This window comes from Camelus bactrianus, chromosome 35 (assembly GCF_048773025.1).
Source record: "Camelus bactrianus isolate YW-2024 breed Bactrian camel chromosome 35, ASM4877302v1, whole genome shotgun sequence".
NCBI lineage: Eukaryota > Metazoa > Chordata > Mammalia > Artiodactyla > Camelidae > Camelus > Camelus bactrianus.
The window spans coordinates 2,996,866-3,141,044 of NC_133573.1; the positions used below are offsets into that span (position 1 = coordinate 2,996,866).

The window sequence follows — 144,179 nt, forward strand, 5'->3', positions numbered from 1 at the left end:
TTTGGTGAGCTTTCAGCCCTATCACACCACCTGGGTTGTCCCGTTTCAGTCACATGACTTTGATTTTTGCAGGTAGGTGTGAATCCTGGACAGTGCCTGGGACTTCCAGGTTTCCCCTACAGTAGGGACACTGAAGAAAGTACACCCTGTAAGGTGTTTGGGGGCCTTGAGGACAAGTAGGGACTCACAGACAGATATCTTTATGGTTGGCGATCAGGCCCGAGTCTTGGAAGAACAGAGATTCCATTACTGTTGTAACAGTGAACTTGAGGGAATAATTCGGGAAGCTCTGATGGAACTGAGATTAAAAATATTATATGGTTTTTATTGTTAGCAGTTGTGGTTTTTAACCCTTAGACCCAATCCCCCCTTTTTATAATAAAAATTTTGTAACCATTCTTTTTTGGTGCCCAGAAGTGAACATCATAGAATATGTAACCTAACTATAAATATGATAAAAAAAATAGACAGGTAGATGGAAAGATGTGGTACCTAAATTCTTATATTATGGGGTATTTTATATTCTATGCTAATTAGTGACCTCTCAGGACAAAAGCCACATACAAAGGAAGTCACTTATAATAAACTATTTTTCCAAGCCTTACCTAACTGGAAAACAAGTGGCTTCAGAAAGTTAGAGGACCTCCCAGGTCCCCGGGGAAATCTCCTTGTCAGAGTTACACTTGCTGATGGTGTCCTGTGCCAAGTGCAAGCAGATGCGGTTCAGAAGCTGCCCGGGGGCTGACTCCGGGGATTCCTTCTCCGTCGCAGCTGTGAGGGAGCCTTGCCTTTCCTGACCACAACCACAGAGGCGATTTTGAATCTCTGAAAACTGCCATACCAGTGTATATCACAACCCCCACAAGATATGTTGAATAAAGTAGAAAAATTTAAGCGCCTCCTTTAGGATAGAAATAGGGTATAAAATAAATCATGAATTAAAAAATTCTAGTGCCCGAATAAGTGCTACATTACACTGGCTGCATCATAAGGTTAGACAACTTCATTACCGCTTTTCATACCACATCTTGTAGTTAGATTTTATTTATCTTTGTTTTCCTAAAGAAAAAAAAATCATTTGATGAGTTCTTGTGTCAAAGGTGACGAGCAGAGAGCAAGTGTAAAACCGGGAATCGTGATGCTGGTCAGTCTCAGACCAGCTCCGTCACTGCACAGATCATCTTTACTCATTTCACTGCACTTTTTGGAATCACCTTCTCACTTGGAAAAACCCCTGTGTCAGTTGGATTTGTTAGTAAAATAATTCTTTTTCTTACCTAGAGCATCAGTGATGTTTTCAAGATGATAAAAAAAAATTTGCCCATGGCATTTAAACAGTTGCTTGTTCTCGTAATTCATGGCTCACGGTCTCGTATTTGTCACAATTGGAGAACTGTGTTTTCTTTGTGCAAATTCTCATTGCTTTGGTGACGCAGGGACACGTGTCCTTACTGGATGGAGTATGATAGTAGTTGTTTGCATTCTCTCCCTAAATCTGGAGTCCTGTGTTATGTTTCCTGTTAACTTAAAAAATAGGAATATTGTTATTTACCTAAATAGCTAACCTCACACCAGTGATGCATATCAAATTGGTTCAACTAGGAATTCCAATATTAAATGAGACAGTAATTTCACAACCCACTGTTCCAAAATTTTGGATTGGTGGTTCAATTATACCAGGGACATTAGCTGTTTTAATTGAATCAATCATTGCTTTCTTCAATAAAAGTTTCCATTCCATCTGCTCTGTTGGTTTATTGTTCTTCAGTGTTTCATTTGCTTTCTTTCCCAAAAATATATGATTCTTGCTTTTGTCATTGAAAATCATTGCTTGTTTTGCTACCTCATGCTGGAGAGGAAGCCTTGTGATTGTTTTATAGTCACTGGTTTCATGGTTGTATGAATGCTTAATGCCACCTTGCAGGGGTGTGTAGACCTAAAGAAGTGTGTACATAAAAGGCTTAGTCTACACTGAGTGCAGGGTTAGTGTTAGCAGCTCACGTCATAAGTATCATAATTAATCCATTACAATCATCCTCTATTAATCAGTGTTATCCTTCTAACGTCTCCAGGAGAGGAAATGTAGTATTCTAAATGCAAATCTTTCCCAAACTTTTAGTGAATTCAACACCTTTAAACTTTGCTGTCAATAGGACTGTGTGCCTGGGATCCCTACTTCTGCTCCTCCTGACCCAGGACTCGGTCTCCACGACTGATGATCCACGAGACACTGGATTCTTGATCCCATGGCTCTGTGCGTTCTGGGACATCTGGGGACTTCAGCACTGTTTTAGGTGCTTTGGGTCCCAGCTCTTCATAGCATTGCTGAGATGGGATCTGTGTGTTCACCCTCATTCTTGAGTGTACGGTGCATTTTTTGTAGAACCAACACATGCCACCGTGGCAGCACTGCTTTGACCACGAGCTGGGGCAGCGAGTGCTTGTCAATTCTTGGGTTTAAAATTTTCTGTTCTAATTTCTAAACTGGGGTATATTGACAGATACACTCCATGTAAACAGAAGCTCTGTGGGGTTTTCAGCAACTTCTAAGAGCATAAATATTCCTCAAGCAGCTAATCTTCCTCCCAACAAGTGAGAAGCAATCCGGCAAGCCCTGGGTGCCTGTGGCGGCCAAGCTGTGCAGCCCAGGCTTCTCACTGAGGAGCAAGGAGAAAATCTTAAAAGCCCACTTCCATGTTGTCTTTAACAGAATCTCAGAACTGAACGTTTTAATATCTAAAGAGGGGTGACTTTTTTAAATAAATTTTTTCTTTTTCTTTTTCAGTTTTATTAGGTATAATTATTACAGTTCAACTCCACATATACATATTGCATATAAATACATGTATAGTGTATACTGCATTTTTTTAGTTTACATATATGTACTACTTATCGTTTCTAAGAACAGATTAGAGCTTTAGATTTTTAAACTTACAGTTACCAGAGGAATAAAGACAACTACAAAAGAATAATAAACAGAATATGGTAATCCAATCACAAAGGACTGTCAGATGTGCTTACACATATTCAAGAAATCAAAATAATAATTGGTTCATTTGTGGTCTTATTATTATTGCTATTAATTTTAGAGTCCTCATAAATGAAGTCATATGGCATTTTTCTTTCTCTTTCCACCCCACTTCACTTAGAATGACAGTCTTCAGGTCCATCCATGTTGCTGCAAATGGCATCTTTTATGGCTGATTAGTATTCCATTGTATATATGTATCACATCGTCTTTATCCAGTCATCTGCTGATGGACATTTGTGTTGTTTCCATGTTCCTTGTTCTATGTCCCTTCTGGCAACAATTACTGATTTTAAATATTTTCCACCTTAAAATACTTCCTGAAGGAGATGTGGTAACAGGAATCAAAAACAGTTACAGCACAGGGTTGTGTATGATGGGCCCTGGGGGCTTGGTAGAAAGGTTGGCAGAAAGGATTTCAGATTCTGATCAAGTGATTCCTCCTCTTGTAGCCCTGCTGACCACCTCTCTCATGGCCTGCCCTACAAGTCTGACTAGTCCCTTCTGTGAATCCTACTGTATTGTGCACAAATTTTGTCCAATTGGTGTCATCCAGCAGGTATCTTAGGAGAGGCACCTAAGCTCCTGTGTTGGTTTCTTCCATTAGCCCTTAACTTCCTTGGGAGCCAGGACTGTCTCATTGCCCCAAGTATCCCTAACGCCTAGTGAGATGCCTGATACAGGTGGTACTTAACGAGCACATGGGTCAAATGGAAAAACCTGATCAAAGGAAAGACCCTCATTTTTCAGATATGCCTACTTGCGTACATAGGGTAAAATGACATGTCTTCTGGGATTTGCTGTCAAATACTTCAACAAAGGACAAATAAGAGAAAAAAGGTCTGAACAAAGGAAATATGGAAAAGTTTGTGAATTCCTTAATCTGGGTGATGGGCTTATTGTACTACACTTATTGATGTATACTTAAGTTATTTTATAATTTTACTATCATTAGCTGAATAGCAAGTATTAATACGTATTAATTGAAATCCTTAGAACTGACCAAACTTAACCCACACAGAAAACTTAATGTCCTAGTAGTCTGTCTTACAGAAATCTTTTCCCACAAAGACAGGAAAAAATGGAAAGACAGATCCTTGCAGTATTTCCACATTGTCAAAAGACCAAAGGCCAACACAAAAGAAGAGATTGTAAAAAGAGATAAAGAGGCTGAAATCAATGTCCCGAAACCCTAGCTAAGAATTCTAAATGGCCCAACTTAACTAACCTCAGCACTGCCGCATCAGGAATGGGGCAAATAGCACCTAGTGGATTTTTTTTTAAATAAATAAATAATGATCCAGTTCCTACCACAGGCAATTATGATAAGTCTGAGTATAAGTTCTAACACCAAATAGTGTACAAATCATAATCTCTACTTGATTCAAAATGCTTCTTCTATAAAATTTGAATCTATTTTTCTTAAGACAGATTTGTGGCATATGACCCAGAGATAAAATTTTCTCCTCCCTTGTATTAAAAAAGTTCACCAATGTGAGAGTTTATTACATGAACTATTGCTTTTTGGGAAACCCATGTGCCTTGTCACTCTCTTTCATAAGATTTCCTGTGGAAAATTCAACCCCTCATTTAGGAAAAGGCTGAGCAAAATATCTGATGGAAAACCTTCATACACTTCAACACAAGAAAATGAAAATGACTGTGAGCAGCCCATGAAGCCGGCAGACACACACAGAGCACAGCTGTGTTCCAGCATCGACTTTCTGTAACCAGCAGGGAAAATATTCATTTCAAGAAATAGACATAAACACTTTTCAGGACCTGAGCACACAACTTCCCTTTCAGGGATTAGTGGGCTTTCACTTAATTCTATGAGAAATGTTTAAAACAACAGAACAACAGCTGAGATATGGTTTAAAGTAACTTTTATGTCTTAGTGAAAATAAAGCCAGCTGATAACTGTTATCATTTTTACTTTATTTGATCTCACCCTCTTACTTTACCTCCCCAACCTCCTCCACAAAATGATAGTGAACGTCCTCTCCTGGATCAGAAAGCTAAGTAGAAATTACCAATCACATGGAGGTGTGCTTTGTTGTTTTATTTTTCAAAAGAAACATGTTTCATTCATGTGGTATAATAATTAAGATCAAGAAACAAACTCTATTCAATAAATGGTAGCCAACACATGTCATCATAGCTGCTCATCAGGTTTGGCCCCACGCTACACAATTTTACATGGAAATGTGCCATGTGTTGTCATGGGACACGGTGAGTGGGGACAGGGCCTCTGCTCTCACAGGGCACACAGACTGGTGGGGGAGGCGGTGTTCAATCATTGTCCTTTTTTTATTTCATGTACTTACAATTTATGGGAAATTCTATTTAAAAAGAACAAAATGAGTCAATGAAAGTGAAAAATACAAGGACAGTATTTAGGCTGAGGGAAGACAGGGAACCTCTTTGAAGAGCTGACACTCCACTGAGACCAAAAGGACAACTCCGGTGCTGCAGGTGAAGGGCAGGGGCACACTGATAAAGGGCTGATATCCAGAATATACCAAAATCTCTTTAAACTCAACAAGAAGGATGAACAAGCTGATTAAAAAATGAGCAAAATGCCTGAACACACACCTCATCAAAGAAGAAATCTAGATGCCGAAGAAGTCTATGGAAAGATGCTCCACAGCATCTGTCATCAAGGGGATGCAGACTGAAACAGCGAGGTACCACTGCACACCTGTCAGAACTGCCAAAACGCAGAACACTGACAGCACCGAATGCTGGTGAGGATGTGGAGCGACAGGAATTCTCATGCATTGCTGGTGGGAATGTAAAAGGGCCCAGATGCTTTGGAAGGTGGTCTGGCAATTTTTTACAAAACTAAACGTACTCCTACCATACGATCCGGCAACTGTGCTCCTTGGGGTTTACTCGATGAAATGGAAACTTATGTCCACACACAAATCTGCATGCAGATGTTACTAGCAGCTTTATTCATAATCACCAGAACTCAGAAGCAACTAAGCTGTCCTTCAGTAGGTGAATGGATAAACTGTGGTCCAGCCAGAAAATGGACTATTATTTTGTGCTAAAATGAAATGAGTTATCAAGGCGTGGAAAGACATGGAGGAACCTTAAATGCATATTACTAAGTGAAAGAAGCCAATCTGGGAAGGTTCCGCAACTGTCTGATTCCAACTGTATGGTGTTCTGGGAAAGGCAAAACCACAGAGACTAAAAGATCAGTGGCTGTCAGAGGCTAGAGGGGAAGGAGCAATGAATGAGGTGCAGCACGGAGCATTTTTAGGGTCACTAAGACAGACTACTCTGTATGATGCTGTGACGGTGGATACATGTCACTGTACTTCTGTCCCAACCCACAGAGTGCACACCACCAAGTGTAAATCCTAGTGTCGTCTGGGCTCTGGGTGATGATGACGTGTCAGTGTAGGTTCACCCATTGTCACAAATGCACGCTCTGGTGCAGGCGTCAATAGTGAGAAGGCTGTGGGGACAAACTGCAGTTCACACACACAATCCGGCCCCAGCCACTGCTGTGAATAAAGCTCTGTGGCTGTGTGGATTGTCCGGCTGCTCTGGGGTCTGAACAGAAGAGCTGAACAGCTGCACCAGAGATCAGGAAGTTTGCAGTCCCTGAAAGAGTTACTCCCAAGCCCTTGACAGAAAAAGTCTGCAGAGCCCTGTTCTGCACGAATCAGAATTCACCCTGATGAGACAGGACAGCAGGGCCCAAACCAGGCATGGTTAATGGGACTGAAGCAATGTTTTAGTTCCAACAACTTTGCTGAAGTCCTGCAGGTCCAGCGACAGACTGTAGCCAGGAAGCATCTGCAGAAGGAGTCGGTAGCAGGCCTTCCCACCAGGCTCCGGGATGCCGGGGGCCGCGCGCTGCACGGGGGCCACCCGCTTGAAGAAGGCGGACTTGCGGTAGAAGCCGATCAACTCATAGAGCTCGGAGAGGATGCTGCACTGCTGAATTCTCTCCTCGGAACGCTGAAGCACAGGGAGAAAAGGAACAAGCATCTGAACGAAACATGTAAGTGAAAATAGATACGTAAAAATGGTTTTCCCATAAAACAGAGACTCGATGACACAGGAAGGAAGAGGAAGGCTGTCTTTGTGCACTGACGGGACCGGATGCAGAAACGCAGGGAAGCAGCGCTGTGCAGACTCTCCAGACCCCCTCTGGGCCCCACCTCTCCATGTTCAGCCTGTCCTTTTTCTAGAAAGGCCCATATTCCCTGAAACAGAGGAATCTGCTCCCTAAACATGAGACACAGGGAAGAGAAAGAGGAAAAGGAAGGGAAAGTAAAGGAACAACAGTTCATCTAGACCCTAGGGTTTGGGCGGGACTTTCACCAAACACACAACCTCTCAAAGCACAGAGCACACAGTGAGAGGCTGACAGAGTGACTGCGACTTCTGCTCCTTAAGCACCAGCTACCTGCCAGCACACGCTGTGCCCCTTACTGAATCATTACAGTCATCTCAGAAACTATTACTACCCCGGCTCACAGGCAAGGAAATCTGAACCTCGGGGAGGAATTATTATCATCCTGGACAAAGTCCCACGACCCAGAAGTGTCAGAGCCTCCGCAGACCCTGGACTAAAATGCCCCTCATCACCACGGGCCCTGAGCCTCAGGCTGAGGCCACGTCAGGTCTGCACGGGCCCAGAGCACGAGTCTGTGGGACAGGGAATGGTCCCACTCAAAGTGCCAGGCCAAGGCCCTCAGGAACCTATGAAATGAAACCAAATCCCCAAACTCATTTCCAATGCACTGCCCTGTCCGGGAGGACTGCTCGGCACATCTGGCTTATCACCTGTGCACAGGCTGTGCAAGGGGCCCAGACAGTGACGTGACGTCCCCATGGAAGTGGCTCGGAGACCGCTTCATCACAGGACAGACTCTCCCGGCTTCCAACGTTAACTCTCCATTCCATTTCCAACTGGAAAGTAAGTTTAGACTTCTTTTCCTCTCCTAGAAACAGAGTGGTAACATCAGCGGGAAACTCAAGACAGAGGAAGAGTCTCCTGGCCAGCTGGAAGGATAGGCCGCGGAGGGAATAGAGACAGGGATCAGAAAGACCCGAGTTCCAGTCTGAAGTCTGCATGTCACTCGCTTTGACAGTTTCCTTATTAATACAGGTGATAAAATCTAATTATGATTGTTGGGAAAACTAAATGAAATAACGTATGCCACTAGCATAGGTCTAAAATCCTCCATGAGTGTCCCAGAAATGGACGTGATCTTGGTTAGTTACTGTCTGCCAAGTCTTGGGTGCGAAGCCCACATCAGCCAGCCAGAGATGTGCCAGAGAATGCCTCACCAGCTAGCAGCCTTCTCCAACTTGGAAACTCACAGTGTCTGAAGAACAGGCAGTGGTGGATGCTTTGGGACGCTCTGAAGTTAGCACTCCAGTGATGACTTTAAAAAGCTGGGGAGAAATTAGGGGACCTTACAGTTCAAATACAGAAAACACATTCCATGTCTACAAACATTCACCTCTAGCTGTGATGATTCAGAGAGGAAATACATATTCAATCTTACACCAATTTCCCACATAAGTGCATCAAAACAATTTGGAAAGAATGTAACTTTCTTCTCTAGATCACACAGTGGGGATTACAAGGTTTGTACTGAGAGCCCTACTTGTGAAACATCTGCTAACATTACTGGGTCCACTATCAGTCATCATCATTCGAAGAGAAGGATGGAAAAGAACAAAGCCAAGCTAATACGCTCCGGTCTTTTGATGGGTTATGATGTCACAGAGGAGACGGACAGGTCAACAAGGAACCACTCTGCCGTGATCACGGAGCCGGGGAGCGGGATGGGCGGCAAGATGTGTGACGCAGCTGTAGCTGGGCCCGCGCTTCTAGGCAGGTACCCAAAGTCACCTCGACAAGGTGTCAAATGCTTGTGCCCACGTCCTCATCACCTGACAAGTATTAAAGAGAAATGAAAACCTATAAACGGCCAATATCCTCGGTGGGTACACCGTCCAAAGAGCAAAGTCACAGTTTGACAACTGGCCATCCCGGTTCCTTGGGATTCATTCTTGGAGAACCTTAAAAACCACTCCTCTGTCCTCAAGAAGTGTTGCCTACTTGTCCTATCTTTGGCTCAGGGATACAGCACGTTCACGTGGACTTCAATGTCTGCACAGATTTGACTGTCTTTCTCCAGGTTCACTTGTCCTTTCTGAAGAGGCCTGAGCTAAGTCCATCGTCCTTAAGATCTATTCCCTCCAGTGACAACTCATCGAGCCTGCAATTAAAAGCCAACAGAACAAGACTGTCCTCAGCTAAAAAGTTCACCCACCCTTCACTGCTTTCTTAATCTCCTCTCCTGGTTAATTGCAACAGACTAACACCTCCCTCCACACAGCTCCCCGACTATGTCAGTGCGTCTCCCCAAACAGAAAGTAAGGTCCATAAAAGAGGAGACAACTCCATAGTCACCTCTGAATTCCTAGCATACTGTAATGTCAATAAATAGAGCTATGATTATAGCTTCTTTCCTCTAAAACCTTGCTGGTTATTTAAATGAGACCTTGGAAGAGTAGTGTTTGGGTCCAGCATCTTGATCCAGAAGACTCTGGAGGCCTTTTTCAGAATGGCTGTTCACTGATTCATTCAAAACATCTTCTCATTCCAGGAAGAGCTGTGCTTTTATGCCAGGAGTTTGTGGTCACTGTCATGCCAGAACAGCTTTAAACTAAATCCTTACTTTGGATTTGTTACTTTTCCCCTCTTCCAAAAAAATTAACTTTCCTTACTTTCTTGCCTTGAGGAATGTTTTTCTCTAGTTCACCCTTTAGTAAAGCAGGCTCCTCAGGATGGGCTTGGCCTTACATATGATCAGCCATCCAACTCCCAGTGTGAGAGGCCTGGGGCTCACCTCCTGCCCTCCTGTCAGGACAACTGAAACTCAGTTCAGGAGCCAACTGGCCTCCCAGGGCTTCTAAGTCTCGCTTACCTCCCAGAACCCCCTCTTTCTGGTTCGTCTTGGATTCTGAGGATTTCCCCTCACTTTCTTGACAATTAGCTGTGCAGCTTGAAAGATAAGGAAGGAAGGTTTTATTTCTTAATCAGCATTTTAAGGAACTTGTGTAATGAAGGTTTTCACGAGTTTCTAGAACCCTCCATTGCCGAGACAGAAAACACACCAGATATTTTCTAAATTTAGGTATCATGTGCATTTTTTCTTTGCTTTTGTTTTCTTAACTAACAGAAATTTTTTAATTAAAAAAAAATAAGGCCCCAAATAAGACAGAGCCTTGAAGGGGCATACAAAATTAAAGGGCAAAGACAGAAAAATGATAAGTACTCTACAAAGTTAATAAAATACATACACTATGGATCAGATCAGCAATTCTCAGTAATATCTAATTGAAACATGAGCATGAGGTAAAACGTCTCTCCTGTCAGGAGATGGCCAACAGAAAATAGAATTAAAATAACAAAGTAAAAGTCTAAGTCTGGAGAGGTACATAAGTCTACCAGCTAAATGTGTCTTCTTCCGGGAAAGAGGGAGGCTCACTAGCTCTTTACTATGGAGCCTGAGCCCAGGGGAGGGCGGTGAAGTGAGCCCTGTAAGTACCCAATTAGCAAAGTGAGTGATGAATAAAGAGACGTGAGCTTTGATGACAGAGATGATACTACCATTCAGTTGTCTTTAAAGTATGTCTTCACGTTCAGTGATCAATATCTCGGCATCCTTAGGGATTGAGATTATAGGAAAATGCACAGCCCGGGCCCAGACTTCCACTGTGAGCTCATGACACTGCACTTAGATGTCTCAAGGGCACCTCCAACTCTACCTACAAAGAGCTGACTTCACGGTGCTCCTCCCATAGCCGTCCTGCCCAGGGCCCCTGGTCGTGGGGGAAGGTCTCCCTGCCTCTCCCAGCTCAGGCCCATCACTCACAGATGTGCCTGGACCCCTACTTCAGGGCTAAGATTTCCTCAGTCACTGAGTCCCACCACCCACACCTGTCCTACCAGCTACTCACTGGCACTCCCTCAGCACTGACTTTGTGCTGGGGACCACGCTGCACACTGTGCACATGTTATCTCGCTGGATGTCCACAATAGTCCTGGGAATTGGGTACATCACTGCTTCAATTGATTAGGTAAATTGTTTCACTTCCTTGAGTGCATCATCCAAAGTGACACGGCTACTGAGCCACAAACCTGGGACTGAAAACCACTTGAAAACTGAACACTGTTACACCTCGCAGCCACCCTACTCTGACTCATCACATCACCTCCTGCCGAGCCTTCTAAATGTTTCCAAGCATTCTACAAGCACAAAAGTGATCTACAAGAGCACCCCACTCCTCTACTTAAAATCTGTCAATGACGGTCCACTGCCCTTAAGAGAAAGCCTCACCAGGCCTGAGCACAGCCCAACGGCCCGGCATCCTCGTTTCCTGCGCGGCCTTGCCGCCTCACCCACCACGCAGCTCTACACGGGCCGTGTCCAGGACAGGGATGCTGACTCCGTACAACCCGGGGCTCGTCTCACTCGAACAATGATCACCCTCTTCAGTGGTCACCCTCTTCATTGCTGACTCTCAGAAAAATATTTTCTCAGGATGAATCAATATCTTTTTCCTTACAACTTGCAGTCATTGATAATGAGCTCCCCCCAAAAGAGAGAAAACCTAATGCTCAGTCTCCTTATCTGTAAAGTGGGAATAACAAGGAAATATGTGAGGTTTTAAGAGAAATAATATTCATGTGAGGCTGAGGGACAATTCCCAACATACAGTAAGCACTTAATATGTGCTTACTTAATATTAATAAGAATAGATTCCATTCCAGGAACCTTAAATCAATGTTTTTCGGATTTGTCCAACAGACTACAGACAAAGTGTTGGACCAACCCCTTTGACCAGATCAGCACAAGCGTACTGAGAAAGGTAAGCGCTGACTCCAGTTACAGCTGCAGCCACCCAGCACTACAGGGCGGGGGCAGTTTGCTCAAACTCTTACATGTTGTTTGAGCATTTAGTTGTCGTTATTGAATAAAGACAGGTGTTCTTTAGTCAAAGCTCCTGAAACATAAATCTTCAAAGATTGATGCAAATTAGGTTTCAAGTACAACACTCTCACTAGAAATTAATTGAAAATGATAGTCTTAGATCCTCTGTACATCAAAAGGGCATGTTCTTAATGTATCTGACTATATACACTGAAAGGATTATTTAAAAGAAATTAAGATGAAGCCATCCTGAATAAGCTCTCAGTATCATCTGCACTGTGCCCCACCCAAGGGTCTCATTTCTCACTTCCACATAGGTGTTCAGGTAGCTTAACCTGGGTCTTGGTTTCTTATAACACGGGGGTGGGAAGAGTTGTGGATAGATTTATGTAGCAAATATAAACCTAGTGTATTTGCTGTGTAGGAATCCTAGAAATAAACAAATGGATATATACTCCCACCCTTAAGAAGCTCAGACTTTCCATTTACAACAGCATTAAAAATAAAATGAGAGATACATTTAACAAAAATTTACAAGATTTGTACATTGAGCATTTTGAAGTATCACTGAAAAAGAATTTAAAAGATTTACATATATGGAAGACATCCCATATTCATGGAATTGTAGACAATATTGTTAAAAATGTTAAGACTCCCCAATGTGATCTACAAATGCAATGGAATCACTATCAAAATTCCAGCTGACTTCTTTGCAAAAATTGAAAAACTGATCCCAAAATTCATATGGAAGTACAAGGGACCCAGGAAAGCCAAAACAATCTTGAAAAAGACGAGCAAAGTTGGAGGACTCACTTTAAATCTATGAGACACAATAAAAAATCCAGGGGGGGGGGAAATTTACGTTTACAGTCAGTTTTCCACAAGGGTGCCAACAACACTCCATTGAAAGGATAGTCTATTCAACGAATGGTGCAGGGACACCTGGGTATCTGCAGGCAAAGGAACGAATCTGGAATCTGGATCCCCCTATTGTATATAACCAATAAAATTTAATTCAAAATCGATCACAGACAGAAACGTAAAAATTAAGCCTATAAACTTTCTAAAAGAAGACATAGTATAAATCTTTGTGGTCCTAGGATAGGCTATGGTTTCCTAGATACAATACCAAGAGCACAAGTGATAAGAAAAAAACAGATAAACTGGACTTCATCAAAATTAAAACCTTTTTGTTACAAAGGACATCATCAAGAAAGTGAAATGAAAGTGGAAGGGGGTAGCTCAAGTGATAGAGTGTGTGCTTGGCAAAAAATAAATAAATAAATAAATAAATCTAATTACCTCTCCTATAAAGAAATTGTTTTAATGTTTAAAAAAAGCAAAGTGAAACAACAATCTGCAGAATAGGAGAAAAATTTTTCAAAGCTTGTATCTAATAAGAGACTAGTATCCAGGATATATAACAAATGCTTACAACTGAACAATACAAAGAAAATCGACCCAATTTTTTAAATTTTCCAAGGATTTAAATAGATACACAAATGGCCAATAAGCATATGAAAAGATGCTCAGCATCATTAGCTAAATCAAAATCAAAATGAGATCTCATTTTACACCCACTAGGATGGTTATAATCAAAACATGGACAATAACAAGTGTTGGTCAGGAGGCAGAGATACCTCATTTGTGGCCAGTGGAAAGGGACAATGGTGCAGCTTCTTTGGAGAAGTCTGGTGTTTCCTCAAAAGGTTAGAGTTATATGGCTCAGCAATTTCACTCCTACATGTAGAGTCATCCCTCAGTATCCTCGGGGGGTTGGTTTCAGGAACCCCCCATCCTGGATTCCATAATCCAAGGAAGTTCGAGTCCCTTTACTACCAGCCATCTGGATCCATGAAGTGGAAACTACACATAAGGTGGGCCAGCTCTACAGCCAACAGAATGAAAACATATTCTCACAAAAACTTGCACATCAATATTCATGGCAGTATCATTCAGAGTAGCCAAAGTTACAAACAATATCCATCCATCAATGAATGGATACACAAAATTATCAAGAATAGTCCCACAAACTTTTGGTCATTGAATCTTTGACAAAGGAGGTGAGAACATACAATGGAGTAAAGACAGCCTCTTCAGCAAATAGTGCAGGAAAAACTGGACAGCTGCATGTAAATCAATGAAGTTAGGCTACTCCCTCACAGCATACACAAAAATAAATTCAAAATGGCTTAAAGACTTAAACATGTAGACAAGACACTATAAACCTCTTAGAAGAAAACGTAGGCAAAACATCTGACATACATCTCAGCAACGTTCTCCTAGAGCAGTCTACTCAAGCAATAGAAATACAAGCAAAAATATACAAGTGGGATCTAATTAAACTTACAAGCTTTTGCACAGCAAAGGAAACAATAAGCAAAACAAAAAGACAACCTATGGAATGGGAGAAAATATTTGCAATAAATGAGACTGACAAGGGCTTAATTCCCAGAATATATAAACAGCTTTTACACTTGATAAGAAAGAAAAACAAATAATTCAATCCAAAAATGGGCAGAAGACCTAAAGAAACATTTCTTGAATGAAAACATACAAATGGCCAATAGGCACATGAAACAATGCTCAATATCATTATCAGAGAAATGCAAATCAAAACTACAATCAAGCATCACCTCACACCAGTCAGAATAGCCATCATTCAGAAGTTCACAAACAATAAATGCTGGAGAGGCTGTGGAGAAACGGGAACCCTCCTACACTGTGGTCGAAATGCAGTTTGGTGGAGTCATTGTGGAAAACAGTATGAAGACTCCTCAAAAGACAAAAAACTGACTTCACATATGACCCAGCAATCCCACTCCTGGGCATATACCCAGAAGGAACCCTAATTCAAAAAGACACCTGCGCCCCAATGTTCACAGCAGCACTATTTACAATAGCAAGACATGGAAACAACCTAAATGTCCACTGACAGATGACTGGATAAAGAGGTTGTATTATATTTATACAATAGACTACTACTCATCCATAAAAAAATAATAAAATAATGCCATTTCCAGCAACATGAATGGACCTGGAGAATGTAATTCTAAGAGAAGTAAGCCAGAAGGAGAAAGAAAAATACCATATGAGATCGCTCATATGTGGAATCTAAAACAAACAAACAAACAAACAAACAAAAGACAAACTTATCTACAGAACAGAAACAGACACAGAGACATAGAAAGCAAACTATGGTTACCAGAGAGGAGAGGGTGTGGGAAGGGATAAATTGGGAGTTCAAGATTTGCAGATACTGACTATGCACAGAATAGACAGCAACTTTATGCTGTATAGCACAGGGAAATATATTTAATATCTCATAGTAACTTATGTTGGAAAAGAATATGAAAATGAATACATGTATGCTCCTATATAACTGAAATGTTGTGCTGTACACAAGAAACTGATGCAACATTATAAACTGACTAGACTTCAATGAAAATATTTTTAAATAGACCAAAAACAAAAAAAAGAAAAAGGATATTATTGAGCGAAAAGAATAAATTACTGATGTGAAGGAAAAGCCCAGCTGGGCTAACGAGCTAAGTCACAAATCTAAGTGTGATAAGTGTCGATTTACTGATCTAAGTTCTGCTGGGCTAACTCATAAATCTGAAGTTTAGTGTCAGTTTACTGGGCTAACAAGCTAACTCATAAATCCAAGCTCAACAAGTGTCAGTAACGTGATCTGTTCCGAATTGATAAGCTCCAGTGTACTGATTCCTTGCTTTTTGTCGTTTGAGCCTTATTGGTTAATAGCCCATACTTGTAATTAACCCTATAAAACCTCATGTGCACGTCTTGGAGGTGCTCAGAGCTTCAGAGCAGAAGTCCCTCTGAGCCCACCAGTGTAATAAATCTGAGTACTCCAACGCTCCGAGTGGTGCTTGTTTCTTGGCTGGCCTGTCATTTCCGTAACATTTCTGGAGGCCCCCAGCGAGATACAACCACGCCGGCCCCTTGAGCTGCTGGACTGGTGGCTCCGGCCGACCGGGGGACGGGACTCCGGCAGCGAACGAGGTGGCGCCGCCCGACGGTATTCCGGGTTCTCTTTCGTGACGGCAACTCGTCCCCCCCAGGTGGCTGGGCTACAACCAGAGCCAGACTCCATGGAGGGACGGACAGACTCACCAGGTGGCCGTCCGGACAAGGTAGGAACCCCCGGGAGGAATCAGGTCCTGTCCCATTGGACAGAAGAGGAGGCTGATCTCCTCCTACAGGCTCTCCATCTGATGGCATTTCAGACGGGGAAATCAGGTCAGGTATCAGGTCCTGTCCCAGTGGACAGAAGAGGAGGTGGATCCCCTCCTACGGGAAACAGGATATTGGTATTGGTGGGAGGACTGTTGTTAACCTCTGTGTGTGTGTGTGTGTGAGAGAGTGAATGAGCGGCCTGTGAAGCATGTGATCAGGCTTGAGTTTGTAGCTCCATGGCATTCTGCTACGGAGTTTGAGTGAGTCCCAACCTGCGGTTCCGTGGTGACCTCATATGGCTCAGGGCGGTATCGGTCCCTCAGGGTCCCGATCGGAGTCAGCAGCTTATACCGACCCGCCAAAGCTAAGAGGCACCTTCGTCCCCGCGAGGGGAGCGGCCAGGCGGACGCAACGAAAACCCTCCCTTGTCTTGTGTGCGACACTGGCACAGGGTGGCTACACTGGGAGGGAAAAGGACATAGACAGCCAATGAGTCAATGCCCCTGTGCCCTCGGAGGCTAGGATGCTATTTCTTTGAGAAAGTCTCCTACCTGATTCTGTCACAGAACACCCAAGACTTATTGTTCCCCTACTGAACTGACCCAAGTAGTGTCCCTTTTGCCTAGCCTCAGACCCCCAGGACTCTCCCTTTTCTAGTCCATTTGTTTTACCATCTGCCGTCAGTCCCACGCCCCTGATACATTAGTTCAGTATATAGAGAGGATTTAATGAAAAAAGTCCCTGGAACTGCTTGAGGCCTTGAGCTCCAGAGACATCAGCTGTGACTGGAACCCAGACTCCCTAACCAAATTAACCTTCAGACAATTCATAGACCCAGCAAGAGAGCAGTCTCTCTAGGAACTCTGGTGTTTTGAGGAGTGAAGAAAAAAAAGAGATATAAAGGCTACCTTCCCAAACATCTGAAACAACAGATCTGTTATCCTTAAACATCTAAAAAGAGTGGGAGGCTCTAAGTCAAAACCCACCACTCTAGACTCATGATAAAGAATTTCAAAAAGGGGTTCTCAGGAGACTATGGAATTCAATGACCCCTGGTAGGCTCCACACTTTATGTGAGTGTAAATGGCCGGCCTTTGGAGTCGGGTGGCCCTCAGGAGAAACTCTGGACCTAGCAACAGTGCGAGCAGTCTATCAAATAATCACTGGAACCCCAGGCCACCCAGATCAATTCCCTTACTTTGACTCCTGGCTGAATATCGCCCAGACTCTACCCCCATGGATTCGGTTCTGCTCAAATGGACCTGGACAATGCAAGATATTAGCAGCACAGCCAGTCCAGGACAAAAAGACAGACAGAAAAAAAGCCTATTTTCCAGGGAGACGCAGAAGACAAGATATGACTACCCCCTCCATATGTCTCCAGGGTACAGACACCTCCAGTCCCATTGGGGAAACCACCACCCTCTGTGTCACCACCTCCCCAACCTGAGGACCCAGAGGCAGAACCCAGCCCCCAGCCTGAGCCATAGGAAGGAGAATCCGCTCAGCACAAGCTGGGAAGCCAGCACCACCGGCCCTCCAAATGCTGCTGCGGGAGATACAAGGGCCGCAGCAAGTTGGGGAAGATGGGACTGTTAAGCCCGGGCACCCTGTACTCTACTACCAACCTTTTAACACCACAGACCTTCTCAATTGGTGCCATCACGCTCCTTCCTACTCCAAAAAGCCACAGGCTATGATTGACCTCGTAGAGTCTATCTTCCATTCTCACCGGCCCACCTGAAAAGATGTCCGCCAGCTGCTTCTGACTCTTTTCAATACAGAGGAGAGGGGACACATTCTCACTAAAACACGAAAATGGCTGCAGGGCCGGGCCCCTGGGGACACAATGGATGTTGAGGGATGGACCACAACACATGCCCCTGACACCAGACCAGATTGGGACTTTAACACCAAAGAAGGAAGAGAAGCACTACGTGAGTACTGGGAGGCCATCCTACAAGGGCTAAGAGCAGGAGCCAAGAAGCCAACTAAAATGTCTAAAATGACCACGGTGACCCAGAGGCCAGAAGAAACCCCCACTGACTTCTATGATAGTCTATGTGAAACATTCCGAGTCTACACTCCTTTTGATCCTGAGCCCCAAGAAAACCAGCGGATGGTCAACGCTGCCTTCGTAGCCCAATCATACCGATATATGCCGGAAACTCCAAAAACTGGATGGATTCGCAGGGATGAATGCTACACAGCTGCTGGAAGTAGCAAACAAAGTTTTTGTAAACCGAGAACGGGAAGCCCAATGAGAAGCAGACCAGCGAATGAAGCAGAAAGCCACACTCCTTGCAGCAGCCCTGAGAAAAAGAAGCTTGAAGATTGACGAGCCCTGCTCTAGCCACACCCGGAGGCTGGCTAGTCAGCGCACGGCTGAAGCTTGAGGAAAGCTCAACGCAGCTGTTAAATGTATTAATTTTGTGCTCCCTTGCCTCTTTCCTTGTTTGCTATACTAGTCTGCTTACTAGCAGTGGGGCTAACTAGCGCCGCCTCACCTGACTGGAACATAGGCCATAGAATCCTGGTAGCTATTTTACACCTTGTTATAATTAGTGCCATCACTGGAGCATCATGTCTAAGATATTCATAAGGCTTATGTTACTGACGCTAATGCCCTCACTCCCCTTGGCTTTACAATGCACCTGCATGGAACCGGGTGACAAGTGGTCCATGTACCAACCTGTAATTTCAGCTTACAGGTGAATTCAGCCACGGTCTCCAACAAATAGCAGAAACCCTGGGAACTCTGCAAAATCAGATTGACTCTCTGGCTGAGGTGGACTTACAAAACAGGAGGGGTCTGGACTTACGGCCAAAGAGGGGAGACTATGCCTCTTCCTAAACGAAGAGTGTTGTTTTTATGCCAATCAATCAGAAATTGTCAGAGAAATGGTTCAAGAGTTACAAGACCGAGTTAAAAAAGAAACAAACATTTTAGATAAGAGCCGATGGACAGGCCCCTGGGGCTGGACCTCCTGGCTGGCACCGTTCATAGGTCCCTTACTCCTGATTTTTGCAGTTCTGCTATTTAGGCCCTGTGTCCTAAGCTTCCTGACCCACTTTGTCAGTGAGCAAATAGAGGCTATAAAACTTCAGATGTTAGCCTCCAATTATGAGCCCCTGCAACAGGTAAATGATGATGCTTACTCCAACAAGGGTTGTGAAAGCATCAAGAGGGGGGAATGTGAAGGAAAAGCCCAGCTGGGCTAACGAGCTAAGTCACAAATCTAAGTGTGATAAGTGTCGATTTACTGATCTAAGTTCTGCCGGGCTAACTCGTAAATCTGAAGTTTAGTGTCAGTTTACTGGGCTAACAAGCTAACTCGTAAATCCAAGCTCAACAAGTGTCAGTAACGTGATCTGTTCCGAATTGATAAGCTCTAGTGTACTGATTCCTTGCTTTTTGTCGTTTGAGCCTTATTGGCTAATAGCCCATACTTGTAATTAACCCTATAAAACCTCATGTGCACGTCTTGGAGGTGCTCAGAGCTTCAGAGCAGAAGTCCCTCTGAGCCCACCAGTGTAATAAATCTGAGTACTCCAACGCTCCGAGTGGTGCTTGTTTCTTGGCTGGCCTGTCATTTCCGTAACACTGATTCAGGCTACAACCTGGATGAACCTTGAAACAGTATACTAAAATAAGCCAGACCCAAAAGGGCAAATACTGCCCTTTTAGGTGAAGTGTATCTAAGTGTTCATTGTACTACCCCTGTAAATTTTCCGGACTCTATCAAAATAAAAATAAAGTGTATTATTCATTAAAAATACATAAAACGATTCCTCACAGGAGGGCTTTAAATATGAAATGCAGAAATGCATATAAAGCTCCTGGAACAACACTTTGCATGTCCACAGTCACTGCTGTCACTGCCACTCAGAGGGTGGTGCCAGCGCTGATGAGAGCTGCTTCCACTCGCTCCCATGCAGACAGGAGTGAGGGCCTGGGCTCTGACAGGCAGGGTGAGCGTAAACCTGGGTCACACACATCCACGCCCCAGACTCTGCATTACCCAACTTTCTTATACAAACTGCTACATGTAACATAAACACGCTAGAGGGATGTATCTTACAACAGAGGGAATACAGCCAATGTTTTACAATAACTATAAATGGAGCATCTATTGTACACCTGAAACATATCATATTGTAAATCAGCTATAACTTTATAAAAAATAATTTAAAAATGTTATCACTTTAATATTCAATTCGGTTTTTAAATAACTACTAAACAGCTTAGAATGTATAAAAGCATATAAGTGTGATGTTTGTTTACATGTTTATTTACTTTCAGCCTCCTGCTAAAAGAGAAATTAAACAATTTTTTAAACACAGCTTAACAACCATAACAACAAAAAGACAAATGTGAGAGTGAAGAGAAAATGGAGATTCAATACTTAAATGAAACCAGGCGGAGGTAAAGTCATAAAAATGGATGCCATGAAGTCAGGACAAGTGTTAAAGGCCGACTAGAAATTCAGCTGTAAGATTCTTGGCAGCTAAAGCAGAAAGAAAAAGATGATGGGGCGGGTGGTAGAGCGTGCGCTCAGCGTGCACGGGGTCCTGGTTTCAAGCCCCAGGGCCTCCACTAACAGATAAATACACCTAATTACCTACCCCCCCAAAAAGAGCCCCAAAGAAAAGTAAAAGAAATTTCTTTCCTAAAAAAATCTGATATTAAATTTAGATTAAATACTTAAAAAAAAACGGAAAATAGAAAAAGATGAGTGACAGAAGCCATAATGCCCGTGAGATAAATCTGCGGTGGCTGCTGGCAGGTCCCCATGTCCCACGTGGGAAAATCTGAAACATCCTTCTCACCGCTGAATCATCCTCAGCCCACCCCACTCCACCCCCTGTTAAGTGCAGGAGCACAGGCAGGGCCCGGCCTTTGCTCTCTCTGTGTCATCACAGTGAGACAGGATGGAAGGGGGCAGAGCACAGCCATTCAAGGAAGGCCACAGCAATTAACATCAAAATGGCGAAGGATTCAAACCCCAATAGGCCTTGAGGCTCAGGATGAAGAGATTTAACTTCTAGCAGAGCTTGAGCTTCATTATACACCCACTGTAATAGTAACATGGTGAATAACACGCCCCCAGGCACCATGGCAGTCCCAAGGCTAGCCACAAAAGGTCAAAGGGTGGGAAATGGCCAACTCCCTGGGAATCCCTGCCCCTTGCCCTAAGGCTGGTCCTTCTACTTATTAGCATATGAAGCCACCAAGCCCATGAAAACCAGCAACACAGCACCGCCTCTCGGTCACCCCTCTCTCTCCCTCTTCGGAGAAGTTTCACACTCTGTCTGTGGAGTGTGTACCTACTTTTAATCTGAGCATCCAACCCCCACATCTCGTGGCCTTTCTCTTGCCTTTCAATTTCTCTCTCTGAATAAATCTACCTTTACTCAACAGTGGCTTTCTCTTGAATACTTTCCTGCATGAAGCCAAAGACCCACATCTGGTGGGGCACATCCCAGGGGCTCAACCAATGCCTGGGACACAGCCCTTCTCATGCCCCACATTTCTTTTTCTTGTATCAACAGGACTGGGTTGTGAAGGGAGCTCTGAGGACCCAGCTAAGGGACAGATGCAGCCCCCAGGGCTCGAATTGGCGGGCAGCCCCTCCCCCAGCAGGGGCCCTGGGGTCTGCCCGGGTCTCTGTGGTTCCCTGTTGTGCTGACTCCCCAGCCACAGAGCGTTCTCCCTAGGCCTGTCCTCACAAAACCCTTCTCTCCAAAATACAAGCACATCATGTCACAGTCCTCTTGTTCAACCAGGAAATGTTCAGCCCACTTTTTCCTTCCCCAGTAAAGAACCTAACTGTCCTCCCTCCCATCCCACCACTTCTTTCTTTGTGAGAACTCTGCACTCTCCACACACCATCCTGAACGCAGGTGCCTTGCTGGCTGGGACCGAGATCTTTTAGTCTCACACAGCCTGCGTCCTTTCACTTTCCCCTTGCTACCTTAAAAAAGCCTTTCCTGAGTCTCCCACCCCTCTGATTCTGAACTTCACGAAGTGCTGAGGTTACAGTCACTATGTGCATACATCCCTGGTTTTGACTAGGTTTCCTTCACAAGATCCTCATTAAGGAGCTGCATCAAGAAGTTTAAAGAGTCTAGTCTTACATCTGAGTGGAGGAGCCTGCATAAAATTTAAATGGCTCTGAAGAGAGAGTTAACCAGGGACAGAGAGGTCGCAGGTCTTAGTCAACAGTGTCATGAGGCAAAATGTTCTTCAAAGGCTCAGAGTGGCTTCTGAACACGGAGTCGGCAGGGAGGAGGTGCCAGGCAGTGAGTGGGGTGTGTGACACTGGGTACGCCCCCCAGCTGGGGAAGTATTGTGTTTTTTTTTTCCAAATAATTTCTTACTATTTCACTTATTGTCACATACCATTTCCTACGAATTAAGAAAGTCAATGTCAGTCATTTGGGCCACTTGGGAGAAGCTACACAATGCCATCCACAGGGCTGGGGCATGACAGCCATGCCAGTCTATGTTTAAAGTCCAGTGGGGGTATTTCCAAGGTGACCACGGGCATGCAACAAACTCCCCAGCTTCAATGACCTCATCTCAAAGGTGGGGCCAATAAAACTACTGAGTAAAGTGCATGATGATTATGGCCGACATCTGTTTACTAGATAAGTGCCCGTGACAGCTGCCGCTGAATGGGGAATGAGAATGATCAACGAGGCCCAGTCTACCTGGTCACACGCGCCCTTCCTTCCTGCCTTGATGCAGCAGCAGAGCTTGTTTAGCTGAGATGAAGGCCCCAAGAGCAGCCCTGACGGGAAAGCTCCCAGCTCTGCACGGCGAGACGTGTTCCTTTCCTTCTCAGAGCTGATCACAGTTTGCAGTCGTCTGTTTTTATGTTTATCCCTTTAGTACCTGCCTCCCCTCCGGAGTTTTTGCTCAAGCAGCACAGGGCCAGGTGTGTCTTGCTGTCTGCTGGATATTCTGGGCTGGGAGACAGGCGAACCCATGTCTGGCTCTGGTGCTGAACGGAGAGGGCAGAAAGCCCAGGGGCCCATGCTGAACCGAGGCCCCTGCACCCAAAATTATGGTCTGACTTTGGGCAAATTACACAGTCTTCTTTACCCTGAGATTCCTCATCTGTCCATGAAAATAACTGCCCATGGCACACAGAGTTACAAGGATTAAAGGAAGTCACCAAATTCACAACCTGTTCAAGGGGCCACCAGTGCGCCCTCAACAGACACGTGCTGCCTTTACGGCTCTGACACACGCCAAGCTAGGCGACCACACACAGTGAACACTGCTAAGTGCCAGTGGGTTAAGTGCTTCATGTGTGTTATAATGCTGTTTAGAACTTACAACAAACCCAGGAAGAACCAATATTATCATGCCCATTTCACAGATTCACCAACAGTTTAAGGAAGGTTACATTCTAGTCCAAGGCCCTATGGTGAGGAAATGGTGATTTAAACCTGAATCTGGGCCCAGTCCTGGGCTCCATCTCTCTCCCATCCACCTGACCACTTGCCTATGAAATCCACCTGTCCAATACACAAGTTTGCAGCCGGCCAGCTCTTGAATGCAATGTGTGCCACCGTTTGTCAATGTTGGTGAATTACCATAAACTTTTCTCAGAAACCACTACAGAAAAGAAAGGTGGACTCACGTCCCTGCCCACAAAGAGGAATTCTGCCTTGCCTTCTCCTGTAATGTGCAGAAACCCTTCCCTACACCACCAAATCCTTTTGTATGCTTCCTCCGTGCTTATGTTTGCACACGGCTTATTAAAGTAGAAGTTACCTGCAGTAATTCCATCTCGGTCCCTTTCCAAGGCTCCAGATTATCCATATTCAGTCTGTGAATGAAAATACTACAATGTGAATGAAAATACTGCAACCACGTCAGTAAACGAAGAATGCTGAAACCAAGTCATCAGAGGCTGCCGCCACCCCCCAGCGAGGACAGGCCTGCAGCCTAGCTTCTGCAGCCACTCACAGTGGTGCCCTCTGAGCGGACTCAGAATAAGAAAGGACAGGATACTGGCCCTAGATAGCTAGGTGCTTGTCAAAGGAATGAATTCAATGACCCAAATGTTTGCTTCCTCCCATACATAGAAAAGCACTAAATCCTTGAACTTGAGATACCTGGCATTCTTTAGATAACAAGCAATCTTCTATTGTTCCAACTACCTGGTCTTTGTTGTAAAGCTCCTATATAATCCTAGCTCCTCCCCTACCTCTTGGGAGCAGTCCCTCAAAGTGATCTGAGAGGCTGTCATCCCAGCTCGAGTCCTCCCGCCAAATAAAACATAACTCTTAACTGTTAGGCTGCACGTTTATTTCAATCAAGTCCCAGAATAAACACAGCTCGTCAATTCTGTAATGGAACACAATGGATCAGGAATCAAAAGCGTGTTCTAGTCCAGAAAAAACTGCTGTTCCCTATTTCTTCCTGTCATTATAAAATCCCACCAGAACTCATTACTTTGCTGTCTGCTCATCTGGCAAGCAAACTCAGAGAAGAGTCCTCAGCAGAGTGCCGTCCTGGGGAGAACACCCCTCAGCAGCATGGCGGGCTGCCTGCCCTCCCGCACGCTCTGCTGACCCCTAGTGTCCTCCGTGGAGACAAGGCCAACAGAGCTGTTCCCAACAGCTGCAAAGTCCCACACATTAAATAAAAGCATTTTATTTTATACGATATGTTACGTATATACCCATCTCTGGAAACAGCTTTGCCAGAAGCCCAAATCTTCAACATTAATCTGCAAAAGCAATTCCAATCCCCAAGGGAAAGCAAGTCTTAAGACGATGCTAAGGCCTCCAAAGTCCTCTCCACGACCATCAACCAAACTGCCTGCAGGTCTGCAGCTGCAGGCGGCTACATGTCTGTTTTTAAAGCAACCCCTTCCTGCCCTCGGGCGCTACAATGTCCCTCTGCGCCCTCCCATCTCAGGGTAAGAGCAGCCGCTGCAGAACCTTGCAGGGCAGCACTGACAGGACTGGACCAAGAGGATCAGAGCTAAACTAAGCCTTCTGATGACACGAGCTTGTCACTCTGTCACTTTAAATTTGAAGATATATATATAGAGAGGTGGGGTGATCTTGCTCAAAGTCACACAGCTAATAAGTGGCAAAGTCTATAACTCTGCTCCTCCCTCCGGCGTGACGCCCCAGCTGGGACGCCCACAGGGTTCTCTCGTGCCTGCCTGACCAGTCCTTTCCTGTCACTCATGACGCACCACAGGGTCTGACCTTAGCCTGCCTTTTCAGCATCTTCTCCCTCTAGTTTCTCAGGAACAAGGCTGCTCGGCCCACTGTATGACTTCCGGCTCCCCGAACCTTCGGTGCTCAGGCTGGTCTTACCTGTGCATCCGGCCCCCTGCTCAGAGGCTCTTCCTCCCCTGCAGGAGGACGTTTCCACTCTCCGCAGGGACACCCCCTCAGGGGAGCCCTCTTCTCGCCCTCAGCACTGCAGGTGTCCCAGGCCACATCATGAGCTGCCCCATTAGGACTGCATTTGCCCAGGTCTGCTAGTCAGACCAGCAGCCTCAGAGGCAGGGATTATGCCCGGGTCACCCTGCAAACCTACTGCACGCCTCACAGCCCCCAGCCAGCAGGTCACCTGGAAGTCACAGCAAGTGCCCCACCCAATCCAGAAGTCCCTTCATTTGCCAGCACCGCTGATGACTGGTCTCCAACCTTTGGTCAGTTTCACACAAAACAGCACCTTCCACTGTGATGCGGGGGGTTTTCGCTTCTGCTCCCCATCCTTACCGGAAACGTCAAGGGAAACCAAAAGGCCTTTTCTCAACCCTTTTCTGATGACACCTTCCCACCCACAATATTCACATGTTCAAGAGCTTTAGGTCCACGTGATTTTGTTTCCCTTACACTAAGTGGCTCAAAACACTGAGGGATTCTTTCTTTTTTGAGGGTATTTGTACTCAGTGTATAGGCTTTAATTTGTTTTTGTCTCTCTCTTCAGTATCCATAGCAGTTGCCACTTCTTACTCCCTTCAGCAGCCTCCCTCCCAACATCTAGTCTAGGAAATCAGCTGTGATGAGGGGCCAGGTTGCAGTCACAGAAGATGGAACTAAGGCACAGAGAGGCTACATAATTTGCCCAAGGAGATCAGCGTCAACCCCCAACAGAGTGTGTCACGTCCCTCTGTTTAAATCTTCTGCTAAGCAAGTTAACTTTTTGTAGATTATGGTTATAAACAGATGAGGTATCAAAATACATACAAGGACACACATCAACACTAAGATGTTCATTAACTCCACTATTTTGTTTCTATTTATTTTATTTCTATTAAAAAATATTAAGAACCTCTGCAGTCAATATAGCGAAATTTTACTGGTTTTAAACCCAGAATATAGAGGTGTTAAGTGTGTCATTGCTCACACTTATTTGTATGTTCACAAGACAAACTGATTTGAAAGCCCCTCTCCCCTCCCCCTACTCACTACTGGCTCTCACCTGAGCTCCCAGACCACACATCGAACAGCCTTTCACTTTACCCACAGCTGAACTCATCAGATTTCCCCCAGAACTCCCTCTGCAGCTTTCCCTCCTCAGAGCACAGCAGGACCATCATTTACCTCATTAATCCACCCAGAAACCTGGGCCTTACTCCATCCTACCTTCACAGAGAGCTTTCGTCCTTTCTTTTTACCATCTAAACATGCCTTCAATCTGTTCGCTTTTACCCACTGACCGTCCCACCACTCAAGTGGAAGCCACCAACACTGCCCACCTGGACTCACGAGTCTCCCAAGTGGACCCACAGCCGCTCTCCCCTACTTGAGACAAACGGGATTGTGTCAATCGCGCGCTTTTAGGACTCTTTTCAAACCCACTGTTCTTAGAAGGAACTCCAAGTTCTTCACCTGGTGAAGGTCTTTGCCATGAAACTGTCAGCTCAGGGAGGGCAGGACCCGCAATCTCCCCTCGGCCTCGCCCTCTCCCCTCGGCCCTGACCTCTGGCACAGCGCTGGCTCGGGAGGACCTGCTGAGCTACACCAGCCTGTAGTCTAACCCTGGTCTTGAGTTCTTAGCAAACTGCTTCAATTATCCATACAAATCCAAGGTAGGTTAGAAAGATTTTAGATGTTGAGCTAGACTATTGATTTGGGGATTTTGCCCTAGCAACCTGCAAGTACGTGTTCTAATGATTCTGTCTTCTTAAAACCACATCCAGATTTAAGTAGTATTTGTGGACTGTCTTCGGAGTAAAAGGGACTGTACTTTTACAGACTTTATGTTTTATAACATGAACAACCCGGACAGGTTCACAAATGGAACCGCCTCACAAGTGGCAGAAGACAGGTGAGAGGCATATAGCAACAGGTCACAAAGATGGTAAGAGCAAAGTTGTTTCTCCAACCCCCGAGAAAAATCCTGAAAGAACCGAAAACTCTGAATTTTGAAAGTAAAATACTATCATATAAAGAAATAAAATAAATAATCCTCTTCATCAGGGTTTCAAGATCTGACTCCAGAGCTTTTAGCAGGCCATACTGAATCCCAGCACAGGAAAATCAGACAGACTAGTGGTGAGTAAGTTCCAGGAAAACGGCAGTAATTCCTCCACTTGTAAAAGCACATACACTCACCTGTCGAAGGTGAAAGTAAACCACATTCTGGAGAAATTTGGAAGCTTCCAGGCTCCGTTTCTGGATGGCAAGGACACGGACAGCTTCGAAGCATGCTTCTAACTGAGTCACCGGCATTCTTACACTGCAGGGGGAAAAGGAGGCCTTCAGTCAAGATCAGAGATGTTCCTGTCGTGTCTCACATGGCCATGCCTCGGGGACTCAGTGCCCTGCAGCAGCCCGGCCCCAGGCGAGGAGACCCAGTGTGGCCCACCCAAGCAGGAGGGGCACTGTGCTCAAGAAAGCCCATCCCCGATGGGGGCAAGAGGGGCTGGTGTGGTTCAGTGAACCTATAAATTCTCACAGAAATACACCTGCATACTTTCAAGTGATACAATCAACAGTAGCAGGCTATTTAACAAAATTTCAATTGTCAGTGGAAATTTTACCATTCCTTTCCGCTTGTCCCCTGCACTCTGAGACAGGCTTAGGCTCTCTCACACCTGCAGCTCTGATGCAACAGTTGTGAAGTCATTTTACTTTGCTGCAAGTGTCCTCGCTCCCCGTGTTGCTGTGACTATCCTTTCTTAACACAGTCAGATGTCTTCCTGGATCTCTCCCTGAGTTCCTTGCTCCTGCTTCTCAGATTCTAAGATAAAGGACAAGTGAAGACACATGACCAGAAAAGGCACTGTGGAATTGACCAAAGTCCTCAGTGACCCCCTAGGTGAGTGCTGCCCACCCCTTACCTTCGATTCTCAAGGTTCTGCCCAGGGTGACATCCAGACAGGAGAGCGTCCTGGGCCAATTAAAGGCTGTGTGGCTTGGGCACGGGGACAGGTGCCGGAGCTGGTTCCAGAGCCGGGCCCCTCCCCACCTCTGCTCCCCTGTCTCCCGAGGCCCCGCTGCCAAGCCCCCAGGCTCCCTGATCTTCTGTCCTCTTCTACTCTACTCCAAGCCCTTTTCCTCTTCCTTTATTCCCTAATTATCCCAGCTAGATTGATTTTTCAATCACAGTATCTGAAAAAATTTCCTGCAGCTTAAAAAGTGGTCTCCAGAGGTCAATGCCCGTATGCTGGTTCCTGAAGGGAGCCCCTGGTTAGGGAGACCCTCACCAACACTCATGGGGCATCACACATGTTGCAGGGTCGGCCACCCCCAACAAGAGTGTGCTGTGACCCCAAGGCCCGCACAGCATCCCTGCTCACAAAAAAGTAGTTGGCCCACTTATCCATTATTAAGAAGCAAAAATAAAAAAAAAATGCTCATGTTTCTTACTAAAAGTATTAATGAGGTGGAAAAGAAATTGTAATAGAAAAGGACAAATTTGACTCCATGTTAGATCTATTCTTTGGCTTTAAACCTTTTGCCTCTTTTCTAGGCTCAGACTTGCTAGCTCTGCAACTTTTGTAAAAGAAAGTTGCCTTTAGCCTGAAATATCCAGGAGAGCCTATTCTCCATGCTCTGATCTTTAAGAATGTTAGCTCTTCTGCACTTATGTAGAGATGGCAAGTTGCAAAATAGAGAATAATCTTTGGTTTTTTTTAGAGGTTTTACAGGGGCACCATGATTTGACCCACATGGACAGATGCAAGAACAAAGGATTCCAAGGACAAACAATTCGTACAGCAAGAAGTTTGCAACAACCAACCACACCCCCGCCCCCTTTTAGTATAAAAGGAGACTGAATTCTGACTTGGGAAAGAGGGTTCTCCAGGATATCAGTCTGCTATCTTCTGGGTTTGCCAGCTTTTCAAATAAAGTCACTACTCCTTGCTCCAACACCTCATCTCCCAATTTATTGGCCTGTCATGCGGCGAGCAGAACGAGTTTGGACTCGGTAACAAAATGACTGCATTGAAGGTAGTATGTCTCCACTGTTTCCTCGTTTCCATTATGTAACATGCACATCATTTATGAGCTAGTGCAAATAATTCATCAAAGACAGCCACAAAAAGAAACTATACTCACCTAGCTATCAACACTGAAGTCACAACCTATCAATTTTATATGCTGTTTAACAGCATAACCGAAAAACCTAACATAGGGAGTTGATTCCACAGAAATAAAATTATTTCTACTCCTTCAAAACTTTTTTTTTCTTTTCTATTTTATTTTGTTTTGCTTATTGAAAAGAAAATAAAAGTCATATCATTTTATTTCACGTATTTTTGTTACAGCTACATATTTTAAATACTACAAAGAGATTTAAATTGCAATAAAAAATTGTTCATATATTAGTATAAAGATATATACACAATCAATGCGGATTAGGAAAGAAATGGATATTTACTAAAAATCCACTGCACATCCAGTCTTTTACAAGCATATCCTGGAATATAAGCTCTATGATCCAGGGGTCCCCCACCCGCATTCTCACTGCCGAGTCCCTTAGTAATCAACAACCAAGACACCAGCATAGAACCACGCGATCAGTATTTTAGGTATAAATGAGGGAATTAGCTCATTCAATTCTAAAACAAAAGCCTTAAAATAAATACTGAACTTATTTACAGATAAAGAAAATTGGACACAAAAGTACAGTTTCTTCCCCAAGGTCACAAAGCTAATAACTGGTAAAGGCAAGATTTGAACTCATCAGCCTGATTCTAAAAACTAAGGTGGAATTCCCATTCGACTGTGGAGGGTTCTGCAGCACAGCCTATCACCCTATCTTTGTGCAGATCTAGCCTTAGACAGCCTGAGACAGCACCCCATTCCTATGGAACTCGAGGGCAAACGATAACAATAAGGATTTTATATCCAGTAGTTTCTTAGGTCTCATTTATATAAAGTGTCATCAGGTCAGCAGAAAAACTCTGGGAAATATGAGTGGATCCAGAGCTTTTTGCTGATTAGAAACTCAGTCTATCAGGACAGAGTGACCTTCCCATGAGAGGCCACATGGACATAAACTAAAGGCAGGTGAGCAATGAAAACTAGCAAGAGCCTGGAACTCAAGCAAGAAGGATCCCTGCCATCCCCCACCCAGTTGCCTCTTCCTCCGCATGGACACGATGGCAGGAGGCCCAGGTTCTTGTCCAAGTAACACTATCATGGATTCTCGCCCATAAAAACTTATGACTCTATGCTGTCTTAAGTCCTTTCCAACTCAAATATGATGACACAAATATCTCAGCAGAATGTCTATGTCTCCACTTCCTCTCTTCTATTAGGAGAATATTTCTATGGCCACAAAGCAGAAATTCAATTAAAAACACCATGCACGAAGCCAGGTGAAAGTCTGCGTAAGAGAGTTTGCTCTCACGCTCAATGAATGAAAACACAGAAAAAGTGGTCCTTCTCCCTCCACAACTGGGAGGTAGACTGATTTCGTGTGTGTGTGTGCTTGTGTGTGTGTAAATCAAGTACAATCAAGTCTGGGATGTGTACAGATTTTTTTTATGTTACTGTCATTTCATGAGGATGAGCCAACCTTTAAAGTAAATTGAATCTAGTGTTCTGAGAGAGTCTCAGGCTCTTTTGGTGGCGGAGGGGAAAGGGGAAATGAAAGGAGGAAAGAAGTAAATGAAGCAAAGGAGTAAGAATACTGCTAGGGAAAGGCAAGAAATTACTTTTGTTCCTACTTGCATCACACACAAATTAGGGACTGGCTTTCCCCCATGTCTTGTCAAGCACTGAGTTGCAGAAGAAGGGGCGACAGCCCATTTCTCAGTGAGCTTGTGACTGTACGTGGCATCATATAGACACAAATCATTTACCCTGATCAAACACTCTAGCAGCAGGCCGTAATTCTCCTCTTTTGAGAGACAAGAAAACAGGAGTTCAAAGAGAGTATATAACTTGACAAAAGTCAGAGGACCAGTAAACAAGGGAGGATGAATTCAAACTCAGATCTGAATGCAGAGTCTGATCTTCCCACTCCCAGGGCTGGAAAATCCTTAACACACAGGCTCCCCAGCTCCCCTGCAGTGTTCCTGGCACCAAGCATTTCCCATGGCGATGGTCTCCAGTTCTCACAGACACAGCGCTCTGTACAGCCAATGACCTCCATCGGACCTTGATCATCTACCTGCCACGCCCAACAGGCTTCACCACAAAGGCAGGGAAGCTGGCTTTCAAGTGCATACAAAGCCACGCCTGGTCTAACCTGGGCTGTTCTGTGGCTTCTCCAGCCTAAAGGCAGCCATGAAAGTGCTCAGTTTGTACATGAGCCACACCACCTCTCTCCATGTGTCTCCCCACCTATACTACTTAGCTATGACCATTTTGATAATCTTGGAAACAAATTTTTAAAAACAGAAAAGAAAGGATTCTGGAACAAGTACTTAATACTTACAATTTTAAATGACAAGTTACAAAGTGACTATTTACAAACCGAATCTGCCTTCCTAGGTGTCAGTTTAAACAGTTAAAAAATATAATAGCAAAAAATTCTCACTTACAAAATTAACAAAAACATCAACAATAATCTGGAATAAACTCAAAAATAATGCCCATGTTCTACATGGGGAAAACTACAGGACTGTGCTGAGGGGTAAAGTAAGAGGTGTGAATGTAGAGACATCAACGTATTGCATGGAGGATAGCAGTTTTGTAAAGATGTAAGTTCTCCTAAAAATAATTCAAAACTTACTAAAAAATCCCATGAAATCTCTTATCTGATTTTTTTTTAACTTGAACAAAATATTTTAGAATTCTTCAGGAATAATAAAGTGATAATACTAGCCAAGAAAATTTGGGATGGAAGAAAAGAATCAAAAAAAATCACACTGTCAGATATTAAATAAATTCTTACAGTATGTAAGATATAGCACTGGTGTAAGAAAGTAAGATTGACAGAAGTAAACCATGAGCTCAAAAAGAGACTCTAGTGTACATAATTATTTTGTACAGGTGGGATTTCAAATCAAAGAGCAAAGTATGAATTCAACAATTGTCCTGGGACAATCAGAGAATCACCTGGAAAGAACAAATTCTATTCCTGTCAAAATGACCACAAGAAAAATTACAGATAGTGATATAAATATTAAAAAGTACTAATAACAGCAAATACAACTCTTTGCTCATATTAATTCAACTTCCCCTCACTATAACAAGTACTATTATCCACTCCATCTTAGAGATTTAAAAAACGTATAGAAGAGATTTATACCATTATAAGAAAGTATTTCTAAGAATAATACCAAAGATAAAACCCAAAAGGAAGACATTTACTATCTGAAGAATATTTTGGGCCACAACAAAAATAAACCTACTGAACAAAATGAAAGGCAAGAAATGACAAGAAAGAGCTCTGTGATACATGTTGATGAAGACAAGGGGTTAATGTTCATAACATAAAAAGAGCTGTCACAAAGCAACAAGAAGCTCCATCACTTAAATGTGTGCAAAGGACAAAAGGGATCATTTACTTTTAAAAAGTCAGATGGCTAATGAGTGAAAAATGCTCAATACCTCACTGGTCATCAAATGTAAACTAAAACAATGAAAAAGCACTTTTGCTCATCACATTGGCAAATATTTTTAAGAGATATTCTAGCTAGTGTCCATCTGTGGGAGAACAAACTGTGAGTGACCTTTTTGGAGGATGACATGTCAATGGATATGTAATCTCTGAAAAACGTGTGTACACACTGACTCAACTTCACTTCTAGGAATCGTTTCGTTTAGAAAAAAAATCAGTTCAAAAAGACACTCATCAGGGCATTTACACAGCACTGTTTAAAATGGTGGGAAGAAAAGCTGAAGTGAAATATCCAGCGATAAAGAATTGATTACATAAGTAATTCTACATCTTTTCATTCCCCACTGGAGAAGGAATTTCTAGAGTCACTTGAAAGGAGCCTGTGATGAATGTAAATGTCACATCCAGGGACTAAATTTCCAAAGGCTTAAGTAAAGTAATACTCATACAAGATCACAGGAATGTCTGTACAAGAAGGATGCCAGTCAAACATCCTTCCTGACAGTGGAAAATGGAGAAAAGTTAAGTGTCCACCATCAAGACAATGATGCGGTAGATCACAGCGAGCTGTGGGCTCTGAGGGGACCGGCGTTTCACCGTGGCCCAGGGCCTTGTCCACAGCACTCTCCCACCAAAGGTGTCCTTGCACAAGAGACCACACCTGCACATCAGGAGACCCCTCCACTCTATCTGAAAGGACCTGGTGAGTCTGGAGTCGGAGGACGTCTATGATACACCCCTGAGTGAATAAAGCAAGCTGCAGAAAACATATACTATGGCCTTAGTTTGCAATAAAGCATATATACACACACATATACATAGATTTCTCATATAAGTGTATGTATGTATGTATGTATGTATATATTTACATATATGTCATAGGCATATAGGTTATGAAATATATACACCACATTGGCAACAGCTTTTACTCTCAGGAAATAAGGGGAAGGGAGTTAGGGGCCTTTCGGTACCACCACAGGTCTCTTTTCAGTATTTCAGTAAAGTATACTTGGAACTTAAAAGTTTATTTAAGTCCGAAGTAAAATGGACGATGCCTCCACAGGACAGAATGCTATACTGCTCATTAAAATTCATGCCAGGGGAGATAGAATATTGTAGAAAAACATGTAATAAGCCGAATGGAAAACGGAGGTCTCCACACAGTAAACAGGCACAGAGTGCTCGCTGGTTTTTATGTCAGAGGTGATACACACTGACGAAAGGAACAGAAAATAGATGTTAAAGTGTTAATTATTATCTCTGAGTCGTGGGACCAGGATAGCCTCTTTTGCCCCTTTTTTCAGACTTATTATATTAAATACACATTATTTTTCATCTGAAAAAAGCATTTTTAGATGTATAGTACCACACATTGGAGAAAATACATGAGTACTTACAGAAACAACTAACTAGGAGACACGGCAGCAGCGTCACACTATGTAGAACGGGCGATCCTGATTAACACCGCGCAGTTACATAAGGACCCACAAACTGAGAACACCAGCTGTAACAGGGCGTGGCCCCCTTCTATTTTCACTTGTGTCTTCAGGGCTGAGGCAGTTCTGAGCACGGCCAGTGTCAGTGTTGGTGTCTGGATGGATGCCACTGGATGTGAGGGCGCCTGCAAGCCGAGAGGAAGAACAGAAATCATCCTCTGCCTTTTCTGTCTTGTTTCTTTGTTACTTTAAAAGACAGGCATAAATAAGATAAACTGTGTATCTTCCCTACTGAAATTTCCGTAATGAAACCTTTTTTAAAGCCTTCAGAACTTATATTCTGCCTATAACTGTCTTTTCAACAAAGCATCATATTTATTAAATGTTAACTCAGTTAATTAACTCCCTGTTGAAACCTTCTATTAAAGAACATGAAATGCACTACGTGAAAGCACCACGCCTGCAGTGACCAGCTCAGCTGTCTTGACGGCAGTGCAGTCAGCCCGCACCATCCCGTGGCCCTGAGCTCCTGATGCTGGTAAGAGAGCACGCTGCCGCCTCAGATGGAGAGAAGCAGTGAAAGCATTTTCTGAAATCTACAGCACTGACAAAACATAACTGACAAGTCCCAGGCACCTTTGAGGCTGTCATTTTTTGTTTCTCTCCAACCCCCGTCAATGAGCAGAACCACCCCATTCCCGAGCCATGGGACTCACGTGAGAAGGAGTTTGGGAGAAATTTCCAGGTATAGAATGTAACCAACTTTATGTAGAACTCTGACAAAAGAAAAGATGAAATACTTTGATTTTGGAAGACACTCAAAATATTCTCCTAAGACTTAGTAGCTGGAAAGGCTGGGCTTCTCCTAAGCCACTTATTTATTACACAGCCAGTGAGCACCTCCCACAAACCCTGTTTCCCAGTGTCTGCTGGGAACCTCGGGTACACTCTTGCTGTCGATCTTATAAGTCACAGGGCAGACATGTGTGTCTCACGCCGGCAACCCTCACACAGGGTCGCCTCCTAGCCTCACTGTCTGAACTTGGCCCCATTTTCTCACCTGTTTATTTGGTATCTGTTCTTCTGTAAGCTGCCTGAAGTGCTTCTTGGAACAATTCAGAAGAATGAGTGGGTAGAGAAATGGACAGATGGACAGGTGAGAGATGGGCAGACAGACAGACTCTAAGAAAAGGGGAACAAAGTAAATTTCCTATGCAAAACCCTCTTCCAGTCAGGGAGGAAAACCACCACGGAGAAGTGTGAAGAGGCAGGTAGCTTAGGACTGTTTCCTGGATTCCATGAAAAGTCACACCAAGAGATGAGAGGGTGGAACTCTAAATAATAAAAGAAAAAAAGCACGCGTGCTTGAAAAACATATCTACAATATGTACTTTCTAAAGAATAGATTCAAATCAGAAGGGCCCAATAACACAATCCTTGGGTATTTACAGAAGTGAGAACCCCATCTCCAAACCACAAGGCATCCCTTCGGAGCACTGAGAGTCTACACGGGGCGGTCATAAAGCCGTCACCGCAAAAGCTATGCTATCCTGCACTTACGAGGAACGAGCAGCTGTGCTCGGGCTGCCCACGCGCTTCACTTACACCCCACAGCACCTCTACGGGGGAGGGACGCCTAGCGAGCCCCGTCTCTGCAGGATAGAAAACAAGTCCGGGAGAAGCTAAGCCGACCTACCAGTTCTCCATCTCACAGGACTGGTCACTCCAGAGCAGGACTCGATCTCGGACCCACGTTTGTAACCACGGTACTACCGTGCTCTGTGTGCTTTCTGTGTGTATAATACATTTGTTTCTCGCATGAAAGGATATTTAATAAATGATCGGTTGTCTTGTCTATCTCATTAGCTCACAATCAATCTTTATACTGTTGAATTGTACTCTTTTCCCCTGGAGAAAGGAACGGAAAGAGCGAGGGTCAGAATGAGGTGGGGCTCCATTCTTTATCTGGTACCTCATCTCATCCAAGTCCCCACCCAGGGAGAAGGAGCAAATGTTCTCTTCATCTTTTAAAGAGTGGGCTCCACTGATGGTGACTTACTCAACTCCAAAACCAAGGCTGGGGGCAGGGCACATGCAGCAGCGAGAGCAGTATCACCTGTAGGAAGGCGAAAAGAGCTCACGGGAGGGCTCAGGGGGTCAGCCTGATTTAATTTCAATCGATAAAAAATACCACAGTCTAAAAATACTAGCATGCAATGGATTTGCTCTTTCTTGACATCTAGCAAGTTTCCACAGCCCACATGTAACATTATCGTGAGCCAGTGAAAGGAAGAGTCTACAGACAGGAGAAATCAATGCCACAGGCAGGCTGAAACCCAGGCTGGAGTTTAGGAAGAGAAAGGGCATAGTTAAGAAGTGGGGAAAGGCTGGGGGAAAAAAATCATCACAAGGACTCTAAAGCATCATCCAACAATCATATAATCATTCATTCAAGAGAGAATTACTGAGGTCCTATTTTGTGCAAACTGTACAGTGGGTGAAGCAAGAGCGCAGCGACCATGGTGGCAGCAAGTGGCGGGGCTCAAATGCACTTCTGATCCCGGTACCTGGCACACTTGTACTCAGTATAAAGGCAAACGAAAAAAGAAAAATAATACTCTGTAAACTCAAAGCATTGTTGAAAAAACATTAAAGACCTAAATACCTGGACAGACACAACACGCACATTCCTGGATCAGAAGACAGTGCTCTTGGAATGACAGGGCTCCCCAGAGCGATCCGTATATTCAACGTGGTCTCGATCAAAATCCCAGCGAGCTCCGCTACAGAAACTGACTAGCTGCTGCTACAATTCATATGGGAATTCGAGGGTCTCAGTAACCAAAACGTACTTGAAAAAGAAGAACAACGTGAGAGGACTTGTAATTCTCAATTTCAAACCTTACAACTGTATGTCCAGGTGAGATTAGAGGCCATTGTTAAGTTATTACTGTGTTTATCCTTATTTTCTAAATTCTCTACAATGAATATAACTGTTACAATAAGAAAAATAAAAAGTAAGGTATCTTTTAAAACATGCACACCGATTCATTCATTGGGAAAAAAATATTTTAACTGTAAAGAGGTAAAAAAAATCTAGTGAAAAAGGACTACTTAAAAACAAGAGTGCATTTACATTTTTCATAAGTTGAAAACTGAAAAGCACAAACACATCAAGTTTCTAGGGAGACCGATGCAAATTATAAATAGTTGTTTTCAAAATTTCTAATTTAACAATGAAAACCCAAGAAAGGGAAAATCGTGATTGACAGCCGACTGCAAACACATGGAGAGTAAAGGCCTAGAAATCACAGTTCCTTTAACTCTGCTACTAACTCAATAGGAGAGGACATTCCTCATTGAGGGGACAGTGGAATCCCATGCATAAGACAGGATACACAGTAAAAGCTGCACTATAATTGGGGGGTGATTTTCTTAGAAGAATTCTAAAGTTACAACATTGCTGAAAAGCTATAAAAACACTGACAGACAGATTAAAACACACAGTCATATATATTACATAGAAACATATGAGGTCTGCTCCCATGTTGCATAGAAATACAAACATATTTGTTCATTTGGGGGCACTGATTACTTTATCCCAGGTAGAATATTTCAACTAAAACAAATAATCAATATTACACTCCTCTTGTCAAATCTAGTTGATAAGTTACTCTGCTATGTAACCATAATGTGTCTAAGATAGATCTAAAATTAGTGAAAAAGATCTTTGTATGCTTTCTTGAACTCTTCTCAAAATTCCAAGCTTAATTTTAAAATAGATCTGAGCAGTATTTCTATATTATCTCTTCCCTCGTGAAATGAACAACACAGTCTGTTGTCAAAATTCTGTTCTTACAATGATTCACAAGCACCGAATCCTAACAAAACTGCTGGACAGCAAGGCTCTATCCAGACGCTGTGACCAAACAAATGAAACACAAGGAAGACTGACCCTATTCTGGAGGGCTTATAATCTGTGTCAACACTGGGGTTTTTATTTGATTGGTTTGACTGGGTAGCAAAATAAAATCAATCAAGTACTTTCTTTGAGCATTCTGTAAGTCATGACTCTGTTTTTAGTGTCATGAGCAGCAGTCTTAAGCATGACTTGATTAGGTCAACTAGCAACAATCATCACTGGAGAGTGAGTAATAAAGAAGTTAACTGACAGCAATGCTTCTGCCCACATGAGACCTAAAATAAACCTACACTGATCTCTGCAAGGAAAATGAGGAAATGAGGTCCCCAATGAGAAAACAAACCAACAAGAAATCAAAAAAGGAAAGACTTTTTCATTAACAATTCCAGGAAGGAGTGGAGCATGGTGGTGAAGAGCACAGATGCTGGGGAAAACATGAGGGTCTGAACTCCCACAATACTGGGTAGCTGTGACACTGATATGTCAGTGAATTGTTCTGCGTCTCAGTCTCCTATCCATAGACAGGGGACAACAACAGCACCCGTCTCCTAGAATGGTCCTAAGAATTAAGTTGTTTTATATATAAAAGTTTAAATAAAATACCTCAGATTTTAAATATTACCCCAAAAGCACAAGGAACAAAGAAAACAGACATAAATTGGAGTTCATCAAAATTTAAAACTTTGCTTCAAAAGACACCATCCAGAAAGTGAAAAAACAATAGACAGGAGAAAATTTTTTCAAATCATTTTTCTGATTAGAAATTTGTATCTCCAAATAAAAAAACAACTCCTACAACTCAACAATAAATAGGCAACTCAATTAAAAAATGAATAAAGGATCTGAAAAGATATTTTTCAAGGAAAATATACAAATGGCCAATAAGCAAAATGGAGAGATGTTCAATATCATTCAATATCATTTCAATAAGGGAAATCAACTAAAAACCACTAGGAGAAACCGCTTCACACTCCCTACAATTGGTTATAATCAAAAAAAGTGTAACAAGCACTAATGAGGACACAGAGGAAGCGGAGCTCACAGCCCTTGCTGGTGAGGACGTAACACATCTTGGCCACTTTGGAAAACAGCCTGGCAGGTTCTCAGAGAGTTGAACATTTGGTTTCTGAATGACCCAGCAATTCTGCTTCCTGGGCACACACGTAAGAGAATTGAAAACAAATGTCCACATAAAAACTCCTACAGGAATGTTCACGGCGCCACTACTCATCACAGCCAAAAAGCAGAAACAACCCAAATGCCTATCACCTGATTAATGGGTAAACAGAGGGGCCCAGCCATACAGTGGAATATTATTCAGCAGTAGCAAAGCATAGAGTACTGACCCAGGACACAACGTGGACAAACATTGAAAACGTTACTCAGTGTGAAAGAAGTCAGTCACAATAGACGGTTCCATTTACATGAAATGACTTGATTTACATGAAATGTCCAGCACAGACAAATCCAAAGAGAGAGAAGAGTGGCTCCCTGGGGATGGGGGAGGATGGGGATGATGGGAATGACTGCTTATGCATACAGGGCTTCCTGTTGTGGGGATGAAAATGTTCTAAGATTGACTGTGATGCACAATTCTGGGCATAGAGTAAAAACCGCTGTACATTTTAACGGGTTAATTGTATTAAAACTGTTAAGAACAAAAGCACCTCGTGCCAGTACCTTCCCATAGTAAATGCAAATTGCTAATTTTTATTACAGGAAGAAGAAACTGCCCTCAGCATGAAAGCAGGAGATCAGCAAATGTGTTAGCCGAAGTTGGACAAGAGCATTTCACTTGAAACAGTTGCTGAGTGTACACGAAATATTCAGAAATGACAAAGAAAATCAGCTTGACATCACGAAGAAGCATTCTGCTTCAAATGCAGATCAAGGATTCGGCAAGCCCAGATGCTGGAAATGACCAGAGAAGAAACCTGTTTCTTCAAACAAGCACCAGAGCCAACAAGGAAATGGTGGTGAGGAAAGCAGGCGGCCGAAAATCTGGAACAGTATGCTACAAATAATTTCTCCACTGAAAATTCAAAAATAAAATGAAAGTGATGCAATGCTGTGTTGACCTCACGTAAATGGGCTTCCTCCACTGCTCGACAGTTCTGTAACCCCGAATGAGAGAATCAGGAGAATCAGCATGGCTCCTGGGAGTCCCCAGGTGATTGCCCACCAGCACGCTGACCACCATCACATCTGCCAGGGCTGAATTGCAGAGAAGAGTCCAACTTCTGAAAGGCACAGGAAATGTTGACAAGGGAAGAAAAGGCTGCAGTCAGTCCTGGGACAGAGGCCCTGAGAGCAGAGGCCGGAAGGTTGCAGGTGAACTGGAGTGGCTCTGGGGAAGGAAGGGACCACGGGGGGAGCAGACCTCAATACTCCTCTCTCTCTCCCTCGGGTAGGAGAGATAAAGCCTGCATCCTTCTCACCTGGAACTGTGGGTTCTGGCTGGCAGAAGTCTTACCGACACTGAATGAATTACTCAAGACTCTGTGGAAAAAGTCAAGAAAGCGAGAGGGAGTAGGGAGCCAACTCCACGAGCCTCTCAAATGCTCCCATATTTATTGTGTATAATCAAAGGAAAAAAGTCGTTAACAGTTGTGTGATAGTAAGCAGGAACCTGAGGAAAGACGGGATGAGACAGAGATTGTAGAATCCACAATGAGTAAAAAGGCTTAGTTTATCTTAAGGGAAGTCATGGAGTGAGGGGAACAAAATACATTCTTTAGATATGTTAATTACAAAGCAGACCACCAGACCAGCCAGGTCCTTGTTTTGGGGATAATAGACTATCTAACAGCACACAAGCCCAGCGTTTCTAGCCGAGGGTCTGGGTCCTTGCTTTGCAACGAGCAGAGTGCTATCTAAAACCTCAACTATGCAAGCAAAGCATTGTCTCTGATTTATAAGGCAAGGAGACAGGAGTCGAGGATGCACAGGCGCCTGCTTGCAAAGCAGTTACTAAGCACATTTTTTTCTTCTTAAAATTGACAGGCGGCTGGGGTCTGTTACGAATTGTTAACCGAATCATGGGCTTCCACATGGAACGATTTTGGAGAAAATCCTAGGATGACAAATCCTGGCTCTGGGCCTTTTCCTGCTAGCTTCAGCCACTCTAGCAGTGTCTAGACACTTCCCTGAATAACGATCCCACAGAACCACCCACATTCTTAGCTCCTGGTTCTTGAAACTTAATTTTAGCTCTACACAACTTAATGTAGAAAAGTTTCAGAAATAAAAGATGTTATATTCTTTTTATAGCTCATCATAGGACTGATTTTTCTGATTGCTCTAAGCTGCTTCTACTTGGTAAAGCACCTAATTCTGCAGCTGAATTCAGTACTTTCCATTGGGCATAACTAGCCAGTTTGGGCTCACTAACTTCTGTCGGTCAAATACCGATACACTTAATTGATTTCATTGTTCACCAATTTCAGCCGGGAAGAGAGGGAGTGTCACTCTGTTCCTCAGCCCACCCTCAACTCTTTTCTCATCAGCAACTCAGGCCTCCTGAAAACAAAACAAATCATTTGTTTCCCATCTACACTTTCCACAAACCCAACAGGAAACATCAGCCTGTAGAAGGAATTTAACAAAAATGTTAAAACAAAAATCTACAAACCTGAAGCAACTCTATCTCTGAATCATGATACACGATGACATGAGAGTAAGTGTGTCAAGCACAAAGCATGCATGAGCCTGACCACCTAATTTTTATTCTTCAAAAGAAGGAAGGTTTTCGTATTTTTTATTATCACGCTTTGTCATTGTTTCTGATTAAGCCAAAAAATAGTTTATGAAGTAATTAAGCACTGCAATAACAGATTTTTGTTGTATCAATTACAGAAGGCATTCAGAAGGGATAGGAAAACCCACCTCTGTAAAAAATGCAAAATTTCTTCCCCTGTGAAGGACACGTATACAAAAGGCAAAAGAGAATTCAAATTCTTGTGGAGAGGAGCAAAAGCCACAGAATCAAAGCATAGTCATTACTATGAGTCAGTTCATAATTCACTGGACAAACACGCTCAATGCATTTAAAGAATTTTAAAGGCACACTGCAGACGATTCACTTAATGATCTGAAGGCTAGAGGAAGAATTTCCCTCTTTAATAGACAACAGAAATCAATAGGGTGCCCCACCAAACAAGGACCAAAGAACAATCAGGTTTTTAACAATTCTGATAAATCAGCATGTTCTAAAGATCAAAATCCAGAAATTTTAAACATTCATTCACACCACAATGAAACAAGCACTTAAAAAAAAAAAAAACCCAAAGAAACCCAGCACATAAATCATATACATTGATCAATGAGAACTTCTTCTACCGCTGGAAGGAAGAACAGGCGATAGCCTTTTACTTGTAAAATAAAACTACTTTTAAAGATAACTGCTAAAACACATTTCATCATTCATGTTGCCTTGAAAAATCTGAGGCACTTGTATCTGATTAGAAAAGCAATTCTGAGTAATAGTATGTTACAATTCAGACCCAGTTTGCTTTAGAAGAAAAGAGAAAAGAAAAGCTACTGTTTCTGATACCCTGCACAAAGAGTGAAGTGCCTCCCGGCCTCTTTCTCCTCCCGTTTTCTAAGCTCATGCCCCCCAACCCTTCTGAAACAAGTACGAGAACCTCTAATTCCCACCAATATGCCATATGACAAAAGAATATCAATTTATTTGTGTAAATATATGCCTACACCTTGAACTGGAGGAGAAAGGTATCAGAAGTCTATATGGAACTTATGTCTGCCTTCCTGAAATCACGCACACAAAAGTTCACACAGACACAGACACATACCCCCTGAATTACTGGGCACTTCACAAGCTTAGGACTTCCAACTTCTAGAAGATAACTTCGTAGTTAATTTAATATACAAAACTGTCAGCTTTTGAAAGCCTTGATCATCTGGTAAACCATCCAAATATCAAAGAGACCCAATTAGCCTTCTCTGTAGAATGTAATTTCCAATGATGGCAAAACAGACCCTAAGAAGTACTGGATCCAAGACTCGTGTTTATCACTAGCTATGATCATTTTTAAGCACATTAACAGATTCAGAAAGGTATGTCCCAACAACATTTATTGTTATTGAAATAGCATACGTGTTCAATTGTCTATACAGAGATTAGGTCCCATGATGGTGTTTAAGAGCTATTTTGTGTATTGCAATATTGATTTTTAAGTGCAGACAAGGAGGGTGGGTATTACTCAGTTGTAGACCACCTGCTTAGCATGCACAATGTGCTGGCTTCAGTCCTCAGTACCTCGAATAAAATAAATAAAAATAAGTGCATATTTAAAAATAAGAATAAAGTTATAAAAAATGCAGACTAAAAACCACTGCAACCTAGGATCCACAATTAGAATAAAAAAACAAGTGTTTCTATCAAATATTGACTACATGCCAATCACATAGACAACCACAAATCACACCCGATAACCATCACGTGTGATTCTCAGCAACCCTACTAAGTAGACACAGGTGAGAAACCCGGCACTGCGGATGAGGAGACGGAGCTCGGAGGAGCCGGGGACGCTGACCGTCCTGCTCCCCGTGACACCATGTCAGCCCAGGGCAAGCGCTGACAGAGCTGCACTGAGGGGACACCCAGCTGCATGGAACCTTGGGGGACTGGGGAGTCCCAGAAAACACTAAAAATTCTTCAGTGAAAAACGAGCTCAAATATGTTACACTGTGCCCACATCCTTTAAACAGGGAACATGACTGAGATCTTTTTGATGCCTCCGTGTCCTTTCTGCCATCATCAGTTATTTACCCTCTCAGCACGACCAGTGATGATCTGGACCCCTTATGAAGTGCACTCAGATGGCAGAGCTTTTAAAGTTGTTTTATGAAGTTTGTAATACTCTGTCTATGCCTCACACAGGCGGTAATCCATCACTTCTCACCGGTGTGGATGTACCACCTGAAATCACTCTTTCTGCTTTTTAAAATCCCTTCATCTAATCCAGACTTTTCAACAGCAAAGAAGCAGCTCAACCACAGACAGTGGACAGCTTATCACCAAATGGACTCGAACAGCCCATCGGACTAACTGGAAGCCCTTTTCTTCTACTAAACCCACTTCCAGGTACTTCATCATTTTCTGATTGGTGCACTTGGCCTCTGACTGGCCTACTCATAGAGCTCCCAGCCTCACATCCGGGGGTGGGAGAGGACCCTGCTTTTGGGAGAAATCAGTGAGGAAGGCGGACATCCTCCAGGTAGGTCTGCATGGGTACAAGTGCCACAACGTGGTCAGAAATTATACCGTCAGCACCTCTGGGCTCCCATGGACTGGTTTCACATTAACCAAACTCATGAGACACTGATGCAAGAAAACCAGAAATTTAACTTATTAATGTAACAGAAGACGTGAATCTATGAACCAGACTGAAATATCAGAGTTCAACCATGAGTACCTTTTCTTCTCAACGGCCCAACCACGGGCAGGCAGTCACATGGCAAGCGTGGACAGAAGCAGAGCAAGAAGGGTTTCTAGATTAACTCAATGGAATAATTTCTGTTATACTAACAGATTTACTGTCTGGAAAACAACGCTAATCACACAGCACTCTTCGTGGACAGCGGCCGAGACACGACTGTGAGCACCTGTGTTACTCTCCTTTCCCTGTCCTTTCTGGGGTAACTGATACACAGAGGTACAGAGATCCAGGGATGCAGATACCTCTAAACACCCAAAGTCCATTCTGGGAGCCTAAAAACCAGACAGCCAGGGTTGAAATACCAGCTCTGCCCCTTACTAGTTCTGTGACCTTGGCCAACTTACTTACCCTCTGTGTGCCTCAATTTCCACATTGTAAAACTGGGATAACAATCAAACATTCCTTACTCGCTTGTTGAGAAGATTGAAGGAAGAATTTAGCACATTTTTGGTTCTCAACAAATGTCAACTTAATATTACAGTGGTTTACAAGTCTCCTTTCTAATCATCTTCTATGTTTCCTGGCTAGACTAAGTCCCAAAGGAAATCCTTATTTCTCCTTTTATAAACTCTTGGGGAGCACCCTTCTGTTCCATCCCACCACCTGTTTAAACTAAGGGAGGGGATGCCTCCTCCCCACCCCTCTGGGCCATGGAGAGGGTTTCTCTCTTCACACCCCTGACCCCTGGCCCAGAGCTAGCCCTCGTCACACTAACAGAGTGGGTTTTGATTCTGGGGAGACAAGCAGGGCATGTGAAACCCTTCCTTTGCTTCCAGTGTTGGGCACCCTTGGGAAGCACCTGGGAAACTCAGCTCCATGGCAGGACAGCCCTGTGCATGAAGGGGCAGATCCTCTCAAGGGAAGGCTCGCTGTGGCCCAGAGCTACCTGGGACTGGGTGAGTCTCTACTTCTGGGACACAGTATCATGACACTCATTTTCCAACAGCCCTGAAGTTCATGGAGAACGTGGCTTCATCAGTAACAAAGAAGACATTTATCGCCTGCCTAGTCTTTTGTGTCATCTCTCAGTTGGCTGCTGGAGGCAACATGTGTATAAGTATTGGATCCCCTTAGGTCCCAACATATATGATGTAACAAAATATTCTGTGGCTTAACGTTGTTTCAGGACGACTGTGTAACAGTTCTGACTCTGCTGCTGCTAAATTATGGGTATAGGAACTATGGAACCTCCACAAATATCTTTCATCATAAAACCAGCTCTTCTTATTTTCCTGTTTCTTAGTAATTGCCAAAGACTATAAAATGATGGCTTCACACAAAACAGCAGCTAAAGTTTATGAGCCCTCTTGACATACCCACTGTGGTAAACACTTTACATAATTTCTAATTCTCACAATTCTACAAAGCAGATATGAGCGTCCCCATCTCACAGACGAGGGAAATCTCAGAACGAACTGACTCAGGCTCACGTGGCTCAGTGGCAGCGCGTGCACGCAAACCCAGGTCAAAAAACTACACCCCTTCCTATATGTACCAAATCTCCTCCCACCAATTAACACACAGCGGCGGGGTCAATACTCAGGGAACTCAGTACACTTTTCAGCTTTAAGGTGTTCCAGAGGCCGCCTCTAGCTATTTTATAAAATCCCGGCTCACTGGTTTCTAACACTGGAAGAAAAGTGCGGTTTTGCCATTGTTGCACAGCAAGTCTGAAATGTTCACAGCGAGATAGCAGAATAAAACTAAGATATAGGCAGGATAATTTTTCCAGTTAGACAGACATAATGGACATTGTGCTATCCAGAAGCATTAAGCAAGGAAATCAAAATAAAATCACATTGTTTAAGCCTTCTTTTACAAACAGGAAAATTAAGACTGTAAGAAGGTGCAACAGCGCCACCTATGGCTAAAAAGACCTTCCAGGTTGCCGGGAAACATGCAACACAAAAATTGCCTGTAGGATCAGAAACGAGAATCAGATAAATAAAAGCTTATGTAGCACATACTGCACTTCGCTTCGGGGAAGGGATGGGTATTCAGTATTTAATCTGATATTGCTAATACTCCTGAATATAAACAAAAGACATAGGCTCATGGAAACTCATCTTAGAAGAGGAAAGAATCCATTCCAGCCACTTCATTTTACAGGAGGGGAGACTGAGCCCTGGGATCTGTCCTCCTGGCAATCAGCAACAAAGCTCTCCTAGGCCTCATGTCTTGCACTGTAGCAAAAACCAACAGATCTGAACTAGGCCTATAGTCATAAAAGTCACGTCTGTATTTTTCCAACAGTAGGTAATCTAAGTATCTTGCAAAATACTTCTCAAAGAGCCAGGAAATCATACATGTTTCTTGAAATACAAAAACATTTATTTACATATTAAAATAGCATGAGCTTTATTCTCTCTATTAAAAAAAAGTGACATGTCAAATCAATGTTTTGATATTTTAAAACCTGCTAAGAGTGCAGAAAAAAAATCAAAATTTTCTTTAATCACAAAAGAGGGAAGCTTATTCCCTGAAAATGATCAATGTGGATTTTTCTAAACTTAATGGTTCTGGCCAGAATCCCACGAATTTAAAAGTCTGAGTGGATGGTTACACGGCAACATGAATTCTGAGTTGTAACAATACACTTTCTGTGTAAATTATCTTCAAGGTGGTCTGCTGAAGGCAGTTTAACTAGTCCCTGTCTCACTAGAATGATACAGATTTCATTTAAACTTCATACTACACTAAAAACAAAACAAAACAAAAAAAAACAAAACTGAATTCTTGTTACTTTAAGCCATATTCATATATATCATATATATACATATTGAATATGAGTCAGAAATAAGCCACACATTTTAGTATTCAGAGTTGATACTTCTAAACTATCAGTCATTGTGACAGCACATTTTTATTAAGCATCTCTTCAGTGCTTTGTATACAAGACGTCTAACTCTCACAGTCAGACATGGTAAACGATATTACTCAAGTTTCACAAATGACGAAATGTACTTAAGCCATGAAAACAACTAAAATATTCATTATCAAGAAAGAAAAGAGTAAAGATTTTACTTACAATACTCACTGACAATCTTTCCTTCCATACTAAGACTACATAAAAGCAATTCAGTCTTTGTAAATTTTTCTGTCAATAAGCACCACTAGAGAAAAACAAGTAACATCATTAGCAATGGTTGGACTTTCTGTTTTGCACTATAGTTTTTTTAATGTTTTGTTTTTAGTGCTTACAGAGCACTAAAATAAAAAAAATTACCTTTTTAACTCATTACCTGAGAATAAAACATTTGTGAAAATGTACAATTTTAATTTATGCCACTCTGTCACACATTCTCACTGGTTTCTCTCTTTTGAAGGCGTCATCAGGATGAGATCACTAAAATCGGTCATTTATGGAGTCACAGGAGTTCGGGAAACCACTCAACAGGAGGCTGATTAGAGGAGCAATTGAGATTGCATCCTGTGCAGCCAGGGTTCCAGCACCGAGCTAGCCACTGCCAGCTGTGTGTAATTTGGGACAAGCTGCTCCATCTCTCAATCCCTCAGCTGCAAAAAAGGAGACAATAATACCTACCGTCAAACACCTGCTATGAAGTAAAACATGAGGAAAGCATTTTAGCCTTAGGTAGGTGTCCACTCAGAGCGAGTTTTGTCATTATGATGATGAGGATGGCTTTTAATAAATTAAGCTAGACCAAAAAGTAGAAATCACCATAAAGGAGAAATATTTTAAGTCAATGAGCATTTCCTTTTGGATGGATTGCAGAATATTCCATAGATTTTTTTAATAAAGCAAGTTTTATCCATTAATTATAGATTTACAGGTTCATGGACAAGTCTCCAGAAAAAGAATTAGAGGCCTCTAACCTCTGAATACTAAGAAAGTAAAGTTTAAAAAATATCAGGGGGGAGATTATACCTCATTTGGGAGAGTATGTGCTTAGCATGCATGAGGCCCTCAGTTCAGTCCCCAGTAACTCCATTTAAAATCTTTTTTTTTAAGAAATGGAGAATTAAAGCAGAAAGACGGAGGAATACAGAATTTTTTTAGAGACTCAACTCAGATTTAAGATGGGGAAAAAATCATCCATTTCTCAGAGGAAATATTGAGAACTATGTAAACTGGATCTGAGAAGTCTAGTCTTTTAACATTATTCATGAATTCATATTACCAAATCTTAAAACTACCTGATAACTCACAGTGGTGATACTGATCTTAACAGCTGCCAACACGGATCGAGCTCCGGCTAGGACTGCTCTGTTCTGACATCTTTTCCCCTGAGGCCTCACCAGGCTGAGAGCAGTAAATTCGGTCATTCATGAGCATCTTGTGTAAGTCCTCCATTTGTGCTTCTCACTCCCCCCTCACCATCTGAGGGTAGCACTGTTATCATCTTCCCCACCCGCAGATAAGGCCACTGAGGTACAGAGACTAAACCCGTTCCAGGTCACAGTGGTATTAAAGGATGTCTGTATTTCTGCTGTTTTGCTTTTGACAAAGGAATCTGATATATCAATACAAGAGAGACTGTTAAATAATCAAGTCTGTCTGGTCTTCACCTCAAAGAGCAGATACTATAAATTCCTGACGTAGGATGAGGCTGCCGCCACAAACTGACTCAGCTTGAAATTAATATCCAAGATGAAACAGCGGATACACGTAAATATTCACGACTGTCAACTCCGTTCACGGGTCTGGGCCCTTCACTGCCTGAATGGGGTTGAAATCCTCACCCGTGTCAGGGAGGGAAGCGCGGCTCTTCCGGGTCTCACCCAGGCTTCACGGGCTTTTTCCCCGCAACAGACTGTCCTCAACGTTTAAAAAGCTCTCAAGATTTTTACACCATGCAAAACTAAAAGACATTTCTGCAGATGGAGCACTTTCTCAGGCTTAAAACTTTTTTTGCCTACACTTAGCAAGGGGGAAAAAGAAACATGACTCCACAAAGTCTCTGAGCCTCACCACTCACAGGAGCAGAATGGCCACAGCACAAGATGACCCTTCACATTGCAGGGTGAGAACAAAATAAAGCCGCCCCAACAACAGGCACTCCCAGAGACAGCGCTCAGCAGTCTTCTGCACACTCACGGCTGTGCAGCCCTCACCACCATCTATCTCCAGAACACTTCATCACCCCAGAAGAAACCCCCTGTCACTAACAGTCACTCCCTAACCCCCCTCCACACAGCCCCTTGCAACCATCACCTGCTCTCTGCCTCTGCATGTGCCTATTCTGGGCATTTCAGATCACTGAAATCAACAATATGTGGCCGTTTGTGTCTGGTTCCTTTCACTTAACATGCTGTTATCAAGGCTCGTCCATGTTGAAGTGGTATCAGCATCTCTCTCTTTTTTTTTTTTTGAAAACGTTAAAGTTTATTAGAAGGTGGTAAGTACTATCAAAAACAGTAGAGTGGAGTATAAGGGATTCGGTTTCAAAGGGAAAAGGGCGGGTTCAGCAGTCAGTGTGGACTTCCCAGAGCAGGAGGCCTTTTTCATCTTCCCTTTTATTTTTTTTTCTTTTTTATTCACTCTTACGTCTGAATAATGTTCCACTACATGGAGATACTACATTCTGTTCATCCATTCAGCAGCTATGTATGGACGAGTTCCAGAAGAATGAGTGTAAGAGGTGACTAGCAGGGATGGCATTTAAGCAAAGGGCAAGATGTGTTTAAAAAAAAGCCAACCAACAGAGGCACAAGGAAATTCAGTGCATTTCTGAGCAAAGTGCATGCTTGCTTCGGCAGGACTACCGTGCAGGGTGGGGGCGGATATTGGCAGGAATCACGGTGAGGGAGTCACCTGAGAAGACTGCCTACTGCAAGCAGCTCAGCCAATTCTCCTCCCTCATCCTGTATTTTTAGAGCCATGTTTCTAGGTTTCTCTTATTTCAAGTAATAGCACTTTAACTACACATCTGATCATCTGCATCAGACCACCTTACCTCCAAGCCACAGAAAATCATTCACTGATCGGAGCAGCTCCAGGACATAATGGTGATGGATCAGGGAGTCCTGCAGCATCCCAGCCTGCAGGCACAAACCCCACATGTGCCCTGCTGATGTCCGGAAAGTAAAATGCATGGAAATATCTCACTGCTGGTGCACGACATCTGCCCCCATATTGCCCCCAAATCATGCAGGCAAAGCACTACTCAACACTCTCACTACAAAAAAAAAAGAAAAAGAGCTAAGAAGGCAAATTTAGGCTTTTCCATTGAAACCAGCAACCATCACTGCCAGTATCTGAGCTGGAATGCTCCTGACTTCAAAAACCACTGCACAGTTAATTTTCAAACGTGAAAGGCATATATGTATTCCACGTAGTTGATATTACCGAAGGATTTTTGTTTTCAAAATTTCCATTTGCAACATTAGCACAAGAAAGTTTATGTTTCAGCTTTAAAAAAAATCAGTTATCTTCCACTTTCTTAATTTTGATCTTATTATTATTTTATAAAGGGAGCTATGCTGCATATTATAAACCAAATGGTTGGCTTCTGCAAACAAGACCTTTATGACTTCACTATTTCAGAGCAAACGTTAACGATGCTTTGAGAGGTGGGGCTTGGGAAGCTCACTAACAGCTCTTTAAATACTGACAAGGATGTGCTATTAAGTAATGCAAACTAACTCCACATTTACTCAGAAACCAAAGAAACTACACCAAAGCCTTGCTTTATCATTTTTAAATATTCCTATTCTTTTGAATATTAAATTTCTTAAAAGATATGATTTCATGTTGAGAAAGACAACAACTGTATTAAATTTCCTCTCACCAAGAAAGCAATCTTTATCAAGAATAAAAACCCCTATGGAAATCCAAAAGACTGGACGTTTCTAGCTAAGTGAACAAGCAGATCTGAACACAAACCTAAATCCTATCAGATCTCATTCGAACGAGCTCTACAAAGTCCTGGGCTACCCTGGAACTTAGCTCTTCTGTTCCAAATGTTGGCTAAGCTAAGATCATCAGGCAAGGCAGGGAAGGAGAGAAGAGGAAAGTCCACCTGGCGGCCTCCATCTGTTTTCTTCCAGCCACAAGGCGCCGGTAGGGCGGCCCCGCTAACAAGCCCTCCCCATAAGGAAATCCCTCATCCACACTGCACCTGCCGTCCCCAAGCAGCCCCGACACCCCCCTCCCACTGGTCGCCTCCCAGCCTGTGAATGACCTTCTAATGACCCCCCCAGTTGGTGGCACCCTCCCCCTCTTCCCCGCTACACACACATACACACACACGCACACACACAAACAGCCAGGGCAGCCTTCCCAAAGCACAAATTTGATTACATCACCCCCACTTCAAACCCTTCAGAGGCTCCCTGGTAGAGTTCTAGCCCCACCTGACCCTGACCCTGACCCTGCTCACCCAGCCTCACCTCAGTACCCAGGTCCCCAGTGACCTCAGGGGCCCCCTGACCTGCTCCTACTTCCCACTTTTCTCCAGGCTCATTTTGACTGTTTCTTAAGGAAGCCTTCCCTCCCTCCAACCTCCTTACTTTGTTCTTGTGTTCCTAGAACATTCTAGGCTAAGTCAACTTCTGACACTGCTAAGCTCTCAAGAAACAAATACATTTTTCTTAGTACTGAGGGTCCACCTCCTCTCCCCTAGACACTCAGAAGTGCATGTGTTATGAATAAATGAATGACGGGGTGGGTCTCAAAAGGACAGACAGACCTGCTCTCATCTGTCCCAACCCTTCTTTCTGTAGAATATCAGAAGCAAAACCAGAGGTACCTTTCCTGAGGGTCACTTCCTGCTGACACCCTTCACTGCCTCCAGTGTCAGTTCTAGTAAAACCCAAGCTCCTCCAAAGCCCTCCAACCCAGGCCCTCTCCAGTGTCTTCCCCAGCAGGGCACCCGCCGCCCTATACCACACAAGGCACTCTCCCTGAGTCCACACCCACAAGCCTCCAGGCCTCTGCCCGGGCTGCACCTGCCACCTGAGCCACCCTCTTGACTCCTACCCCTGGCTGACTCTTACTCTGTCCTCAGAACTGAATGTAGAGTCCATTTATTCCAGGAAGTCCTCTCTGATAATGTCCTTTAGGTCTTGGCTGGGCTTCCCCTACAGCAGCACTGCAAGGCAACCCACTGGTGTTTGTCCACCCGCTCCTTTGAGACCATGACCTACTGGAGGCCACGTGGGAAAAAGGAGTGAGATGACAAGAGGGGTAGGAAGAGCAAAAAGCAAAATCACAGCCCAAGTCCCAAATTTAAGGATTCTTTCTTAGAAAAAAAGAATAAAATGTTTCATATGTGTGTCATTTGGCTACGATTTTTGTGGCTCATGGAAAGCAAGAGCTTGGTGTTCTAGTCCAAACCCCAGGTTACATGAAAAGAAATGTATATATTCTTATTCAAAGGAAACCCGAGCTGCTCAACAACAGTTTGCAGTTAGAATTGAAAGGAACTTTGATAACGGCAATCTCTCTCTCTCTCTCTCTCCTTTCTTTTCTGGTATCATATAGTTTCAGAAGTATTTGTATAAATAACTGATGGCTACAGCCCATAATTCTGCACTGGAGTGTTTGGGGCTGAGGAAACCCAGATTACATGCACTGTGTAAATGCAATCACACCAACACACTGACAGGCGCCCTAGTGGCTGAGCTGAAGTTCCAAAGCAGTCAGACTTATGCTGTAAGAGAACTCTAAATAGAAAGTAACAAATGCAATGTTCTGTACTCAATTTCATTCATTATATGGGCCATTAACCCATAGTATATCTTGTCTAATGAAACCCAAAAACAAATTGTCAACGTTGATGTTCTCCTTCTGATCGTTTTATGCTAACACTGGATATCAAACCCTCACTCCATACGGAAAGCTCAGGCCTAAGCTGAAGCACAGTTACATCCCGTGGAAGAAAGCCAATCAAGGGAGAAATGGAGTTTCCCTTCAGAAGCTGCTATGTCTGGTTTTGCACCTGTACGTCATTTGAAACGACGTCATCATCAAAGGAGTAAGACCTTACCTCTGTGGGGCGTAAAGCACTGCGGTGCTTCCGAACCATCAAAGAACACTGAGCTTTGTGAAACAGTCCTGAGGTACTTAAGTCGCACTTTTCTGAAATGCTCCAAAATTGACCCACTTCACCATTCCAGGTACAACAGGGAGGTACTGGAATTAGTAGAGAAAACATGCCCTTGAAGTCTGACAAGGCCATGCTTGAATCCTGTTACAGCATTTACTAGCCGCTAAACGGACCAATTCCTTAACCCCTCTGAAAAGGCTTCCCAATCCACAAAAGGGGCTGCCACCGCCCACCTGGGAGGCATGGATGTGAATGCAACACGCAAGTAGGGCGGCCGACTGGTACCTGACACGGGGCCTGGCTAGTTTCCCTCCGCTGCCCTTCTCCCCCTTTAAACTAGCAGTGTTCCCCCTGGTAAGGGTCAAGCCCAGGTACAGACTGCCCGATTCTTCTGTGTATCCCCGGATACATGCCTTACCCTTTGGAGGCCAGAAAAAGAACTGTCTCCTCCCCAGTCACATCAATGTTCTTAAGAGTCTGAGTTTTTTTAACTCTATTTTGCAGGGAGACTATTCCAGAACTTTCCAAGCACCATCCTCCAGGTTGGCTCCTCTCCCAGCGCCCATTCCTTCTCACCTCAGATTCTCTGTCTGATTGCCTTTTGTTCATGGGAAAGCGAGTCCGGTAGGGTGGTGACTCCCTAGGACTCCCTCCCTCCCTCACAGGTGAGTGTGACTACCTTCTTCCCACTCCCCACTCCAACTCTAGCTTCTGAGGGGTCTCTCCTCCCGGACCCTGCAGCCACTGCATCGTCCTAACATGCACACACATGGCCACGACCCTCCCTTCAGATTTCTTCCTGGGTGGCCCTGCCCACCCCCCGGCCCCTTAAGGATAAATGGCATTGCTCTGAAAATCGCAAACGCCGCTGCCTTCACACCAAAGCTGCATGGTCTGGGCTTTCCTCCAACCCAGGCACAGCCCTGCCCTCCCTCAGCCTCAGTCTGTGCCTCTTGAGATGAGCCATTCACCTGCACGGCTGTGAACACCAGCTAAGAATGACGACTCCCAACGTGTATCTCTAGTCCTGCTCCTTCACCTGAGCCCCAGGCTCATAGACCCGAGTGCCTCTTTGAAGTCCTAACTTGGATGACAAATGGCATCTTAAAGATGCCTCATGTCCACCATTTACTATGGAATTCGATTCCTGGCAGGTACCTCCCAGGCTCCCCATTTTAGTAACAGCCCCAGCACCCAAATAGATGTTTGAGCTCACATTCAATATCCCCTGTTCTCTCCTCCCAGCCCTGTCCTGGAATCAGTCCTGTTATTTCTGTCGCTAAGCCCATCTCAAGTCTGGTTCTGCAAGGCCCACAGCCGGAACCCCACAAGCTCACAGCAAGGTGCAGTGAGTCACAGTCCTCCAAAGGTGCTCCCTGGAGGGGGAGGCATCTCCTGCCGCCGGTCACCTCAGAAAGCACTGGATTCTCACAAAGGAGGCCCAGGAGAAGGGACTCAAGGTTCTCCCATAGTCTGAGCTTTGAAGGGCCCGAGGTCTGGGGGAGCTCCTAATTAGCAGACACACTTGCCAGTGAGCAGGTGAGGATGGAGGAACCCAGGCAAGGCTGTTCTCACTCTGATCCCTGGGCTTTCAGGAGCCACGGGAAAGGCCTGTGTCCAGGGCACAGCCCAGACATCACAGATCCCAGCCTGCATTTGCCAACCCGGATAGCCTAGACTCCTTCTACTTGCGACACTTACTTACGTTCTATTCCCGACCCAGAATGTGATGGACTGTTTCAGAAAGTCTGATCTATCTTAAGCGAGACCAAGTCAGTGAAGGATGAAGTGTCCACATTTGGACCAGAGCATGAAAGGAGAAACAAGGTCTCATGACCAGCATGACGGTGGTGGCCAAACCCTTCCCCTGGGTGAGATGAACCAGGGTGTGGGTGAAAATGCAAGGTCCTAGTTCTGTCAAAGAATCTTCCTTCACTGCTGACGTGGGTATTGGAGTCTCACTACCGCAAACTAACGACACGGCCGTCAGTGGTGGACGTCAGCTGCAACAGACACAGTGTCAGCTATTTACTGCCAACATGGATTTAAAGTAAAGGCTAATGCAGGGAGGCCTGCACAGCTGCTTAAGCAAACCACAGACCAGGCTCTGAATGCCCACTGGCTGAAGCAAGAGGAAGCTACTGTCCCTGTTAGTGGTCCCTGTGTCCACCAGATCCAAGTGAGCCAGCTACTTAGCAGAAGGCCACATTGTCCTGATAGAGGAACCAGCGTCGTAAAGAGAACAAAAGAGTGAGATGGATTTTAGACCCACTTTTGCCCTTTTACGAGGACAAAGTAAAGTAAATGGCATGGGGAAGACAAAAGCAAAAGAAAACCTCTTCCTCCAACAGCGCCTCTTGTGGGCTGCTAACCCCCCCCAGCCGGCCACGTACTCCCCAGTGACCGCCGGCCAGGAAGCGCCGTCATGTTCGTTACACAGCGACGGCCAGGAACCGCGTGTGAGTAAAAGACAGAATCAAGCAAGGTACTGCAGACTTTGACTTTCCAAGTGAAAATACCGGTGAAAAACTTCCCTCCGAAGCCACCTAAATCAATTCTCATCTCACCTCCTCAAAACAAACAAGCAAAATTAATAATGGCTCATTTGTCACCAATATAAGGAGGACCAAACAGGCTCCTCCAAGCAAGGATTTTAACAGGTATCAAACACCAGTGCATGATGTGTTAACAAAACAAAAATTCCAAAACATTAGAAAGTAATAAGATGACTAGGATAATAAATGGATCAAGGCAGGTGTTAAGTTTTTGCTTTTTAAAGTGATGGAGGCAGCACGAAGTGAAATGTAGGTATTTCCAATGCAGGGTGTGGACAACCCACATTTTCAGACCCAACAGCATGCTCACAGGGTGGTACGAGAGTAAAAGGAAAAGAGGAACAAGCAAAAGTTAGAAATACACAACAACCAAAATAACTTTGACAGCATGAATATAAGAATTTACGTGAGTGTGATGAGGCCGGAGACGCGGGGACAGTGAGACCCACCGTCACCTCCTGTTCCGGGGAAGCCAGGGGCCTGAGGGGAGCGACACTGCCGTGGGGACCCCAAAGTCGTCAGCGCCCCAAACCAAAACTCCACCTACATGTGCCTAGACAGCTTTTGATCTTCAAAACTTGGTCGCATTTCAGGCTGGACAGTTTTACTCACTCCCACCAAGAGTAGCAGGAGAGAATTAGGCTCTGCTCTTGCAGCAAAGCATTGTTTTAAAAGTTGGGTGACTATGGAATAAAAGCAACAATGGAGTAAAAGTGATGGGAGGAGAACGTGTTTGACCGGAGCTCACTGGCTGATTTATCTCACTGACATTCAGATGCTGGCCGAGCTCTTCTGGTACCAGAACAGACAGATCCTACAGGAGGGAGGTTTATTGCGCTGCTGTATTTTGATGCCCAGAGCTGTGCCTGGTAGACGAGGTTCTGGGTAAACAATGGTGACAGTGTCAATCACTATGCACTAAGCACACTGTCCTGAAACCCTCCTCTGCCAAATCCCGAGGACAGACTTCAAAAGGCAAAGCAAGCTGGCAATCTCCTGTGGGTACGCAGACTCATAGCCAAGCAGTTACTGAGCAAAAATGTCACCAGTGCCTCCTATGACAAAAGAGGAGGCACTGGCCAGGGGGCTGGAGCAGGGCTCCAGGCTTCCACCGCTCACCCACCAGTCTGTCCAGAGGGAGAAGATGGTCCTGCTGACGCTGCAGTGCTGTGCACACGTGCAGCCCCACCTTAGTGCATCACCGATGTACCTCTCTTGCCTAACTCCTGGGGGCTCAGAAGGAGGTGACAGGTGAGGTGGACAGAGCCAGCCTGGTAGTGGCCTGGTGCTGGCAGCTGTGCCCTCAGCAGTGCCCAGGACCCTAAACGTGACACCTCATCTCCAAGGAACAGAAGGGGGCTTAGTTGTGTAGATCACAGAGCCCTGCGAGGACAAGTACACATCATGGCCACAACATGTCACGCAATTTCCTTAAGCCATAGAGGCATGTCCGGGGAGGAACTAAAAATTCATCCAGAGCCCGCCAGGCACCACACGCAGGTGGGACTCGGGTCCCCTGTGCCTTTCACTCGCAGGGCTGGCCGGAACTTTCTTTTTGTAAGTTCTCTGGTGTCTTCTCTAACTTACCAAAACCCAGAAAGTATGGTCTGACCTTAGATAATTCCAAGAGTTACGGAGCCTCAACTCCACAGCGGGCCTGGTAGCATGTGCCAGGACCACCAATCGTCACCTATGAGACTGCCTTGTGTGCTCTCCAGGGCGGGGAGAGCAGACTCAGGGCCCAAGGCCCGAGGCCAGGGGACACAGCTTCCCTCGCTCTCCCCAGCAAAGGGGGACCACCTCTTAGCAAAGGCATCTCGCCCTCTTCTGCCCGAGGGACGGCACGATGGCCACACAGGGAAGCAGAGCAGAGGGTGGCAGAGGGGGGCAGATGACCCAGAAGAGCTCGTCTGCAATTCTGGGGCAAAGTGGGGCTACTGGCCTAATCACAGGGACAAAGTGAGGACGAATTTTCCCATACTCCGTCCCATACACCGTGACACGCCTTCCCCTGCGTAAGGAGCTCCTTTGGAAATCCCTGGTGGTGTTTCTGATGTCCTAACCTGGCATGGTGGCTGTCAGGCAGGAAGAACAGCCTGGGAGGCAGGAGACACGGGCTCCACCCCCAGCTCAGCTAGTGCCTCGATCTGCTGTGTCTGGGGATTCAGCCCCTCACCTATACATCAAATGGATGAGACTGTCCCAGGACAACGGGAATACAGCGAGAGTCACACAAAGAAAGTTTTCCAGTTGTCACATTTAAAAAAGCAGAAAAACAAATACTTTAAAGTGATTCTAAGAATAGATCTAATTTAATGTAATATGTATTATACTATCATTTTGACTTGTAGTAAATATAGAAATTATCAAGATAGCTTACATACTTTTTTCTAGACAATTCTCAGTGTCTGATGTCCATTTGACCTTCTGCACATCTCAGCTCAGAGCAGCCTCCTCCCCAGCACTCCCAGCCTCTTTGGCTGTGGCTACCCTATTGGACAGCAACTCCAGGGGTCCCACCAGGGGTCTTGGTTGGAAAGGGGGAGTAAGTATCCAAACTAACCCTAAATGGATCTCTCTGAACTAAAGATGAATTCATTTTTAAAACTATGAAAGCCGTCAGGCTGCATCTCCCTCCCCCCTTGGCTGCAAGACAGCTCCCCTTCTTGCTGACCCCTTTCTGGACGTAGGGAAGCAACCCAGGCACACAGCCAGGGCGGCCGGGACTCCACGTAGGCTTACCTGCTGTCTGTGTCCAGTCCCACCAAGTCCTTATTCTCAAATGGGATGCAGAGGAGGGGGATCTTGTCCCCAAAATTGTTGGCGGCCCTGTCCAGGTGCTCGGACTCGAGCACGATGAAGAGAGACTCGATGAAGTCCTTGATCCTCTTCTCCACCGTCCCACAGTCCTCGTAGCTGGGGTACAAGGCCACATCAGTGTGCAGCTGCTCGGCGAGCTCGCCCTTCAGCACAAAGACGAAGAGCCACGAATTGTCCTGCGTGTTGCCACACAGCTCCTCTGCACAGGTAGCTCCTCGATCTGCAGCCAGTCCTTGGCCAAGCGGTCAGTGATGGTGACGAGGCCCATGACCCTTTGGTGGTCTGGAAGTCTCCCTACTCGTTCTTGTGTGGGTAGTGGTACCTGTAGCGGATACAGAATGACTGCTGGAAGCCGCACAGCCTGACCTGGCTAACTGAGGATATCTGTTTATAGATACATAAGAGATTCTCCTCCAAGATAATCCCCACGTGCTGGACCACCATGGGGAGAGTCTGGTGGTCCTCAGCACACTGCACGTAGTCAGCAATGCTCATGTTGCAGGCCCTGCCAAGAGGGGAGAGGAGACTGAGGTACATGCTGTACTGTGGGCTGCAGGCCCCTCTGGGATGCAGTGACTTGTGTGTACCAGCCAGAAGGCAAGGGAAGCCCAAGCAAACCTGGGGGTACAGTCTGTCCTCAGAGTCTGCACATGGCTACCATAGCTAGGATCACATTATTCTGCTCTTGGTCTAGGCTTCCAGCCCCTGCAGAAAAGGGTCATTTCTTGTTTTCTGTTTCCAACATCTAGCCAGGCCCTGATGCTCAAAAATGCTGAATAAATGAATGAACAAAGGAACTGCTTCCACACCCCTCAGCAGAATATAAAGAAAAGAACCACAGTGGGATCGAAATACCTGGATTTCAACTCCAACTTACTTGAACTCCTAAGCTTCAAAATAATGGATAAGAAAACTCGCCCTGGAGAGGAGGGAACAGTTCAGTGGTAGAGCACATATTTAGCAAGCACGAGGTCCTGGGTTCAATCTAAAATATCTCCATTAAAAAAATGAAACAAAAAATAAACTTAATTACCCCATAAAATTAATTAAAAATTAAAAAGATAAAACATTGCAATTAACACAATATTGTAAACTTGACTATACTTCAATTAAAAACAAAACAAAACAAAACAAAACAAAACAAAACAAAAAACAAACCTTGCCTTACAAGAATATATCTAGATCAAGGCAGATTGCAAATGCAAAATGCCTAGTTTACCACCTGCATAAAAAGGGGGGACTGTACAAATTTACTAATCCCTCCTTTATGAGCTGTATTTCCTTTGGGAGGTTTTATGACCTCTGAGAATTAATTTTCACAGATGAAAAAAGAAAACATTAGCTGATTCTCAGTACTGCTGAAGAATTAGATAACCGTATGAAAGCATCTGACCCACAGAAAGTACTCAATAAATGTTTGTTGAATGAATGAATAAACAAGAAAGTGAATGCTGCTCCCTTCCACAATCATAATGGTACTGTCTGGAAATCACAAGCCCATGTCCCACCCGACTCTACACTAAACATGTGGGTGACCTGGGCAGGTCTATGTGCTTCTCTAAACCCCAGTTTAATCACAAATAGAAATGAGGGTAATAACACAAACCTCAAAGGGTTAGTGAGTCAATAACGAATTATACCCCAACCTTGCAAGATGGAAACATTAAGGAAAATTGGGCAAAGAGTACATAGACTGTCTCCGTATCAGCTCTTACAACTGCATGGGAATCTTCATTACATCTCAAAATAAAAAGTCTAATTTTTTAAAGAGGCTACTGAGATTAAATGAGCTCACTCTCTTAAATAAGGAACACACAGTACAAATAGGACAATGCCCAGCCCATAAGATACACTCAGTTAACATTCTCACTGAACCTACTGGTCTCTCCAACTCCAGAGCACAAGGATGGGTCCTCATGGCCAGAAGCCACTGCACCTGAAGCTAACAAAGCTAATCGTCCGCACTTCCAAAAGCCCCTGCCACCACCCTAGGTCTAATTTTGTATTTGTAGCTTTGTTTTCTTTTTCTTAAATAGGAACCCCCAATTGCATAGCCTTCAGGTCACCAAAACCTGACCACGGAAATCATGACAGCAGCCCTCCCCAGTGAAACAATAAAATTAAAAGCCATATCTACAAGAACTCTGTGTAATTTTAATGGCAGGAACTTCATCCTGGACTGAGAGGAAGAGGACTGGGGAGGAGGGGGCAATCTGGGGCACATAGACCCAGGGGCCACCTGTCCCATGATGGACTTTAGACTCAACCCTCACCCTCCAGGAACTTCAAAATACACATCGACAGCATGCTATGGACAAGGTTTTTTTTTTCTTTTTTTTTTTTAAGGAATCCCTGACTCCCTAACAGGTCATGTTTCTACTGAGAAACTAATGACTTATGTGTATATTGTTTCATGAAAACCCTAAAATAATAACATTCCAAATTGACACATGAAGAAACGGAGGAAAAGAGAGGTTTATCACATTGTGCAAAATTAGAGATAGACCACGTCACAGGCTGTATTTAAACCAAAGCCCCTGCTCCAGCGCTTATACCAAAAAGTTTGACATACTTCACCCCTCCTGCCCCCTCCCTGCAATAAATCTCTGAAGTCTTTTCTCCACCACTTGGGAAGAAGCAAAATCACATCAACTTTCCACAAAGAGCCGTGTCAACACTTGGAGGACGTATTAAAATCTGAAGAGTTAGGGTGGGAGGAGAGATTTGAGTTCTCGGTTTCTCGAAAGGAGACATGCGTTTAAAAGAAACTGAAAAGCACTTATCTAGTCCAAGCTCTCACTGTGCAGAGAAGGAAATGGAGTCTCAGAAGAGATGAGGAAAGGGACTTATTAACAAATATTGCCTCAGCGCAGCACAAAGCCAGCCCTGAGTGCTGCTGGGGGAGGATCTGGGAGGCCCAGGAGAATGAGTGTCAGAAAAAAGGTAGAAGAAAAAGTATATAAAGCCCTGTCTCTACACCACCATACCATGAAGTTCCATCAAATGATCCACTACAGGTGCAACCAACATTAAGGTGGGCTAAACATAGGTTACAGAAACCCAGAAGTCTAAATTGTACTGGAAATTCCAACCTTTACTATGTTTTTTTCCCATTTCAAGCATGAGCTCAGCGGGAGCTCCGTGCCAGGCACTACACGAGGCCTGGAGTTCTCCCAAATACAGATCTCTATGAACACGTGTGCAAACCACATGCAGGCGCACCAGAAGAAAAACACCTACAGATAAGATGGAATTAATGAAAGTGAAGGCAGCCAATCAGCATATATTACTAGCAAAAAGGATGCTGCTAGAAATACTCATGGACATAGCAAACTATGGTCAGCAGGTGGGAAAGGGGGGAGGGACAGATTAGGAGTTTAGGATTAACAGATACACATAACTATATATAAAATAAATAAATGACAAGGACCTACTGTATAACACAGGAAGCTATATTCAATTTCTTGTAATGAGTTGTACTAAAAACACTCTGAAAATTATATGTGTACATATGCATAAATATAACTGAATCACTGCTGTACTCCTGAAACTAACATTGTAAATTGACTACACTTCAATAAAAAATAAGAATTTAAGAAATAAATAAATAAAAATAAAAGCAACACCATTAAAAAAATTAAAAGAACTCTGTAATCTCCTTAGCTGTAGGAGTAGAGAACACTGGTTGCAAGCACCAAGTCCACTGGATCACTCCAGCACTGGCTGTCACTCTTTCTGACCATCAGGGAGACACTTGGTTTCACTGAGGTTAGTTTTCTCTTCTGTTAAAGGCTACAGTCACAACTAATGATGTATATAATTTCATCATTCACAGACCCAACAATTAATAAGGCCACGCTCTACAGAGATAAAAAGATAGGGTCCCAGATATACTTATGGATAGAAAAAGTTTATGTCATAAAGACATTAATTCTCCCCATTCTAATATATAGATTCAATGCAATTCTGATTAGAATTCCCCCCAGATTTTTTCATGGAATATAACAAGTTAATTTATGCTCAGGAACAGCCATGAAACTTCTTTAGAACTGGGGAGGGTTGGATGGGTCATTCATTTCCACAGCTCTTTTTGAAGCAATGAAAACATTCTGGAATAATGATGGTTGCACCACTGTGAATATGCTAAAAGCCACCAAATTGTGCCATTTAAATGAGTGGACTTCATGGTGTGTGAACAAAACTGCAATGAAACTCTTATATGAAAAAAACATTTCCTGACAACTATTTTTCCCTCTATACTAGTAGTATGCCCCACAATTTAAGAAAAACAAAAAACCAAAACTGAACAAAAATTTTTCAAGAGATCTTTAAGACTGCAATATTCTTGGGTCTCCAGTGCCTCTGGTGGTGCTGCTCCTGTTAACATACACTAGTTGAGCTGGACTAGTTTGGGACTGTGACTATCTTTATAAAGTTGATGGTCATATGTTTCACCCTAGGAAGGGAGAAGATGGAGGATGTCTCATCCTTAATGCCCTCAGCTCATTTTTAACTGAACCAAGCCCTGCTTTCAACACTGTAATACCTCTCACTATAAAGACCCATGATATTGGAGTTTAGAAGCAAGATGGAGGAGTGGAAGAATGCTCGTAGCTCACTCTCTCCAACAAATACACCAAAACTCACATCTACAGACCCACTCAGCCAACCAGAACACCTGCTGAACACAGACAGAACATCACCTTCTTCGAAAGACAAAGAAGTGAAAAAATCTGTTTTATTCCTGCATAGGCTTTAGGTAGATAAATAAATACACTCCTTAAGTACCACAATAGACAACTGATAATCCTTAAGTCACAGTGCCAGAGAGATATGAGCAATATGAAGAAGAAGAGGAACCACTCCCAATTAAAAGAGCAAGAGAAATCCCCTGAAAGCACAATCAAGGAAATAGACATTGATGGCCTACTAGATCAAGATTTCAAAAAAGGAGTGATCAAAGTACTGAAGGAACTAAAAGAGATAGTGTTTAGAGATATAAAATATGTCAAAAATGAAATAGAAGCTATAAAGAAGAACCAAGTAGAATTGGTAAGCTCATTGGCTGAAATGAGAAGTGATCTAAAAGCTGTACATAGCAGGCTAGATAATGCAGAGGAATGAATAAGTGACCTAGAAGACAGGACAACAGAAACCACCCAATCAGAACAGCTGAGAGAAAAACAAATAAAAAACAATGAAAACAATAAAGGGACATATGGGATAATACAAAGCATACTAATCTATGCATAACAGAGTTTCCAGAAGGGGAAGGAAGAACAAATGGGATGGAAAAGGTATTTGAAGAAATCATGACTGAAAACTTCCCAAACCTAAAGAAGGAATCAGATATCAAGTACAGGAGGCTCAGAGGGTCCCAAACAGGAAGAACCCAACCAGACTCACACCAAGACACATCCTAATCAAGATGGCCAGAGTCAAGGATAAAGAAATGATCCTAAAGGCAGCAAGAGAAAAAACAAAAGTGAGTTATAAGGGAACCCCCATAAGGCTCTCAGCTGATTTCTCTACACAAACACTACAGGCCAGAAGGGAGTGGCAAGATATATTCAAAGTCCTGAATGAAAAAATATGCAGCCTAGGATACTCTATCCAGCAAGGCTATCCTTTGGAATAGAAGGAGAGATAAAGAACTTCACAGACGAGCAAAAACTAAGAGTTTAACAACACTAAACCCATGCTAAAAGAAATATTGACAGGTCTACTCTAAATAGAAAAGAAGCAGGATGCTACAAAAATGAGAAACTCAGAACTGGAAAGGAGATGACTGTCATGAACTACAAATAGAATAAATACAAAATTGAAAAAGAAGACATCTAAATCATTAAGAGTGGGAGAGGGAAGCAAGAAAACATACAGTATTTTGTTTTTCTTTCTTCTTTAAAAAAAAATGTGTTCTCGGTAGGATGGGTTTGAGCTAATATTATTATCTGTTTAGTACAAACATTTACAGTAATAGGTTAATAGACTTACAAAAAAGGATAACCACAAGCCAAAAGCTTAAAAGTGAGTCAAACAAACTAAACGAAATCCAAGATAATACGCAGGAAACTTACCAAATCACAAAAGGAAGAAGAAAGGAACAAAGAGAAAATACCAAATCAAATGCAAAAATAGGTTGAAAATGGCAATAAATACTCATCTATCATTAATTACTGAAAATGTTAATGGACTAAATGCTCCAGTCAAAAGACGTAGAGTGGCAGACTGGATAATAAAGCAAGAAACTTCAAAATGCTGCATATAAGAGACACACTTTTGGGAGAAGGACACATATAGATTGAGAGTGAAAGGATGGAAAGGATATTCCATGCAAATGGAAAAGCCAATAAAAGCAGGTGTTGCAGTACTAATTTCAGACAAAATAGACTTTAAAACAAAGGCCATAAAGAAAGATAAAAAGGACATATTATAATGATTAAAGGAGTAATACAAGATGAGGATATTACAATCATTAATATATACGCACCCAACATAGGAGTACCTAAGTACGTAAAACAACTACTAACAGAGATAAAGGAGGAAATTGATGGGAATACAATCATTGTTGGAATATTTTAACACCACATTAACATCACTATACAGATCTTTCAGACAGAAAATAAAGAAGGCAACAGAGAAATTAAATGATACAATAGAAAAATTAGATTTGGTGGGTATTTTCAGAGCATTGCACTCCCCAAAAATAGGATATAAATTCTTTTCAAGTTCACATGGAACATTTTCTAGGATTCATCATGTACTTGGGCACAAAAGAAGCCTCAACAATTTTAAGAAGATAGAAATTATCTCAAGCATCTTTACTGACCACAATGCCATGAAACTAGAAATCAACTACAGAGAAACAAAGAAGAAAAAGGAAAGCATGGAAATTAAACAACATGTTATTAAAAAACCAATGGGTCAATGATGAAATCAAAGTTGAAATTAAAAAATACCTTGAGACAAATGAAAATGAAAACACAACCACACAAAACTTATGGGATGCAGCAATGTCAATGCTAAGAGGGAAATTTACAGCAATATAGGCCTTCCTCAAAACAGAAAAACAATCTCAAATAAACAATATAATCCACCTGCTAAAAGAACTAGAAAAAAAAGACCAAAAACACCCAAAAGTCAGCAGAAGGAAGGAAATAATAAAACTCAGGGAGGAAATAAATAAAATAGAGATTAAAAAAATAGAAAAAAAATCAATCAAACCAAAGGCTGGTTTCTTGAAAGAGTAAATAAAATCGACAAACCTCTGGCCAAACTCACAAAGAAGAAAAAAGAGAGAGCACAAATAATCAAAATAAGAAAGGAAAATGGAGAAATTACAACCAATAAACATGGAAATACAGAGTATCATACGAGAATATTATGAAAAACTGTATGGAACCAAAATGGATAACCTACAGGAGATGGACAAGTTTCTGGAAACATACAGCCCACCAAGATTGAATCAAAAGAGACTAACCACTTGAACAAACCGATCACTAGAAATGAAATTGAATTAGCAATAAAAAACCTCCCTATAAATAAATGTCCAGGACCGGACAGCTTCACAATGGAATTCTACCACACATACAAAGAGGAACTAATACCAGTCATTCTCAAACTCTTTCAGAAGACTGAACAAGAGGGAGTATTCCCAAACTCATTCTATAAAGCCACCATCACCCTGATACCAAAGCCAGGAAATGCCACCACCAAAAAAATAGAATTACAGACCATTATCACTGATTAACATAGATGCAAAAATCCATACCAAAATACTAGCAAATAGAATCCAACAGCACATTAAAAAGAGTACACATCATGATCAAGTGGGGTTCATCCCAGGGACACAAGGATGGTTCAGCATAAGCAAATCAATCAATGTAATACTCACATCAACAAAAGAAAGGAAAAAAAAAACATGATCTTCTCAATAGTTGCAGAAAAAGCTTTTGATAAAATTCAACACCTATTTATGATAAAAACTCTCACCATTGTGGGTACAGAGGGAACATATCTCAACATAATAAAAGCTACAGCCACCATAGTACTCAACGGTGAAAAGCTCAAAATCTTCCCACTAAAATCTGGGACAAGACAAGGCTGGCCACTATCACCACTCCTATTCAATATAGTCTTGAAGTCCTAGCCACAGCAATCAGGCAAGAGAGAGAAATAAAAGGGACCCAGATTGGAAAAGAAGAGGTAAAAGTGTCACTATACACATATGACATGATACCACGTATAGAAAACCCTAAAAGGTCCACACAAAAACTACTAGAAATAATCGAAGAATTCAGAAAGGTAGCAGGTTACAAAATTAACATTCAAAAATCAGTTGCATTTCTTTACACTAATGGTGAATCAACAGAAAAAGAAAGTAAAGAAACAATTCCCTTTAAAATGGCACCCAAAGTAATAAACTATCAGGAGTAAATCTAACTAAGGAGGTGAAAGACTTATATATGAAAAACTATACAAACACTGATTAAGGAAATTAAAGAAGACTTAAAAAAATGGGAAAAGTGTCCCATGCTCGTGGAGTAGAAGAATCAATATTGTTAAAATGGTCACCCTGCTCAAAGCAATCTACAGATTTAATGCAATCCCTACCAAATTACCCAGGACATATTTCACAGAACTACAACAAATCATAATAAAATTTATATGGAAGCACAAAAGACCTAGAATTGACAAAGCATTACTGAAGAAAAAGAAAGAAGCTGGAGGAACAACCCTCCTAGATTTCAGACAATACTATAAAGTTACAGTAATCAAAATAGCATGATGCTGGAAAAAAAAAACAAAACAGACATATGAACCAATGGAACAGAATAGAGAGCCCAGAAATGAACCCACAAACTTTTCATTAACTAATCTTTGACAAAGGAGGCAAAACATACAATGAAACAAAGACAGGCTCTTCAGCAAATGGTGTTGGGAAAACTGGATAGCAGTATGTAAATCACTGAAGCTAGAACACTCCCTTACACCATACACAAAAATAAACTCAAAATGGATCAAAGACTTAAACATAAGATAAGATACAGTAAACCTCCTAGAAGAAAACCTAGGCAAAGCATTATCTCTCATACATCTCAAAATGTTCTCCTAGGGCAGTCTACCCAAGCAATAGAAATAAAACAAGAATAAACAAATGGGACCTAAGTAAACTTACAAGATCTTGCACAGCAACGGAAACCATAAGCAAAACAAAACAACAACCTACAGAATGGAAGAAAAGTTTTGCAAAAGATGAAACTGACAAAGACTTGATCGCCAGAACATATAAGCAGCTCATACGACTTAATATGAAAAAAACAAACAATCCCACCCAAAAATGGGCAGAAGACCTAAACAAGCAATTCTCCAAAGAAGAAATACAAATGATCAATAGTCACATGAAAAAATGCTCAATATCACTAATTATCAGAGATTTGCAAATCAAAACTGCAGTGAGGTATCACCTCACACCAGTGAGTATGGCTATCATTCAAAAGTCCACAAATGACAAATGCTGGAGAGGCTGTGGAGAAAAAGGAACCCTCTTACACTGCTGGTGGGAATACAGTTTGGTGCAGCCACTGTGGAAAACAGTATGGAGATTTCTCAAAGACTAGGAACTGACTTACCATATGACCCAGGAATCCCATTCTTGGGTATATATCCATAAGGAACCTGACATCAAAAAGACACCTGCACCCCAATGTTCACAGCAGCACTCTTTACAATAGCCAAGACATGGAAACAGCATAAATGTCCATAGAAAGATGACAGGACAAAGAAGATGTAATATACCTATGCAATGGAGTACTATTCAGACATGAAAATGACAATATAATGCCATTTGCAGCAACATGGATGTCCCTGGATAATGTCATTCTAAATGAAGTAAGCCAAAAGGAGAAAGAAAAATACCATATGTTGCTCATATGTGGAATCTTAAAAAAACAAAAAACAAATAAACTTAAATGTAAAACAGAAACAGACTCACAGACATAGAATATGAACTTGTCATTGCCAGAGGAGAGGAGGGTGGGAAGGGACAGACTGGAGTTCAAATTTTGTACATACTGACAGGTATATATAGAATAGATAAATAAGTTTATACTGCATACCATATGGAAATATATATAAGATCTTGTGGTAGCTCATGGTGGAAAAGGATGTGACAATGAATAAGCATATGATTTAAAAATTGTGCTCTACATTGAAATTGACACAACATTGTAAACTGAGTATAACTCAACAAAAAAATAAAATAAAAAGAATATTAAAAAAAAATAAAACAGTTGTCCTGGGGCCCCCTACTCCTCCCAATGCCAGAACCCTAGGCTGGGGAGCCTGATGCTGGGCTTATAATTCCCACTCCTGTTGAAGGTTCATTGTGACTTATTCCTCACCTTGTGAGTTGCCCACAGTGAGGGGTATGGGGTCCACCTATATCATGAGAATGCCCCTCCTACCATCCTGCTGTGGTTCCGTCTCTGTGTTTCCACTGAAAATCTTCTTTTGCTAGGATCAAGTCTTTTTTTTTTTTATGCTTGTTTAGCAGTCAGTTGTGGTTTCACTGTAGTCATGAGGAGAGGCAAATAGTGGAAGCCTATCAGCTGGCTTTCAGCAGAGTCACTACAGGCCAGAAGGAACAGCCATGATGTATTTAAAGTACTCAAAGGAAAAAAAACCTGGAATCTAGGCCACCTACTCAGCAAAGTTATTAATCAGAATTGAAAGAGAATTAAAAAGCATCTTAGATGAGCAAAAACTAAGAGTTCACCATTCCTAAACTGACGTTACAAGAAGTATTAAAAGGTTTTCATTATGTGAAAAAGAACAAGAAGTAAGAACTTATGTGAAGGGGGAAATCCCACTTTAAAGGCAAAAATGGAGCAATGGCTGTGAATCAAACACTTAAACAAGCCACTACAAAGACTAAAAGACAAAATTTGTAAAAACTATACTTACAATAAACACTTATAGGATGCATATGAAGATGTAAAAAATACAATCAAAAAAGGAGTGGAGACGGAGTAAAAGAGCAGATCTTTTTTGAACTTATATAACCTTAAATGACAATCACTTTAAAACAATCAGATATTGTAACAAAGCAACTTATATGAACCTCATGGTGTCCATAAATCAAAAATCTACATTAGATATGCAAAAACAAGTGAGAAGGACAAATGTAACAATAAAGAAAATCAACTACCCATAAGGGAAGAGTATGAAAGAAGGACAGAGAAGAACTACAAAAACATGTAGCAAGGTGGCAGGATACAACATTATCATGCACAGATCAGTTGCATTTTTTACACTAACATTGAAATAGTAAGAAAAGAAAGTAAAGAAACAATCCCCTTTAAAATCACAACCAATAAATGATAAAATACTTATGAATAAATCTGACCAAGCAGGTGAAAGACTTATACATGGAGAACTACAAAATACTGATTAAAGAAATTAAAGATGACTTAAAGAAATGGAAAGAAATACTATACTCTTGGATTGGAAGAATCAATATTGTTAAAATGGCCCTACTGTTCAAGGCAATCGAAGGATTTAATGCAATCCCTATCAAGTTACCCAGGACATTTTTCACAGAACTAGAACAAATAATCCTAAAATTCCTATGGACTCATAAAGACCCAAAGTTGCCAAATCAATATTGAAGAAAAAGAATAAAGCTGGAGGAATGACATTCCACAACTTCAGATGAATCTACAGAGATACAATAATCAAAACAGTGTGGTACTGGCATGAAACCAGACATATAGATCAATGGAACAGAACACAGAGTCCAGAAATAAACACAGACCTACAGTAAATTAGTCTTCAGCACAGGAGGCAAGCACACACACTGCAGTAAAGACAGTCTCTTCTGCAAATGGTGCAGGGAAAACTGGACAGCTGCATGCAAATCAATGATGTTAGGACACTCCCCCACACCACACACAAAAACAAATTCAAAATGGCTTAAAGACTTAAATATAAGACAAGACACTACAAGCCTCTTAGAAGAAAACATAAGCAAACCATTCTCTCACGTACTTCTCAGCAATGTTGTCCTAGGGCAGTCTACTAAAGCAATGCAAATAAAAGCAAAAAATAAACAAACGGGACCCAACTGAACTTACAGGCTTTTGCACAGCAAATGAATCCTCAAGCAAACAAAACGGCAACCTACGGGATGGGAGAAAATATCTGCCAATGATGCGACTGACAAAGGCCTAATTTCCTGAGTATATACACAGCTCACACAAGTTCATAACACAAAACAAGCAACCCAATCCAAAAATGGACAGAAGATATAAACAAGCATTTCTCCAATGAAGACATAAGGCCAATGGGCACATGAAAAAATGCTCAATACTTCTCATTATCAGAGAAATGCTAATCAACAATACAATGAGGTATAACCTCACACCAGTCAGAATGGCCATCATGAATGAGAAAGGCTGGAGAGGTTGTGGAGAAAAAGGAAGCCTCCTACACTGTCACTGGGAAATGTAGTTTGGTATAGCCATTATGGAATACAGTATGGAAATGCCTCAAAAAACTAAAAATAGACTTACCCTATGAATCAGCAATCCCACTTCTGGGTATATATCCAGAGGGAACTCCAATTCAAAAAGGGACCTGTACCCTAATATTCACAGCACCACTATATACAACAGGCAAGACATAGAAACATCCTATAATGTAGAAACAGATGACAGGATAAAGAAATTGTGGTATATTTATGCATTGGAATACTACTCTGCCATTTAAAAAGGATGAAATAATGCTATTTGCAGCAAGGTGGATGGATCCAGAGAATATCATTCTAAGTGAAGCAAACCAAAAGGGGAAAGAAAAATACCACATGATATCACTCCACATGATATCATGTGGAACCTTAAAGAAAAAGAAGAAAGAAACAAGGTCACTATGAATTCATCTACAATACAGAAACAGACTCGTACACATAGTTAACAATCTCATGGTTACCAGGGAAAGGGGGTGGGAAGGGGTAAATTTGGGAGTTTGAGACTTACAAATGTTAGCCACTATATATGAAAATAGATTTAAAAAAAGTTTTTCTCTATAGCACCGAAACTTACATTCAATATCTGGCAATAACCTATACTGGAAAAGCCGCTACTGCCACCACCTGAGGAAGCAAGAGAAGAAAGGAGAATGAGTTACCCTGGGCTAGAGCCCGGCCCCCCACAAGTCCTTGCCCGCTGTTGACGCTGCTCTAGACAGCACTGCACCCTCCTCCCAGGAGCGGGCTGCATGAATATGTGTCTCCGAACCCGGGGCAACAGAGGCCACCCCGGGAACAGGCCCTGGAGGAGATGGGAGCAAGTCCACCTGCTCCCCCTGAGGACAGGCACCCCTCCTCTCAGCCGCCACCCAGTGACTGCACTGCACAAGACTCCAGGGAGCAGGCCATGGTCTGAGGGCTGGTTGGAGATGTTCCGGGTCCACAACCGCTTTCCCAAACCCGGGAATAAGAGTCAGGGCAGACGCGGGGTTCAGGGACTACTAAGGAGAGGGGACAGCACCACGAACCAGGCGGCGGCCTCAGACCCTCCTCAGGGTCCTAATGGGCCCCGTGGCCCGGGACTCAACTAAGCATCCCTACCCACGCGCCTCCCCAACTGCGCAACTCAGACCGCACTCGCCGCCTCCGTGTCCCATCCAGCGCGCCTTCACCTCCCAGGCGGCGGCAGCGGAGGAGACTGTAAGCGTCGGCCCAGACTCCAGGCCGCGCTCCTTTTCAGGGAGCTGCTCCAGGAACACCTGGCTCCCACCTGGCTGCCACACGTTCTGCGCGGGTTCCGCTGTCCGCGCGTCTGTGCGTTTGCGCATGCGCGCCCTCCCCATCCCGCCGGCATAGGGGACTTTCGGCTGGGGCTCCTGCTGTACCGGAAGTGGCGCCTGGGTACAGGAGGACCTGGGTGGAGGCCTGCGGTGGGGCGGTGGGCTGGGACCCCACCCTTCTGCAGGCCCACTGTCCTGCGGGCCTACCCTCCTTCCCGCCACACCGCTGCCCGCCATTCCCCAGATCTCCATCCCCAGTGCCCCCATACCGCCACCAATGGGGTCCTGGCACTCAAAGCCACGACCGCCCTGGGCCGGGCCACACCCCCGGCTCCACTCCCCTTGCTAGCCTCTCCCTTCCGGATACTATCCTCCCACCATGGAAAGGCCCAGTCTCCCACCAGACCCCGAAGATAGGGCTCCTTCTCCTCACACCGAGGTCCCTGCCACATACTCCATCCTGCTAGGTCCTAACTTATGGCCCCTACACCCCAACTTCACGACTCATGCCTCACCACAGGACCTCCAACATCCCGAAGTGTTCCCCCTCAAGCCTCAACTGGGTCAGCTCCTTCTGAGCGGCCCGTCACCTCTCAGCCTGTACCCCCTTCAACGCAGGTTCCCCCCTCACTCCTAGTGCACCCCTACCTGGAGATGACTCTCTCACCACTCACCCCGTGGTTGGGGTTTGGTAGTCCGGACTCCAGTCCCCATGGTGACTGCCACCAGCGAGGGTTCCGGCCTAGTGTGCACCTGCAAAGCTAGTGTCTGAGGCTACAGGGTGAGGCGAGCCGAGCTGGAGGCAGATGCAATTCCCGCCCTGGTGTCCTGATCCCTGCACGCTGTGCCTCATCTGAGTCTGAGTGTCAGGGTGATCTCTGGCTGCCCGCAACTGGCCTGTGGACTTGCGGTGTTTGATGGTCCTGATGGTGATCCAGACCCCTAGGGCAGAAGCACTGGGAATGTGGACCTGCAGGGATTGGGGAGTTTGGAGGGTGCAGCTAAGTCCAGAGATGGAGAGCAGGCAGTTGGCTGTGTGCACAGGGCTGTGTGCATGGCGTGGGCTCAGCCCATGTGGGTACAGGGACCTTGTTCATTCACACTTGGCAAAAGGGAAGGGGGATGGGAGCTTTTAAAGTGTTCATGTTACGAAGCCAAGGCTGGAGAACAAAGCAGGCGGCTTCGCTGGCCAGGCCACCTTGGAACCCGCCATGTTGCTGGTCCCTTGCATCAGCGGAGACTGACTGTTGACTGGCCTATGAGATGTCCCTTGCCATGGCATGGTTTACAGGCAATTGAAGGGACTTTGACTGCAATTTTAATCACCAATAATTGTTACTTTCTCTGCAGGAGATCAAGTCCACATTCATGGCGAACCTGGAAGGACTCCTGCCTGAACCCCAGCCTGGGGCAGAGGAGGACCCACCTGTAAACATCCTCTTACCTCTCACCAAAAGGCACTGTAATAGAAAAGAACAGATCTGAATCCATATTAGATCTGTTCCTTTTCCTTTAAGCCTGTCTTCTGTTATCTAGGCTTATTCTTGCTAGCTCTGCACCTTTTGTAAAACAATGTTGCCTTTAGCCTGAAATATGCATGAGAGCCTAGTCTCAAGGCTCTGACCTTTAAGGATATTAACACTTTTGCCCTTCTATAAAGATAACAAGTTGCAGGATAGAACATAACCTTTGCTTTCTTCTAGGTTTTACAGGGATACCATGATCCGACCCACGTGGACCACTGCAAAGGATTCCAAGAACAAAGAAATCCTACACCAAGAAGTTTGCAGCAACGAACCACAGCCCCTCCCCTTTTCAATAGAAAAGGAACCTGAAGTCTGACATGGGGAAGATGGTTCTGCAGGACTTAGTCTACCATTTTTTTGGTCTATAGCTGTCCATGTGGGTCAGGCCATAGTGCCCCTGCAAAATCTCTAGCAAAACAAGTTATTTTCTATTCGGCAACTTATTGTCTTTATATCAGTGCAAAAGTGTTAATATGCTTAAAGGTCAGAGCCTTGAGAACAAGCTCTTTCATTTACCAGAGTGGCTAAAGGCAACATTGTTTTACAAAAGGTTCAGAGCCAGCAAGACTGAGCCTAGAAGACAGGGCACAGGGTTAAAGACAAAAGAACAGATCTACTATGGAGTCAGGTTTGATCTTTTCTATTAGAGTAACATCTAGTTATATGTTTTAAGTTTACAAGAATAAAGTTTAGCCTTTTCCATTTAAAATTCTGCAATTCAGGAGCATTAAGTGCACTCATAATGCTGTGAGACCAACACCACTGTTTTGTTTCAGACTATTTCCTTCCTCAAAGTAAAAACTTGTATTCAAAGCACAGCCCACGTCCTCCCTCCCCCAGCCCGTGAAAAACCCCAATCCCCTTTCTCTTTCTGTGTCTTTACCTATCCTAGAGGTTCCCTGTTAATGAAATCATATAAAAGGTGGATTTTTGTGTGTGCTCACATACCTCAAGAGGGGACTGGTGATTTTTTTTGTGTGTGTTTACATGAATTAGCATGTTTGCATTTTGAAAGGAAAAATCCAGATGGATTAAAGATGATATGTACAAAATAAAGCCCTTTTAATAACTCTGTGCATCATCTGGGGGTAGGCACTGCTGTTCTAATTATGAAACCAAAGCCAAAAGGGAGATGCTTAGCTCTTTCTGTGGTGAAACAAATCAAACAAAACCAAAAAACAAACAAAGGCCAGGAAAGACAGCTGGAAAGCCAAACCACAACGTGGAAAAAGCTTTCCTCATGACCCAAGGTCAGAGAAAGATTTCATATCCCTGTGGGCCAAAAACCTCATGAAACCCAGTGTTCTAAAAAGAAACAGAACACACACAGGCAGTTCTAATGAGAGGCAGTGCAGGTGGCCAGTGTGCTCGAGATGCTCAACCTCTCAGGTGAGGACACAGGCAGATGGACACACTGTGGCGGCAGCACTGGTCACCATCGCACTGGCAGGTCTTTAGCCTGGTGACAACGTGAGGAGGCAGAGGCCCCAGCAGGTCCCCTGGAGGGAAGAGCGAACAGACGCTCCTCTCCATGGGAACAGTGTGCAGGACGCATCAAAGGGCCACAGGTGCATCCCTTCCCCAGCGGTACTGATCCTTAGAGCTGATCCCACCAAAGTGTTTGCCCAACTTTCAAAGATTTTTTTTTTCTTCAGTAACATGAATACCATATAATATGTCATCAAGGCATTTTCAGAAGTGATCTGCCCTGGGTCCTAACAATACACACACATGAAAACACACATATACACGTAAACATATGCACACATACATACAGGAAAGAGACAGACAGGCTGAAACACAGAGAGGCAGAGGGAGAGAGAGAAACAGAGACAAAACAGACAGAGAAGCACTGAGAGACAGAGAAAGAATGAACGCTGGAGCTGGGAATGTGTGGAAGTCATGCACGTTTCCACAAGTCAGTCTACATGTCAGAACCTGGTCCCAATGTCCACCCACCCTGCAGGGGAGGGTGTGGGGATCACACAAGGACGTGTGACCAGAAGGCAAGCAAGCAGGGAGACACTGTGGGGCAGCTCACCCTAGAGGCCCAGATGAGACACTGAGCCTAAATCTGAACATGACAGAATGACTTAGGAGGTTGTATGCCAGAGTGGACAATTTCAGAATTGTATTTAATTTCAATCTGGGGACAGGGAGCTGGGAAGCAGGCAGCAAGAAGTGTGACTTTCCCCATTCCTCAGGGCAGACCCCAGCCTGTGTAGGTTGTGCTCTGCACTTTGCCAACCCTGTGTGGTATCCTTCATTTGCTAGGTCTGTGCACGAGCTCCCTGTGATCCCAGCCCATGGGGGTGACATATGCAGTGGACATTTATGTGTCTATGGACTTATGGCTTACCTAGGAATCAGGGGCCTGAATGATGCGCTCTGCACTGATGGGGGACTGGGGAGACACTGAAAGGCTCGTGGCTTGTCCAGGGTGACAGCACTGCTGATGGGGGAGCCGGGTCTGAACCCAGCTGTGTCCTCAGAGGTGTGTCCAGAGCTGGTGTCCTGGCTGCATCCAGGTCTCCCCAGGGCTAAGGGCTGAGCTGAGTTGGTGTCACTGTGTGTGGACACGGCATGGGGTGGGAAGTGAGCCATCGGCAGCCCAGAAATGCCCTTGGGGAGCTTTGTGTCAGGAGGAAGCTTGGGGAAGGGGACCCCAGGAAGTGACCTCACAATAGAGCTCAACAGAGCTTGGAACCTAGTTCCAAGTTCCAAGACACCGACTTTGTAGAGGAGCCCCCTACTCAGCTCACTTGGGTGGTCAACTCAGCGCAACTCAGAGATGTTCTGCTGCATCTCAACACCCGAGGCGCGGCCTGTGGAATGCTTGCAACAAGGGACTGTATCATCGGTGCTGACACTGGGTGAATCCTCACCCCGGGCGCCTCTGGCCTTTTGGCCAGAGGGACCCAAAGGTAACACAGGGAGCCCCAGGGCAGGCTTACCGAGGCCGTGCGAACACTCAGATCCCACCTGGGTAGCCCCACAGCCCTTTCCTTGCTCCTAGGAGGCTTGCGTGGTGAGGTCAGGGGTCTGGGGGTATGGCAGTGACAGAGGCAGGTGTATGGGACCTGCCCAGTATACTCTGCTCTGGTCATCTTGATCCCATCTCCCACTCAGACAAGCCTGGAGTCTGCGAATACAATTCTTCAACTTCTTGCTTATGAAAATGCTAAGGAGGACTGCAAAAAGGCTATCGGTCCCTTTAAAGGGAAGGCTCCATTGGCTGAATATATAAAATTGTGCCAGAGAGTGGGAATAGAAAGTTTTACGGCCAATATGATGTTGTAAGCCATGGCAAGATTGAAATTAGGAAAAACTTTTCAAGGCAAATGTTTTAATTGTGGAAAAATTGTTGATACAAAAAAGGAATGAAGAAATGCAAAATAAAAGGCTGCACCAGAAAATTTTACAAGAAATAAAAAGGAAAAATCTCCTGGAGTCTGTCCAAGATGTGAAAAAGTAAATCACTGGGCAAATCACTGTAGGTCTGTGTTGCATAAGGATGGGACAATGCTTCAGGAAAGCTTCAAAAGGGGCTTGCTCCCAGCCCCATGACAAAAGGGAGCGTTCCCTGTAAATGCCAGTGCAAACAAAGATTACAGCACAATGTCATGGAATTATTCCCAGCAACCGCAGGGAGTGCCTCCATCAATATCCCCTGTTTAAATTCACTTATTCTTATGCCAGGAGAGGAACCATCATTAATAGAAACAGAAATGTATAGACCTCTTCCTCCTGGGACAGTGGGCCTGTTATTAGGAAGATCTAATTTAACTTCTCAAGGTGTCCGGGTTCATACTGGGGTGACAGATAGTGACTATACAGGAGAAATTAAGGTCATGATGTCATCTATAAAGCCATGAGAAGCAGAAAAAGGAAATAAAACTGCTCAGCTGCCGCTGCTGCCACACTACCCTGCAGGAGTCAGCAACAGTGTGCGAGGAAACGAAGGGTTTGGAAGGACAGGAAAGGTGAGGGTGTTTTTAACCAAAAAGATTCTGGATTCACATCCTGTCTGTAATGTGAAAACACAAGAAAAATCTTTCAGAGGCTTAACTGATTCTGGAGCGGACATTTCTATCATTAATTTTACTCACTGCCGAGTCGATGGCCAACACAGCCAACAAATATTGATGTTGTGGGTCTAGGGAGAACCCAGGGATTAAAATGTAGCAGTCTGATCCTTGATTGTCGAGGCCCTGATGGTCAGACAGCTAAGATACAACTTTATATTGCTGACTTGCTGATAAATCTATTGGGGAAAGTCTTATTAAAACAATGGAAAGCTAAAATTTACATTCCTCTCCCAATCTAGTCAAATAAGCCAAGCAATGATGACACATCAAGGCTACCTAACTGCTATAGGATTGGGGAAAAACAATCAAGGAATGTTAAGCCCAATAGAGCCTAAAATAAATAAAAACAAAAGATATCCCATGTTCCTGGATTCAAAGAATCAGTATTGTTAAAATGGTCACACTGCCCAAGGCAATCTACAGATTTAATGAAATCCCTATCAAATTACCCAGGACATATTTCACAGAACTACAACAAATCTTAATAAAATTTATATGGAACCATAAAAGACCTAGAATTGACAAAGCATCACTGAAGAAAAAGAAAGAAGCTGGAGGAACAACCCTCCTAGACTTCAGACAATACTATAGAGCTACAGTAATCAAAACAGCATGGTATTGGTACAAAAACAGACATATGGACCAATGGAACAGAATAGAGAGCCCAGAAATGAACCCACACACTTTTTATTAACTAATCTTTGACAACGGAGGCAAGAAAGTACAATGGAAAAAAGACAGCCTCTTCAGCAAATGTTGTTGTGAATACTGGACAACAGCATGTAAAGCAATGAAGCTAGAATAGAACACTCCCTTACACCATACACAAAAATAATCTCAAAATGGATCAAAGACTTAAACATAAGACAAGATACAATAAACCTCCTAGAAGAAAATCTAGGCAATGCATTGTCTGACATACATCTCAAAAATGTTCTCCTAGGGCAGTCTACCCAAGCAATAGAAATAAAAGCAAGAATAAACAAATGGGACCTAATTAAATGCACAAGCTTCTGCACAGCAAAGGAAAGCATAAGCAAAACAAAATGAAAACCTACGGAATGGGAGAAACTTTTTGCAATGATGAAACCGACAAAGGCTTGATCTCCAGAATATATAAGCAGCTCATAAGGTTTAATATAAAAAAAAAAATCCAAAAATCGGCAGAAGACATAAACAATCAATTCTCCAAAGAATAAATACGAATGATCGTTAGACACATGAAAAAATGCTCAATTTCACTAATTATCAGAGAAATGCAAATCAAAACTACAATGAGGTATCACCTCACACCAGCCAGAATGGCCATCATTCAAAAGTCCACAAATGACAAATGTTGGAGAGGCTGTGGAGAAAAGGGAATCCTCGTACACTGCTGGTGGGAATGCAGATTTGTGCAGCCAGTGTGGAAAACAGTGTGGAGATTCCTCAAAAGACTAGGAATCGACTTACCATATGACCCAGGAATCCCACTCCTGGGCATATATCCGGAAGGAACCCTACTTCGAAAAGACGCTTGCACCCCAATGTTCATAGCAGCACTATTTACAATAGCCCAGACAGGGAAGCAGACTAAATGCCCATCAACATATGAGTGGATAAAGAAGATGTGGTATATTTATACAATGGAATACTATTCAGTCATAAATATGACAACATAATGTCATTTGCAGCAATATGGATGTTCCTGGAGAATGTCATTCTAAGCGAAGTAATCCAGAAAGAGACAGAAAAATACCATATGAGATCACCCATATGTGGAATCTAAAATGAAAAGAAAAGAACAAATGAATGTAAATACAAAACAGAAACAGACTCATAAACAAAGAATGCAAATTTCTGGTTGCCAGGGAGGAGGGGGGTGGGAAGGTATAGACGGGGAGTTTGAAATTTGTAGATACTGACAGGTATATATAGAATAGATAAACAAGAACATACTGTATTGTACAGGGAAATATATACAAGATCTTGTGGTAGCTCACAATGAAAGAGAATGTGACAATGAATATATGCATGTTCATGTATAACTGAAAAATTGTGCTCTACACTGGAAATTGACACAACATTGTAAATGATTATAACTCAGTAAAATAAAATTTAAGAAAAAGAAAGAAGAATCAGATAACTAAATGCTTATTTAGCACACACTGAATTCTGCTTCGGGAAAGGGAGTGGTATTCAGCATTTAATCTGAAATTGATAATACTCCTGAATATAAACAAAAGACATAGGCTCATGGAAACAGTAGTGGAAAGAATCTAGGTAAGCCTCTTTATTTTACAGGAGGGGAGGCTGAGACCCAGCATCTGTTCTTCTGGCAATCAGCAGCAAAGCTCTCCTAGTCCTCATGTCTTGCACTATATCAAAAACCAACAGATCTGTACTAGTCCTATATTCATAAAAGTCACTTCTGCATTTTTCCAACAGTAGGTAATCTAAGTGTCTTGCAAAATACTTCCCAAAGAGTCAGGAAATCACACCAGTTTGCTGAAATACAAAAATATTTAGTTACATATTAAAACAGCTTGAACTTTATTCTCTCTATTTAAAAAGTGACATGTCAAATCAATGTTTTGATATTTTAAAACCTATTAAGATTACAGAAGAAAGATCAAAATTTTCTTCAATCACAAAAGATATAAGGTTATTGCCTGAAAATATTTAGTGTTGAATTTTCTAAATTAATGGTTCTGGTCAGATTCCTTCAAATTTAAAAGTTCTAGTGGATGGTTACATGGCAATACGAATTCTGAGTTGTAAAAATACACATTCTATGTAAATAATCTTCAAGGTTGTCTGCTTAGGACACTTTAACTAGTCCCTATCTTACTAGAATGACATTAATTTCATGAAAAATTCATACTGCACTAATCAAGTCTGTCTGGTCTTCCTCATAAATTCCTGATGTAGGATGAGGCTGCCGCCACAAACTGCCACAGCTTGAAAGTAACACCCAAGGTGAAGCAGCGGATACACATATGTATTCATGATGTCACCTCCGTTCACAGGTCTGGGCCCTTTACTACCTGAAGGGGGGTGAAGTCACCACCCGTGGCAGTGACGGAAGTGCGGCTCTTCCAGGTCTCACCTGGGCTTCACTGTTTCCCCACAGACTGTCTTCAATGATTAAAAAGCTCTCAAGGTTTTTACTCCATGCAAAACTAAATAAAGACATTTCTGCAGACAGAGCCTTTTTCAGGCTTAAACCTTTTTCACGTACACTCAGCAAGGGGGAAAAAGAAACATGACTCTGCCTCACTGCCCACATGAGTAGAACGGCCTCAGCACATGAGGACTCTTCACATTGCAGGGTGACAACAAAACAAAGCCACCCACAGCAACAGACACTCCCAGAGAGAGGGAGCAGAGGACCGGGGGCTTAGAAAGCTGGAATGTCCTCCCAGAGACAGCAGAGAATATGGCAAGGGATAAACACAGTGGGGGGAACACTGACGGGAGGGACCTCAGCTCAGTATCAAGCCCAGGAAAGGGGGAACAGAGACATCTAGACCTGCTCTCCTCTATCACATCTCAGGCTGCCTCTTCCCTCTCCAGTAGCTGAGACCCCACTGAAACCACTAGAATGGTCTGAGGAAGAATGATGAACCTATCTTCAAGAACCATCAGATTCATTGGGTACAAAAAGTGCACCCAGGTTCAGACCGCGCAGCTTCAGTGGTGGTTTATAAATGTTCTCTGCACCACTTGTTGGTGGTGGGGGATGGAATAAATCAGGGAAAAGGAAATTTAAGGCATTTCCTCATCTAATACACATCTACTACCAGAGGCTTTCTCCTTGGAGGGAATAATCCATAAAAAAAATAAATAAAAACTCATGGATTAAAAATCACCTAGCAGCTCTGTGTCTCACCTGGATCTCCGCATTCTGTTATTACCTTTGCAACCTGTGCGATATGACAGCTATGTCCTGAACCTTTTAAGGCAATTTCATTCATTAGGGGCCCAAAGGGTCAAAGTCATTCAGCTATCATTTGCAGGTCATCTCCTGAAAAAAAACTCTTTGGTGTCTGCAGCTGCTAATGAACATAACCAAATCTAACTTCACTCAGTAAGAGAAATTAGTCAACCAGGAAAAAAAGCAGCAGCCCCCAGTCCTTGAATCAGCTGTTAAAACTGACATCTGGGATTAACATCAGCAAATACACAGGATGAAAATAACCCAGAAGTTCAAGGTCGATCTACCATGAAATGTTATGTATCTGTTCCAGAAATCAACCAATGACTGTAATCCATTATTATCATTCAATAAGACTCAATAAGATCGATGCATATTCAGTAAAATCAGAAGAAAATATCTCATGCGTAGGATTCTTGACGCAACGGATTTTATACTTTATTTAAACATTAGTCAAGCTTAACTCAGAGGGGACAATAACAAATTACTCCTGCTTGCTGAAGGACTGACAACGAGCCCAGGACAGAGGCACGGGCAAAGCTTACCTGGGCGGTGTCTGTTGGTTGCCTCGGCAGGAAGTGAGCTGCCCTGGAACCTCTGAGCCCCAGCTTGGCAACAAGTCTCAGCAGGATAATGACAGATGACAGAGGCCGAACACAGCACCTCAGGCTCAGCTGGGCGTTAAAATGAAAGTACAATGAACAAAATTACGGCCCATCCTCATCTCAGTCTGCAGTGACTAAGAATTATTTGGACAGTCTGATTACGTGGAAATGCCAATTTTTCCCCCAAAGATCAAACCCACAGATCTCTGGTTTTGTTACAAACAGGAACATGCCAACTTTTCTGCTCTGCATGCACGTGTCAAGGCTGGCAACACGGAAGAATCTCACGATGCTCAGGGTTCCACTGAGGGACTGAGCCCACATGTGAAACAGGCCATTCATTTAACCAAGAATCTAATGTGCGCTCTGTGGCAGGCTCTGGGCCAGATGCTGCCCCTGCAGAGAGATGGATTGAGCAGGAATGACCCCGAAATGAAAGTGTTTTTAAATAATACCACCTGAAGCAGGACCAGAATTCTTTTCCACCTCCTTCACCCTAAATTCACCTGCCCCACCTGGAATAAATATCTAACTGGCCTGCCTCCTTCTCAAAGGTGGCCACAGTTAGTAGCTACAACCTTTTGCTCTCCTCTCACTGCCAGTTCCACCCTGAGAACCTTACGCAGCCACACGCCTGACAAGCTGGGCTACAGTCTTCATCTGTATTCTTTAGCTCTGCGGGCCTCAACTTTTTGGTCTTAGATCTCCCTGACACTCTGAAAAATCACTGAGGATCTCAAAGAGTGCTTCTGTGTGTGTGTGCAGGTTACACTTACAGATACTTACCATATTCAAAAGTAAAACTAGGGAAGAGGGATATGGCTCAGGGATAGAGCACATGCTTAGCATGCAAGAGGTCCTGGGTTCAATCCCCAGTACCTCCATTAAAAAAAATGAAGAAAAATAGAGAAGGATTTAAAACTTTATGTATTCATTCTTATTAAAATAATAAGCCCATTAAATGTTAAATTTTTATGAAGGATAACTATTTTCCAAAACAAAACACCAGAAGAGTGGCATCGTTTTACAGTTCTACAAATTTCCTTACCGTCTGGCTCAACACAAGTGAGCCGGGTCCCCGCAAGCACTTCTGCCCTCCGTCTGCTGTGGTGTCGCACGTCGTGGAGCCCCCGGGAAGCTCCACTGTACCTTTCAAATGGACTGCAGGTGAGAGGCCAAGAACACAGGACACCGTTCTCTGCAGGAAGCTGACAGCCCGTCACCACCCTGTGGGTCAGGGTCCCGGGTGTGTTCTCATCCTGGAGAAGTGCCCAATCTCACAGCTACCCTCCAGCCATCAGTCACGAGGATTTACAGACTTCTCTTTCAATACAACATACTCAAGCTCCCATCATTTCCTTTTCTCATTCAGCTTAATTATTTTTACATGTTTTCTCTTTTCTTTTGCATTGATTTCTTCTCTTTCCCACTTTTATTTCTCTCTATTCTTTAAGAAGCCAAATTAGGAAATGTAAGTCCATTCAAGAATCTCTTCTACTTAGTGTGTACTACAGCTCGTTGTTAAACTTCTATCAGAGAATTTTGTTACTTCACTCTGACCCGTATTTATCCTAACTGGCCGGCAGGCCCTCTGAGCTGACAGCTTCTTTCAGCAAAGAGCCCCATTTAGTCCTTACTCCCAGGGCATTTATTAACAAGCACTTAGGGAACATCTACAACACGCTAGATGATGGAGACACATGGACCGTGCCTCCCGCTCCCACCTCCAGGAGACAGTCCCTGCAGGAGAAAACCGTGTCACAAGCACCTCAAACACAGAGGGAGACTGGCAGACCCCACTGCGGGGCAGGCGCAGGAGAGGCTGTCCTTTGAGTTTTTTTTTTTTTCCAGTGTTTTATAATTGAGATATAATTCACATATAATAAAACTCACCCACTTAAAGGGGTACGATTCAGCAGCTTTCTCTATATTCATGGTTGTGCAGCCCTTAGCATCATCTATCTCCAGAACACTCCATCACCCCAAAAGAAATCCCCTGTCCATTAGCAGTCACTCCCCATCCCCCTGTCCAGCCAGCCCCTCGCAAGCATCATCTGCCCTCTGCCTCTGCATGTGCCTATTCTGGACATTTCAGATCACTAAAATCAACAATATGTGGCCTTTTGTGTCTGGTTCCTTTTACTTAACATGCTGTTATTAACGGTCATCCATTTCAAAGTGGTATTACCAACTTATTTTTTTAAAGGTTATAGTTTATTAGAAGGTGATAAATACTATCAAATAGAGAGGAGTATAAGGGGTGGGGTTTCAAAGGGAAAAGGGCGGGTTGAGCCTTCAGGGTGGACTTCCAAGAGCAAGTGGCCTTTTTCATCTCCCCCCCTTTTTTTCTTTTTTATTCATTCTTATGTCTGAATAATATTCCACTACATGGAGATATTGTATTCTGTTCATCCACTCAGCCGCTACATATGGACAAGGTCTGGAAGAATGAGTGTGAGAGGTTCCTAACAAGAATTTCATTCAAAGCAAAGGGCAAGATGTGCTTTAAAAAAGCCAACACACAGAGGCACAAGGAAATTCAGCCCATTTCTGAGCAAAGGGCATGCTTGCTTCGGCAGGACTGCCGTGCAGGGCTGGGGCGGATATTGGCAGGAATCACGGTGAGGGAGTCACCTGAGAAGACTCCCCACTGCAAGCAGCTCAGCCAATTCTCCTCCCTCATCCTGTATTTTTAGAGCTGTGTTTCAAGGTTTTCTCTTATTTCAAGTAACAGCACTTTAACTACACATCTGATCATCTGCATCAGACCACCTTACCTCCAAGCCACAGAAAATCATTCACTGACAGGAGCAGCTTCAGAATAAATGGTGATGGACCAGGGAGTCCTGAAGCATCACGTCCTGCAGGCACAAACCCCCTCATGTTTCCACATGCGCCCTGGTGATGTCCAGAAAGTAAAATGCACAGAAATATCTCACTGATGGTGCACGAGATGTCTGCCCCAAAACTGCCCCGAAAGCATGCTGGCAAAGCACTACTCAACCCTCTCAGTACAAAAAAAAAAAAAAAAGCAAAGAAGGCAAATTTAGACTCTACAATTGAAAACCAGCAACCATCACTGTCAGTATCTGAGCTGGAATTGTCCTGACTTCGAAAAACACTGCGTAGATATTTTTCAAATGTGATAGACATATAAGTATTTCATGTAGATGATATTACAGAAGGATTTTTCTTTTCAAAATTTCCAGTTGCAACATTAGCACAAGAATGTTTATGTTTCAGCTTTAATATCTATCTTCTACTTTCTTAACTTTTAACCTATTTTTTTTATAAAAAGAGCTATGCTGCATATTATAAACCAACTGTTTGGATTCTGCAAAAAAGATCTTTACAAATTCACAATTTCAGAGCAAGCTTTAATGATGCTTTGAGAGCTGGGGCCTGGGGCACTCACTAACAGCTCTTTAAATACTGATAAGGATGTGCTATTAAGTAATGCAAAGGCTCTAATTCCGTGTCAACTCTGAAACCAAAGAAACTACACCGAAGCCTTACTTTATCATTTCAGAATATTCCTATTCTTTTGAATATTAAATTTCTTTAAAGATATTTTTGAGAAAAACAGCAGCTATATTCAATTTCCTTTCACCAAGAAAGCAATCTTTATCAAGAATAAAAACCCCTATGGAAATGCAAAAGATGGTGAATTTCTAGCTAAGTGAACCTGCAGATCTCAATACAAACTTAATCCTATCAGATCTCACTTGAACGAGCTCAAAAAGTCCTGGGCTACCCTGGAATTTAGCTCTTCTGTTCCAAATATTGGCTGAGCTAAGACCATCACACAAGGCAGGGAAGGAAAGAAGAGGAAAGTCAGCCTGGCTGCCACCATCTGCTTTCTTCCAGCCACAAGGCACCGCGAGTGTGGCCCCGCTAACAAGCCCTCCCCATAAGTGTGAAGGAAAAGCCCAGCTGGGCTAACGAGCTAAGTCACAAATCTAAGTGTGATAAGTGTCGGTTTACTGATCTAAGTTCTGCCGGGCTAACTCGTAAATCTGAAGTTTAGTGTCAGTTTACTGGGCTAACAAGCTAACTCGTAAATCCAAGCTCAACAAGTGTCAGTAACGTGATCTGTTCCGAATTGATAAGCTCTAGTGTACTGATTCCTTGCTTTTTGTTGTTTGAGCCTTATTGGCTAATAGCCCATACTTGTAATTAACCCTATAAAACCTCATGTGCACGTCTTGGGGGCGCTCAGAGCTTCGGAGCAGAAGCCCTTCTGAGCCCGCCGGCGTAATACATCTGAGTACTCCAACCCTCCGAATGGTGCTTGTTTCTTGGCTGGCCTGTCATTTCCATAACATAAGGAAATATTACATCCACACTGTCCCTGTTGTCCCCACGCAGCCCTGACGCCCCTCTCCCACTGGTCGCCTCCCAGCCTGTGAGTGGTCTTCTAATGACCGTCCCACTCAGTGGCACCCACCCCCTCCTCCCCGCTACACACACACACACACACACACACACACACACACACTAAAGAGAGCAATAGCGAGAGCGAGAGCGAGAGCGAGAGAGAGAAAGAGAGAGTAGGGGCAGCTTTCCCAAAGCACAAATTTGATTACATCACTCCTCCACTGAAACACTTCGGAGGTTCTCTGGTACAGTTCTGGCCCCACCCCCGCCCCTGCCTCTCATCGCCCAGCCTCACCGCAGTACCCAGGTCCCCAGTGACCTCAGGGGCCCCCTGACCTGATGCCTAGCTACTTCCCACCTGCCTCCAGGCTCATTCTGATTCTGTTTCTCAAGGAAACCTTCCCTGCCTCCAATCCCCGCACTTTGGTTTAGGTTTCCCTGCTGTGTTCCTAGAACATTCCAAGCTAAATCAACTTCTGACACTGCTAATCTCGCAAGAAGCAAGTACATTTTGCTTACTACTGTCGCTTCACCCCTCTCCCCTAGACACTTAGAAGTACCCGTGCTATGAATAAATGAATGAAGGGGTGGGACTCAAAGGGACAGACAGACCTGCTCTCACCGGTCCCGACCCCAACTTTCTGTAGAATATCAGAAGCAAAATCAGGAGTACCTCTCCTGAGGGTCACTTCCTGCTGACAACTTCACTACCTCCTCTGTCAGTTCTAGTAAAAAACAAGCTCCTCCAATGTCCTCCACCCCAGGCCCTCTCCAGTGTCCTCCCCAGCAGGGGCACCCTCCACCCTGGACTGCACAGGGCACTCTCCCCGAGTCCCCACCCACAAGCCTCCAGGCTTCTACCCGGTCTGCTCCTGCCACCTAAGCCACCCTCTTGACCCCTTCTCCTGGCTGATTCTTACTCTGTCCTCACAACTGAATGTAGAGTCCATTTCCTCTAGGAAGTCCTCTCTGATAATGTCCTTTAGCTCTTGGCTGGGCTCCCTCTACAGCAGCATTGCATAATGACCAACTGGGTGTTTGTCCACCTGCTCCTTTGAGAACACGAACTCTTGAAGGCCACGAGGGAAGGAGTGAGGGATGATAAGAGGGGTGGGAGAAGCAAAAAGCAAAAATCACACCCCAAGTTCCAAATTCAAGGAGTCTTTCTCAGAAAAAAGAATAAAATATTTCATATGTGTGCAATTTGGCTACTATTTTTGTGGCTTGTGGAAAGCCAGAGATTGGTGTTCTAGTCCAAAAACCAAGTTACATGCAAAGAAATGTATATACTCATATGCAAAGGAAACCGCAGCTGCTCAACAACAGTTTGCAGTTAGAATTCAAAGGAATTTGATAAAGGTAATTTCTCTCTGTCTCCTTTTTTTTTTTTTTTTTTGGCAACATATAGTTTTAGAAGTATTTGCATGACTAAGTGATGACTACAGCCCTTGATTCTGCACTGGAGCATTTGGGGCCAAGAAACCCAAGATTACATGCACTGTGTAAATGCAATCACACCAACACACTGACAGGCGCCCTGGTGGTGGAGCTGATGTTCCAAAGCAGACAACCTAAAGTTCGAAGACAGCTATAAGTAGAAAGTAAGAAATGCAAAGTTCTGTACTAAATTTCATATGCTATTTGGGCCATTAACTGATAGTGCATCTTGTCTAATGAAACCCAAAAATAAACTGGCAACGTCGATTTTCTCCATCTGATCAGTTTATGCTAACATTGGATACAAAATCCTCACTCCATACGGAAAGCTCAGGCCTACGCTGCAGTAGAGTTACATCCCGCGGAAGAAAGCCAATCAAGGGAGAACTGGAGAGTTTCCCTTCAGAAGCTGCTAAGTCTGGTTTTGCACCTGTACGTCATTTGAAACCACATCATTGTCAAAGGACTAAGAACTTACATCTGTGGGGCGTAAAGCACTGCGGTGCTTCCAAACCATCAAAGAACACTGAGCTTTGTGAAACAGTCCTGAAGCACTTAAATCATACTTTTTCTGAAAGGCTCCAAAACTGACCCACTTCACCATTCCAAGTACAACAGGGAGGTACCGAAATTACTAGAAAAAACCCTCCCTTCAAGTCTGACAAGGCCCTGCTTGAATACTGCTACAGCATTTACTAGCCGCTAAATGGACCAATACCTTAATCCCTCTGAGAAGGCTTGCCAATCTGCAAAAGGGGGCTGCCACCGCCCTCCTGGGAGGCATGGATGTGAATGCAAAATGCAAGTAGGGCAGCCGACTGGTACCTGACACGGGGCCTGGCTAGTTTCCCTCTGCTGCCCTTCTCCCCATTTAAACTTGCACTGTTCCCCCAGTAAGGATCAAGTCCCCGGGACAGACTGCCCGATTCTTCTGTGTATCCCTGGATACATGCGTTACCCTTAGAAGGCCAGAAAAAGAACTGCCTCCTCCCTTGTCACTATCCGTGTTCTTACGAGTTTAGTTTTTTTTTTTAAGTCTACTTGGCAGGGAGAATATTACAGAACTGCCCAACCACCATTCTCCAGGTTGGCTCCCCTCCCAATCCCTATCCCCTCTCACCTCAGATTCTCTGTCTGGTCGCCTTTTGTATGCGGAAAGCGGAAAGCGAGTCTGCTGGGGTGGGGGCTCCCCAGGCCTCCCTCCCTCCCTCACAGGTGAGTGTGACTACCTACACCCCACTCCCCACTGCATTTCCAGCTTCTGAGGAGGTGTCCCTCCCAGATCTTGCGGCTTCTGCATCTTCCTGAGATGCACATATGTACACGACCCTCCCTTCTGATTTCTTCCTGGGCGGCACCACCCCCCTCCCCAGCCCCTTGAGGATAAGGGACATTGCTCTGAAATTCTCAAACGCTGTTGACTGACACACCAAGGCAGCATGGTCTGGGCTTTTCTCCAGACCAGGCACAGTCCTGCCCTCCCTCAGCCTCAGTCTGTACCTCTCGAAGTGAGCCCATCCACATGCAAGGCTGTGAACACCAGCTAAGAATGACGACTCCCAATGTGTATCTCTAGTCTGGCTCCTTCACCTGAGCCCCAGTCTCATAGACCGGAGTGCCTCTTTGAATTCATAACTCGGATGACAACTGGCATCTTAAAATGCCTCATGTCCACCATTTACTATGGAATTCAACCCCTTGCAGGTAACTCCCGGGTTCCCATTTTAGTAACAGCCCCAGCACCCACATAGGTGTTTGAGGTCACATTCAATTTCCCCTGTTGCCTCCCCCCAGCCCTGCCCTGGAATCGGTCCTGTCATTTCCGTCGTTAAGCCCATCTCAAGTCTGGTCCTGCAGGGACCACGGCCGAAACTCTGCAAGCTCACAGCATGGTGCAGTGAGTCACAGTCCTCTGAAGGGTGCTCCCTGGAGGGGGAGGCATCTCCTGCCACTGGTCACCTCAGAAAGCACTGGATTCTCACAAAGGAGGCCCAGGAGAAGGGACTCAGTGTTCTCCCGTGGTCTGAACTTCAAAGGGCCCGAGGTCTGGGGGAGCTCCTGGTTAGCAGACACACATGCCAGTGAGCAGGTGAGGATGGAGGAACCCAGGCAAGGCTGTTCTCACTCCGACCCCTGGGCTTTCGGGAGCCAAGGGAAAGGCCTGTGTCCAGGGCACAGCCCAGCCATCACAGATCCCAGCCTGCATTTGCCAACCCGGACAGCCTAGACTCCTTCTATTTGCGACACTTACTTCTGTTCTGTTCCCCCCGAGAATGTGATGGACTCTTTCAGAAAGTCTGGCCTGTCTCAAGCGAGACCAAGTCAGTGAAGGATGAAGTGTCCACATTTGGACCAGAGCATGAAAGGAGAAACAAGGTCTCATGGCCAGCATGACGGTGGTGGCCAAACCCTTACCCCGGGTGAGATGAACAGGGTGGGGGTGATAATGCAAGGTCCTCGGTCGGCCAAAATATCTCCCTTCACGGCTGACTGGGGTGTTGGAGTCTCACTACCGCAAACTAACGACACGGCCGTCAGTGGTGGACGTCAGCTGCAACAGACACAGAGTCAGCTATTTACTGCCAACATGGGTTAAAAGTAAAGGCTGGTGCAGGGAGGCGTGCACGGCTGCTGAGGCAAACCACAGACCCTGCTCTGAATGCCCACTGGCTGGAGCAGACAGGAAGCTACGGTCCCCTTTAGCGGTCCCTGTGTCCACCAGATCCAAGTGAGCCAGCTACTTAGGAGAAGGCCATGTTGTCCTGATACTCAGAGAAACCAGCCTCGTAAAGGGAGCAAAAGAATGACATGGATTTTAGACCCGCTTCTGCCCCTTTACAAGTACAAAGTAAAGTAAATGGCATGGGGAAGGCAAAAGCAAAGAAAACCCGGTGACTGCTTCCTCCAACAGCGTCCCCTGCAGCTGCTAAACCCCGAGGCGGCCACTTCCTTGCCAGTGACCGCCAGCCTGGAAGCGCCGTCACGCACGTCACACAGCGACAGCCAGGAACCGCGTGCCGAGCACGTTTGTGTAAAAGCCAGAATCAAGCAAGGTGCTGCAGACTTTGACTTTCCAAGTGAAAATACCCATGAAAAAATCCCTCAGAAGCCGCCTAAATCAATTCGCATCTCACCTCCTCAAAACAAACAAAATTAATAAGGGCTCATTTGTCACCAAATGTAAGGAGGACCAAACATGTTTCTCAAAGCAAGGATTCTACCAGGTATCAAACACCAGCAGGTGACATGCTAACAAAGCAAAAATTCCAAAACATTAGAAAATAAAAGCATGACTGAGATAATACATGAATCAAGGCAACCGTTAAGTTTTTGCTTTTTAAAGCGATGGAGGCAGCACGGAGGGCAATCTCGCTATTTCCAACGCAGGGTGTGCACAGCCCACATTTTCAGACCCAACAACACGCTCACAGGGAGCTCCGATAGAAAACGAAAAAAGAGGAAAAGGGGAACAGGCAAAACTTAGAAACCCTCAGCGCTCCTAGCCTCAGGGGCTGTGGCTACTCTATTGGACAGCAACTCCAGGGGTCCCACCAGGGATCTTGGCTGAAAAGAGAGAGTAAGTGTCCACACTAACCCTAGAAGGATCTCTCTGAAACAAAGGCGTATTCACTTTTAAATGTCTGAAAACTGGCGGGCTGATCCTCCCTACCCCCTTGGCTACAAGACAGCCCTCCTCCTTGCCAATCCCTTTCTGAATGTAGGGAAGCAACCCAGCACACAGCCATGGTGGCCGGGCCTCCAGGTAGGCTTATCTGCTGTCTGTGTCCAGTCCCACCAAGTCCTCGTTCTCAAACGGGATGCAGGGGAGGGGGATCTTGTCCCTAGAATTGTCGGGGGCCCCGTCCAGGCTCTTGGACACGAGCATGATGAAGAGTGACTCGATGTCCTCCACCCTCTTCTCCACCACCCTGCAGTCCTTGTAGGTTGAAGGTCACATCAGTGGGCGGCTGCTTGACCACCTCCCCATGCAGCCCAAAGGCAAAGAGCTGAGGGTCGTAGAGCGTGGTGCCATACAGCTCCTCTGCACCTGGAGCTTCTTGAATGTCTTATCCAAGAGGCAGTCGGTGATGGTGACAAGGCCCATGACCTTGCGGTAGGTCTGGAAGTCTCTCCACCCATTCTTGGGCCCGTAGTGGTGCCTGTAGTGGATACAGAGTGCCCACTGGGAGCCGCACGGGCTGATCTGGCTCACCGAGGAGATTCACTTATAGATGCAATAGAAATTCTCCTCTGAGACCATCCCCAACAGGTTGGACCACCACGGGGAGGTTCTGGTTGTCCTCAGCACACTGCACATAGTAGGGATGCTCATGTTGCAGGCCCTGCTGAGAGGGGAGAGGAGACTGAGGTACACACTCTGCTGTGGGCTGCAGGCCCTTCTGGGATGCGGTGACCTGGCGTGTAGCAGCCGTAAGGCAGGCAAGCCCAAGAAAAGCCAGGGGTACAGTTTGTCCTCAGCGTCTGCACATGGCTACCGTAGCTCAGATCACATTACCCAGCTTTTGGTCTAGGTTTCCAGACCCTGCAGGAAAGGGTCATTTCTCGTTTTCCGTTTCCAACATCTTGCCAGGCCCTGATGCAAAGTCAGTGCTCAAAAATGCTGAATAAAAGAATGAACAAAGGAACTGCTTTCCCCACCCCCCTTCAGCAGAATATAAAGAAAAAAACCACAGTGGGATCAAAAGATCTGGATTTCAACTCCAATTTACTTGAACTCCTAAGCTGCAGAATAATGGATAAGAAAACTTGCCTTGGGGAGGAGGGTACATTTCTGTGGCAGAGCCCATGCTTAGCATGTATGAGGTCCTGTGTTCAATCTCCATTACCTCCATTAAAAAAAAATGAAACAAATAAATAAACCTAATTGCCCCACATCAAATATTAATTTTTTAATTCAAAATTCAAAAAAAGACCTTGCAATTGACACAACATTGTAAACTTGACTATACTTAAATTAAAAAAAACCTTGCCTTACAAGGATATATCTGGATTATGGAAGTTTGCAAATGTAAAATGCCTAGGGTACAATCTGCATAAAAAGTGGGGGACTGTACACATTTACTATCCCTCCTTTTTGAGCTATATTTCCTTTGCGGGGGGTTATAACCTCTCAGAGCTAAATTTCTCAGATTAAAAAAAGAAAACATTACCTGATTCTCAGTACTGCTGAAGAATTAGATAACCCTATGAAAGCATCTGACCCACAGAGGTTACTCAATAAATGTTTGTTGAATGAATGAATAAACATGCAAGTGAATGTGGCCCCTGCCACAGACCATCACAATGGTACTGCCTGGAAATCCTTAGCCCACGTTCCACCTGACTCTACACTAACCATGTGGGTGACCTGGGCAGACCTGTGTGCTTCTCTAAACCCCAGTTTATTCATGAATAGAAATGGGAGTAATAAAACAAACCTCAAAGGGTTAGTGAGCCAATAACAAATTGTACTACAATTTTGCAAGATGGAATCATGAAAGAAAATTGGGCAAAGGGTCCATAGGCTCTCTCCATATTATCTCTTACAACTACATGGACATCTACTTTACATCTCAAAATAAAAAGTCCAATTTTATTAAAGAGGCTATTGAGATTAAATGAGCTCACTGTCTTAAATAAGGAACACACAGTACAAATAGAACAATGCACAGTCCATGAGATACACTCAATAAACATTCCCACCGAGCCCACTGGTCCCTCCAACTCCAGAGCACAAGGATGGCTCCTCATGGCCAGAGGCCACTGCACCTGAAGCTAACAAAACTAATGGTCCCCACTTCCAAGAGCCCCTGCCTCCACCCTAGGTCTAATTTTGTATTTGTAACTTTCTTTTCTTATACTTAAATAGGAATACCCAATTGCATAGCCTTCAGGTCACCAAAACCTGACCACGGAAAATACGACAGCAGCCCTCCCCAGTGAAACAATAAAATTAAAAGCCATATCCACAAGAAGTCTGTGTAATTCTAATGGCAAGAACTTCATCCTGGACTGAGAGGAAGAGAACTGGGGAGGAGGAGGAAACTGGGGCCCCCAGACCCAGGGGCTACCTGTCCCATGATGGAACTTAGTCTCAACCCACACACTCCAGGAAATTCAAATTACACATAGAGTGCTATGGACAAGATTTTTTTTTAGAAGAAACCCCTGATTCTCTAACAGGTCAGGTTTCTACTGAGACACAATTGGCTTATGTGTATATTGTTTCACGAAAACCTAAAATAATATCACTCCAACTTGACACATGAAGAAACGGAGGAAAAGAGAGGTTTATCACATTGTGCAAGATTATAGAGAGGCCACGTCACAGGCTGTATTTAAATCCAAGCCCTTGCTCCAGTTCTCACACTAGAAAGTGTGACATACTGCCCCCCTCCTGCCCCCTCCCTGCAATAAATCTCTTAAGTCTTTTCTGTGCTACCTGGAAAGAACCAAAGTCACATTAACTTTCCACAAAGAGCTGTGTCACCCCTTGGAGGACGTATCAAAATCTGAAGAATTAGGGTTGGAGCAGAGATTTGAGTTCTCTGTTTCTCAAAAGGAGACAAGGGTTTAAAAGAAACCAAAAAGCACTTATCTAGTCTAAGCCCTCATTGTGCAGAGAAGGAAACGGAGGCTCAGAAGAGATGAGGAAAAGGCCTTATTTACAAATCTTGCCTCAGCACAGCACCAAGCCAGCCCTGGGCACTGCTGGGGAAGGATGTGGGAGGCCCAGGAGAATGAGGAAAAGGAAAGAGAAGAAGCATACAAGCCCTCTTTCTACAGCGTCGTACCATGAAGTTCCACCAAATTACCCAGTATGGGAGCCGCCAACATTAAGGTGGGCTAAACAGGTTATAGAAACCTGGAAGTCTCAACCACAGTGGAAATTCCAACTTTTATATGGTTTTTCCCAGTTCAAGCATGAGCTCAGCGGGAGCTCCGTGCCAGGCACTACACGAAACCTGGAGTTCTCCCAAATACAGATCTCTATGCACAAGTGTGCAAACCACATGCAGGCCCACAAGAAGAAAAACGCCCACAGATAAGATGGAATTACTGAAAATGAAGGCAGCTAACCAGCATATATTACTAGCAAAAAGGATGTTGCTAGCAATACTCATGGACATAGCAAACTGTGGTTAGCAAGTGGGAAAGGGGGAGGGACAGTTTAGGAGTTTAGTGTGATCAGATACACATTACTATATATAAAATAAATAAATGACAAAGACCTACTATATAGCACAGGGAACTGTATTCAATTTCTTGTAATGAGTTGTACTGAAAACAATCTGAAAAATATACATGTACATATGCATATATATAACTGAATCACTGCTGTACTCCTGAAACTAACATTTTAAATTGATTACACTTCAATAAAAAAATAAGAATTTAAGAAATAAATAAAGAAATAAAAGAACATTGTAATCCCTTTAGCTGTAGGTGGTGAAGAACACTGGTTGCAAGCACCAAGTCCACTCGATCTCTCCAGCAATGGCTGTCACTCTTTCTGACCATCAGGGAGTAAATTGGCTTCACTGAGGTTACTTTTCTCTTTCGTGAAAAGCTACAGTTGCCACCAACGATATATATAATCTCATTATTCACAGACCCAACAAATTAGTGAAGACTTTCCATAGGGCAGGCTCTGGACAGATGAAAAGATAGGGTCCCAGATACATTTATGGGTAGAAAAAGTTTATGCCATAAAGACATTAATTCTTCCTGTTCTGATATATAGATTCAATGCAATTCTTATTAAGTTCCTACCAGATTTTTTATGGAATGTAACAAGTTAATTTAGGGTCAGGAACAGCCAGGAAACTTCTTTAGAACCACCACTGGGGAGGGGTAGATAGATCATTCATTTCCACTGTTCTTTCTGAAGTGATGAAAACGTTCTGGAATAATAATTGTTGCACCATTGTGAATATACTAAAAGCCGCTGAATTGTACCATTTAAATGGGTGGACTTCACAGTGTGTGAACAATATCGCAATAAAGCTGTTCTACGAAAAAATATTTCTGGACCACTATTTTTCCCTCTATATTACTAGTCTGCCCCACAATTTAAGAAAAACAAAACAAAACAAAACAAAAATTTGCCAGGAGACCTTTAGGACTGCAATGTTCCTGGGTCTCCAAAATGCCTCTGATGTTCTGCTCCTGTTAACACACACTAGTTGGGCTGGACTAGTTAAGGACTATATCTTTTTAAAATCGACGGTCACATGTTTCACCCTGGGAGAGGGGAGGATGGAGAATGTCACAGCCTCATGCCCTCATCTCTTTTTTTTTGTTTTTGTTTTTGGAGTAGAGAAAGTTTTTACTGCAGGGCCAGACAAGGAGAACAGCGGCTCGTGCCCCAAAACCCTGAACCCTCTGATGGTTTTCGAGGTGAATTTTTTTCTTTTCTTTTAAATTAGGGTAAAGTTTTTAATAGGCAAAATGAGGCTTGAGGGCTTCCAGGTGTGTGACTTTCTTATGACTAGTTGGTGGTAAGTAATAGGGCCGTGTTCCAGGAATCTCGTGCTCAGCCTGAAGTTACCATCCTCCACCTGGGTGGGGGCCTTAGCTCCTGCAGAACAACTCAAACATATTAAGTATAGCCCTGCCCCTACTCAGCTCATTTTTATGTGAACCAAGCCCCGCTTTCAACACTGTGATCACGCTCACTATAAAAACACGTGACATCAACAAGCACCACCATCCTAACACCAGAAAAAGTATTAAGGCTATTTACCTGGGGCAGAAACACTGAGAGGGGAGAAAGAAGCATGCTCAGCGTTGGCGCTCTCTTTTCCCGAGTCTCTGCCAGGAGAAGCTGGGCTTTGCAGCCAGAGAATCTCAGCCCCAGGGAACAGCGTCCACGCCACTGAGCTGGACCTCGGGGACAGGGAAAGGGAGAGTTCAGTCTTGGGGTGGCGGGGCAGGGAAAGCGGCAGGGGGCGTGGGCTGCAGCCCCGCTCGCTCGGAGGCCAGTCCCAGCCCCCGCCCCTGCCCCCGACTGGCTCCGCAGATCCCGCCGGCCCGGGACACAGCAGGCCCAGGGGCGGGGTGGGGTCTGCGGCCGAGGAAAGGAAGCCTGGGAGGAGGGGACTCGCAGCGGGAGAGCAGGAGGGGGTGCCGGCCGCAGACTGAGGGGAGTCTGGCTGGGGCGAGAGGTGGCAGGTGAGGGCCGCGGTTTGGACAGGGGTGGCCAAGTCCCCGGCAGGTGCGTTCCCGGCCCTGGACAGGTGTGGCCTGGGCGCCGGGGCAGGTGGCGCAGGCAGAGGGGGCTGGCGCGAGCTCCTCAGCTGGACACTCGCTGACTCGAGCCTTCGCAGGCTGTGACACGCGGACCCCCTTCCCCGGAGCCCCCAACCTTCCACTTACACAGCCGGAGGCCCTGACCAGGGGCAGGAGCCAAAGGCCTACCTGGCGACAGAGCCGAGCAGCCACTGGGGCTGATCCCTGGCTCGGAGCTGGATCTTCGGACCCGCGGTCCAGCTGGCATCCAACCGTGGGCATGCGCGGGAGGGCCAGCGATCCGCTCTGGGTTCTGGGAGATACACTGGGGAATCGAGGGAGGGGGAAGATGGGAGGGGGAGAAAATGGGAGGAGTAGGAGAGGAAGGGAAAAGCGGAGGGAGAGAGATGGACGGAGGAGCAAGAAGCGAGAGATCTAGAGGGAGAAAGGGGAGGGGAGTAGCAGAGATGAAGAGAAAAAGCTTTACCTTCAAGGGCACCCCGAAGGAGGCGCCAGTCCCGCCTCCATGCCCTTCTCTAGCCCCTCAAGGCCAGAAGCTCAAATTTCACCTCCCTGGTCAAGCCCTCCAGCCAAGGCCCTGCAGAACCCCTACGGGGATCACATCTGTTCCCCCAAGAGGAGCTGGGCTTCCTGTTGCTCCCGGAACCAAACACCCATAGGCGTTGTCACTTAGAAATACCTTGGGAAGAGTATAAATTCCCCTTTTACAGGCTGGGAAACTGAGGCAGGCATGATCTTTGCCTTAGCTGCACTGTCCCAGGTATTGGGCTGGCAGGGAGCGGGAGGTACAAGTTCAGAGACCCAGACAGAGCAGACTGCCCAAGTGTCGGTGCATAGTCCCTATCTCTCCTAGGTAAGCCACTTTCCACCCTAGTGGAACAATGAAGGGCTCACAGTAGGTCCCTGGGTGTGGGAGAGCTGTCCTCAGTTCCAGTGCCCAGCTTGCTATGTAGATAGGAGTGTTCTCGAGTCCAAACCCATTCTCCTCAATGCAGGACAGGCCAATAAATCAGGAGACCAGGTATTGGGGCATGGAATAGCAAGTTTCTGTAGACCTAGATGGCAAACTAATGTCCTGGAAAACCATCTCCCCAAGTCAGAATTCAGGCTCCTTTCCTTCTTGCTTGGTTGTTGCAAACTTCTTGATGTAGGAATTTTTTGTTGTTAGAATTCTTTGTTCTTGCAGCTATCCACCTGGGTCAGATCCCTGTAAACCTCCAACAAAACAAATGTTATTTTCTATTCTGCAAATTGTTATCTTTTTATTAATGGAAAAATGTTAATATCCTTAAAGGTCAGAGCCTTCAGAACAGGCTCTCCTGTCTATTTCAGGCTCTAGGCAACATTGTTTTACAAGAAAGATGAAGCCTAGGAGACAGAGCACAGGGTTAAAGTCAAAGGAACAGATCTAATACAGAGTCTGATTTGTTCTTTGCTATTATCGAGGCAGAAGTCACTTGAGAATTTAAATCCTTTTAGGTTAAAAATAAGTAAAACTTTAAAGGAATTTACATACATAGGTTGAAAGTTGCATAAAATATTTGGAAAACCTCACAAAAGATTGTAAACAGTGGCATCTCCAGGGAGGGCTGAGAGAACAAAGGATGAGGGAAACCTTTCCCTTGTGTATTTTTGTGCTGTTTGAATTTTTTTTTTTTTACCATATGCATGGGTTTCTTTTTCAGTTTAAAAAAAAAAGTGTAATGAGGGAAGGAGTAACTAGCTCAGCAAGTACAGCAGCCATGGAAAGCTGAGCCATCACTTTTGCTTTAAGCCAGGAAGCACTTATTGACTCTCTCCTATGTGCCCAGTGCTGTTTTATGACTTCATTTATTATGTATATTTTTTATAAAATAATAACATGCTATCCCTGACCCCTGCCCAGGGAGGCTGGTGGAAAACCAATTGAGTTTTTATTGAGTTGTTTTCCAAGGAGTATAAATGAGTTATTAACAGAAAACATCTTCAGGGCAAACCAGGTGGAATGGGTTTCCAGCAGGCCAGACAGCTAGGAAGGGTTTTCAACAAAGATGCCCAGAGGCTGAGAGAGAAAGCCTCCAGGGCCCCACAAAAAGCTGCCCAAAGTGGTTTCTCCATGGCACTATTGTAATAGGAAAGAACAAATCTGACTCCATATTACATCTTTTTCTTTGACTTTAACCCTGTGCTCTGTTTCCGAGGCTTAGTCTTGTTGGTTCTGCACTTTTTATAAAACAATGTTGCCTAGAGCCTGAAATACACAGGAGAACCTATTCTCAAGGCTTTGACCTTTAAGGATGTTAACACTTTTCCATTCTTATAAAGATAACATGTTGCAGAACAGAAAATAACATTTGTTTTGTTGGAGGTTTACAGGGATCTGACACAGGTGAACAGCTGCAACAACAAAGGATTCTAACAACAAAGGATTCCTACACCAAGATGTTTCCAACAACCAAGCACACCCCCTTCCCCTTTTTAATATAAAAGGAGCCTGAATTGTGACGGGGAAGATAGTTTTCCAGGACAATTACTCTGCCATCTCCTCAGTAAGCTGGTTTTCCAATTAAAGACCCTATTTCTTGCCACAAAACGTGGTCTTCCAATTTATTGGCCTGTCCTGCAGTGAGCAGAATGAGTTTGCACTCAGTAACACAAACAAACATTGAAAGTATTCATTTGGTATATTAAATGACTTGCTTCTGCTGGTCTTCCTGACTTTTTCTTTTCTTGACCACTCCTGCTATGTTTATGAAAAATCTGTCAGTCTGCTCTTGTGGACACATTTACATCTCTAGCCACTACCATTCCAGATAAGAACTGATGTCACCAAAATTGCTAAGAGATATTACATGGTCAGAAAACACCAGAAGTGTTTACTGGCTGATGTTCAGGAGCAGGCTGGGACACCTGACAAGATGTCATAAGCATGGATAGGCAGCTGGGCACCAAAGGAGAAGCTTCTAAGCCTCCATGAAGGACTTGCTGGATAAGAAGGAAAAGTCCCAGATTGTAGATCTGATTCCACCATGAGCTTCCTGGGTGAGGCTCGGCAAGTCATTTAAGTTCTCTAGGCCCGTGCTGTCCAACATGTGAGCCACCAGCCACATGAAGAATTATGAAGTTATTCTGTAGCCAGGCAGAATTATAAATAAATATTTTACAGCAAAGGCTCAGCACGTATGATGTTTAGAAACATTAGTGGTTTTCTTGCCCTAACAGGTTATTTTTGTATGTCTAGCTTTCTGTTGTTTGTAACGCCCGTGACTAATGATTCCCTTATAGTGAGGTATTTTGAAGTTATAAGTTACTGGACACAGTATCGTCATATCATAGTTGAAAAAAAAGATCCACATAAGCCAAGCCATTTGATTTAGTAGTTATGAGCAGGGTCTCCGGGGCCAGCTTGCCTGAGTATAAATTCTCACTCTGCCTCTGGGGGGTTCTGTGCGAATCTTGGAGAAATTTTTATTATTATTGTTGTTGTTGTTGTTATTTTACTTATTTGTGCCTCTTTTTCCTAACCTTCTAATGGTGAGGAATATGTAGACTCTATCTCCTACTGTGCTGGCAGGATTAAGTGACTTAACGTCTGTGCTGCCCACTTCCCTGGGTTTCAGCATTCTCCAGGCAATCAGTTTCAAACCCGGAGGTATTCCCCACTGTCTTAGTCAGTCTGGGATGCTGTAAAAAATTTCCATGGGTCAGGTGGCTTAAACAACCAGCATATTCCTCAAGTTTTGGAGGCTGAGACATTCAAGATCAAGGTATCTGGGAGAGGATTGCCTTCATGGCTTGAAGATGGCTGTCTTCCCACTATCTTCATGGGGTGGACAGCAGAGAGAAGCAAGCACTCTAGGGCCCCTTATAAGTGCCCTAATCCCATTCATGAGGGCTTTACTCTCTTGACCTCATTTTATCCTACTAATCACCTCTCACAGGCCCCGCCTCCCAATACCATCACCCTGGGAGGTGGGGTTTCGACATATGGATTTTGAGGGGATGCAAACATTCAGTCCACAGATCGGCTAACTCTCCCCAATATGCAGTCATCAAACCTGTAGCTAATTTCAAAGTAATGTTTATACCTCTCTGACCATTTCCATTCCTACATCCACTAACACTGAAGCCCTGTTAGAATTTATTCCTTATTTTTCTGGTAGAGATTTAATTGATTCCTTTACTCCAATGCTCTCCTCACTCCAAACAGTCTGCTTAACAGCCCTGCCAGGTAGGTCTTCCTTAAAACACCTTCCCACTTCACCTGGTTGTTTTTTAGGTGTAAATTTCAGAATCCTCTCCACACCCCATCCTAGACCTTTAATCCCTTACACTACCGCTCACTATGTTATTTTTCTATTACCACTGTAACAAATTTCCATAAGCTTAATAGCTTAAACCAGCACAGATTTATCAGCTTATGGCTGTGGAGGTCAGAGATCCAACACAGTTCTCATTGGGCTAAATTCAAGGTACCAGCAGGGTGCCTTCCTTCTAGAGGGTCTGGAAGAAAATGTTTCCTTGTTTGTTTGTTTTTTTTCCAGTTTCCAGCGGTCACCCAACTTCCTTAGCTTGTGCCCCACGACTTCCTTCAACTTCATGGCCAGCAGCCTTTCTGCATATCGCTCCATGCCTGCACATCCCTCTGATCCTAAACTCAGTTAGGAAATACCCTATGCTTGTAAAGACCACTGTGATTACACTGGGCCCACCTGGAAAATCCAGGCTACTTTCCTATCACCTCATCTCAGGATCCCCTTGTCCCACCCCACTCAGGCATTATGTATGTGGCTGTGACACTAACCTTGGGTAATATTTCCTCTCGTGAGCAATTAAAGGTTCATGACTTTTGCCGACGAAATGAATCGCAGAGCTGCTGTGGTGCAAAATGTCTCCCGAGATTCGGGTTTCTTTATTTTTTATACCATCTACACAAAGGAATAACTCTTGCCAAGCACAGAGAGTAAACATTTTTTAGGTTGACGCATGCGCATTACATCTAAGGCTTCCTTATCTTAATTACACTCAGACTCTCCCGTTCCCAGGCCTGTTCCTTTTGAGGAACTAATAAACATTCTCGTTTGCAAGCAATGTTTCCCCTGGGAACGGGCAGAGTCACTTGGCAGGAATTTCTGTTTGCAGACAAGTCCGGCCACTTCTGTGAAATGTCCCGCGTGCAGGCACATCCACAGCTTCTATGCTAAGTTTCCTTCACATGACACTTGTGAACGGCTTTTTGTTTTTCTTCCTTAGTCTTTCCACATTCAGTACGTCTGGTGAGATTATACAAATCCTGTTTATTTGTAACCCGGCACTAATCTTTAACAACGTATTATGGGTTTAAAAGGCTAATAGCCAACTTAGAAGGAAAATCCTCTAAGATTTTTTAAGATTTTTGTCCTAAAATGCCTGTCACCCCTTTTACTGTCTACAGTAACATGTCACAGGTTGCTTCCCTGTGGGGGTGGGGGACACATTGTTCTGCCACCACAGTCCCTTCATTCACACCAACATGCTGGTCTCCTAACAGAGGATCTATGCTCCCAGGTTTGCTCACTTCCTCCTCCTTTCCATTGACCATCCTGTTCCCACCTCTTCCTTCGTTCACCACATCAGGATTTCATGACCACATTCTTCTCTAAATGGAATGGATATTGTGCATCTAACGTCTAATAATTGTTCTCAGTGTATACGCACACACTCACCTACGTGTCTCCCCATCCATCTCTTTATTTTCCTAGAATCTTCCAGAGGAATCCATTCCATGATGACGATGATGATGATGATACTGACAGTGATGACAGGGGCCTCTCAAGGACTCTGATAAAGAGAGAATCAATGAAGGGAGGGAATCATTGCATAAATGCCCCAGAAACAGGTCAAAGGTAAATAACTGTTATAGAGTTTAATGAAATCGACTAAAATTTACCTATTTTTAAAACTTTATATCACTGTATTTTAAATTTTAAGGGGAATTTTCATTCACCACTAACCAAGATTTGAATTTAGGACCAAAATATAAGAGGACTTCTATCTTCTAACAAATTGTCCACTAGCCTTTTAAACACGTGATTCTTAAAAAAAAAAAAAAAAGTTAGTGCTGGGCTGCAAATAAGTAGGATTCATATAATTTCACCAGACACACTGAATGTGGAAAGACTAAGGAAGAAAAACAAAAAGCCATTCATAATGTCTTCAAACTTAAGTTGCACACAGGATAACATGTTAGCCAAGGTGAGCGTCACATCAACATGACGCCTGAGTGGGACAGGGAAGCTGATCTTCCTCATCAGACATTTATGCTGATTTGTTAGATGCCAACACAGTTTCCTCATTGGATTTGCTTCTAATAATTATGGAACAGATTAAGCTCTACCAAAAGCAGACTAAACATTTTCTCCTGCCACCAAATCTCTGGACTGAATGTCACCACAAGAGGGACATGATTATATTTCACAGGAAACTCTTCCTGAGAAACAACAGGCTTTTTGAGGGCAGAACTACTGGTACCCCAGGGATGGCTGTAGGAGGGATCGAGGGGACACTGGAAATACAGGAGGAGTCAGTTCAGATAGTGCTGCTCACGTAGCCAAAGACATCCTACAAAAAGTTTCGTGAGTGAAGGAGCCTGTGAACACTGAGCAGGTTGCTAAGACACAGCAGTACATAACTAGCATCACAAGTCAATTGTAGCACGTTTTGATATTTGGAAAATAATTAGCCCATTGCTCTTTGAAAAGGCAGCCGTAGCAATAGAAATAATAAACACTGAGCTGTCTTGGAGATAACAAACAATAAACAATTCTAAATCTGCAGGATTCCTTGACAATATGCAAGCGATGAGCTAGATGTGTGCTGCAGATACCTCTTACTGCAGGTCTCACTCCTGCAAAGCACAGAACTAGTTTTCTCAGCAGACAGAGGGAACCAAGCCAAGATTTCTAATCTTGAGAGGTTTACTATATGGCAGGAAAGATCAGACAAATAAATACAGCTAAATATGAATAAATGCAATCAAATATTATGAAGTGTGTATAGAGCACAGAAGAAGAAAAATTCCTTTCACCTGGGGTCTAGAGAAACTTCTTCAGAAAATGTAGCTTTGAAGATGCCAAAGACATGGGTGGCAATTTGGCAGAACAGGACGTAAGGAATTTAAAAACTAATTCTAAAATTCATATAAAAATGCAAAAAATCGCAAATATCCAAAACAACTTTGAACAAGAAAAATTTTGAAGACTTACAATATCTGATTTTCAGACTTTTTAAAATAAAGCTACAGTAATCAGAAAGTATGGTATTGTTGTAAAACAGGAAAATAGAATAATGGAACAGAATAGAATGTTTCGAAATAAACCAACACTTAGATGGACAATTGAATCTCAGTAAGGATGCAGTGGAGAAAGGATCTTTTCAACAAGTCTTGCTGGAACAATTAGATATCCATATGCAAAAAGAGAAAAATGAACTTTGACCCATACCTCACAAAATACAGAAAAATTAATTCAAAATGTATCATAGATCTTAATAGGAAATCCAAAACTATTAAACAGCTAGGAGGAAAAGCATAGGCTTAAGCAATATGACCTTGGGTTTGGCAAATATTTCTTTGCTATGACACCAAAAGTATAATCTATTTTAAAAAGTAACTGATATAGTGAACTTTATCAAAATGAAGACTCTTCAAAGCTCTTCAAAACACTGCTAAGCAAATGAAAAGAGAAACCATAGAGAGAAACTATTTGCTCCAGCTTACCCGCCCCCTGACCGCACAGCGCCGCCCCCCAGCAGCAAGCTCACCTGGAGACGGGCGTCCGGCTTCCTGGGCAGCAGAAGCCACCCCCAGGCCACACTGCGGGGTGGAGCGGAGCAAACTGCCGGCTCCCGGGCGGCGGGCCCCCTACCCACGTTGCCCCCGCACCCTAATTGCACTGCCCCGCTCCCCTCCTCAGCAAGCTGAGTGGGACAGGTGTGTCAGGCGACCTGGGGCAGCAGAGGCCCCTCCCAGGCCCGGCCTCTGGGGAGACGGGAGCTAATCCACCAGCTCGCCAGGGGCAGTGCTACTCCCCTCCGCTGCCGCTGCAGCTGCCGCTGCCGCTGCCGCTGCCGCCGCCCCTGACCGAACTGCCCCGCCTCCCAGGAGCAAGCTTACCTGGAGTCCGACTTCCGTGGAATCTCCTGCGGCCAAGGCCACCTCCATGCCAGGCTGCGGGGAAGAGAAGGAATCAACCGGCTTACCTGGGCAGCCCCCTCCCGCCGAAGCCACCCCAAACGCACCACACCCGCCCACAGGAGTCAGGCTGACTGCGAGGATGTGCACCAGCCTTCTGATCCTGGCCACGAGCCTGAGCACCTCCCTGCACCCCTACATCCCTCCAACCCCTGCATCCCCTGCACTGCATGCACTCTTGAACCTCTGCACTCCCTGCACTCCTGCACCCCTGCACTCCCTGCGCCCCTGAGCTGCCTGTACCCTCCACAGCCTGTGCACCCCTGGCACAACTTTCACCTTGCACCACCTACAACCCTGTACCTCTGCATGTCCCACACACCATCTCTTGGGCCTGTGGTAGAGCCTCTGCTGTTGCACCAGCGTGCAGGGGCTCACATCCTTGCCAGTACATGATGCATAAGTGGAACTCTGCGGTTGCCTGCCAGAAAGTATATGTTCCCAGCCACTAGGCTGGGCCACTAGGGTGATCTCTGTGACGTCTCCCAGGACGGGCTCAGAGATGCTGTTCTCTGGGAAGAGAGGAGTTGAAACCGCTCTTTAGGGCAGAGCTGTGCTCACCAGGCCGTCCATGCTTCATGTTTTACACAGGGCTTCACGGAAGTGAAATGGACCCGGCCAAGTAAGGCCTGCTGTGTGCCCAACTCAGTCCTGGGCTCTGAGGCAGATCGACTGGATCCCACCCTCAGGGCCCAGTTTGGGCACCTGAATGGTCCCTTGGAGGCAGCCCATCAGTTCTCAGGAAGAAGTCCGGCTGCTTCCACCCCATGGCCCTCCCTCCCACTGTGCTGGCCTCAGGAAGTTTCCTTATTTGGGGAAGAAGGCAGCCCACCCCCTACCCCACCTCTCGCCATGCTCTCACCCAGGCTGATGCTTTTTCTGCCCTTCAGAGTCTGGAAAGCCATCCCTCTTTAGTTATGTCCCTTCTGAGATGGACTCGCTTCCACTAAATTCTAGGCAAGGATGCACCATGGAATGCACTGGGTAAGACAACCAAAATAAATAGTTTCTTCTGTGAGGTTTTCTGTTTATCTACTGGGGCTGGGCTGTGTGTAGTTGGCTACAGCTATTGGTGTGAGAGGCTAAAGCCACCCGTGTGTCCTTGTTTTCATCTCCCCGCTGTCTTTGGGATTTCCCTAGACACTCCTGAGACATTTACTTCTTTTAGTTTTATTCCTGTTATTACACAGGGGCCCTATTGACATGGAGGTAAGGTGTTGGGGCAGCGGGACAGAGCAGGGCATCTGTAGTCCTGTGATTAGTTCTCATTGAGCCTGTGCCCTGAGCTGTGACCTCCACAAGTGTGTCTCTTTCCCCCCACCCCAATTTGGGTGATGCAGAATGGATTTCCCTTCCCCCAGGTTGGTTAGGCTCTGGTAAAATAATTTCTCATTAAAAAAACAAACAAACAAAAAACAACTTCCCCCAATGAAACAGAATGTTCTGGGTGTATTTCAATAGAGTTATTTTCTCCTTTCCAGGCAGGAAGCATGAGGGGTTTTTCTCTGACCTTCACTCTGAGAACAGGGTACGGTCCTGGATGTAAAATGCATGAAAAAGAGCAGGGGGCCCCTCTGGCCCCCTGGAGTTGTCACACTCGGACTTCCCCAAGCTGAGCCTCCCACTGGCTTCAGAGACCTGTTAAATCTGCCTGTCCCAGGGGTTCTTACAAAAGCGGTTTCTGCCCTGGGAGCTGTGACTCTCCAAGCCTGCCCGGCTGCCTCTCTGGGTTGGAAGCAGCTTTTCCCCTCAGTTTACTGGGATCTAAGAAGAGCAGTGGGTTTGCAGCTCCCTCAGCTCTGGTGTTGTTTTCAGGACAGAAGGAGCAATTTCTGAGCTCCACACGAGCTGGACCAGAGCCTGGAAGCCTCCCTTCCTCTGCCTCCATGCAGACAATCAGTGGCTGTGGATCTAGCCGAGTTTCTGAAGATGTGGATTTAAACACACACATCCCAGCCTCCACAGGAGCACACAGTCCCATAAATCCCCCCAGTTTCCACTGGTAACTACGAAGCTGATGGGGACACGGGTTTTGAGATCACAGAGGCCTGAATGCAGGAATTGCTCCATGGCCTATTAACGTGGTTGCTCTGGGCCTTGTCTGAAGTGGCTTCCTTACCGCACCTGGTACGTGGGAAACACAAAATAAGTACTAGAACCTTCACTTTTGCTCCCTCCAGGGCCTTCAAACATAGAAAGTAGTAAGTGAACTCAGATGGCCTAGTCACCACAGTGAGGTCCGTCCAGCCTGGCTCTCCTGAGTGATGGGCACTGACTTGCACCTTAGCTCGGAACAGTAGGAGAACCGCCTTCCTCTAACTGGGCATCTCCCCACACCAGGCACTCCCTCAGCTGAGACGGGGCCAACTCCCCCATTGAGGTGTGTGCTGGTGGCTTCAGTGTGACCTGGCCCTGCCGGGATGTGAACCTACAGTGAGTGAGGTGGAGGGTCGGGTGGAGGGGGGTCCCTTCTGGGGTGGCAGGTGGTCCGGTAGCACCCCGCCTGGCCTGATGCCTGCGGCTCCCTAAAACCTCATACAGCTCCTGGGTTGGCTCCGGTCCTGGCCACTCCACGCACCCTCCCAGTATATTTTCATTAAGTCCCTTTTTTGCTTTTGTCAGCCAAAGGTGGCTTCTGTTGCTTGTTCAGTGAAACAGTGCATCGGGAAACCAGACTATTTCTAAGATCAGTAAAATACCAACCTCGGTCACCTCGCCGGGCAGACCGTGCAGCACAAAGGCCCGCACAGGGCTGTGCTAATGCCTTACATGAAGGGTCATCATCTTTCTTCAGAGATACAGAAGCTGGTGGTTCAGGTAAAACCTCAGGGATGGATTGAGGAATCCAAAGCTGGTTGGTTTCAAAGGCTAACTGGTCAGACCAGACCACTGAGCTGTGGTCAGAAGCCTGGCTCAACATCAGGCAGACTCAGCCCCCTAAGTGGTGGGTGGGGCTGGTGGTGTTCCCTTTGCAGGCTCTCATTGGGGATTCACTGTAGCCCCTTAAATGCAGCAGAGATTCCAGCCCCAATGGCCCCCACCCTGAGTGTTCCATGACACAACTCCCGGGAGTGTTTAATTTTCATCTTTGTTTAGGAGGATGAAGGAGGGGCAAGAGGAGGCATAAATTCATACTGACTGACGCAAGGCCACAGCCAGTACCTCCTCCTTGGAGAGCTATGTGCTCCCACAGTGGTGGCTGGGGGGCTGGGCAGAGACCGGCCACTGGTACCAGAGGGACTCGCTTCTCTGTCCACAACTGATGGGTTGGACAACAGATCCACAGGGAGACAGAGCATCTTTCCTGGGAATTTGGAACTGACACACAGAAATCAAGTTCACTCATCTGGGGATTGGAGAGGGGGAAGGGCGGTGGTTGGAAATCAAATGAAACCAGAGCATGAGAGAAAGTTAGAAGTGAAAGAGAGAGAGAGAGAGAGACTGAGCATGTAAGAGCAAATCGTCAGAAAGAAGGAAAACAATTAGGGGACAGCAATTCCAGCTCCTGACTGTCTAGTCTGTCCCAGCCCATCAACGACCCCGCGGGATGGTTAATTTCATTCCAGTTTTGCAGATTAGGAAACAGGCTGAAAGAGGTGGGGGCTGGGTTTGGGTGCACAGTTAATTTAAGTGCCTCTGGACCGCTCATTTCCCATTGCCTGAAGGCACTGTATCCTCACTGGGACCCCTGCAGTCCCCTGACAGCCCAGCACCCTGATCAAAGGGCCCCTGCGGGAGTGGGAACCCCTCTGAGTGTGGAGAGTTCCCTGCACCGAGATGCCATGCATCAGCAGGCTCCCGCTCACCCCAGGTTAACATCTCCCCAGCTGTGCAGTCCCCCAACCCGGTTCCCTCCCTGCCAGGCACCCCCGTCCTTACCACCGAGTGTACTGCAGGAATTCAGGCACAGGGATGCCCAAAGCAACACGAGCCCACCGGCTATACAAACAGCTAACTCCCAGCCCCACCTGGGTTCCAAGGGGACAGTAGGTGTCCTCACCTTTCATGTGTCTAAGACAATCTTCTTCAGCTGGAGGTTATAGAGAAAAATAGAAGGTCCAAAACATAGTTCAGTGAGGAATTCCTCCAAGGACCTGACTCCAGAGACTACAACCAGATGTACCTACCCCCCGGACTTGGGGTGAAGGTGGATTATTGATCAGCACAACCCCCGGTGGCCCAGCTCCTGGGCTTGGCTGCCCAGAGGGGGCTGGGGGAATTGGTAAGGCCAGGGCACTCAGGAAGAGCACAGAGGACCTGACCTCTCCCTTCCACCCATGTAAACCGTTCCCCTAATCTCAAGGCATCGGACAGAGAGCAGCCACCACAATAAGGAGATGCTCCCATCTCTTCACTCACTCCTGTCGGTTCACTTACATGCTGAGCATCCACTGGGTCACAGGACATGACACACAGGATGGCCGATGGGACAGGCTTGGTCCTTCCCCCTGGACCCTGTTCAATCTGATGGAAGAATGATCACTCTTAAAGAGTTTCTCAAAATTATACAGAGACCAAAGACAAGCTGCAGAGTGAACCAAATTTAAAAATATATGTGAAGATCCCCCAGTCTCCCCGCCTAAGGCTAACAGCATAAAGCAAAAAGATCTTGCCTTTGATCACCAAGGAAGTTGTCACCCCCTCTCAGGTGGAAAGGAGTTATTCTTTGAGCAGGACACAGAAGTGCTCCATCGGATTGGAGTAGGGCCTCTTCATTCATTCAGCAAATGTGTATAAGCTCCTACTATGTACTGGAATCTCCTAACTAGACCCGTTCGCAAGGCCCTCGGGCTTTATCAGTCAACAAAATAGACATGACTCTCCATCACTGGGGACTCAGAGTTTTAGCAGAGGAAACAGGCAGCATGTTGGGGGTATCAAGAGCTTGGAAAAAAAAAAAAAAAGAGTGATATGACCAAACTCAGGTGATGGCGGTGGGGTGGGAGGCAGGCAGGAGGGAATAAGGCAATCCTGGCAGATCTCACGGAGTAATGAACTTGAAGCAGAAGGAGGAAGAAAGGAAGAGCCAGAGCCAGAGGCCCCCAGAGTGAGGGGGAGAGTGTGGGCAGAGAGGCAGAGCACGCTGGGTCCTGAGGCCTTTGTGACGACTTTGGCTCGTAATGAAATGGTGACCCATTTAGTGAGTTTTGATGGGAGGGGTGATGTAGTCCAACTCATGATTTTGTGTTTGTGTTTTTTGGGGGGAGGTAATTTATTTATTTTAGTGAAGGTGCTGGGGATTGTACCCAGGATCTCATGCATGCTAAGCATGCACCCTACCACTGAGCTACACCCACCCCCTCAATATATGCTTTTACAGGCTCCCTCTGACTCTGTGTGGATGAGAGATGTAGGAAAGCAAAGATGGAAACAGGAGGCTATTGGTGTCCAGGAAGGGCTGAAGGTGGCTCTTAGGAGGGCGGGGAGCAGGGAGCAAGTGGTTAATGAAGACAGAGTATCCATAATTTTCTAACAAGCTGGATTTACTCTCTGTGTGTGTAAGAGAAAGAGAGAGAAAGGACATGGTTCCAACATCTGGACCTGGACAATGGGAAGGATGTCCTCTCCATTCACAGGGGATGGGACAAGGTGGGGCTGAGCAGGTGGAAAGGGGCTGGTATCAGCTCAGTTCTTCAATGTCATGGTTAAGGGGTGTATTACATATTGCCACAGAAATGCCTAATAGGTAGAGGAGGCTTTTTTTTTCTTTTTAACATTTAAAAAATATAATTTAAATGTATTAATTGTATTATGTGAATGATTTGGGAATTTTATTTCATGCTAAGGTATATGTTATATATAGCCAAATGGAAAATATATCAGAAGAGGGGAGAAATGAGGGCTTTCACATAAACTGACTGTCTATAACGTAGGTAAAATTTCAATAAAACCAGTCTTTAGTGCAAAAACCTCATCTCGGTGTTACATAAAAATAAACGAAAAAGGACTATGTTGATGTATCATTATTTCATGTTACATAATAGCCCCAAACAAACACACTGTTTAACTATGAGGCTTGTAGAAATAGTATTCGCTTTATTCACATAAATACAGAAATGCAGAAAGGTTCTAAGGTAGAATAAGCATCTTAGTGGAAATAATACAGATTTGAGCATTTTACATGTTATATATGTACTGATTCAAAATTTAGGAAAGTAATTACATAGTAGAACATATGTATGAATGTGAAAGCAAGATGAATGAAAGAAAAAGAATGTGAGTCTCAGGGATAAAGGTCCAGATGGAAAGGGCAAATCAGGGAGTTTTGGAGAAATCGAGAAATTGATGGCATGCCAATTTCCATGGCTGGTTGCTTCCACCAAATAGCAGAGAGAGAGAGGAGAGGCCCAGGAACCAACCCTGGGGCACACCCACAGTATATGTTTGGATAAAAGAGAAGACATTGGCAAAGGACCAGCCAGTAGACCAAAAGCAGAAAGCAGACAGAGCGATGGGCTGGAGCTTGAGTGAAGCAGGAACATGGGGGAAGAGGGATGGAAGAGCTGGGTCAAATGCTGCCGAGGGGCCACACATGATAAGGACTGAAAATTGACCACTATATTTAGCAACGTGGGGTCACTGATGGCCTTGACAGGGCAGTTTCCATAGAGCGAGGGATCAGGGAAAAGCCAAAGAGGGTGTAAAAGTGGATGGCTCAAGAGAAGATGCAGACAGTGAGTTTAAACAACTCCTTAAAGATTTGCTGCAAAGACACAGGGTGGCAACTGGTGGGGGTGAATTAGGGTCAAGGAGTGCTGTTTGTTTCTTTCAAGAGAATGGACGTTTATATACTGATAGGAGCTAGCTAGCAGGAGAACAAAAGAGATGAGGTAGTGAAAAAGAGGATGGTTTTGGGAGTGACAACCCAGAGAAGATGGGAGGGGTGGGGCCTCGGGGACTTTTGGAGGATCTGGCTTTCGATATCACTTGTAATAAGAGGCGGGGCACCGAGAGTGAGGTCACAGACATCAGAAGGCGAGCGGATGTGCTGGGAGTTGCTTGTGAGATTTCTCTTTTGTTGGCTTGTTTGCTTGTTCAAAGTAGAAAAGTAACCTTACCAGCTGAGGGACGAGGAGGAAGAAAGAGTTGCTGGAGTCATGAGCAGAAGATGAGAAAGTGCCTTCCAGGGAGAATGGGACAGAGAAAAGAGCAGGGGGAGACGGGGGAGTGCGCTCCCAGAAAGTTACATTTTCTCTTTGACTTCCCCAAATGTGTGATGTGTAATGTGTGATGTGTGATTGCCCTTCCTGCTGTCTGCGAAATAAAAATTAACTATGGTTCAGAGGAAATGCTATTTCATTCTAAGAGGTTGCCTGTTTCTCAGGAATGGTCATCTTAAACTGCAAACATTACAAAAAAGGTTGAAAAATGAACCTATGTACCTAAAATCCCCTGTTTTCTATTAATCTGGTTACTATTTAGTTCTCCTATCAATAACACATAACCAATACTGCCATGATGGAGGTACATCGATGCTTAAAAGGAAATGAGATCTGTATCCTTTTCCTAAATTCCATGCTTCCTTAATATGCAGTTCCCCTTGGAATTTAGGAATGTCTGGTTTAAGAAGTGAGAAACAGTTTGAGATAAACCCGGCTCAGAAATACACAGCACAACCGCATCTCAGAAGTATATACAGCCGTATAAAGTTTTAGAAGCAAAACTCCGTAACTACTCTTAAAGACTTTTGCAAACCTAGGACTGCCCAGATGTTTACAAAATGGAAAGGAACTCCAATCACTTGCCTGGTACCAGGACCAGAGGCTGGACATCCTTTTCTGTAAAAGCGAGAGAGTAAATATTTTCAGTTTTGCAGATCATTTTGTTGTAACCATGCAGGTCTGCAATAAGAAAGCTAAGAGCACTGGGAGACAGGAAACAAATGGACATGCCCACACCCTCCCTTCCACTCAGGGCAGCTTCTCTGTGGTGGGGAGCTTTGCCACAAACACTTGCTTCTTTGTTTCCATTGGCTTCTTTGTTTCCATCTTACTGCTCAAGCTCAGAACTTCAGGTGGGACTGGTCCTTCAGCATCCATGCAGAGAGAAGGCTGAGCGGGTTGGGAAACCCACCTGATGGAGAAGAGAGATTGCTGGGAGGGACACTGAAGTGGCCACCATGACACGAGACAATCACACCTTCCGGGGTTAAAGGGAACAAAGACAAGGGAGGGACACAGCAGTGGGACCCCTAGGTCGCCTGCCAGGCTTGCTCTCCCTCCACGGCCACAATGGGGGCCTGGGGGGTGTTGGGCTTCAGCTACGGTGATTAGGCTGAAGGGACTCAAGATAAAGGACCCTCCACCTCCTCACTAGGTTCCAAACGCAGCCCCTCTAAGTCCACCCTCTGGGTTTCTGGAACTCAGCTGGAAGAATATATGATCAGGCCAGACCCAGAGCCCAAGCCAAACACAACAGGGGTCACGTGGGGTTGTAACCCCGTGCTCAGTGGTCAGGGACTCCTTGCAAATCTGCGGAAATCCCTGTTCTGCCTCATTCCTGGGAGAAACCCCAGATCTCCTGCTCTGTCTGTTCTTCTCTTGAGGCTATTGTCCTGGAGGGATGCAGTCCTTGAACCTGGCCCTCCAAACATACATAAGCAGCCTGTTCAATGAAACAAATTATGCACTTTTTCACATTTGCCAGTTTTTTGATTCCAGAAAGGCTGTGGGACTCATTCTCACAGTCTCCTGTGCCCCCACCACTTGGTGGCCCTCTGCTCATGGAAGCACGATTTCCCACAACTGCCTCCCAGCTGGTCAGAGGGGAGTGTCCCACAAAGACACAGGTGTTTGTGAAGATCCTATCCCCAGCAGAAAGACTACTCCTGGAGCCACGGACAGGGATCTGGCCTCCTGAGCCGCTCAGCTCTTATTCAAAGCCTAAACTGGGGACCACGAACATTGGTGAATGACTTTCTGAGTCACCTGGACTTGAGGGGCCTGATTTTTCTTTCCAGGAATGGATGTAGCGCAGCCTGCATTTTCAGGGCCGACATTGACGATGGATCTAGTTCCCCAAACTGCACCGCAGGAAGGAGAGGCCCTTCCATCCCACAGCTTGGAAACCCAGAGCAGGGGAGTTCTGAAGAAGTGCATCGTTGCCAGGCCCAACATCCCTGCAGAGTGGCCTCTGCTCCTGAATGAGCTCCCTCCCTGGGCCTTCCCTGCCCCGACACGACCACACCCCAGGCTGTGCCAGAGCTCTGGGGCTCTGCGTGTCCAGGGCACACAGGTGGGACCTGAGCCAGGTGTCCCCTGGGCCTCAATGGGGAGAGGTCTGCCTCAGCATCAGGGGAAGGTGACCCCACATGGCTGTCCGGACAATCTAACTATGGACCTCCAGGAGCCCTGGGAGCAGTTTCCCTGCAGGTGTTAGGAGCCATCATCAGGAGGGCAGGCCCCTCTTTGGGCAGACCGTCTTGCTGTCCTGGGCCCACGTGCTGAACACAGGAATCTACACGCCCCCAGGAAATCCCAGGCAGCCTCACAACTTGGTCACTTGGTGGCCTGGGTACCATGGGCTCCTTGGCCATATCATGAGGGTGGTCCTTGCAGGCATGGTCTCCAGGTGCTCCCGTTAAGAAATACCCCTGGGTTTCTGGAGTCACAGAGCCCACACCAGAAGTTTGTTGTCCTGCAGTGACCCCCACAGCAGCCAGCTCCCCTGTGCATGTCCAGGGACAAATGACAGCAATTTATTTCCAGGAACCATGATGAACAAGGGGGTGGGATTCCATACTAATTTCAGGATCCTGGTAACTCACTCTGCACCCCAAAGTGCATCCATGAGAAATGTGTGTATTGGGATGTCTGTGCCCCTAGGAGAGCTGCTCCTCGGGGCTCCTGGGATCCTCCAGCCCCTCTCAAGTTTCTCAGACCCTGGGTCTAAATTTCTATCTCCCTCCTTTGGTGTACAGCCACCTGTGTCTCGTGGTCACGGGTCACTTTATTGCATGACTTGGCATGTTCTTAGTGCTCGTCCTCCACCCCTGCACTAGACCCCCACGATGTTCCCACTGACCCTTGGCTCCCTGTGTGGGTCAGGGGGCCCTAAGTCTGCACCCTTCACTCTCCTCCTCTACCCCCACCCCTGGGGCCACCCCTAGGTGGACTGGGAGGTGTTTGTAAATGAGTCTTACACAAGGACATGACTGGACAAAGCAGGGCCCCACCCCCGGAAAGCACACCCGCTCCCTTCTCTGAAGAGGACCCCACAGCCCCACATTGCCTCCCAGGGGTCTACTCAGGACACAGTCCCCCAGTTCTGGGCAAGGCGTCTCCCTGGAACCCTTGCTTCCAGGCAGAGTCTCTCTGTCTTTCTTCAGAGTTTAGAGTTGTTCCCATGTCTCTGACCACCAAGGTGCCTAGCACAGACCCTTCACTGACCTGGAGAGACAAGGAAGATATGTGGCCACAGGTCTCACAGGACACACCTACTGGGACTGTAGGCCAATGGGCCATCCTTCTGCCTTCTCAGGTGTGGATCCCATGGTACCTTTTTGCAGGGGGTTCAAATGGGGAGTGGGGCCCAGAGCAATTCATGGGGCTCTCTGGGCAGGGAAGACTTGGGCCAGGCAGCCTTGCCTGGTTTCCCTGCTGGGGCACTCTGAAAACCCCCGCTCCTCTGGCTGTGGCTGGAGGCCCCCCCAAAGTTCAGGGCGGGGCCCTTTCTCTCAGCCTCCACTGCCTCCAAAGCCACGCTGGCGCTGGCGTGGGGAAAGAGCTTTCTTGCCCTTTTGTGGCCAAGTTGCCAGAGGTGGATGCTGCGGGGAACTGGAGAGAGTTAGCAGTTGCTCAGATGTGAGTGGTTAGGCAATTTGTCACCCTGTCAACTAGCCTTAAACATTGGAAAGAGGACTTTCCTGGGAAAGATGGAAGTTACTTTCAGTAATATGTCTATAGATTTCTTTTTTTTTTTTCTTAAGGACTCATAAAACTTATCCCAGGTCATTCCTAGTATGGACCATTATCCAGGGATCAATCAGAAAATGCAGGAGGAGAGGGGTGGGGGTGGGGAAGAGGAGAGGGGAGATCAGAGCCCACGGAGAGGAGATGCCCCTCCCAGGAGCCACAAACTGGGCAGTGGCTGTTGGCATCCAGCCCTCCTGTTCTCAGGCCCATTTCATCTGCGGGGTGTTTCCAAAAGAAACAATGGTGGAAGGGCCATGGAGGACCCCTAGACCTCCCAGAATAGACAGGGGTAGCAGAGTCACCATGCTGGCCCAGGGCTTGGAGACAGACCTGCAGTGGAGACCACAGGTCTCCTGAGAAGCCAGTTTCGAAATAAAGGCAGTATGCGCTGGAATACCCAGTTCGAGCAATTGCTTCATCATAGACATGTAATTTACATAGTTCTTCTTACCACGAAACTCTGTGTTCCCAACAAGCTACGTGAATGACGGCTTCAACACACATTCATTTCTGAGATGTGAACAAGTGTAGAGCCGCTCTTTCATCCAGCATAATGGGCATGGTTACACCTAGGAACGCTTACAGAGATTTCTCAGCAACAGCCAATTTCGAAATAAAGGCAGTTTGCGCCGGAAAAGCCTGTTGGAGTGAGGGCTTCCCCATACACATGTAAGTTATATAGTTCCCCTGACCATGAAACGCTGTTCCCAACACGCTACATGCATGAAGGCTTCGACACACATTCAATTCTAAGATGTTAGCATGTGGAGAGCCGCTCTTTCATTCAGCATAAAAGGCATGGTTACACCCAGGAAGATTTACTCAGATTTCTCAGCTGGTTCCTTCACCCAGATTCAAAATAAAGGTAGTTTGTGCTGGAAAAGCCTGTTGGAGTGTGTTCAGAGCTGTTTCAGGCTCTGTCACAGCTGGAGGGTGCAAACCCCCAACCTCCAGAAAGAGGGGCCAGGCCCCCACCTGCCAGGTGGTTTTGCCTTTGTTGGGGAACAGAGAACTTTGGGTTAGATATTTTGCGGCTCTCTCTAAAAAGTGCTTTGACTTAAGTTTGCATCCTAGTCACCAGTTCCAGGGCAACAGAAAAAGCATAACCTATATCCCTTTGCACTCAAATCTTCCCAAAAGAGCAAATATTTGCCCATGAAAATACCAGCTGCTCTTCTAAGGCCCCCTAAATACCCAGCAGTGTGGGCGGTGCACTCTTGATCAGGGAGAGGAGGAGAGGGACCAGCGGTCCTCCGGCAGGGTTGGCCCGGTGTGGCAGCTGTGCTGTGTGTGCGTGGTGGGGCGGGCCATGCAGGGAATCCTGTTTGAGGGGCCTCTGTGCACACCTGCATTATGCTCTGAGGTTTCATACAAAGGCTCCAGGCATCCTAACTGGTCAGATACAGCCCCCACCCTCGGGCTGGAACCACCAGGAGCTCAGTACCTGTAACAGGGACAGTGCCAGGTGTGGGAGAGGACATGGGACACTCCGGGGGCAGGGGCGGTGGTGCAGCGGAAGGCAGGGGATGCAGTGAAGGGTGGGGGGAGCAGGGTCCCTTGCTTGGGGGTGAGAGTTCTTGGGGAAACCACAGAGCATGGCACACACCATCCCCACCCCATACCCCAAGTTCCTAGCCCCGCCAACACAGGGTCCGATCTGCACCCTCTCACTGTGGCTCTCCTTTGAGACCGCACCCAACCCTGCGACTGGCACCCCTGCCCTACCTCCCCTCTTGGGACAGACACTGTCTTCTTGGAAACTGCCCAGCAGCGCGAATTCAAGGCCGGCAGCGGGCCTGGCGGATCTGCACTTCAAGTGTCCTTCCTGGTCAGTCGTGCGTGCCTGGGCTCAGTCCTCCATCTTTCCCACCCGCAGCCCAGGTCCACGTCCGGTGCAAGTGGAGGCCGCGGGGCCCAGGCCAAGCCCCGCACACGGACAGGTGAGTGTGCCCCCGCCCTGCTGCCCCGCTGCCCTGCCCACTGGTGGCACCACCGCCCCAGCCTCCGGCCGGCGCGACCAACATGTGAGGTCTTCCACGCGGCCCCGCCCTCCCCGGCCCCGACCAGCTGCCCCAAAAGCCTCCACCCACCCCCGTCCTGGCCGCGCCCTGGCTCCCATTGGCTCCTCAAGTTCTGCCCTCGCACGTCTAGGCTCGGGAGGACGTCCGATGCAAGCGCTAGGGGAGGGCCCCGCGGCGTTGCCATGGCTACAGGCGCCATGCCCCGCGCGGGCCGGCGTGCGCTTCTGGGGCGGGCAGCGGGCTCCGGAAGTGTGCAGCTGCCCGGGACCATGGCGGTGCTTGCTGCTGGGGATGGTGGCATGCTTGGCCTGGCGACTAGTTCTGGCCTGGTCAGTCGGAGGACGACATCCTGTCCGGGGCGGCGACCCACGAACAGTAAACGTACGTCTGCGCCATTGGCGGGGCCAGTGGACATGAACCGGAGGGGGGGATCAGGGTTGGGGTGGCGGCCAGGGAGGGGTTGTGGTGCCGGGGAGCGGGTTGGGGCGGGGGGAACAGGGCTGGGGCACAGCCTCGGGCTTTCCTCCCACTCGGGTGCTGGGGCTGGGGCCGAGAGTCCGAGTAGTCCTGGGTGGTAGTGGCCTCCCAGAACCCCCCGGGAAGAGCAGGCAGAAGACCCGTCTTAGATGAAGCCGGGCGTTTCCCGGGCTTTGAAGAGCCCCAGAAACAGATGTTGGAATGGGGTGATTTATCAGCCTTGTTTATCTGCAGGGAAATTTCAGTTCCATCCAGATGTTGGTTCCTTCGATAAACCTCAGGAATAAGACACAAAGTAAGTGCCGATTAGCAGTTATCTAGGGCTTGACTCAAAATAGTCTGTGCGGGGTGTAGGGATGGTAGATGGGCCCTCCCTCTCAAGGCTGGCAGTCTTCTGGGATTAGAGGCCCAAGCTGAGGATTACATCCTCATCTGCAGTAATGGAGGTTGTAGGAAACATTAACACAGAGAAGGGAGGACTGTGGCTGCGATAACTCATTAAAGAAGCCAGGACCCTTGCCTGGCTCTTGTGTAGAAGAGTCTCGCCTAGGGTAGGGCAGCAGTTATCAAAGTGTGTCCGAGGCCCCTGAGATGCAAGACTATTTTCTTAGAAACGCCGGTATGTCACCTGCCTTTTGCACACTCTTTCTCTCCTGAGTTTCCTGTGGGGTTTTCCAGGGAAAACCTGGTCTGTGATATCACAAAACAGGGAATGTAGAGGCAGATAGGAGAATTCAGCTCTCACCAGTCCAAAAGAGATTTGCAGAAATTAAAATCACTGCTACTCTTCTCACTAATGATTTTTGTTTTGAAAAATATACATTTTTTTTGTTTAAGAGTATTAATGGTAACATGTATTAGGTTGTTATTATTTTTAAGTGAACTCATAAGCATTTTGTAAAGTTCTTATTTAAGTTCTAACACAGGAAATATTGATAGATTTAACCCACATAAACAGCAACCTTTCAGAGTCCTCAGTAATTAAGAGTGTACAGGGGTCTGTAGACCAAGAAGTTTGAGAGCCCCTGGAGAACGGGTGCTCAGGTGCTAGTCAGGTGCTTAGCGCTGTTAGACGGATGCCAAGATGTCTTCTACATGTGCTCCCGGACTCGAAGTAATTGGCCACATGGAGATGGGTGGGCAGTGCCTCCACTTTACAAACCAGAAGCTGCTGAACGTGTCTGGAGTCTAGGCCATGTGCTGTGCAGGGATTCCCGTTGTATCTGTTCTATCTAAGCCGGGATTCCTGTGCAGAGGCCTGGCCCCGAAGACTCGCTCTCCTTTGTTGCCTGCCAGGTACCTTCTGTGTGACGTCAACCCTCCAGAGGGCTTCAGCCTCCGTAGGGGCGTCTGTATCCACATCGCCTTCCTCCTGAAGACCCTGCTGAAAATGGAGGGGTCGGTGCTGGTGCTACCCCCTTGGGGCCGCCTCTACCATTGGCAGAGCCTGGACATCCACCAGGTCCGGATTCCCTTGTCTGACTTTTTTGATCTCTCAAGTCTCAACATAAACATCCCTGACACTGAATACGCACAGTTCACTGCAGGTGAGATGGTGATCGTTTCACTGGGGCCAGACGGTTGTTGTTCTGGTTCCGATGTGAACGTCGGGCCGTCTTGCTTTGGACTTCTCGGTCTGCTTAGGGGCCCTGCTCATGTTTCCCGCACTGCAGGTGAGTTTGTTCTTTCCATAGTTTTTCTCAGGAAATAGATCTGAAGTGTATGAGCTCTGTGTTCCCTCCCCTCTGAAAACCCTGGCCTCCTGGTGAGATGGAGCGGTGACAAGGAGGCCACTGCCACAGAGGCCTTCTACCAGAAGGACTCGCTCCCTGGGCAGTAAAGGCCATTCTTACCTGATCAAAACACGATGTGTGTGTAGCATGGGCCACGTGCTGCAGAAGGTATGTAATCTCTCATTCAGTATAATTTGGTCCTGCTCAAGTTTCCCATTTTACATTTTGTAAGAGGGAAGAGTTGAAGATTTTCTTTGAATAAAGGTATTTAGAGCTTATCTTTTTTTTTTTAATTGAAATGTGGTTGATTTACAATATTTTGTTAGTTTCAGATATACAGTGTTTTGTTAGTTTCAGGTGTACAGCATAGTGATTCAGTTGTACATATCCATTGTCTATTCTTTTTCAGGTTCTTTTCCATTATAGGTTGCAAGATACTGAATATTTTCCCCTGTGTTCTACAGTGAATCCTTGTTGTTTGTCTGTTTTACATATAGTAGTTTGTAATTGTTAATCCCAAACTCCTAAATTTGTTTTCTAAGTCTGTGAGTCTGTTTTTGTTTTGTAAGTAAGTTCATTTGTATCATTTTTAAAAATTCCACATATAAGTGATATCATATGATACTTGTCTTCCTCTGTCTGAGTTATTTCACTTTAGTGTGATAATCTCCAGGTCCATCCATGTTGCTGTAAATGGCATTATTTCCTTCTTTGTTATGACTGAGTAATATTCTTTTATATCTAAATACTATATCTTTATCCAGTCATCTGTCAGTGGGCATTTAGGTTGCTTCTATGTCTTGGCCATTGTAAGCAATGAAGCTGTGAACATTGGGGTGCAGGTATCTTTTGGAATCAAGGTTCCTTCTTGATATATGCCCATGAGTGGGATTGCTGGATCAAATGATAAGTCTTTTTTTAGTCTTTTGAGGAATCTCTGTACTGTTTTCCACAGTGGCTGCACCAAACTACATTCCCACCAAAAATATAGGAGGGTTCTCTTTTCTCCATGGCCTCTCCAGAATTTATGGTTTGTGGATTTTTGAGTGGTGGCCATTCTGACTAGTGTGAGATAATAACTTATTGTAGTTTTGATTTGCATTTCTCTGATAATTAGTGATATTGAGCCTTTTTTTCATATGCCTAATGGCCATTTGTATATCTTCATTGGAGAATTGCTTGTTTAGTTATTCTGCCCATTTTTGGATTGGGTTGTTTATTTTTTTTCTTATTAAGCTGTATGAACTATTTATATAGTCTAGAAGTTAAGCCATGTTCAGTCTCATCTTTTGCAAATATTTTCTTGCATTCCAGAAGTTGTCTTTTTGTTTTGCTTTTGCTTTCTATTGCTGTGAAAAAGCTGATAGGTTTAATTAGGTCTCATTTGTTTATTTTGGCTTTTATTTCTGTTGCTTGGGTGGATTGCCCTAGGAAAACATTGCTGAGATATATGTCAAATAATGTTTTGCCTGTGTTTTATTCTGAGAGTTGTATAGCGTCTTGTCTAATGTTTAAGTCTTTAAGCCATTTTGAGTTTGTTTCTTTTTGGTATTTTTTTTTTTTTGCGACTCTGTTTTATGCTTTTGATTTGTGGTTACCTTATTTTTCAAGTATATCAACCCATTACTATATCTATTTCCTTTAGACTGATAATCACGTAGGCTCCAACACATCCTAAGAATAATGAGAAAAAAAAAAAAAAAACAGAAAGAGGAAAAAATCAATCTTTTCTTGCTACCGTCTCCCATTCCCACCTTTTTGTATTTTGATGTACTTTTTCTTTTTTACATCTTCATGTTTATTCTCTTGTAATTTGTTATTGCATTTCCAACTATGGTTTTCCCATTTCTATAGCATCCTGCTTCCTTTCTGTTTAGAGTAGAACCTTTTAATGTCTCTGTTTAGTTCAATAATGCTGAATTATTTCCCCAACCCCCTCCCCCCTGTGCCTCTGAATCCTCAGTCCCGGGAAGTCAAACCATCTTTGCCTTCATCGGTTCTGGGAAAGCAATCTTCAGAGTGGGAAAAAAATTGAAAAATAATATTCTGTGTGTTGCTTTCTACCCTTGCCCAGAGAGTGAGTATCACCTCTGAAGGCAGAGGAAGAAAGTTGGAAGTGCGGGGCACAAAGTCTTTTCTCCATTTGCTACTGAAAAAATGATTGCTTTTGTAATTAGTGATGATGCCCTTTAAATTGGTGAGATCGAGATTCCACAGCTTCAGCGCCTGTGAATAACCAGCCAGGAAAAAGCTCTCCAGGGCCCCTGCAGTGGGAAAGGCAGCCCCTCTGAGCACCTGTTTTTCTGTAGACTTCCTGCCTCCACACGTGTTCACTAGGCACCCTGCAGGACGATGCAGTTACCCGAGGTGGAGGACGGGGAGACCCCTGCTGGGTGGCGAGCCACAGGAGCCCACACTTGAAGGACAAAGTGAAGAATAGTGGGGCAGCCATAGGAACAGAGGTTGGTTGAGACACAGGATGGTTTCCTGGAGTCCAGCAGGCAAGGCTGGCAAGGCAGACGGGGCCCTGGGTCATGGGCAGTCCTTGAGGGATCTGAAGCAAAGATAGGAACCAAGAGACTGGACTCATGTGGGGGTACGGCGCCCCCTGGCGTCCGCAGGGCAGCGCAGCGAGCACATGGGGAGCGGGCACTTCCCCACAGCTGGGTTGACAGGTCACAAACACCTCACTGTGGACCGAGAGGCACTGAGTCATTTTCAACTTTATGTCCCTTCCTGGAAAAGAAACTGCTGCCTGTTGAATAGCGTGTGTCGCTAGTGAGAATTAAAGACATGAAGCAAGATTGCCTCAAAAGTCATCCATTGTGTAGTTGTTAATAAGGATCAAATGCAAACTTGAATAGATGAAATGAAACATTCACCAGAGGATTTTAAAATCCTTTAAAATAAAACTTCTTGCTTTCTTTGTTCTTCATTGCAGGGTTCACTTGGTGATAATAATAGTAACCAAAGCAAAAGCAAACCTTTACAGAACTCTGTCCTGCTGTTCCAGGAACTCTGTGTTCACGACAACGCAATAAGGTGGCAATTGACAGGAAGGACCGTCATTAATCACACAGCGAGTAAATGGCAGAGCTGGGACTTGAACCCAAGCTGTCTGGCCCCAGAGCCCCCTCTCAGGCCCTTCACTGCAGCTCATCACTTGGCATGTCTGGCAAAGGCCAGCATTAAGGAGCAGCATGACCTTGGCCAAGGCTGCTTCACCACTTGGTCTCTCTTTCCTCATCTGTAGAACGGGGGTGTGGGCAGTGAATTCTGTGAGCTCAGTGGTCACTTCCTCCAGCTCCGCTATTCTACTGCTTTGAGTTAATTTAGTAAGAATCCGATCCTCTGCATGGCCCACCCATAGGCTAGTGCTTTGCTAGGCCCTGGGTTATGGAGGAAAGTAAGATCAGCCTGCTTCTCCAAGGAGCCTGTGTCCCTCCACGGCAAACAGCTGCGAGGCCCAGGCTCCCTCGCTGGCAGTCGGGGGATGGGCAGGAAATTCTCATAGAAGATGGAGGCAGAGCCCCTCCGGCAACAGTGGTGGCCACACAGCTCACAGGAGCGGGAGAGTCTATACACGCTGCTGAGAGGGGAGTCTTCATGAGGGAAGTAGCCCCCCAACCTAAGCCCTCAGGACAAAGATCTAGCCATCCCTGCAGTGTCACCATAGAGCCAGTCCATCCTCATCACTGTGCCTCTGTGCTCCTTTGTCCTGGGGCCTCTCTTCCCCCTACACCCAGAAGACTCTTCTCCCTCTCTTTGAGTGTCCCCTCCTTCACCCGTGGTCCCTGCTTCCTGGGCCACCATCTCTGGAGTTGACGCATTGCCCCCTCACAACCCCCATTTGATCAGGAGCCTGGGTTTACATCCTTGTGCTCACTTTCCCCCTTCTGATGATTGCTCCTCCCCTCGAGGGAGCACCTGGAAAACCCAGATCCATTCCTAGCAGTGCCTGGCCCCCTGGCCTCCCTGCTCATCTGCCTCAGTCAGGAGCACCTGGACCACCAGCTCTGTATTGCCTCGCCTCCTACCATCAAGACGTCTAAGTTGATTCTCCCTCCACCACCCAGTATGGTCATTTTAGGGTCTTCTTCTCCGTCAGCCTGAGCCAGCCACCCCCCATTCACCCTAACACCTGGCTCATACGCGGGCGTGTCTCCACCCCAGGTCCAGCCTCTCTCTTTTAAGTGCCCACCTCTAGCCGTCCAGCTTCTTCTCCACCAGCCTCCCTGGCCCTCCTTCACCCTCACTGGGGCATCAAGCGCTGACTCCTCTGCTTTCCTGCCTGTCCACGTTCCTCTTACTTCCACTTCCCCACCTTCCAGCTCTGCATCCACAGTCAGCGCTCTCTTTGTGACAGACAAAACCCCCTTGAGCCTTGATCTTTTCAGTTCCTCACCAGGACGACTTCCATCTCGGTTCACCCAGCAATGTTCTGGGTCTGCAGGCAGCAGGCTCTCCCAGCACAGTTTTCTAAGACTACAAATCAATGCCCAGCATGTTGCCACTGCCAGGCAATCCTCCAGGATTTCTCTAGTGAACACATTTCGCCACTTATCACTCAGTGGTGTCAACATTCTCCACTCTCTGCACACCTCTAACCTTCCCTCTGTCTCTTCCCTGACTCCCAGCAGATGGCCTTGCCTCCTGCTGCAGAGAGAATGACATGTTACTGGAAGGGGACTTGCTCACCTGCAGCAAATCTGCTCAGCTCACCTTTTATCTGTCCCCCTCCCACCTGGACTCTAGCTGTAGTTGTTCTTAATTCAGTGACTTTAGTTGACATATATATACACAGTTAAAAGCATAGCACACTATCGGCTACCTTCTAGGGCTTACTTTTTCAGTTTAACATGGAGTGTGTGATTCATCCACTTCGTTGCATGTACCTGCAGTTCGTTTGTTTTAACTGATCTTAAATGTTGTGTGTGTGTGAAAGTAACACAAGAAAAGGGTAAGCCAGGATTCAGGATGCTGGTGACTTCCTGTGAGAAGAGGCCAAGAGCAGGATAGGACACAGTAAGTCACTGTCAATAGTCCTGTTCTGATGCTGAGTGATAGGTTCAGAACTGTTTCTTATAATATTAATTTTAATACATAAATACATCTGACAGGCACCTCAGATGAGAATGTGTCATGAACCAAGACATACAATGGGTAATATTACATCATTATTGTTATGTAATCTTGTTAGAAAATATATTAATCATAATCCTACATTGTTATGTGTTATATGTTATATAGATGCATGAATTATATATTATGTAAATAAATACCTACATATGTATTATGTACTATCTGATAATAAATAAACAGAACATAATATGCTAGTATATCTACTATTATGTATTACTTAATAAATAATAACATACTATATCCTGTTATATGACATGGCACATAATCTTTAATCAAATAAAAATGTCACTACATGTAATGGTAATTGATAATATTAAATACAAAAGCCCTCGGCTTTTAACGCCGACACCGCCGCAGCTGTCACTGTCTTTTCTCTTCCCTTTCATGGCCGAGGTCCTCACGGTGCTATCCGTTCCCCCTTTCATCTCCTTATCCTGAAGCTTCCTCCTCCTCCCATCCCATGCTGCCTTCTGCCCCGTGGCCCCTCTAGTCACCAGCGGCCTCCGGGGCACTGATCTGCGGGCACGGTCTCAGGCCCCAGCTCACCTGCCTGTCCGCCGCCTCTGCCACCGCTGGTGGGGGCGGGGCGGGGGGCAGAGTGCACCTCTCGTCTTGGAAGAGAACACAGCACAGACTCAGTGACCAGCAGCAGGTGTGGCCGGGACCTGCAGGACTGAGGGGAGAGCCAGGCTGTCTGCATCCAGACCTGGGGCACTTGGAGTGTGAAGAAACCCAGTCCTCACTGCCCCTGAAGTGAGGAAAACACCCTCAGGTTGGTTAAAGTGCTTATGACCCAGGTCTGTTGGCTGGAAAGTACAAACGGGCCCCTAAGGGGAGGGTAGATGATGTTCCAGGCCCCACCAAGGCCCTAAGGGCTGGCGGGGAAGCAGGCTGGACGCTCCACTGGACCCGGTTCCCCCACGGGGGTGGGGCCTTCGAGAACAAGCAGAAAGCCCTCGGTCTCTGGGGGGAACGGGGCAGTGTGGGAGCATCCCTGCAGCAAGTCAAGTGACGTCAGGGCCTGTGGGAACCATTTTCATGGCCACATCGAGCCTCAGCGGAAGCCAAAGCAGGAGTGGATTCCTGCCTCTCCAGCTGTCATCCTCATGTCTGAGTGCCAGGCTTCCGACCCGATCCCCTGGGGCGCTAGGACAGTTATAGACAGAGGCGGCTCGGGGAGGCCTCAAGAGGGCGGTACTGGCCTTCCTGCCGACACGATTACACGAAGATAGAACAATCCATTGATGGGAAGAAAATAAGAACCATGGTCACATCTGGACCCCAAGCTTAGACGTGGTGCATGGGTGACATTTATCGACAATCCAGTGAGGTCCTGTCCAGAGCTAGAGGCCAGGGCAGCAAGACAGGAGTGGCACTAAGAAGCACCGTGGTGCAGAGGCTGGACTGGGGGTCTGCAGGCTCCTCCCTGGAGAAGCCTAAGTGTTTGGGAGGTGGCTAACGTGCCTCCTTCGTGTCACCAGCAAGTGATGCCACCTGCGGAAAATCACCTATAATCCTGAGACGGGTCAGCCCTGGGTGAAGTGATAAAGGCTCCTACAAGAGGGGGCGCCAGACAAACAGTGAACCAACCAACAGGCTGATGAGTTTCTGGCCTGTGTTTATCATGCTTTCGTAGCCAAGAATGAGGAGAGAGTTGAATGGCTCACCACGAAGATTTTAACAACTTGAGAGGGTTCCGTGTCTCACTGCATTTCAGTGTCACCTGGAGGAATTCAGGCGGTTTTTAGACCCAGGGGAGGCTAACGGCCTCTCGGTTCCTCATCAACCTGGCAAACCCACCAGCCCTCTATGGTCAGACCTTGGCAAGTGCCTTCCCCTGTTATAACAAAACCCTTCCCACCCACGCCTGTGGTAAGCTTTAATTTTCTTTTAATTAATGGGAATGAAGATACCTTACAGCCCCCTCAGACCTTTCCTAAGGGCTTCTGCCCTTAGACCCTGGCAAGGGGGCCCACTGCCCTGGGTCCTGCACTACAGAGGGTCCCCCTGGCCCTGACACTTCCTCTGGCCATGCCCTCCATGGGGTGGGGTCAGCAGGGCCAAGGGCACACGGTCATTGGCTCCATCCCGTGCTCTGGAAACCCACGACCCCGAAAGCCCTGACTCAGCAGCCCCGACCCATTTCTATCGCCTGCACCGGCTCTCCCCGGAGTTCAGAATCCCAGGACTCACAGAGAGGCCAAAGGGCAGCTGTTGGATGGAGGGTATGAGCAGAGCCCGGACGTGAGTTCTGAGTGTCCCCCTGTGCACATCCAATGCCTCTTGTGGCAAGGGTTGGGCCCTGCATTGGGAAGAAAAGGGTCAGGCTAGTGATCAGAGACTGGGAATCAGCTCTCCCCACATGCTCACTTTCTTTGCCGGACTCCCCTGAGTGTGGGAATTCTAAATTTGAACCTGGCCTTCCCCCTTATAATGAATGTATATTTGTAAAAGCAGGACTTTAGAACCTACTGCACTTCACATGTTTACATGTATAGGATGTGAGCTCCCAGGTATGCTCTGGCCCTGCACTTACAAAGGTCCAGAGCAGTTATGTTGGCTCTACTGAGACTGTAAGTGGCAAAGACCGTCTCCAGAGAGGAGGGGCTCCTGCTTCACGCTCCAAAGTCAGGATCTTCTGAGTGGATAAAACAATGGACACTGTGACCCTCAATTGTAAATTGATTTAGAATAACGCCAAAGGTGTGTATGAGGTGTGTGTGTGCACGCGCGCACCTGGGGACGTGTGTGGTTCAAGACTGTGACTGTGTGTGTGTGTGCGCGAGCATGCGCGCCTGGGGATGTATGTGGTTCTGTATGCTATGTGTGTGTGTGCGCCTGAGGACGTGTGTGGTTGTGTGTATGGTATGTGTGTGTGTGGTACATGACTCCATGTTTGTGTGCACATGGGGATGTATGCGGAGCAGAGTCAGTGTGTCTGCACGTGTGTTTGTGTGTATGTGCACACATTAGTTTTAATAGTAGAAGCTGTCCTTAGAATTATGAAGTAGTAAAAATTGTATGATGTCCTTTGCTGTGTAATTCAAAATTAAAATAATCTTCAATCATCAGAAATTTAGTACCCCTCAGATTCTGATTTTTTTTCCGTATTGATTATGTCTTCATTTTACTGATGAAGAAACTGTAGCTTAGAGATGTTAACTGACTCAACCAAGGGCATGGAGCTCGCGAACCCAGGGCCAGGACGCAGTCCAAGCCGCGCTGCTCCAGAGGCCTGGAGCCCTGCTCACGATCACGCGTGGCCTCTTGGCGGGGGAACGGATTCTGATGGGCTGTGGCCGGCGTGCAGGCTGCCCAAGCCGGGGACTCGGGAAGCCGGGCGGACAGTACCAGACAGCAGGCAAGAGTGAAGGGCTGCTCAGAAGTCAGATAGGTTCCTAGGTCTTGGATGAGGAAGGAGGCTTATTGCTCATCCTTGATCCCTTTGCTGGTGGCTAAAAGGAACCAAGGCCCACGAGAGCACTTCTGGGAGCTGCCTGCCAAAACCTGGAAAAGGACTGCTCAGGACTGGCTCTGCAGCAGGAGCAGAGGAAGGAAATGTCGCCTCCTGGTGGACATCTTTGGTGATGGCAGTAGGAGTTCTAGCAGCTTTGGTACGGAGGTGGCAGGGCAGGGTCCTAGTGGATGATCATTTTCACGTGTCTTAAAAATCATTGCTTCAAATATTGTATCCATTTTGTGGTTTATTTTAGGATGGTAAATATGGTCTCTGTTACTCAATATTACCTGGATTGATTAATTTTTTTATTGTTAATTTTCTCTTCAGTGATTTGGAAGCTATATTGCCTCTTAATGAAAATTCTCTCTAAATTTTTATAAATCATATCTAAGTTCATGACTTTATATGCAATTGGACCAGTATTCCTATGAGTCTCAAAAGTGAAATAATCTATTAGATCCTGTTCCTTAATAATGATACATTTGGCATATTTTACCTCTCTGCTGTTCCAAATTGTGTGTGTGTGTGTGTGTGCTCCAGTTACTACTTTTTAGACAGCTGTTTTAAGTTTGTTATATTAACAAAGAAAATATAGGTATAAACATATTGGATTTCATTGCTGACTACCACTGTTTATTCCCATGCCTTTCCCACTTTTGAGTTATTTACTTATCGGGATTTCCCAATCAACTGGACACATGATTGACTAATTTTTTTCGAGCGGTGGAATTGGGACACTTACATATCTATATGCAGATTTATTTTTTTCTCATCAACAACTCTCAGCGTGTTGTTGATGCCCCAAGCCTTGTTTTAAAATAAGGCATTGTTTTTCATCACCAAAAAAAAAAAAAAATTTAATTTAAGGTGCTGTCTTTTTATGGATGTCTAGTCTTATATAGTAAATGGATACTAATAGAGATTTCCTTAACCTTCCTCCTTCTTTTTGTGATAACTCGAATTCATTGAGAAGCATGTTTTTACATTTCTCAGATGGGATTCCGCTTTGACTTCTGCTTTAAACCATCACCCCACTCTTTTTCTCCATGCTTATTCCTGAAAAAGTGAGCTCCTATCAGATAAAAAGTGGTTCCCATCAGAGATGTGTGGCTCCCTGTCCAAAGGTCCAAAGAAAGAGAAAAGGAAAGATTCCTGTTTCTGATGGTTACATTTTTTCAGCTTAGAGATCTAGTTATCCGTGTGGCTGCGGTGGAACCTGCAATATCTTCGCTTAGAGTTTGCTATTTCTGGCTTACTAGGGGAGCCGCATTAGCTGGGGTCATGGCGCTGTGGCCGTTGTCAGGATCCCGGGGCTGAGGCAGCCCCTCTCCCCCCTTGTTATTTTCATCTGGCAAACCGGGTCCCAGCTATGTGAATCCTGCACCTGGCGGCCAGGATCGCCCCCAACACGAAGTGTCCCCAATTCCTCAGCGTCCCTCACTGCTATCAGCTAGCTCCAGTAAGGGTACGAGCTGGCTTCCACTGCGGTCCTTCCTCCTTCCTCTCCAGGCAGGCCCTCCTTTCCCACTAGTTGGCCCTAAGCCTTCTCTCCTGCGCTACATACGCTGAAGGAATTCCTCAGGATTTCCAGCAGGTAGATGGCGCTCTTCTATGTTTCGACCACTTCAGTGATTGCAGTGGAAATTTTGTAGGTGGGAAGGAGGAGCTTGGGGGTTCTCCATATCTAGGGGCTCCCTACCCAGCAGATTCAACTAACAGTGGATTGAAAATATTTGGGAAAGAACAGAAAGTTTCAAAAATCAACACATGAAATTTCCATACACTGGCAACTACTTACATAGCATTCATGTTGTATTAGATACCATGAGTAATCTAGAGAGGATTTAAAGTTCACAGGAGGACACAGAAAAACAGAATGTGACAACGAATGTATGTGTATATTTATGTATAACTGAAAACTTGTGCTGTATGCTGGAATTTGATACAACATTGTAAAATGACTATAACTCAATAAATAAAGTTTGTATATATAAAAAAAGTACATGGGAGGATGTACATGAGTTCCGTGCAAGTCCTATGCCATTTTATACAAGAGGCGTCAGCATCCATGGATGTTGACGTCTCGGGAGAGTCCTGGAACCAGTGGCCCATGGTTACCAAGGGATGACTGGAAGTCCAGGCTCCTTATCCCAGCCTGTCTGATCCCCACGTGGCCTGAATCTTACCTGTACCACACTTCCCTTTTCACTCTCTTCCAGCCCTGCAAGACTGCCCTCTGATTCTTGAACAGGCCATACTCACTGTGCTTCATGTCTGGCCCCTAGAAATGGCTGTTACTTTCTGAGCATGGCTCTGCTTTCACAAAATGGGCTGCATTGTCACTAGAGAAGATAGTGTGGAGATTCCTTTAAAAACTGAAAATGGACTTAACTCATGATTCAGCCTTCCCACTCCCAGGCATATGTCAGAAAAAACTCTAATTCAAAAAGTCACATGCACCTCAATGCTCAGAGCAGCACTATGTATAATAGCCAGGACATGGCAACAACCCAAATGTCCATCGACAGCTGACTGGATAAAGACGTAGTAGTATATTTATACAATGGAATACTACTCAGCCACGAAAAAACCAAAATAATGTCATTTGCGGCAACATGGGTGGACGTAGAGATAGTCATTGTAAGTGAAGTAAGCCAGAAAAAGAGAAAAATGCCATATGATATCACTTGTATGTGGAATCTAAAAAAGACACAAATGAACTTAACTACAAAAGAGAAACAGACCCACAGACATAGAGAAACAAACTTATGGTTACCAGGGAGAGAAGGGGATGGGAAGGGATAAATATGGGAATTCAAAAAGTGCCCATCTTGGGGAGTGATGGAAATGTTAGCTATCTTGATTGTGGTGATGGCTTTCTGGGTGTAGACATTTATCAAATTCATCAAATAGTACATGTGAAATATGTGTATTTTACTGTACAGGGATCATACCACAATAAAGGTTACTGTAAAAAAAAAAGAAAAATTGGCGGCATTGTGTCCTACGTTTTTATGTGTCTTCAGTGAGTGGGTCTTCAAGTGTCTGGTCTGTCATATTTTCTGAACCAGAAGTGCCCTCCTTCCCTTTTCTTTGGTAAACTGTCAGTGGGTGGCATTTATCCCCGTGGCTTCAACTGCTCTCTGTCCACTGATTAACTGTCAAATATTTTCCAGCATGGACATCTCATTTCAGTCCCAGAAATATACTTATAATTGACAAGTAGACATTCCCAATTGATTAGCCCATAAAAATCTCAAGCTCTGTATGTTTGGATTTACACTCGCTCCGAACTAGGTTTATTTCTTCAAACAATGGCATCACTATCCCATCTGTTTTCCATGCCAACATCTGGGAGTTTTCCTTTACAATTCCACTCCCTCACCCCGTCAGTAATACAATTCTATTCCTTAATGTCCCCCAACTAAGCCCCCACACCTCGCTCCCCACTGCATTAACTCCCACCCTTTGCTAGTCTCCCCAGTGCTGTTCTTTAGAGTGAACAATCCACTTTGCTCACTTTTAATGACTAATCTGTGTCACTCTCCCCCTTAAAACCCCAAAGAATTCCCTGCTACGTATGTGAGGAAGTCCACGCTCCCTGATTTAACGTCACACCTTCTCATCACCTGGTTGCTGCTTTTTTTCAGCCTCAGCTTCCGTTAGTTCCCCACAGCCTCTAGCCTCACTGACCTCCCTTCCCTAATTGCAAAGTGCTCTTAGACACGACCAGACCTCTGCACGAGACACGCAAGCTGCCGAGAATCCCGTGCCCAGCACGCACTCTACTGGTCTACAGATTTGCTGGAATCCTTCAGATGTCACTGCAGAAAGCTTTTCCCCTCTGACACCTTCCCTACATTCTAGAACCCAGCCCCAGGCAGTGCAAGGGCCCCTCTGAACATACAGTATACATGATGCCAAGTGACTCTTACCACATTGTTTTCAAAACCTATTTAAATTTGTCTCTTCCACGACACACTGTGATCTCCTTGAGGGATGGGGGCAGTGTAGTACTTGTCTAGACATCTAATGTCTGGCACAGACCCCGGGCCATCGGAAACAGTCTGCTGACTCATCAAGAAGAATTGTCTGCGACGTAAGAAAGACTACATGATCTCTGATCTTACACCATCCGGCAAGGGTCCAAATAATTTCACATAGAACTACACAGGCAAAATATGTGTATTCTTTTCCTCTTTGTGAGCCCGAGATCATAGGCATCCTGGAACGGAGGTGTCACTCTAAGCTGTCTGTCCCCTAGGCTGGCATGACCAGTTTCAACATATTTTTTAGAAGCTGTAGGGATACGTGTACATCACCCCGTATTACAGCAAACGGTGCTTCAGCCTGACCAAGTTTAATGTCCATATAAAAATCTGAAATCTTCCAAACTGAAGCCTGAAGAAACATTTCCCGTCTCTTCTTCCAGTATGTCTGCCATCTGCATCCCACATCCCCACTGCTCATCTGCGTCAGGCCAGCTTCCATCTAGAAACATTTTCGGTGGGACACTTGGATGAGAACTAATTACAGCAGTCATGAAAATGGTCCCATGAACGTAGGCTCTGCACAACAAGGATGCTTTGACTGGAGGCCTCAGCCGTGGCCTGCAGGGTCTGTTCACATGTTCTGCCTGGCTTCCCTGCAGACGTTCTGCAGAAAATCAAGCCTGCAGTTGAAGTCATAGAAGGCCCAAGAAATCCATAAAAATGGAGTGAGATTCATCTCCTTAGGAATATTTTTGATAACCATCCTCTAATAGGAAGAAGAGATGTAAGAGGTTCGTTTCAGAGCAGATGATGTCCAACTGCAGGTGGGTCAGTTTTGTCTTTGTTGCTCTCTAGTTGGCTTTCTGCTGCTTCTTACACGCCTCTGTTTAGAGAAGTGGCCTGAGTCGGCCCTCAGAGCAGAATGGTGAGCTGGGCCTGGTGACAGCCAAGCTCCTCTGCTGTGTAGTGACCCGCTGAGAAGGAAGGGATGGCCCAGGGCTTCCTCTGACTCTCTCCCTCAGTTATAATCTCTATGAAGGGAAAATGGAACAAAAAATCTTAATTCAGCATGGCATTGTCAAAGTATAAAAATAATTGTCTTTGGAGGAGATGGTATAGTTCAAGGGGTAGAGTACGTGCTGGGTTCAATTCGGAGTACCACAATGTAAAAATTTAATAAGAAAAATTCTTTAAAAAAAAGAAAAAGAACAAAGAAGAAAAGAGATCTCAAACAACCCAAGTTTAAAAAGAAAAAAAAAAGTCTGTTGAAAATAGTAATCAGCTCGGTCTTTTGCTAGATTAGGAGTTTGGGATTAACAGATACACACTACTATGTATAAAATAAATAACCACCGCCCAGGTCCTTAATAACATAGTTCAACCTTAATCCTTTCACTTTTTTCCCCTAAGCAACCCGTGTAATCCTCTGAAATTCTCATCTTAGAAAAGAATTCATACAAAAGGGTTGGAGGGTTGATGGTATAAATGGATTTTAATTTTTGCTCTGAATCTGATTCTGTCCTTCCGTTTTGTTAAGGAAGTTTTTTTAGGCTAGCCATGATTCTCCTTTGTCTTTCTTTCTATTTGGTCATTTAAGAGGTTTAGATGGGGTATTTGTTTTAGGGTAAGAATCTTTAAAAGAATCCTTGCAAATAGCATCTTATTGGGCATTTGGACAAGACAACCAGTAAATTCTCCCAGCAGTATTGAACCCCCTTGTTCCTCCAGGGGGTCTCCAAAGGTATACATGTTCCAAATCTGACCCAAAACCAATGAGCCTTTATTTTTTTATCACTTCACAATGGACAAATGATGTCACTAAAAAGGTGAGAAAAGAGCAGGTCCGCATCATCCAGAGTCCCTCCCAAAGAGCCCACAGAAATAAAGAGGAGATGAATGAGAAAAACGGTTTATTTATACACACGCAGGAGCCACGCAGAAAAGTAACTACCATGTTAAATGGTGAAAGTTAAAGGCTTTTTTATCAACCTAACTTAATAGGGCAAAGGGAGAGGAGAGAATTGCCTTCCATGACAAGTTTTCTTCTAAATCTATTGACTCTCAGGTATCTTCAGCTTAAATTACTTTTGTATTAACCGTGGGTTCCAGCTGACTTTCCATTTCCTGAACTTTGTTCTTCTTTCTTAAGATTCACTCATGTATTCTGAGCCCCTGGATTTTCCACGTGAATTTTAGATTGATTGTCAATTTCTGCAAAACACCACCTGGGATTTGGGTAGGCATTCTTTGAATCCTTAGATCTATTCGTGGACTATTGTCATCTTAGTAGAATGAAGCCTTCTGCTCCATGAATATGGGATTACTCTCTGTGAATGTAGGTCTTATTTTCCCTCAACAGAATCTCTCATCTACTGTCGTCTTCAGTGTCCAAGTCTGGTACTTCTTCCTCACCTCTTTTGGATGCTGATTCAGAAGAGACACGACCTCCTGGAGAACCTCTGCTGCCACGGAGCTGACATGGAACTGCGTCCTGAGAAGACTTTAAATTCTTTTAAAAATAGGACTAATGCACTTTAATTACTCCAGAGATGAGTAATGAATGGGTTATATTAACATAGAATTTTAATCCTTTTAGAATTAGTAGAGCAATACAGACACATTACAAAAAATTGAAATATTGCCTAAAAGAGAAGAGAAGAGATTTGTTAATCCCACCCACAGAGGTGACTGTCATGAATGATTTGGTGCTTATTTCTCAGTCCCTGTGTCTCTCAGTCTGTCTCTCTCTATCTCTGTCTCTCACACACTCACAATCAGATTCATTTCCATCTATGTTGATTTCACACATATGTGGTCATGCAGATGGGACCCTGGATGCACACATTGGGTCTGCATACTTCCACCCTGAGGCCTCCCTTGACATTGGGTAGAGACCAGGCACCCATTTTTCCAACTGCACAGCGTTCATTCATCTACGTGAACCAGAACGAGTGGACCTCATCCCCTCTCCATTTACGTGTGTTGCTTTAATTCCAACTGTTTCGAGCAGTGCTGTGATGAACACTCTTGAAAATACATCTCTGAATATGTGTTCAAGGACTTTAGTGGGACGAACTCTAAGGATCCTGGGGAAGGGATGTACCTCTGGCCCTTTGATGAGTGCTGCAGCTTGTTCTCCCGGAGAGGATTGTCCGTTCACTCTTCCCTCCAGGGTATGTACTGGAGCCTCTGCCTGCTCACATTGTCACCAGGGCTGGTTGTCACCCAACTAAAGACCTGCCAGTGTGATGGTGACAAGTGTTGTTTCAACAGTGTATCCATCCGCCTGTGTCCTCACCTGAGAGATCAAGCATCTCTGACACACATTGGCCACCTGCACTGCCTCTCATTTGAACTGTCCATGCTTGTTCTCTTTCTGCTTAGAACACTGGGTTTCAAGAGGTTTTGGGGCTACAGGGATGGGAAAACTTTCTCCAAACTTGGGTTATGAGGAACATTTTTTCTAGGTTGTGGTTTGTCTTTCCAGCTGTTTTTCTGGGCTTTTTCTTGTTTTTTGATTCGTTTGGTATTGTTTTTGCCACAGGAAGGGCTAAGAATCTCCCTTCTGTCTTCTGGCTGTGGTGTCACAGTGGGAACTGCAGTGTCTACCCTGAGATTATGTACAGTTACTAAAAGGGCTTCATTTTGTACATCACATCTTTAATCCCCCTGGATTTCCCTTTCAAATAATAAAAAATGCTATTTCAAGTGAAAAAAAAAAATCTCCAGCCCCAGCTTAAAACATGTGGGCAGGCACAAAAACCAACTTTCATAAAGTTTCATTGACAGGGAACAACCAGGAGAGGCAAAGACACCCAGAGAGAAAGAGGACATGGGGTTGTCAGGGGCTGGGGGAGGGAGAAAGCGAAATGCGTGCTCTGGATCCAGGGTTTTAATTTGAGAAAAGAAATAGTGTGAAACTAGATGGTAGTGATGGTCGCACATCATGTGAATACACTTAATGATCCTGAATTGCACAATTTAAAAGGGAAAAGTCTATATTTTATCACAGGGAACTTAAAAAAGAAAATATAAAATGTGAAACAAACAAAGGAAAATAAAGAAAAACCAAACAAAACATCTTCAGCGGAAGGGATATCAAGTTTGGGAGGGGGAGGGGGAGGGGAATGATGGTGAGATTTTGGAGAACATTTTGGAGAAGAAGGTGTGGGTGGGAGCAGAGGGGGCTCTGCCCCAGGGGGTGGTGATTCCTGAACTGGTTCTCCGTTGCCCAGCAGTCCAGCTGCAGATGCAGGTTCAGGAGGCGCTGCAGGAACGGCAGGAGGGAGCTCGGGGCCTCCTGCTGGAACCAGATCGTCCTTTTTTTGGTCTCTGACATCTTCCCCTGCCCCTGCCTGCTCTGTAACTGTTGGATGTGGAGAGAGTTTTAAGTCTTGTGGAAGATCTCATGCTGTGAGAGAGGAAAAATTGACCTACCTGCCTCCGTTTCCATGTGCCTCTTCAAGGACAGAAACCTTCCCAGAGCTTTCCAGACAGCTCCCACCCAGAAAATGCCCACAGGATGTGTTCTGTGACTGAATTTTTCCAGACAGGTGGTCTGAGGCCATTCTTTGCTCTGGTCCCAACAGTAGCCTCTGGGGACACCTCCCTGTGTGGCCCAGCCCTTGCCCCTCCCTCACCCACTCACATGCACCAGCCCTGCCTTTCTGACCTTCGGGCTCTGTTTCGGGGGCTCCTGGTCCTCCACCTGGCTTGCAGCGAGATGGACACGGTGCTCCAGGTCAGAGCCGGGTGTGCTGAGCTGCCCGCCAGCCCTGGGCAGGACCCTGGGGAGAGCCCTGTGTGATGTCTGGGTCGGAGAACTGCCCCATTCATTTCTGCGCCGTGGTGGAGGGGACCCCTCCATATCCAGACCCACCTGGATCCTGCGCTGGCCCTCAGAAGTGTGGCACACCAGCCCTTCCCTTGGGGAGGGGGCGTTGTTGTTCTTATTCATCAGCTCCTTTTTAATATGTGGTGTCTGGCTCTGCAATGACAGTGACCAGCAGCTGACCTGGCCTGGAAGTCTCAGAGCCCTGCCTGGCCAAGAACACTCCTGATTCTGTCCACTCGACCCTCTGCTGCCAGATCAGACTAGGACCTTGTTCAGCTCAGACAGTCACCCGGGAGGGAAGAGACATACCCAGAGAGCATGGGCTCCACCTCGGGCAGCAGGACCCTTCCCCGGCTCTCCACATCCCAGCAAGCCAGCTTTGACCTGGGCTGTGAATGTGACCGGCCCCCCAGGCCTCTGACCTGCTCTTGCTTGAGGCAGAAACCCATCCCCAACATGACTGCCCCAACTCCACCAGCCAGGAAGGGGCCATGGGGCTACCTGGGTGGGATCTGAGTGGTGGCCCGGCCTGGGCGGGCCTGTCCTTGGTCTCCCTGTTACCTTTGGGTCTCTCTGGCCAAAAGGCCAGAGGCGCCTGGGGTGAGACCTTACCCAGTGTCGGCACCCTTGGTACAGCCCCTCGCTGAAGGCTTTCCAGGGGCCAAGGCCTTGTGATGTTGGGATGCAGCATAACATGCCTCGGTCTCCAACCAAGTGAGCTGAGTAGGGACTTCTCTACAGAGTGGGTACCTGGTGGCCTCTGTTCCAAGTTGTTGTGCTCTATTGCCAGGGAAGTGAGGTCACTTCCTGGGATCCACTTACCCAAGCCTCCTCCCTAAACAAAGCTCCCCAAGGGATTTTCTGGTCTGCCAATTTCTCACTTCCCACCCCATGCCATGTCCTCACACAGCGACACCAACTCAGCCCCCCCGTAGCCCTGGGGAGGCCTGGATGCAGCCAGGGCCACAGCTCTGAGATCACAGGTGGCTTCAGACCTGGCTCCCCCCACTCAGCAGTGCTGTCACCCTGGACAAGCCACGTGCCTCTCAGGGTCTCCTTAATCCCCCATCGGCACAGTGGGGATCATTCTGGCCCCTGCTTCCTAGAGAAGCCATCCTGTCTCTAGACCTAGAAACACCTACTGCACCTGTCACCCCCACGGGCTGGCATCACAGGGATCTCGTGCACAGACTCAGCAAAGGAAGGACCCCACACAGGGCTGGCGGAGTGCAGAGCACATGCCACACAGGCCGGGGTCTGCCCTGGGGTCTGGAGAAAGTCACTTTCCTTGCTGCTTGCTTCCCAGCTCCCAGTCGTGGGACTGAAATTAAATACAACTCTGACATCGTCCGCTCTGGCATACAGCCTCCTAGGTCATTTTTAATGACATACAGGCCCAGTGTCCCATCTCGGCCTCTGTGGTGGGCTGCCCCACAATGGCTTCCTATTTTTTCCCTTCTGGTCACACGTCCTTGTGTGATCACCACATCCTCCCCTGGAGGGTGGATGGACATTTTGACCAGCTTCTGACATGTAGAATGACTTGTGAAAATGTGCGTGAGTTCCACTCATTCCAAGCTCCAGTGTTTATTTTCTCTGTCTGTCTCTCAGTGCCTCTCTCTCTGTCTTGTCTCTCTCTGTTTCTCTGTCTCCCTCTGCTTCTCTGTGTTTCAGTCTGTCTGTCTCTTTTCTTGGATGTATGTGTGTATATATTTATGTGTATATGTGTGTATTTATGTGTGTGTATTGTTCGGGCCCAGGGAAGGTCACTTCTGAAAATGCCTTGATGACATATTGATTATTTTGAATTCATGTTACTGAAGAAAAATCATCTTTGAAATTTGTGCAAGAACTTTGGTGGGATCAGCCCTAAGGATCAGCACTGCTGGGGAAGGGATGTACCTGTGGCACTTTTATGTGTCCTGTACCCTGTTCTCCCAGAGAGGAGCGTCCATTTGCTCTTCCTTCCAGGCAATCTGCTGGGTCCTCTGCCTCCTCACATTGTCACCAGAGATGCTTGTCACCAGGCTAAAGACCTACCAGTGTGATGGTGGCCAATGCTGTCTCCACAGTGTGTCTGTCTGCCTGTGTCCTCACCTGACACACACTGACCACCTGTACGGTCTCTCATTGGAACTGACTGTGTGTGTTTTGTTTCTTTTCAGAACACTGGGCTTCAAGAGGTTTTTGGACCACAGGGATGTGAAGCCTTTCTCTGACCTTGAGTCATGAGGAACGCTTTTTCCATGTTGTGGCTTGTCTTTCCAGCTTTCTTTCTTGGCCTTTGTTTTCTGGTTTGGTTTGGTTTTATTTTGCTACAGGATGAGCTAGGCATCTCCCTTCTGGCTCTGGTTTCACACATAGAACAGCAGTGCTTACTATGAGATTATGCACAGAGTTACTAAAAGGGCTTCATTTAGTACGTCTCATCTTTAATCCACCTGGATTTTCCTCTCAAAGTACAAAAATGCTAATTCACGTGAAAACAAAAATATTCACCCATCCCTGCTTAAGATATATGGGCAGACAAAAAACAAACAAACAAAAAAAACAAAACCAGAAAAAGCACCATTTATATGATTTCATTGATAGGGAACCGCCAGGATAGGTAAAGACACAGAAAGAGACAAGGGATTAGGGCTTGTCACAGGCTGTGGGAGGGAGGACGTCGGGTGTGCTTTGGATACAAGCTTTTACTTTGAGGAAGGTAATAGCCTGAAGCCAGTGGTGTTGGTCTCACAGCATTGTGAATGCACCTAATGCACCTTAATTGCACAATTTAAAATGGGAAAAGGCTAAACTTTATTCTTATAAACTTAAAATTTAAGAATCAATATACTATATTAGGAAAGAACAAATCTGACTCCGTATTAGATCTGTTCTTTGGCTTTAAGCCTGTGCCCTCTTTTCTGGGCTTAGTCTTGCTGGCTCGACACCTTTTGTAAAACAATGTTGCCTTTACCTGAAATATGCAGGAGAGCCTATTTTCAAGGCTCTGATCTTTAAGGATCTTAAAACTTTTGCGCTGATATAAAGACAACAAGTTGCAAAATAGAAAATAAATTTTGTTTTGTTTCAGGTTTTACAGAGGCACTATGACCTGATCCATTTAGACAGCTGCAGACCAAGATAAAGGCAGACTAATGTCCTGGAGAACAATCTTCCCCAAGTGAGACTTCAGGCTCATATTTTAATAAAAATTGAAAGCGCTGTGGTTGGTTGTTTCAAACTTCTTGGTGTAGGATTTCTTTGTGCTTGGAATCCTCTGAGCTCCCCACGTGGGTCAGATAATGGTGTCCCTATAAAACCTGTAACACAGAGTTTTGCTTAAGGGAAACTGCGCTACTTACATATCTATGGGGAGGCACTCACTCCAACTCAGCTTTCCAGTGCAAACTGCCTTTCCTTGCAAACCGGCTCTAGGAAACATGCTGAGAAATCACAGTCAGTGTTTCAAGATGTCCCTCAGCCCTTGATGCTAGAGGCAGCAATGCCTCTCTCCTTGCTCCATTCTCAAATCTGAATGTGTGTTTAAGTGGTCCTTCAAATACCTTCTTGGGAACACAGAATTTCTGCTTGAGGGGAACTACACTACTTACATATTTATGGGGAGGCATTCGCTCAAATTCAGTTTCCCAGCACCTTTTTGCAAGGAAGGGCAGTTTGCGCTGAAAAACTGAGGTGCAGCAAGTGCCTCCAAAAACATATGTAAGTAGCGTAGTGTTCCTAGGCGAGAAACTCTGGGTTCCTAACAAGTTAGGTGAAGGACGGCTCCAACACACATTCAGATGTCAGAAGTGAGCTTGTGGAGAGGCGTTCTTTCATCCAGCATTGAAGGTTAACTGGCATACAGAAACACTTACTCTGATTTCTCAGCATGTTTCTCAAAGCCGGTTTCAAGTAAAAGCTGTTTGCAGTGGAAAACTGAATTGGTGCCAGTACGTCCCCATATATGTGAAAGCAGCATAGTTTCCCTAGTCCAGAAACTCTGGGTTCCCAACAGGCTAGGTGAAGGACGGTTTCCACACACATACAGTTCTGAAAATTGAGCATGCGGAGAGGCGTTCTTTCATCCAGTATAAAAGGCACAGGTACTTATAGATACACATTCTCTGATTTCTCAGCATGTTTCCAAACGCTGGTTTCAAAGAAAAAGCGGTTTGATGTGGAAAACTGCATTGGAGCAAGTGCCTCCCCTAAGATATGTAAGTAGCATAGTTCCCCAAGACAAGAAACCCTGGGTTTCCAACAAGTTACGTGAACGACGGCTCCTAAACACATTCAGATATCAGAAGTGAGCATGTGGAGAGGCGTTCTTTCATCCAGCATTAAAGGTTAAGTGACATACAGAAACACTTACTCTGATTTCTCAGCATGTTTCTCAAACACGGTTTCAAGTAAAAGTGATATGCAGTGAAAAACCGTGTTGGTGCTATTACGGCCCCATATATATGAAGGCAGTGCAGTTGCCCTAGGCCAGAAACTCTGAGTTCCAAAAAAGTTAGGTGATAGACGGCTTTCACACAAATTGGAAATTCAGAATTGAGCATGTGTACAGGCGTTCGTTAATCAAGCATAAAGTGAATGGGTAGCAGAAGAAACACTTACTCTGATTTCTCAGTATGTTTCCAGATGCCAGTTTGAAGTTCATGCAGTTTTGACAGTAAAACCAAGTTGGAGCTAGTACCTCCCCATATATATGTATGTAGTGTAGTTCCCCACTCAAAAGAAACTGTGCATTCCCAACAAGCTAGGTGATTAACGGCTTTCACACACATTCAACTCTCAGAATTGAGCATCTGTAGAGGCATTCCTTCATCTAGCATAAAGGGAATGGGTTGCAGTACAAACACTTACTCTGGTTTCTCAGTATGTTTCCTACTGCCGGTTTGACGTTCATTCTGTTTTCACTGTAAACCCAAGTTGGAGCTTGTACCTCCCCATATATTTGTACATTGTGTAGTTTCCCACT

General features: G+C 45.2%; 1 protein-coding gene across 8 annotated transcripts; it reads right to left on the bottom strand.

The window, feature by feature from the left end:
• Positions 1–5,075: 5,075 nt before the first annotated feature.
• LOC141575964 (trafficking protein particle complex subunit 9-like) lies at positions 5,076–106,653 on the bottom strand. 8 transcript variants are annotated; one of them, XR_012504111.1, is made up of 16 exons: positions 106,206–106,500; positions 104,111–104,225; positions 98,595–98,840; positions 97,921–98,063; positions 86,138–86,258; positions 84,409–84,587; positions 83,301–83,429; positions 72,520–74,167; positions 60,297–60,413; positions 59,342–59,741; positions 36,347–37,501; positions 35,711–35,984; positions 35,367–35,426; positions 34,612–34,835; positions 27,808–27,931; positions 6,869–7,006 (listed from the first exon to the last, which is right to left on the bottom strand). XR_012504111.1 is itself a non-coding variant. In XM_074357962.1 (14 exons), exons 2-8 carry the CDS (start codon positions 104,128–104,130, stop codon positions 59,565–59,567), a joined length of 915 nt encoding a protein of 304 aa, XP_074214063.1. In that variant the 5' UTR covers positions 104,131–104,225; positions 106,558–106,653; the 3' UTR covers positions 6,869–7,006; positions 27,808–27,931; positions 34,612–34,835; positions 35,367–35,426; positions 35,711–35,984; positions 36,347–37,501; positions 59,342–59,564. The 8 variants fall into 8 exon arrangements, 7 of the variants coding, with proteins under 7 accessions (XP_074214066.1, XP_074214063.1, XP_074214064.1 ...); XM_074357962.1 differs by lacking the exons at positions 60,297–60,413; positions 86,138–86,258; positions 106,206–106,500 and adding an exon at positions 106,558–106,653 and having other exon boundaries at positions 72,520–72,569; positions 84,409–84,558; XM_074357963.1 differs by lacking the exons at positions 60,297–60,413; positions 86,138–86,258 and having other exon boundaries at positions 72,520–72,569; positions 84,409–84,558; positions 97,921–98,057.
• Positions 106,654–144,179: the final 37,526 nt, after the last annotated feature.

Bases quoted from the DNA above. Each gene is read 5' to 3' on its own strand.
- LOC141575964 (XM_074357959.1), bottom strand. From the start codon at position 104,171: ATGGAATGGATTCCTCTGGAAGATTCTAGGAAAATAAAGAGATGGATG. The intron at 83,430-84,408 runs GTAAGGAAATTT...TTTAACGCCCAG, and splicing joins CACTTGTGTTGAGCCAGACG to CTGAGCCTGAGGTGCTGTGT. The intron at 59,742-83,300 runs GTAAGCTTTGCC...TATCCGCTACAG, and splicing joins AACCAACAGACACCGCCCAG to GTACCACTACCCACACAAGA.